This window comes from Chenopodium album, chromosome 16 (genome assembly GCF_948465745.1).
Source record: "Chenopodium album chromosome 16, dcCheAlbu1.1, whole genome shotgun sequence".
NCBI lineage: Eukaryota > Viridiplantae > Streptophyta > Magnoliopsida > Caryophyllales > Amaranthaceae > Chenopodium > Chenopodium album.
Genome location: NC_137849.1, coordinates 40,776,696 through 40,889,943, shown reverse-complemented (window position 1 = coordinate 40,889,943; position 113,248 = coordinate 40,776,696). Strand labels below are relative to the sequence as shown.

General features: G+C 34.8%; 8 protein-coding genes, 1 non-coding gene and 2 pseudogenes across 9 annotated transcripts; 6 read left to right on the top strand and 5 right to left on the bottom strand.

Annotated features, from left to right (window-relative positions):
- The first annotated feature begins 2,561 nt into the window (after positions 1–2,561).
- LOC145585329 (serine/threonine-protein kinase SAPK2-like) lies at positions 2,562–10,427 on the top strand. The gene is made up of 9 exons (XM_081642035.1): positions 2,562–2,896; positions 3,071–3,145; positions 4,174–4,275; positions 4,585–4,638; positions 4,733–4,825; positions 5,073–5,165; positions 5,278–5,382; positions 5,498–5,596; positions 9,951–10,427. The coding sequence occupies exons 1-9, from the start codon at positions 2,777–2,779 to the stop codon at positions 10,218–10,220; spliced, it is 1,011 nt and encodes a 336-aa protein (XP_081498161.1). The 5' UTR covers positions 2,562–2,776; the 3' UTR covers positions 10,221–10,427.
- Positions 10,428–14,273: 3,846 nt separating this feature from the next.
- On the top strand, positions 14,274–16,644 carry LOC145586520 (small ribosomal subunit protein eS6-like). The gene is made up of 6 exons (XM_081643370.1): positions 14,274–14,370; positions 14,510–14,574; positions 15,468–15,525; positions 15,608–15,716; positions 15,819–16,091; positions 16,187–16,644. The coding sequence occupies exons 1-6, from the start codon at positions 14,365–14,367 to the stop codon at positions 16,426–16,428; spliced, it is 753 nt and encodes a 250-aa protein (XP_081499496.1). The 5' UTR covers positions 14,274–14,364; the 3' UTR covers positions 16,429–16,644.
- Positions 16,645–17,183: 539 nt separating this feature from the next.
- LOC145586519 (lysine-specific demethylase JMJ21-like) lies at positions 17,184–31,789 on the bottom strand. Its single transcript, XM_081643368.1, has 17 exons — positions 31,424–31,789; positions 29,237–29,347; positions 29,091–29,143; positions 28,818–28,960; positions 28,316–28,513; positions 28,042–28,241; positions 25,825–25,924; positions 25,157–25,726; positions 23,595–23,717; positions 23,003–23,083; positions 22,580–22,908; positions 20,356–20,358; positions 19,540–19,791; positions 18,593–18,677; positions 18,273–18,453; positions 18,018–18,186; positions 17,184–17,475 (listed from the first exon to the last, which is right to left on the bottom strand). The coding sequence occupies exons 1-17, from the start codon at positions 31,576–31,578 to the stop codon at positions 17,337–17,339; spliced, it is 2,892 nt and encodes a 963-aa protein (XP_081499494.1). The 5' UTR covers positions 31,579–31,789; the 3' UTR covers positions 17,184–17,336.
- A 16,442-nt stretch (positions 31,790–48,231) lies between these two features.
- LOC145586518 (phospho-2-dehydro-3-deoxyheptonate aldolase 1, chloroplastic-like) lies at positions 48,232–52,558 on the bottom strand. Its single transcript, XM_081643367.1, has 5 exons — positions 51,886–52,558; positions 51,519–51,796; positions 50,011–50,287; positions 49,634–49,879; positions 48,232–48,704 (listed from the first exon to the last, which is right to left on the bottom strand). Exons 1-5 carry the CDS (start codon positions 52,423–52,425, stop codon positions 48,447–48,449), a joined length of 1,599 nt encoding a protein of 532 aa, XP_081499493.1. The 5' UTR covers positions 52,426–52,558; the 3' UTR covers positions 48,232–48,446.
- Positions 52,559–67,234: 14,676 nt separating this feature from the next.
- Positions 67,235–69,981, bottom strand: LOC145586517 (F-box protein FBW2-like). Its single transcript, XM_081643366.1, has 3 exons — positions 69,813–69,981; positions 68,852–69,174; positions 67,235–68,057 (listed from the first exon to the last, which is right to left on the bottom strand). Exons 2-3 carry the CDS (start codon positions 69,157–69,159, stop codon positions 67,433–67,435), a joined length of 933 nt encoding a protein of 310 aa, XP_081499492.1. The 5' UTR covers positions 69,160–69,174; positions 69,813–69,981; the 3' UTR covers positions 67,235–67,432.
- Positions 69,982–73,423: 3,442 nt separating this feature from the next.
- On the top strand, positions 73,424–79,492 carry LOC145584309 (uncharacterized; annotated as a pseudogene).
- LOC145586993 (small nucleolar RNA R71) lies at positions 73,922–74,028 on the bottom strand. The gene has a single exon (XR_014101060.1). It is a non-coding gene; the product is annotated as a small nucleolar RNA R71 (small nucleolar RNA).
- An 8,463-nt stretch (positions 79,493–87,955) lies between the features above and the next one.
- On the bottom strand, positions 87,956–89,126 carry LOC145585327 (protein EXORDIUM-like 2 pseudogene; annotated as a pseudogene).
- Positions 89,127–99,871: 10,745 nt separating this feature from the next.
- Positions 99,872–100,984, top strand: LOC145585326 (protein PHOSPHATE-INDUCED 1-like). The gene has a single exon (XM_081642034.1). The coding sequence runs from the start codon at positions 99,887–99,889 to the stop codon at positions 100,835–100,837; it is 951 nt and encodes a 316-aa protein (XP_081498160.1). The 5' UTR covers positions 99,872–99,886; the 3' UTR covers positions 100,838–100,984.
- A 3,912-nt stretch (positions 100,985–104,896) lies between these two features.
- Positions 104,897–106,141, top strand: LOC145585325 (protein EXORDIUM-like). Its single transcript, XM_081642033.1, has one exon. It carries the CDS (start codon positions 104,943–104,945, stop codon positions 105,957–105,959), a length of 1,017 nt encoding a protein of 338 aa, XP_081498159.1. The 5' UTR covers positions 104,897–104,942; the 3' UTR covers positions 105,960–106,141.
- Positions 106,142–110,191: 4,050 nt separating this feature from the next.
- On the top strand, positions 110,192–111,358 carry LOC145585324 (protein PHOSPHATE-INDUCED 1-like). The gene has a single exon (XM_081642032.1). The coding sequence runs from the start codon at positions 110,249–110,251 to the stop codon at positions 111,182–111,184; it is 936 nt and encodes a 311-aa protein (XP_081498158.1). The 5' UTR covers positions 110,192–110,248; the 3' UTR covers positions 111,185–111,358.
- Positions 111,359–113,248: the final 1,890 nt, after the last annotated feature.

The following is a 113,248-nucleotide window of genomic DNA, read 5'->3' as shown; positions in this document are numbered from 1 at the left end:
TGAAAGATATTCATATATTTAATGTTATTTAAGCTGTTGAAAGTGTGTTGAATTTTATTTTTGATTTTAATTGCTAATTTTTTTTTTTTGATGATTTTTAGTTTCATTATAATTTAATTGTTGAATGATGCTTTGATTTGTTATTTATGAATATAATTTGTTTATATCATGTATTTGAACATTTTGTTCATATAATTTGAGTAAGCACTTTTCATTGTATTTATTATCAAAAAATTTATTAGTAGTATCATATTATGAACATTGTTTCCATTTTTATGAACATTTAGGTTACTTTCATGAATCTTTCCGTTTTACTTAATTATTTGAGTATTTATATATGCTTTTTAGAAAATAATTGTTAAAGTAATTATGAACATTTTTTTCTAGTATTTGAACTTTGTTGTTATATTTTTGAACTCCAGTAATGATTATTATAAACTTTATTTGTTTATTGCAGTTTGAACGTATGAAGTTGCTTATAAGGCAAGTCTGAAGGCTGAGTAGCATTTCGAGCAGTGTCTTCGGGTCAAGAATATTTGAAGGGTGTTTAGTGGTTTGTGGTTGGGGTTCAGACGTTTATGTAAGGTGTTCCAGTGGTTTGTGGTTGGGGTTCAAAAATTTTTGTAGGGGTTTCAGAGGTTTTGTAGGATGTTCAGTGGTTTGTGATTAGTGTTCAAAAGTTTTTGTAGAGGGTTCATAAGTTTGGTTGGGTGTTTAGTGGTTCAATGGTTGGGGTTCAGAAGTTTTTATAGGGTTTCAGTGGTTTGTGGTTGGGGTTCAGCAGTTTTTGTACAGGGTTCAGATGTTTTTGTACGGGGTTTATAAGTTTCGGTAGGGTGTTCAGTAGTTTGTGGTTGGGGTTCAGTGGTTTTTGAAGGAGGTTAAAATGTTTTCGAAGCGTGTTCAGTGATTTGTAATTGGGGTTCAGAAGTTTTTGTAGGGGGTTAAAGGTTTTTGAGGTGGTTCAGTGTTTTCTAGTGGATTATCAGAAAATTCTAGGAGCTTATTATAAGTTTATAGGGGCTTTTGTGTTGCTTCTGGTTTCTTATCAGAAGTTTCTATAGGATGTTCAGAAATGTTCATTAGTTGGTCTATAATTACATATTAAGCAACAAAAGAAGGAAATACACAACATCCAAATAAATTGTTATTTCATACCAAAATACTTGATAAAAATTATACACAAATTATTATTTCATACATCACATATATATGGACATCAAAGACAACATACATGGATATCAAACAAGAAATTTATGAACAAAAAATGAAGGTAATGGATATGGAACAATTAACATCAAATTTGCTAATTTTATTGCACATTCCACCAAAATTGATCAAAAAGCTCCAAAAAAAAATCAGCAAATCTTCATTTTTTTCTAACAAAATACAAGAAACTTAATGTTAAAGTAAATACAAAAGTAGATTTTTCTCTATTGAGCTTCTACTAAGGGAGAATCAAAATTGAAAACAATGAGGGAAAAAAATAATCTTAAAAAAAATAAAAAAAAAGGAAAAAAAAAGAGGAGAGAGAAAAATAAAAAATGGTTGTTGAAAATTTTAATTTAAGTTTTCAAAGAAATTAGAGGTAGAAAAAAAAAAAGGAGAATATCAAAATTCAATGGTGAAGACAAAAAAAAAAGGTTGGGCTTCAATATGTTGGACGCGGGCTTATTTCTACTAGGTGTGAATTCAATTGGGTTGAGCAGCAGATTGGGCCTGGTGCACCTAGAGCTAGGTGCACCATGGTGCATGTAATACTAATTGTCATCATCCTCCTCCCCTAAACCAAAAAATACTACGTAGAAAGCAAGGCGAAAGCGTGATGGGCTACCTTTGTATTTAGCGAGAACAAGGGCCCAAAAGAAGCAAACTTCCCTTTTCCTCTCGAAGAAAAAAAGAATCTCCCAATTTCCCTTTCTCTTTCTCTCTTATCTTCAATTGTCATTGTAAATTGTGCTCATAATAATACATCACTTTCATACTTGTTTTTCCTACGGCTAAATCTAATCCAAATATCAAAGCTTTCAAATATTTTCACCGTTTATTATGCATTAAATTTTTTAAGTATTTTGCTGCCGAACGCTCTTAGATATTGATACGGAGTAAGTATTTAAAATATTTTTTAAATTAATAGTATTAATTTAAAAATATATGTCAAAATTATGATCGATGTAATTAATATTCATTTTAAATTAATATTTATATTTTTAGTAAGCTTATTCAACACCCCTAAAGCGTTTATTACTAGTGTATTTTTATAAATAAAAGCTTCAATTTAGATGTATTATTTTCTTTATTAATTATTACTCCGTAAATTCTCTCTATTAATCTCTTCTTAAACGGATTCTTGTTATTTTTTTTTCCTATTACTTTATTTTTTAATAATTATATAGGAGTCCGTAATTTCAAAAGTGATCCATATAATAATAGATAATGTATTAAATAGAAAGAAAATTGATTTTAGAAAAATGGAAAGAAAATTAAATTCTTTCTCAATTATTTTTCTTTCCAATTTATACTCCCCTTTAATTTTGCCACGTTTCCACTTTCTTCTCTCTCCAAATCATTTCCTCATTTAACAATTTTAACTTTCTCTCTCTAGTTTGTTTACTCTTTGTCGTTTTCCCTCTCTTCATGTGCTCATAAACCCAGAATATATCTTACTTAAAACCTCCCCACGCTACTACCAATCTCAAGAACTTCCTCAACCCAAAAAAATAATTTTATTTAAAGAAAAAGAAGGTGATTTTATTTTGATTTGATTGGGAAAGAAATGGAGAGGTATGAAATAGTAAAAGATATTGGGTCTGGAAATTTTGGTGTTGCTAAGCTTGTTAAAGATACGTGGACTAATGAATTTCTTGCTATTAAGTTTATTGAAAGAGGTCATAAGGTCAGCTTTTTTTTAATTTATTTTATTTTATTTTTTTTATTTTATAAAGTAGGTAAAATTTAATTTTTTGATGTTCAAAAGTAAATTTGGTGAGTGATTTGATCTGGGTGACTGGGTTAATGGTAAATTTTTTGTATAGGATTTTTGACGGTTTTTTGTGATTTTTTGTTGTAGATTGATGAGCATGTACAAAGGGAAATAATGAATCACAGCTCTTTAAAGCATCCCAATATTATTAGATTCAAAGAGGTAATTTTACTCATTTTTTTTACCATTTTATTAATCATGAATTAATCATGCTGGAATTAATTAGGATAAAATAGCTTGCTGTTTTAATAGTTAGTTAGTTTTTAATTGATTAATTAATTAACGGTTGCTGTTTGTGGTTTGTTGCAAGCTTTGTTTGTGAATTGGACTAAAATTGTGGCAGTAATTTGATACTTTGGTATGTTTTCGGTTTTTTTTTTAAATTTTCGATTTAATAAGGGTAGTTTTGGAATAAAAAACATCGACGAAAGATTGGGGCAATCCTTGGCCAAGCATTTCTCGTGTAATAGTATGACTTGATGTGTTTTATTGTAGCTTTTTTCATTCAAGCTAGGCTTGTTATTAGACTTAAAAAATTGTAAGTGAAAGGAAAAGGTTGGTCAACAACTACCAAATACTAGTACAAACTATGTCGAGAATAAATGACTAAATAATTTGGATCGTACAAGCAACTTAAGAAGCACTAGTGGACAAACCACGAACTTAAGTAAGGTGGAGGATGACAAAGACATTAGTTATTAGTCAATAACAAGCATTGGCTTTTTTGGTTAGTAATAGTATATACTAGCAAATAATGCACCTTACGATTAGAGCTACTCAATTCGTCGTTCCTTCATTGACAATATGCTTCGTGTTGTGAGGAAATGGTGTCAGCACCTCATCTGAATCTATTCCTTGATGTCCATAATCAATTTTGGGCCAATCAGTTGTAGGGTAAGTGCACCATTTTCTTGGAAGTTAAGTGCTCATTGGTATAGAATTGATGTGGACAACATGATTGGCATACAAATTAAAGGAATAATCGAGTGCTTAAAAAGTTGGAATGACGGGATTACTGCATAAGGCAATTGCAGGCTTACACTTAGAGGAATGAAATTTTCTAGTGAAAACAGAATCAACAAATTTTTATTTCGCTTGAAAATATGTTAAAAGAGGAATTGTGGTTGCAATTTCTAGACTTGATGTTGTGTAGAAATTTACGATCAATGTGATCTGAACTTCTCTTGCAGGTTTTGCTTACTCCGACACATCTTGCAATAGTAATGGAATATGCTTCAGGTGGAGAACTCTTTGAACGGATATGTAAAGCTGGTAAATTTAGGGAGGATGAGGTACTGAACCTTCTTTTTGTGGTTGAATTTTTCAGAAAAGAATTACTGTTATCCACTTATCCATTCATTAGAAACAACAAAGTATAACTCATACTAGTTGGATGACTATAAGAGTAACTGAAATGTCCCCTCATATTCGCTTTTTTTTTTTTAGTTTCTGATTTATGCTGGTGTAATAATCATGTATGTTCCCTTACATAAGCTATTTTTTTTGTCTCAATATGTTCACCTCACCAAATAGGGGGGAGGGGTGAATACGTTATATCATAACTAATCACTTCTCTCCTCTTTTTTCATTGTATGTATCAGGCAAGGTTTTTCTTTCAGCAACTAATATCCGGAGTTAGTTACTGTCATTCGATGGTATATTGTGATCTTCCTTTTACTTGCTTCTTACTTTCCATTTCTCTGCTTATAAACATTACAGTCATTATCCTAAAGGAGATTCTTTGTGCAGGAAGTATGTCATAGAGATCTTAAGCTAGAAAACACTCTCTTAGATGGAAGTGCTGCACCACGAGTCAAGATATGCGATTTTGGTTACTCCAAGGTAAATGTTACGGAGTATTATTCAACTTCCCTCTTAAATTTGCTAATCTTATCAAATACCTTGTTAAGGGATGGGTGAGCATTCTGATTATTAGTCACAGAGGACACACAACCTGGATGCTTCATGACTAGAAAGAAGCTAACTTGATGGACGTATAGTGCAGTATTTTCTTCAAACTACTTGCTACCCTACCTTGCAAATCTAAATTTTTTTTTTTTTTGGTGCTACAATGGCCTTGTCTTTGCAGTCTTCAGTGTTGCATTCGCAACCAAAATCTGCAGTTGGAACGCCAGCCTATATTGCACCAGAAGTGTTATCCAAAAGAGAGTATGATGGGAAGGTAATTTGAAGTTCATATACTGGTATAATTGTGTTTTGTTTACCTTTTAATGGTGCTATTCTGAGCCTTAGAGATTTACATTAGTGTTTTTTTTTTTTTTTTTGGATTGTAGATTGCAGATGTGTGGTCTTGTGGTGTCACCTTATATGTCATGCTGGTTGGAGCTTATCCCTTTGAAGATCCAACTGACCCAAAAAACTTTAAGAAAGCCCTCGTTGTAAGTTTGGCATCAATTATAGTGTGCAGCTGAATCTAACTTATTATTAACATTGTCACTTTTTTCTTTGCTGATAATTGGACCTATGGCCTAATATGACTATATAATGTGACAGCGGATACTTAATGCACAATACTTGGTCCCAGATAATATTCCTATATCCCCAGAATGCAGGCACCTTCTATCTCGGATATTTGTGGCCAACCCTGAGAAGGTAATTTATGTTTTGATCTTTTATTTTGTATGACTCTAATACTGTATAGTCTGAAACTAGTATAACACCCGTACAATGCACGGCTTATAAATCTTGATAATCATATTCATTTCACAAAAATTTTAATATAAAATGATTTAATGAGTAATAATGAATTTACTTATAAATATGTCTTAATCATATATTTTTAACTTTCAAAATAATGATATACGAAGTACTACTTGAAAACAACCTTTTTTTTTTTAATTCCTAAATTGTATGGAAAGATTTGAAAAATAATTCAACTCAGTGAACTAACAATTAAGTCATATTTTTTCCCTCATTTCTACTTGTACCACTGGCCACCTCATTTTTAAATGGGAGGATAACACCGTGTGGCCGGGGTTACTCTAGTTACTCAGTCTGGGTTACTCAAGTTACTTCTGACCGAGTAACCTCTTAAATAACCACTGACCGAGTAACTCGTAACTCCTGACCAAACCCCTCGAGTTAAATCCCTGACTAAGTAACCTCTCACAGAGTAACCCCTTTAGTAACACATGACCGAGTAACCCCTAACCGAATCCCTCAAGTAACCCATGACGACCGAGTAACCCCTAACCGAAATCCCCTAATAACCCCTAAATTAAACCCTAACATAGTAACCCGAGTAACCCCTCACTGAGTAACCCCTTAAGTAACCAATGACCGAATAACTAACCCCTGACGGAACCCCTCAAGTACCCCTGACCGAGTAACCTCTTAAATAACCCATGACCGAGTATTTAACTAACCCCTCACTGACCCCTTAAGTAACTTCTAACCGAACCTCTCACGTAACCCTTGATCGAGTAACTCCTGCCACATATAAAATTTGCCTTTTAAATGACTATTTCTGTCCTCTAACTCAATATATTTTTGGAAAAGTTTACCATTATAATAACAATAGGATCATTATATATTGTACTTCGTATATCACAAATAATTTCGTATCATTTTTCTCCTCTATGGCCTCTAAAAACACTTAACGTTTAACATGAAAAATTCTAAAAATAGGATTTTTGATCCCATCACTTACTACCTTAATTTTATTACATGATGAATTCACTTGATCATCACCACACACCTATTGCACCTTCTACAACAAAAAATTTACCTGTCTAAAATTAAAAGCTTAGTACGAAGTATAATTTTTTTTTTTTTTTCCTAAAATTTTAATCTCAGAATGATGTTTAGGCTTGTTAATTGTTTGATTATTTGTCTTTTTTTTAAAGAGATGCAAAAAAATCTACAACATATAAAAAATCTACAACATATTTTCTGTGCGGCTTGTCACACTGTGTGACCGCTTGTAAAAAAAACGAAGTAATTAACTCATATGACACTAACAAACTAACCCCTATTATATTGATTGAGTGACTTCTAAGTCCGGTTCACTTCACCTTATATTTGCTTAAATGAAATTATTTTTATTGAATTTAAATTATTTTTGGAGAACTTAAATTATTTTTACAAAACTAAAATTAATTTTACTGAATTGAAATTATTTTTTGTTGATATTTTTTTATTGTTTCTCTATTATATTTCTTCTTTAAAGTAATTGCTTTTTACTAAACTGAAATTAAATATACTAAATTGAACTTATTTATACTAAGCTAAAATTATTTTTACCAAATATTATATCTTTAAGAGTTTAAGGTGAAGTGAATAGAATCTTATTATACTTATTTAGTAACCCTTAAATAACAAAGTACAACACTGACAAAGTAACAACTATACCACTAATTGGGTAACCCCTGTAACACTAACCAAGTAACCCTATAATGGTTGACTACACACATATAAAATTAGTACCAAAATCTATATTAAAAATGAAAATTATAGTTTTTCTTATAGGGTGGTACATATACACTTACATGCCTCATATTATTATTTAAAAAACCTACATAGGAAGTGGCCTATCCTATGGTCTAAGTCCTATCTTTTGAACAAATCTAGTGATTTCTGGCCACTTTAGATTGCATGTAAATGTGATAAATAGATCTGGATATCCATACCACATGTATGTAGCCATGACATCCTAAAAATTTTGCATCATATATCTAGCACTATTAGTAAATGACAAAGATAAGACAGTCTGTAATTCTGTAGATTAGGGATCAATGTCTCCTCTCAAAACTGCATAAGCAAAATTCTTATACAATTTTGACCTCAATTGTTTTTGATGTGTTCGAATGTAGTTAAATCTATTAGCCTCAATTATAGTGTAGACATTAGCCAAAAACTGCTCAAATAACTTTCTTGACATCAATAATTTTGCAGCTAAAAAATTCTCTCATACTCAATCTCTACCTTTTGTTGGAAGAACTACTTCCATGATTATTCCTTATCAGAATTTCTACCCTATAACCATCATTGTCCTCAAAAATACAATTAGTTAACATCTTCTTTTTTTTTTTAACTAAATTGTAATATAAAGTTGACTAATATGTTGGATAAAAGTTTTTATTAACTATAAATATAATAATAAATAGTTATCAATAGGATTTATATATTTGAAAAAAAAAAAAAACCGTTATTAGGATTTCTTAACAAATCATTGTAAGTTATATTAAACTAATACAAATCAAAATATATGTTTTTTTGTTAAAGATATAATATTTATTTGACAAAGATTTTATACATGTTTATTTACACTTGAAAAAGATTATATAGTACTCCATAAAATAAGTACTTTACTAATATTTTCTTAAGTAAAAAAATTCAATAATATTTATGAAAAAGATTTTTGAAAAAAATACACCGTAACAATTTTTAACCAAAAATAAAAATTAGGATTTTTTTTGAAAATAACACCACAAATTTTACAAAAAATGGATTATAACACCACATAATCTCAAACTTTGATTATAACACCACAAAAAAAATCCAAAAATTGGATTTCAGCACCTTCTAACTGAAATTTGGATGAAATCCGTTAGTGGGATCCAAGATAGACACGTGGCAATAAGACATTGGTTTAAAAAATATAGGTAAAAATAATTTAAAAAAAGAAAAAGAAAAACACCCTATAACCCTAACCCAGCCACTAGCCCACCACCGGCGGCCGCGACTCCACAGCCGGAGACTCCTACTGACGCCGGCAACCCTTCCTTCACCGGCGAAGTCACCGCCCATCATCCCCACCCACCACAGCCCCCCTCCCCCCGCGCAAATCCCACCAATCAATCCGTGCAAACCCTTACCACGAACCACCGAAAACCACTCATGTCGTCGCCTCACCGCAAAATCGACCCTGCTGGGGCTTCGAAAGTGGTTCTCGACCCATTTGAAGGTGAAGCGGAAGTACAGGGGTGGTTTTTCAAGGAGGAAGCGAAGTGGCTGGGAGGTTTCGGCTGGGTTGGGTTAGGTTTTGGCTGACGGTGGTTCGGCAACGGTGTGGGCTGGGGTTTCGGCTAGTTTAGGTTGGGGTTTCGATGGTGTGGTGACGGTATCGGAGGTTTTGGGGCAGGGTATGGTGACGATGGTGGTTCAGCGACGGTATCGGAGCTTCGGGGGTTAGGTTTGGGTGACGGTGGTGGGAACCCACCGGCGGTGGTGGCTGGTTTAGCATTTTAGGATTTTTCTTTTTTTTAAAAAAAAAAAATTAATTTTTTTTAATCCAATAGATTAGTGACATGTGTCAAAAGTGAGCCCCACTAACGGTTCTTGGATGGAATCCGTTAGTAGGTGGTGAAATCTATTTTTTTGATTTTTATGTGGTGTCATAATAAAAATTCGAGAAAATGTGGTATTATAATCCATTTTTTTCAAAATATGTGGTGTTATTTTCAAAACAATCCTAAAAATTATATAAACTAAAATAGGAACATGTGTTATTTTTAGAAAAAGATTAAAAATTATATAAACTAAAATAGGAACATGTGTTATCTTTAGAAAAGATTATGTAGTACTCAATAAAATTAAGTATTATAATATAATATTATTATGTAAAATTATGCAATAATATATATGAATAAGATTTTTGATAAATATACACACGTAATAATTTTTAACCAAAAATAAACTAAACTAGATTCATACATTTAGAAAGAAGATTCTGAATTATTTGCTAGGATTGAGGTGGGAGTGTGGAACATAGGTTCTGCATCCTGTACACTGTACAGCAATAAGTTGTTGGATCATTAGTTCCAGCTTCATTCCCTGATCATTTCACGGTGGAAGCTGTTAAGACTGTTGTATCGTTGTTTGATACTTCATCTTCATTTTTAATCATCCTCAAATTTATTTTGTTTATTCGCTCTCTATCTTTCAATTTGTAGCAAAAATTACATAAAAACGTACCTAACTGAGTTGATGTTGGGTCTTTGAGCAGAGAATAACAATTCCAGAAATAAAAAACCATCCTTGGTTTTTGAAAAACTTACCAGTGGAACTCGGAGAAGGTGGAAGTTGGCAAAGCAATGATATTAATCAACCACCCCAGAGCGTCGAAGAGATATTGTCTGTAATTCAGGAGGCACGACAACCTCTTCAGCCACCTAATACTACAAGCGGACTACTTGATTGTGGTAGCATGGATTTTGATGACTTGGATGCAGATGTAGATCTTGATTACATGGAAAGTAGCGGTGAATTTGTATGATTATGATAAATTATTTACAGTGTTACAAAAATGTATCATATGTAAATCATACTCTTTCGCACTCATGAGTAAGCAAGCATGAGTGTCGTGCAAAGAAAATGGCCAAATGAGGCAATATATATTTGTCGCGTTCACTATGTGTAATTTCCATGCCAATGGAACCAAGTTCAGCTATAATTTTAATCATCAATATACTCAATTGTCACATACTCAGTTCGTTTTAACTCGGTTTTATTTTTGTTTTCTTATTGGTGATGCAGATTAGTGGTGGAACAAGAGGCCAACCCATTGATCTAACCACACATGAACCAGCTCATGAGTTGATCTGAATGTTTAATGGAACAAGAGGCCAACCTATTGATCTAACCACACCCTTCAGATTTAGCCGCACTTGTTTATTCAAAAAAAAAAAAAATTATGAATAAAGGAAAATGCAATACATGGGATGGACTACATATATAAGGAGCTAAAAATTATTAGGGCAATGATATATGGTTATGTATAAGCATTAAATATACTTCCTAAAATGAAATTAAGTTGGGAATTCATGACAAAATCACGCGCATATCGGTGTGATAAATGTTGATCTATCCCCAATATTTCCTTTTTTAGCTTCTTATACATAGCTAGGGTTGAAAGTTCGGTTTTCGGTTTGGTTTAAGCCCAAACCGAAACCGAACCACTCTAATTCGGTTTTTGAATTTTACAAACCACACCGCACCACTTTACTTTTGAAATCAAACCAAACCATATAAATTTCGGTTTTAAATAAAAAAAATTGAACTACACCGAATATTTTAGGCCTTGTTTATTTGGGCCTTAATTTGCAACTTTTGTGGGCTTCCAAACTATATAAACCAAACTGAAATATCATATTAACCAACATAACAGTAGCATAATAGGAGCAAAACAACCTTAAGAAGTGCTAATTCAAAGTTACAAGGCCAATCTGGAAAAAAAAAAAAAAAAAAAAAATCAACACTTCATCCCAAAAAAAAATTGTTCAACATTACAACAAAAAAAAAAAAAAATCGGTTTGGTTTCGCTTTTTTCGGTTTTTCAATTTCTAAAACCGAAACCGAACCACTCTAATTCGGAAACCAAATCAAACCACATTAGAAAAAAAAAACCCGAACCATATTTCTAATTCGGTTCGGTTTGTGGTTTGGTTCGGTTTTAAATCAAACTAGTCTTTTAGTCCGTTCAATGCACGGGTTATAAACGTAGGTTATTTTTATATGTATGTATGCTTTTCAATAGTTGAAACTACAAAGTTATTGTTTCATGACTATTGAGATGATTGAAGCTGTGAATACTGAAAACTTATAAGATAAAAAAAGAGCGAGGGTAGAATTGTGGAAGAAGACAAAGGACTTTTGTTAGGTATATTGTATATATACATGAATATTGTGAGTTATGAAATATCATATTAGTTTAAGCTAAGTATTTTAAGTTTAAGAGATAAAAAGACTATTTTTATTATACTTCATATGTTTATGTAATGTATACTATTAATTCAACTTTATTTTATCATTGTGGAAATGAAACACTTCATTTTCTGCAAGTTACGGAATACATAAAGACTTTAACATTACGTCATACATTTAATTTATTTTTAATATTAAAAAGGCAAGGGAAGTGACATGTGGCATATGAGTGAGTTGTGAGGACATCTGGCAATGTGGCATATGAGTAAGTTGTAAAGACATGTGGCAATGTGGCATATGAGTAAGTTGTGAAGACATGTGGCATATGAATGATTGTGGTTTGTATTTTTAAATACTAAGTATAGACTAAGTATAGATATAAATTAGTTTCAACCCTATACATAGCCCTTAGAGCAGAGCCAGAAACATGATAAGACTTTCTAGAGATAGCCTTCCAAACTCAATCGTAAGGGCTATATTTATCATTTTCCAAATTATAATAAATGAATATATAACATTAATAATACTTCTGTCAAAGGAAAAACTTATACTCCATACTAATTAGCGTAATTTTGTCATGCACTACTAAATTAATACCAATATTTTTTAAAAAGTAATGTATTAAGGGCTTGTTTAGTTCTTATTTGAACTTTTTTTTTTTTAAAATAAGTAAAAATAAAACGAACTAAACATGGTTAAGTACTTACTTTTTAGTTTTAACCCTAAGAGCTACATATAGTTCATATAAATAATCACAATGGTAAGAAACTAATTTACATGTGAATTTTGTCATGCATTCCTAAAATTAATATGGACTTCCAAATTAAAAAGATAATACTCATGATTATATTTTAGCCCTAAGAGCTACAAAGTAATTGTATCCATAAATCTGTAATTTGTAATCTATAGTACTATATAAAGAGAAAGGACTTTTTCATCGATAAATTTTGCTTTTCTTAAAATACCCTTCTACTTTTTAAAAATTACATTATTTACCCACAATTAAAAAATAATTTTTTTTTTTAAAGAAAAAAACTATCCTATCATAAGGGCCTATTCTGATTGACTAAATTGAGCTAAACTGAACTGAACTGAACTTATTGAAGCTGAACTGAACTAAATATTTTATGAGAGAAAGAAATTAAGAACCTAATTAAACTGAAAATAATCTGAAGAGAACAGGCCCTAACTACCCATAAACATAAACCATTATTTAAATAAATAAAAAAAACTACCTATCATAACTACCTATAAAAAATAAAACTGCTCTTTATTTTTTTTCTTCTAATTTTTTACATGGTACACGCATAGCCTCTTAGCTTGTAATATATAAAGTGAAAGGGGGTTTTGGTGATAAATTTTTCTTTCCCAAAATGCTCCTCTCATCTTTTTTTTTTTTTTTTATTTTTGTTTTTATTTTTTTTACTTTTTTTACTTCTTTTTTTTTTTTTTTAAAAAAAAAAAAACTACCTTCATTTGTTTACAAAATAACTACCATAAATAAAAAAAACTATCATCCTTTATTTTATTTTTTTTGAAGGATAGGGCATATATTAATCACGAAGAGAGGTCCATTTAAAAAATTAAACATTTTTTTTTAATTAGAATAAGGTAGATAATATTTCAAAAAAAGGGAGAATTGAACCATATAAATTTCTTATAATGCACACGCAATGACGCAATGTGCGTGTGTCTCATAACTTGTAAAAATATTACCACAATATTACCTTCATTCGTCTCATAACCTCAGTCTTACTTTAATGATTATTTAACACCGCGAAGACGTTTGTAGACTTGACAAATGGGTCATTCGGGTCGGGTCAATTAACATTCGGGTCGGGTCGAGTTGATTCGGGTTTCAGGTATGGCTCGAGTCAAGTTCGGTTCGGGTCAATTTCGGGTCGGGTATGTTCGGGTCATATTCGAGTCGGGTTAAAATCAAGTCGAGTCATGTTTGAGTTGTTCCATTTGCGGATCAAGCTCAAATCAACATTTTATATGAGGTATTTTGTTATTGTTATAATAAAAGCTATTATTTCGGTTTATGAGCTTGGCTACCCTTGAAGGTGAACAATTTGAGTTACTTTGGCACTAGACATTTTTAGTTCAATTACAGGGTGATTTTAGTTTGGGTCATTTCGGGTATTGGGACTGTTCGGGTCAAACATTTTGGGTCAATTTCAGGACTGGTCATTCTAGTTTGGGTTAATTATCGGGTCAGGTTGGGTGTCGGGCTAAGATCGAGTCCAGTTCATTTTCGGGTCGAGTAAGAGTCAAATTTGAGTTTTGAGTCATTTCCAGATCGATGTTTTTGCGTCAATCAATGGGTTGGGTCATTCATATCGATGTTTTTGGGTCAATCAATGGGTCTAGTTATTCAGGTCAAGTTTTGGTTAGTATCGCCAGGTCTAATACGTTGTCTAGCAAGATTCATTAAAAAAAAAAAAAACGGCAAACGAAGTAGTATTGTTCATGGAGTAAAATAAACAACAGTGCCAAAGCCCATTTGAAAAAAGAAACCCATTTAAAAGAAACGATTATATCTGACGGCCAGAAATGCCCTAACCTATTCGGATCTAAAAATGATCTCACATTAAAACGGGTCATACCATTCAAATATATAGCCATCCTAACTTAAAACCCTAGAACTCTCTATTCTATATATCAGTCCCTCTTTCTCTCTTCCATTGCCCTTCAGCCGCTCTTGCTCTCCAACCATGAAGGTTTGTTCATCATCCTCCTTCACAATATTTTCTGGGTTTTTATCTGATTCTTTGAATTTTTCAATTTTCTGGGTTTTTATTTATTCAATGTGTTTGTTTCTGGGTTTTGATTTTGGTTGATTTTGTTTGGTATTTGCAGTTCAATATTGCTGACCCTACTACAGGGTGCCAGAAGAAGGTCGAGATCGATGATGACCAGAAACTGTGAGTTTTTTCTATCAATGACAAATTAAATTTTGATTTTTTTTTTTTATTAGGATTAATGAGGTATACGAATAATCTGTGGTTTTATTCCTTATTTTTCACTTGCTTTTGAATTTTTATTTACATGGATTTGAATCTGCCCATTTGTGTGTTTGCTCAAATATGAAAAATGATTAGTGTGTAATGGTTTGTATATACAGTAAATCATCTGTTATAGACTGATTATTAATAAAGTGTTAGTAGTATTGTGTTAATTAGCTGACGAATTGTGTAAGATGTGAATTACTCTCTTAGTATAGGATTTTTATTTTATTACTGTATATGACATCCTGTATTTATAATTGGATGGTATCGATTGTATGAATGGCTTCGCTAAATTACTGATTAAACTGAAATGAGGGTATTCCTTTTAGTTTGAGGTTATGATGACTGAGTGGTAGAGTAAGAAGGGTGTGTTTTGGAATTTAGATTGGGTTATATTTAAGGAAAATGTGGATGTTTCATTAATCAGTATGCAATAGATGATCTGGGTGATTGTGTGTAATTGTTTCGCCGTTATTTGTTTGTTAGTAGTTTAAGGCAATCGTTAGCGTTGCTGGGGCGCTGTGCTCATTGAGCAGATGGTGCTTTCAGCCCTTTGCGTTGCCGATACCTATTTGAGCTAACCAATGCTTGCACTACTGCCCTTGCTATTGATGGCTGCGTGCACTCAGGTTCTCGTATATGTTACATGAGTTTGCATTTCACTGTACTGTATTGTTGGATTGATTTTCTTAATTGTCTGTATTATTATGAAATTTTCTTAGAATTCTTGTGTTGATGATTAGTGAGGTAGTTAGCCTTAGTGCACTTGATTGACTGGATTAAGCTTATGTACCTTTTGTTTTAAACAGCCGTATTTTCTATGACAAGAGGATTTCTCAAGAAGTCAGTGGAGATGCCCTTGGAGAGGTATGTATGCTTTTGCTTAATGCAATTTTAAGTTTTGAATGTTGCTGGAAGACTAATGTTTTGTTGTCATCCTTATCTGCAGGAGTTCAAAGGTTACGTGTTCAAGATCAAGGGAGGTTGTGACAAGCAAGGTTTCCCCATGAAGCAGGGTGTGTTGACTTCTGGAAGAGTTCGCCTATTGCTCCAGAGAGGTATGTTATGGATTCATGCTTTTGTTCTCTTGCTAATTTGTTGAGTTGTGCACAATTATGCAAGTAATTTTTAACTTGGTGTTTTTTTAATTCTCTTTGCAGGAACACCTTGCTTCCGTGGTTACGGAAGACGTAATGGAGAGCGTCGTAGAAAGTCTGTCCGCGGGTGCATTGTTAGCCAGGACTTGTCTGTGTTGAACTTGGTTATTGTTAAGAAGGGTGACAATGATCTCCCTGGTCTTACCGACACTGAAAAGCCAAGGATGAGGGGTCCCAAGAGGGCATCCAAGATCCGAAAGCTCTTCAACCTTTCCAAGGAGGATGATGTCCGCAAGTATGTGAACACATACCGCAGGGAATTCACAACTGCAAAAGGTATATGAGCTTTAGTATACTTTTTAAAGATGTATGAGATAATCTGGTTTCCTGCACTCCATTGTTGTCTAATATCTTTCTAATTGGATGAACAGGCAAGAAGGTTAGCAAGGCTCCTAAGATTCAGCGTCTTGTTACTCCATTGACTCTCCAAAGGAAGCGCCGAAGAATTGCTTTGAAGAAGAAGAGGATTGCCAAGTCCAAGTCTGATGCTGCTGAGTACCAAAAGCTCCTTGCTTCCAGGTTGAAGGAGCAGAGGGAGAGGAGAAGTGAAAGTTTGGCAAAGAGGAGATCTAAGCTCTCTGCCGTTACCAAGCGACCATCTGAGGCTGCATAGTTTGATGCTTTCTCGTTTTGATTGAATCATTGATGTTGTCTTGAAGTAGTATTGTCATGAGATAATTTAATATGTTTCTCAAAATTTTGAGTTAGAGACCTGAGTTATATCTAGTTTCATCTTTTTGAATCAGGAGAGTAACATTCTTGTGGATCCTTGTTTTTTTCAGAGTTGCTCAAATACTTTGGGTTATTATTACATGTTTTCTTAGAAATATATTACCTGCATTTCTGTATTTATTATGTTAAGTTTGCCTGATTCTTTTTTTCTAGACTATAACGTGTGGTCGGGTATTCAAGGGCTGGGGTTGGGTATGGAAATTGGAACTATGCTACTCAGGCTTCACAAATTGTTTAGGTAGTTTTTTTGTACTGAATTTAAGTTAAATTGTACTGTAATTGCTGTTTCAAAAATTGATATTAGAAAGCTGAACCAAGTCCGTTTTGGGTAGTTTGATGAGTTTTTCATAGATTCATTGAAATAAAACAAGCTATACAATTTATCTAATGGATTTTTTTAATTTATTGCAATTCATAGCTGTTGAAATGACAAAAATAGTTTAAAACCGGTTCTCCAATAGAAATTTTTTCCTGATATGAGTTCAAAAACTAGTGTGTAATTGTGTACTTAGCAATCCCATTTATAAGATTAGAACTCAAATTTGTAATTAGTTTATAATGTTGGAATCTATGAACTTGTTAAAAAAAAGGATCTTTTCCTACGTTGTAAAATGTTTAAGAATACTCTTATGAACAGTGTAAAATTTAGCATTTTATAAAGCAAAGTTGTTTTACACAATTTTACAAGTGAAAAAATATCTATTGCTGAAGAAAGGAAGTTACAAAGAATGGTATATAGAAATCCACAATTGGAAATACATTCATGAATGATGAAAATCACAGCACTGACTAAGATAAATCCATACTCCCGTTTAGAATTCCCCAAACTTGTTCCTCAATATCTTCCCAAGAGTTGGCGTCCTTCAAGTCCTCCCATATGCTAAAAATAGCTCCCAGAATGTTATCCTCATGGAGAATACAATAGCACCTGTCAGCAAGCATTCAAATTACACAGTTCAGCGTTCAGGCATAAAATTCTAAAATGCTCTGTACATCTCAAATCAGAAAGAGAGGGTGGAATTCCTGCTTTAAATTACAGAACTTGAGCTACCATAGATATCACCCTGTTTAATATACATTCCTGGAAATCCTACTGTATTATTATCTGTAATAAAATCTTCATACTTCTTTAATAGGGTCGGCCTTAATGGTGATATTAAGCCTATTAAATTTAAATCATGGCCTATATTTTTGGGATGCCTGACAGAATCATGACCTATTTTCAACAACAGAAAGAGTATTTATTACATTCAATATAAACACTTAAACAGCAACCATATTACATCCCTGGAAATCCTACAGTAATGCCAACCTGAAATGTTAAATTTTGGTGGCTCATGTATGTATTGACATGCAAGCAAAAATACACATTCAGATGCATGCGTAGTATCAAAAATAAAAGATTTCAGTTGAGTATTAAGCAATTCAGTCTGCATATAAGATACTTTGTATAAAATAGCTATAACTCACATTGCACGGTAAGAGGCCCGCTGAAACTTCATGACCTCTTCGGTCAGATTATTTTGAGATCCCTCTTTGAAAAATGGAAGCTTATATCTGGATAGTAGCTGCTTAAGCAAGTGCGGATCTCCTTTAAATATATCTAGGTGAATAGGGATCAAGTCGAGAATAGGATCACCTGAAAATGGAAGCATGGGACTAAATAGTACTGTTCAAGTGCTAGAATAAACTAGGAACATCAGATTATTAGTAAAGAGCCCTCACCAACTGATAGATTGCTGAAGTCAAGAATGTGAGAAGGTTTCCATGACTGCACTTCTCCATTTTTCATGCTTACATTTCCAGATGGATTGTCAGAATGGTCAGATAAATGGATGCTACTTTGAGGCTCTAAATATAAGTTGTCATCCATGATGTCCGAATGTATCCAAGAACATGTTGCTCCCTGAAATATATCATTATTTTCCTGATTTTGTGTTTGTCAATGAATACATTATGAAATACAAAAGTACAGGATTACAGCATGAAAATACTTTGTACTTTCACCATAAGTCAACTATCAATGTAAGGGTTAAGAATTGTACCTCAAATACAGAATGCAACTTCTTGATATCATTGGGAAGGTATCCAACAACTTTCTCAATGAGGCTATCTGGTATAGGGTTTCCCCTGCAAATAGCACGCCAGTATAGTAAGAAACAACGTGGATCCAAGATTTATTGAGTATCTGAAACAACGTGGATCCAATATAGATGTTGCATAAATTTAATATTGTAAATGATACAGAAAGGTCTTTTGGTGCTTGTTTTGATTTATATTGAGTCTTTGAGCATAAGAAATCGTAAAAATCATCCAATATTTTAATTCAACAGCAAACGTTTATCTCCTTTTTGTTCTTTTCAAGTGCACAATGTAGCTGTGACAGTAAGCAGTAAAAACCACAGCAATAAAGCTCTGAATTCAGAGAAAGAAGTATATATCAGGCTTCATATAACTATATCTTCCAAAAGCGGAAAGGGTGGAATGATTGCATTGTTCAAGTCATATATGTCAAGGTAAAAGTACCAATCATTGTATGTTGGCTTAAAATTTTCAGGAGTTGGATTATAGCCTTAAATTATCTGGTTAATTTTAACTTGGAACTCACAAGAGGTTTGGTAAAAAATCTTTTAACAAATTTTCCATCAAAGCAGAGCATCATGACCCATAAAGAACCACAGTGCTCAAAAGTCAAGGGTCATGATGTGTTCTCTGCTTTGATGGAAAATTTGTTATAAGATATAAAACCAAACGTCATAGTATGAACATGAAGGTTCCCAAGTCTCTTTCTTACTGTATGGTTTTCCCAATAGAGGAGGGAGGAGTTTCCAGGAAAATGAAGACAGAAGCTGTTATAAAGAATGATACAGGCAGCATAGTAAGTAGAACATGGCATAAAGGAATTTTTTCAGCAACATAGAAGCCTTTCAAACATTTTTTATAAACCAAGGAATTCAAAACCCAACAAAAAGGGCATGTAATCTCAGATTACCATTTTTTCAAGTGGCTCACGACATCCTTTTTAATAAGGCTGTGGAGAAATATTTCCCAGACTGCAGCATCATTAGAATCAAGAGAGTCAATTTTCATTGAAGTAATACTGGGAGCCAAGCCAAGTTCCTTCCTGATATTTGCTAAATTTAAGTTATCATGCTGAGGTAGGGGCAATATATGAAGGTTATGTAGTTGCTCCCCTAAGAAAGAAGCCAAATCCAGCGCATTCTCCCAAGACAGTGAATCCTGTCTGCAGTAAGCAAAGATAAATCCAGTAAGATAACTAACATTTTTTTGTATAGATGCTAAAAAGGAAAAGGGAAAAAAAAAACTAAATTATGCTTCCAAGGTCAACTTACAATCAATCAATCAATCAATCAATCAAAGCCTTAATCCCAAAAGTGGGGTCGGCTAACATGAACCAAATTTGATTATTCCGTGTAGTCATCAACATAAATCTTTCTCCTCCATCCCTTACGATCCAAAACTTCATCCTCACGTAAATCCATGCACTTCATATCCTTCCTCACTCCTTCCAACCAAGTCATCTTTGGTCTCCCTCTTCCTCGTTTAATCCCTCCATGGTCCCACTCTTCCACTCTTCGCACCGGTGCACCCTCGGGTCTCCGTCTTACATGTCCAAACCAACGCAGACGATTTTCCCTTAATTTATCTACAATGTCCGCCACACCTACTTTCTTGCGAATAACCTCATTTCTGATTCTATCTCTTAAAGTGTTTCCACACATCCACCTTAACATGCGCATTTCCGTAACCTCCATCTTTTTAATATGCTCTTTCTTAGAAGCCCAACATTCTGTACCATAGAGCAACACTGGTCTTATGGCAGTCCTGTAGAATTTTCCCTTCAACTTTAAGGGAATGCTGCGGTCGCATAACACTCCCGTGGCCGCTCTCCATTTAAGCCACCCTGACTTAATCCTGTGGGTCACGTCTTGATCAATGTCACCATTCTTCTGGATGATCGACCCTAGGTACTTAAAACATTCACTCATGGTCAAATCCTTTCCATCCAAACTCACCACTTCATTGCTTGTCCCCCTCTGAGTGCCAAAACGACATACCAAATATTCAGTCTTACTCCGACTTAGCTTAAACCCTCTAGATTCCAACCTTTGCCTCCATTGCTCCAACTTGACATTAACCCCATCCTTAGTCTCATCCACCAAAACGATATCATCTGCGAACAGCATACACCATGGAACCTCATCTTGAATTGGTCTAGTTAATTCATCTAGAACCGTTGCAAAAAGAAAAGGGCTTAATGCAGACCCTTGATGCAATCCGATTGTAATAGGGAAATCTTTTGTCAACCCTCCGCATGTCCTCACATTTGTTGACACATCCCGATACATATCCTTAACTAGGTCTACATACCTTCGTGGGATACCTTTCTTCAACATTGCCCACCAAAGTATCTCTCTTGGCACCTTGTCATATGCCTTCTCTAAATCAATAAAGACCATATGAAGATCTTTCTTCTTTACCCTATAAAACTCCATCATTTGTCTTATCAAATGGATTGCCTCCATAGTAGATCTCCCAGGCATAAAACCAAATTGGTTATCTGAAATGCTTGTGCATGCCCTCAACCTTTGTTCAATCACCCTTTCCCACAACTTCATAGTATGGCTCATAAGCTTAATTCCTCGATAGTTAGAACAATCTTGAGCGTCTCCTTTGTTTTTATAAACCGGGACCAAGGTGCTCTTCCTCCAATCTTGTGGGATCCTTGTAGCCGTCCATATCTTGTTGAAAAGGTTTGTTAACCAATCAATACCAATCTTACCCAAACACCTCCACACCTCTATCGGTACCCCATCAGGGCCAACCGCCTTCTTAGGTTTCATCTTCCTCAGTGCAATCTCCACCTCTACTCTCCTAATCCTTCGCACATACTCCATGTTGATTTCTTCATCACTCATAGAGGTATCTCCTATCACAACTCCATTACTTCCATTAAATAATTCATCGAAGTACCCCTTCCACCTGTCCTTGATGCCCTCCTCTTGCACTAGGACCATTTGGTTCTTATCTTTGACACACTTCACCATGCCAATATCCTTCCTTGCCTCTTGTCTTCTCTTTGCCATCTTATAAATGATCCTTTCTCCCTCCTTGGAATCAAGCTTTTCATAAACCTCCTGATATGCCTTTTCTTTTGCTTGGCGAACAGCTGCCTTTGCCTTGCTCTTAGCCTCCTTATACGCTGCAAAGGTTTCATCACTCCTACATTTTCCTAAGGCTTGATAGCATTCCCTTTTTTGCTTAATTACTGCTTTCACCTCTTCATTCCACCACGAAGTATCTCTCTGTACCGAAGTTCTTCCCCTTACTTCCCCTAAGACCTCTTTGGCCACTCTTAGGAAACAGTTCTTCATTCGTAACCAAGTCATGTCCGGATCCACCTCTCCATCCCAATCCGCTTCTTCAATTACCTTTTCTGTAAAAACCTTAGCTTTTGCATCCCTTAGGGTCCACCATCTTATCCTTGGTTCTTCTTGTCTAACTTTTTTCTTCGCCTTCTCTTTCAGACGAATAGTCATTACCAATAGCCGGTGTTGGGTGACCACACTCTCCCCTGGGATAACCTTACAGTTTATGCAACTTTGTCTATCTATGCTCCTTGTGAGCAGGAAGTCTATTTGAGTTGCATTTGCTCCATTCCGAAAAGTTATCAAGTGTGAATCCCTCTTCTTAAACCAAGTATTAGCCAAAATTAAATCATATGATTGGGCAAAATCCATAATAGCTTCACCACCGGCGTCCCTCTGCCCATACCCAAAGCCTCCATGGACACTCTCATAGCCATCTCGGCTCGCCCCAACGTGCCCATTTAGATCCCCTCCAATATATAACTTCTCTGAGTGGTGGACACCCTGCACCACCTCGTCTAGGTCCTCCCAAAATTGTCGTTTCTCTTCTGCATCTAAACCCACTTGGGGAGCATAAGCACTGATAACATTCACAATCTCCTTGCCACATAGCAACTTCAGCCTTATCAACCTATCGTTCACTCCGCGAAAATTTTTCCTTTGCATCTTTTTGTCACAATGTAAGGCCAGATCTTCGTGTTTCCAGGTAGATTACTGATTTCAGAAGCATGGAGTCCTGCATTTTTGTAATCAAACAACTTTTTGCTCCATAAACCAAAAGAATTGCCATAACCTTTGCAGCCCTCGATCGTTGAAAAGTTGTCAGCTATCACATGAGGCATTCCTTTACCATCCCAAGGTACAATAGTGTAAGATCCATTGTCAAGAGAAATAAAACCACTGGCCAAGACATCAGGAACATGCTCCTTCAAAGGAGATTTCTCTTGCAATAGTAGATTGTAAAACTCAAGCTGCATGTTAATTAAAGGTCAAACTGATGGCCACACTATCTTTGTTCTAAAGGTAAAGGAAAATACCTCTGGATATTAAAGTCAAATAATATACCTCAGTGCCCAAACTATAAACTGAAGATTCCAGACCTCCTTCAACATAGATTTTAATTACATTCTCCGCAATCAAATAAACCTGTACAGAAGCAAAAGAGAGCCAAAACAATTCAGTTGACACCTTAGCACCTAATGTATCATAGTAAGGAGTCCAAATCTCTAAGACCACGAGAACAGTTTGTCAAAAAGCTAGAAAGAAATCAGGCAAAGAGGAAATCCAAAAATAGAGACCCCAACACTAGGTGGAACTCATCTTATTGAGAGAATTTGGTCTCAGCCAAACTTAACCTCTTAGAACTCAGTGAATCTAACACCAAAATAGTTCAGCATCATAACACCTGAACATGGACCTCTCATTGTCTAATAATCTTTTCTTTGCATGATTCGAGAGGGGAGTTGTGGGGAGAAAAATTTTGGTTAGCCGCAACATGCAGAAACAAGGGTCTACATAATATCATAGTTATACCTTACAAAAAGAAAATACAGAAAGCTTTACTACCATTCTCTAACCAGGTACATTGAAGGGTCTAATCCTCATGATAAAATACAGGACACCAACATAGCATAGCTCATTCAGACAAAGGACTTACAGGATTACTGCCTGTGCCGACAGGCAACTTTTCATCATTGCTAGGAGAAGCCAAATTGTGATACTTGCAAACCTGCTCAATGCATTCTAACCATTCCCCTGCATTAATGGCAAGACATGCTCCCTGAACATATATAAGATTTTACAAATAAGCAGATTGTAGGAAATTGCATCATTGCAACAAGTAAATTGAATAGCATGCAATGAAGCAGTGGGGCAACATCACCACTAGCACAGCCCACTAAAGCCCATGCAAAAGTAAAAACTGTACCTAAGAGGATATAGACTATAGATAGCCTATTTCTGAAAATGCAACAATACGACAAGAGCTTAAATGGGGAAGAATATATCATTTATTAACAGAAGACAAAGGAAAATTTAACTTATAAACATGTTCTCATTAATTCATCATAATCTGAGTGATTTAAAGAAAAAAAAGAAAATCAGCTACCAGTGTACATCCAAGATGATTACAAAAGAAGCAAGGGAAACCCATCAAGATTATTCACTAGCCTTGTCAACATAAAGAGGGATAATAGGACGGATATTGTTTATAAATAAACACACCTACCGCATCCCCTAATTGTGAAAAAAGTGACAACATTACATCAGAATCAGAGATTTGGAACACTATAACCACGTTTTTTTTTTTTCCTTTCCATTTTAATTTTATATTAAAAAAGCTCTCTGGTGACTAATACATCACTTGCCTAAAAATAGCCAACAAGATGTGGCTACTTTTCATAGAATTTTGATTTAACTGACCTTTCCTTTTTCGCACAAAAAGGATAATTGAAGAATGATACTATGCTAGTTACAATTCAAATCCATTTCCTTGGCAAGAGGGTCACCAGGGAGACTTTACTAGCCACATGCTTCTGACGGATTCAACCTCTGAAGCCATATGATGAAATTCATTCATCCATAAAAGAACATCTCATTGCATTATTAAAAGTCCCAATGCATATGTTCTTCAAAAAAAAAAGTCCCAATGTATATGTCTACTTAATAAAGCTTGCGTGGCATTTCTCACTTTCAAAACACTCTTAATCAATTACCCCCAACCCCTAAAAATGTCTTATTTCATTACCATACCTAATGTACCTAAAATATATGGAAGATAAGTTATTATAGGTCCCAACTCCCAAACAAAGTGGACAAATCAAACAACATACATTATAAAAGCAAAGTGCCTTAAACTTTGTTAAATATAGAGGAGTCCCTTTTTGAGACAGAAATATTTGGGATCCAGGAATAGCAGTTGAATTACATAAACTCATGTCACAGCCAAGAAAAGCACTTGCATTACAATATATACAGACAGCATTGCAGACATCCATAGATATACATGCATAAATAGTGTTCATAGAAGTAAATCATCAGAATGAAATGCTATAGTGAATTAGTGAATTATATTAAATAATTAATAACGTATCTTAGTTATATTTTCTCCTCAGAATCATGATATGTGCTGCTGGAAATTATTGCCATTCTCAAGCCATTGGAGCATTGATATTAAAATCTACAGGAGGGAGAGGTTATAGCAATGAGAGGAAAACATACCTTCCATATCAAGTCTCTCATTTCTGGTTTTCCTATCCAAAGCCTCCATAACCATTCTCTCATCTCTCTCTGTCCGATGCAGTTGGAAGAGCTCCACATAGAGTTGTAATGATCCCGATGTTCGTCCAAAAACTTTGATAAGAAATTAATATCATATGGAAGGTCATTATTCCAGACATTACAACAATTAGCAGCAGCAGCAGCATTGCTAGCACTATCATGGCACACATGGTCTGATCTGATTCGTTTTTCTTTCCTAAGCACATCTCTTGGACTTGAAAAATTTCTAGCACAGGATGTGACCTCATCCATATCCTCAATATTTCCATCATCAAGAGCAAGAAATCCAGCACGGCAAACCCCTTTATGACGGAATCCTGGAGCCAAATCCAGACATACATACTCAAAATTTGTGGAGTTAACAAAATTTTGTGTAACTGCAACAGTGGGCTCCAGGTTCAGCACACAATGCCACCAACCACTTGGGACAAATATTGTTTCACCAGGCAATTGAGTACACTCCAGAGGCTTGTCTTCATCAGGAAGGAGTGGATAAAATTCCAGCCACCACTACTAAGACAAAATCAAAACTAAATAAATACATAAAGGTGACTGGTAGAACCAGCAAGTACATGAATTGACACTAGTACAAGTTTACATCAGTTTACCTGTAAAGATGATGGGGTCTCAATATTCACATCACCGTCCTCTTCATTTACATGCACAGTAACACCTAAAGGCACTTTACCTGGAGGATACAATGCCCACCTATTGTGACAGAAATTTTAGGGTCAGCAACCAAGCCTTTAAAAGGGAACGTTTACTTATCTTCAATTTCCATTAAATTAAAAAAAAAAAGTCATTTCTTTAATTGAAAGCATTACTATTTTACCGATAGGCTAAGAATGTCAACCATAAGCAAGTAAAAATATGTCAAAAGAATTCATCTCCCCCTCACATACAATTGTTGAGCTGAAGAATATGACAATCAATAAGCAATAGCCAAGAGGGAAAAGTGCAGAGAGAAGAGTATAAAACAGCTTCTAATTTAGGTAATATCCCCTGAATGGCCATAATACCATATCACCATGTACTTCTTATAGAGTTTTAATAAGAGCTACTTCACAAGTAATCACCTCATAGAATATAAACAGCTTGATTGCTTTCCAGAACCCAAACTTTCATTAACCCTTGTACTTTTTGCTTGGCTATTCCTTTAAGGGGTTGTATTGTGATGCCATCAAGCTACCCCAAGCCTCAAATTAACCTTACCTATGCTAGGAGACTTAATAAGAACAACTTGGAGAATATACCTTAATGACATAAGCAAATCAGTTAAGGCCTTGGGGAAGAGGTTGTGTCTTGAGTGTGGCAGAGGGTTGTAGAGTGAGAAAGTGATGTAAGAGGTCAAAAGGTGGAGAAATTAGTTGCTATAGTTCCATTAATAAAATCCTTCCCCAGGTTTCCTTCCCCCCTCATAATTTCAAGTTTAAATCCATTCATAATTAGCATTCTATACCAGGTTGTAATGTTCAGCAGAACTAATAGTAGATTATATTACCAACTAATGACATTTTCAGAAATTTCTTGAAAGAATTCAAAATAAATTGAAGTAGAAATAATTTGCTAGAAAAATATAAACGGCGGCTGAACTTAACATACTTTTGAGGCCCACAACTGTATACTTTTACTACACGATACATTGGCAGCTGAGAGCCTCAGAGTGATTTTAACGCCATGGATTTTTTAGAACATTTTTTTTGGAAATATGGTAAGAAGAAAATTTAATTACTCATCCAGCCATTCTGCAAGTAGTGCTAATCAACAAAACATAGCAAAAAATTAATACGAATGTCAATACACTATAAAACACACCAGAAAGGCAAAATATCAATTTTCTTTTATCCACCAAGCTTTTCAGTGATAAAAAGAACACTAGATTTCTGATTTTATAGAACTAAATCCCAATCTTTCTATCCTTCATTTCAGAATCATAATGTAAAATCTAGAATAAATGATATTTGTTAAGTGATGCTATATAATACACCATACCAGATTCAAAGTCTTTCAAGTGATAAAGCATTCTAATCTCTTCTTGATTGTCTTTCCAAGTTAATAAGGGTAGAAGTAAGATATTGCCATCCTCCACCCTCAAAAAAGTAACCAGGGACAGTCATACCTGCTAGAAATTTAACATCCTCAACATGGATAGATAAGAGATGAAAAGGAGATGCTATCAGAAGCACACTTGCAGCTCTAGTTAGAAGAGTTTTGGAAGATTTAGCACTACTGAAAGTTTGAAAGCTGCAGACACTATCAGTATTAGGAGATAGAATTGCACTTTACCAAGCTACTTATGATAACAATACTTTTTTAATTTCCTGTCAGATCCCTCAACAATATGGTCCCCATCCAAAGGATGCATGTTAGCTGAGGGTCCATATCCAAAGAACGCATGTTAACTGAAAGCATTTCTAACATGCAGAGGGCTACACAGACTTCTATTCGCCAACATCCACCTAATACAAATCCTCCTGTAGGAACGGCATGGTTATAATAAGTGGTACTTGATAGAGGGACAAATGGACAATGGCTTGTTATGGATTCTATAATAAGAAATCATATAGTGGGATTAAGAAGAGATTATTGACCTGTATGTATACAGAAACTATAGGCTATTGTTAGCTATTAGCCTATTACTGACAAAGGCACAACATTTGTGTTCCATTTTATTATAAGTTGGCTGTTTGGGATAGGCCCAAGATATGTAAAGAGATGGCCAAATAAATTTTCATGTAAGCAACAGAAATTTCCAAACATCATAAATTCAGTAAAAAAAATTGATTGAGTAACCACTAGAGAACAAAATTAAACACAAGCTTTACCTTTTACGGCCACATAGAAGAGTGTTCCAAGCACTAGTAAGAGCTGGATCCACATGCCAGGAAGCTCCAGACCTCTCTGGTCCTATGATGAACCACCTATATGGTGGACGTTGATCTGGGTTCAGAACATTAAATAAATCCTCTTGAAAAAGATGAGGCACAGCATACTCCTTCAGAAGACCTGGTGCCACTTCTCCAAACTGCAAGCAATATATGTTTAAGTTTTCAACTAGATAAATATAACTTCAGCCATGTAACATAGTTGTGATTGCACCTTTTCATCAAATATATATAGAGGATCTTCATCATGCTGAAGTTTCATGTAGGAGACATAATCCTTAAATTTCATCTTAATTTTCCGAGGACTCCGTTGAGAAATTTTGAAAGTTGTATCCCCATAATTGAGCAATAGTTGGTCCAAAGTCCATTTCTCTCTTGCTGGCCAGGAATCAGCTAAACCAGCAATCAAAACCTGTGTAGCAGTCAATAGTCAGATCAGAATCATCAGATAGTATGGAAATTCTCGTATTCCCAGGCAGAGCATCATTAAAAGCCAACGTACAAACCATTCAGTAAATTGTAGCTATTTAGGACCCACAATCAAAGAGTTTGCATCTTGCTCAGAGTGGTGAATTGATGAAGAAAAGGTGGATAAAGAAGTTGGGGAAGGGAGGGTGGGGTTATTATTTTACTTTTTTTTTTCCAAGTGTTTTTCCCACTAAACTTGCTTTAATGTTAAAATTCCTGTAACAGCCACATATATAAGTCAAACATACCGGCTTCTTTCCATCATACTTGTTTTGGAAGTCCTCCATAGAAAGATTGTTTTTCCTCTCCACATTTCCATTATCCACGGAAAACCCGCCCAGTGAGGTATAGCACCGGTACCACCTCTTGTACAGGAACAATGAGTAAAATCCTGCATTGATATAGATGAAAGCTTAGCGAACAAGAGCATAGCAGAAGTGATTTATCAACCTCAATCATTCATATCATCCTATAAAGAAACTCTTTATTGACACCAAGAATCCAATATGAGAAAACATTACCTTCAAAATGCAAGAGCTTCCTGAGAGGTGCTTCATTTCCATGTGCAGTATTTCTATAATTAACATTTGAAAGATGCAAAATTCATTGGAAAATAGTTCAAAATACACAAGAATTTTAATCAAGAGACTTGTCTTGTAAAACATACAGTTGAAGTGTCGTGTTCTTCCATGAACCTTTATATTCAAGGAGACCACTTGCAGTTTTTAAGCATAGGCTCATCCAGAGAGGCTCTTCATTGCAGAATATGTACATTACACTGCATATGATATTAAGAAGAAAATGGCTTCATAAGAATAATTATTAAGAAACCATGCACAAAAACATGGGCAACACTTCAAACTAAGACCTACTCCACAGATAAAATATTTACTACTCGTACATTGTGGAGTAGGTCTCATAAGAATAATTATTAAGAAAACATGCACAAAAACTAATAACTAGACCCACAAACACAAGTTCTTCAAAAGCGATTTGCCTCACGCATGTGCATACTAGAATACCTTCTCAAGAGATGCCCCATCCAAAGAATACTACAAGTCTAAAACTACTGTTAGCTAATCATCTCCCCCTAGCCCCTACCTTCACAAAGCACTATCTAGAATGCCCAAATTAGTGTGTGGTACAAAATGTAAATTCATTTGTGGGCTAATACCTCCGTTCTAGAATACGCAATTTAAAATTTTTTTACCACTCATATACTTTGATTATAGCTTTTTTAATATTGTATGAATTAAATGGGCTGTAATGTAAAGTTTCATAACACTAACATTTTTTATATAATCTTTTTAATTAATAATTAATTATACATATATATTAATGGTTAAACTCATGCATTAGCATATGTACCAAGTTTGACTGCGTTAGTACTTAATTCAAAGCCAATAGCAAATTACATCATCCAACTACCATTAAAGTACCAGATTTCAGGCAGCATTGATTCCAACTTTCCAATTTCCAACCCAAGCACATTTTAAAAATAAACTATCTCAGCCAGTAACTCCTTAGTATAGATAGTACCATCAAATCTATTTAAACACTCTTAACTAAATTCTAGATGTTAACCTATCTCAAATACTCGACAAAGATAATTTAAACCCTATTATTCTATTAGACCCCCAACATTGAGTCAACATATGTCCCAAAATTTTACAAACTTGATTCACTTATAGTGTATTTGAAAAATTAATTGCAATGTATATATGAGTCACATATCCTTTCTCCCTACACAACCATATATAAGATATCTTCCACCACTTATCCATATACCTTTGCTTATATTTATTACAACATCATCACCACCACAATGCCTCTTTAAGAAACTCTCATCATATATAGGGTGACGAATGTATGCAACTGTAACATGAAATAATAAAAAGTTATTGAATAACACATAACCAGAACCATCTCTTATTTCACTAATAACTAGTCCGTATAAGCCTCAAGTTGATACACAATGACCATCTCCTACTTTTTAATAAATAAGAATGCAAGTATTTTAATGAGCCAATAATGTAGTACAAGTACATCATAATCCAATTCAAAAACTTGTAAATCTTTGTCTCTACCTCTCAATAGTGTATATACTCCCTCCGTTCTAATTTTGCAACTTTCTACTCTCCATTTAGGAGTATTCTTTATTAATCTTCCTAGTATAAGAATTCTCGGTAAGGGAAAAAATACTCTTAGTTCGTAATCCCTCTCTTTTTGAGATGCAGCACATAAAAATTAATGCATGCATCATACAAAGTAGAAACCCCTATGACATCCACACCAGCTCACATATTCTTATAGTTGATTCCCTCCATTTGGAATTAGTTATCACATTGTTCCAATCTCTTCTAATTAAAGATATGTTATGAATCACAAAAAAGACTTCTCAATTCTTTCCTTCCTGCATCACTAAATTCGAATAGTCGCTAGGAAATCAAACTAAAAGCTACGACTTCATAGTAAAGGTGATAACTTTTAACAGAGATCCTAAAATAGTACGTAGTATATATATAACAAACTTTGGAGTCATCAATTGAATATAATTTTCGATTTCAATTCAATCATAATAGACAAATTATTAGCATCAAATGCTGAGACCTATTCCACAGATAAAATATTTTCTACTCGTACATTGTTGCTAAATAAACACAATAACAGACAATTTATCAAAAATGCAAATAAAAACAAACAACAACTCAAAGTAACAAGAACAAATTAACTATACAATCTGTAATCTTTCAGGGTTCAAAATTCATCCATTATAAAAACAGATGCAAAATTTCACAATCTTAAAAATCAAAAAATAACAAATAAGATAATCAAAATGATGAAATTAAAATACCTGCTAACACAAGAAAGACGAGCAACATCTTGAAGAGAGAGAAAACCGATAATTTCACAAACAACTTCATCTGGTAAAACTCTAAGATTTCCTAATGCTTCTGCTCTTCGATCATTCTTCATCAACATTTCTCCTCCACCTCCATCAATTTCCATTTTTTTCAGAATTAGAATGATCAAATCAAAGAATAACGAATTTCAATCTAATGTATAATTTAATTGAAATAGAAATTGAATTTGCAGGATGATTCGAAGAAGAGCGGTTGAAAATGGGAATAAAAGTACTGACAAAAAGACGAGCTGACGATGTAAAGAGTTTTGGGTTGCGTGGATGTTATGCGGGGCCGTGTTTTCTTCTCCGTGTTACTTCGTCTATTTACGCGTCTCTTTGTATGAAACTCTCCTTTGATGTTGGGCTTTTTGATGTTGGGCCTTTAGATTTGGGCCTTTTGGGTAGTGCTCTTTTTATTGGGCTGGTCCTGGAATTTAATTCATATAAATCGAGGTTGTCAGCTAACTGATTGAATTAATACCCAAATGATCAATTTTTTTTTTTTGTTTTTTTTTGACGGGAAAAGCGAGCCAAAATATATTAATGAAAAAAGATTAGGGGGCATCAAAGGCCACTGCAGAAACAACACAAGGGGGGAACTCTTCGATCCACACCCTTAAACCATCAAAAGACCTGCTAATATTGTCTAGTTTGTGGGCAACACCATTACCCTTCCTCCCAACAAAAGAAATCTCAAAAGACAAAAACAAGCTAGCAAGGTAAAGAATATCGCTCAGAATAACTCTAAGGCTAGAGTGATCACGCAGTCCAGCCTTTAGCTTGGCAAAGAGCATCTGATTGTCTGTTTCAAGAATCAAGCAAGAGAAACCAGCCTCCAAAGCGATTGTGAGGGCATGCCTAGCAGCAAAAGCCTTCGCTATGATAACTTCATTAGGGCCATTGATGGTACAACATGTAGCAGCAAGAACATCACCTTCCCAATTGCGCATGACTCCACCACAACCAATAACATCATCAAAAAAGTAGGCAGCATTCGAGTTCACTTTAACCAACCCAACCAAAGGGGAAGACCAGGTCTGCGGGGAGGGACAACACACTCGGCGTTCAGAAGGGAGAGGCTCGTTAGCTTTGTTATACTCACTTACAACATCTCCAGCTTTCTAAATGGTATCAATCATCAGGAGAGCTCTTTTCTCAAAATTCCAAGCGTTGCGATTTAACCATAAACCCCACAAAATGCACCACAAAAAAGTCCCACCAGGTTTTGTCTATGTAAGTAGAAATCAGCATCATCCACCAATCCAGAGAAGAAAAAGAAGCCTCACCAGGAATAACTAACCTGAGAGGGGAGACATACCAGGTTCTCGTAGCGTCAGGGCACACGAAGAGAGCGTGCATCAGAGATTCAGCAGCTTTGCCGCAGCAAGGACATTTCACATCAACACACATACCTCTTTTAATCAGAGAAGAATTCACCGCAATGGCATTGTGGAAAACATGCCAGCCAAACAATTTAATTTTTGGTGGGATTTTTGCGTTCCACAGTCTGCCCCACACAATCTTAAGAGGGTTCCCAGATGAAGAAGATGGCACCTCCGAGATATCATCATTAAGAGCCACATAATACGCACTACAAATGGAGAAATTTCCATTTTTGGTGTTAATCAAAGACCAAACATTAGGTCTACAATATCTACCAATATGTATTTTGGAAATCTCAGCAACTTCCCATGGTGAGAAGCAAGCATTGAGGGCACCCACATTCCATTCCCCGTCAGAAATAAGGTCGCAGACCCTTGAAGGCATATTGTCAGAACATTGCAGCGTAGACAAAGGCCTGAACTTGGGTAAAGACGACACCCAAGGGTTAGACCAAATATGAGTAGAACGGCCATCCCCAATGATCCTTGTAGCTCCCTTCTCGATCAGATGCCTAGCAGACAGAATAGACTTCCATGTGTAGCTAGCGTTAGAGTTAACTCTTATACTCAGGAAGTCAGAGTTGGGAAAGTATTTTTGCTTCAACGTCTTCACCATAAGGGATTGAGTATTGCTCAAGATTCTCCAAGCTTGCTTAGCAAGCATGGCTTTGTTGAAAATTTTCAGATTTCTCATACCTAAGCCTCCCTCCTTTTTGGAAAGGAACATTCGATCCCACACAATCCAAGAAACTTTTCTTTCATCCTTCCGTTGCCCCCAGAAGAAATTCCGGCAGAGTCTTTCAATTTCATTCAATATACTAGCCGGAATAGTGAAACATTGCATAGCATAGGTAGGTATAGCTTGGACAACGGACTTGATGAGAATTTCCTTACCCGCTTGAGATAAGTAGCCTTCCTTCCACCTTTTCAATTTCTTCCACACACGATCTTGAATAATAGAGAAAACCCGCTTCTTCGAAGTACCAAGGTATGTAGGAAGACCAAGGTATTTTTCATGTCCCTCAACGGCCTTAAAAGATAACTTGAATTGAAGCATATTTTTCTTTTTTGGTTCAACATTTCGGCTAAAGGAAACCTCGGATTTTTCCATATTCAACTTCTGCCCGAAAGCACTTTCGTAAATTGAGAGGATATCAAGAACGTTTTCCGCCTACTCCTCGTTCGCTCTCACAAAGAGCAGGCTGTTGTCAGCAAAGAAAACGTGGGAGATGGGTCCACCTTTTTTCCAATTTTCACACCATGAATCAAATTATTATTTTCAACATCACAAAAAAGAGCAGATAAACCTTCAGCGCATAATATAAAGAGGAATGGGGACAAGGGATCACCATGACGAAGGCCTCTAGAAGGAGTGAAACCCCTCGAAGGTTGGCCATTAACCAAGATCGAGAAGGAAGCACATTTCACACAGGCCATAATAGATGAAATCAAGCGGTCAGGAAAACCCAGCTTTCCCGTCATTCTTCCAAAAAAACTATTCAACCCTATCACAAGCCTTGCTCATATCGAGCTTGAGCCCTAAGTAGCCCGCTTTCCCTTTTTTCTTTTTTCTTTTTTCTCAGGTAATGGAAACATTCATAGGCCACAAGAATATTATCAGTTATAAGTCTACCCGGCACAAAACCACTTTGAGATTCATGAATAATATCAGGAAGAACACGTTTGAGCCTATTAGCGAGCACTTTAGCCACAATCTTGTACAGAACATTACACAAACTAATTGGCCTAAAATCAGTAGGAGACTCACACTTTTTATTTTTAGGGATAAGTACGATATGAGTCTGATTAACCAATATCTTCACCATTATTCAAAATATTTAAAACCATATCAATCACATCATTGCCAACTATATCCTAAAATTTTTGATAAAACAAGACACACATACTGTTGGGGCCGGGGGCTTTAGTTGGGTGCATGTGATCAAGAGCCTCTACCACTTCCTCTTTTCGGTACGGGGCCGAGAGCATAGCATTCATTTGATCATCAATCATCGGGCTGACTTTGGTTATCACAGGGTCCGTGGCAACCAGATTAGAGGAACAGAAAAGATCATCGAAGTGTCGCACCAGAGCTTCAGAAATTTCAGACTCCTCCTCATAAATCACTACAAGAAAAACATTTATTTGCGGCAGTTGAAAATGATTTATTTGCTGCGTTTTTAGAGGGGCAGCAAACGCCTGGGCAGCAAATCAATTGAATAATTTGCTGCGGTTAACAACTACAGCAAATCAATTCATTGATTTGTAGCGGTTAATGCCATTAACCCCTGCTAATAAATATTTTTTACAATTAAAATAGCTGGGTTTTTATTTATCAAACCTGCTGTCAATATGATATTCAACTACTAGAAAAGAAAAAAAAATCTTATTTGCAATTGTATAAAAAAATTATATTTCCATTAATAATAGCCTGTAAAAGTACACTTTCATCATAAAAATAAAAATTACAATTGGACAACATTAGAAATTACAGAAGCTTAACATAATACAGCAGAAGCACAACCACAACAGACAATATTACAAACTCTGAGATCTAATAACCAAAGAAGTAGAAGGCAACAGCAGCAATGGTGTCGATTAGGCAGCAACGGCTAAGCAGTCAAGTAGGCAGCAACAAAAATAGCGTTAAGTAGGCAGTAATAGCACGAGTAGCAGCAGCAACAGTAGCAACAACACGAGCAGCAGCAGCAACAACACGAGCAGCAGCAACTACAATGGCACAAGCAACAGCAGCAACACCTTTGAGATAGAAGACTGAAGCAACTACCTTTTATAGATGTTCAATTGCCCTTGAGTGAAGGATTCCACCTGCTACTAAAGGAAAACTTTTATGAGATCATCATTTGACACAATTACTTCAAAATTTATATCTTTTATCCTGCATATAATTAGCAAATATTCTAAATAAAATTTGGTTAAATTAAAACAAAACCTTAAAGTTATCATATGCAACAAGTTTGAGCAGCACATTATATCATTACATCAATGAGCTTTCCTTTACCCTCCCATCCCACAAATCTAATGCTCTCAAATCCTCCTTATTTCACTCTCTCAAATACATTCTTTGTCCTCCATCTCTCCTCCCACTAACACAAACCCATTTTAGCTTATCTGCAACAAACCCAACCCAAATTAAAATAAAAGCATAAAAATCTCGGCAAAACAAATACTAATTTACCACTAAAATAAACCTATTTAATCACTACAGCAAAAATTTCACAATTAGATAACACACACCCAAGTAACTTTCAAATTAAAGAAAATCAATTCACTACAAAGAAGCATAAAATAATGTTATAATTTTATACCATGAAAAAAATGGGGTGACAACTATAATATCGCATATCTTCATTAATCCAGGCACAACAAAATTCCAGTAACAAATAGCTTCGTCAATTCATCTTACTTGAACTAGGAACCATAATAACAGAGGTAATAAGTGCTCTATGAACTTCCGATTTAGTTTCTAGAAAAAAATGAGATAAACAGCACAACAAAGTATCATATTATTATTTCTACAAGTGAACAATCAGCCTCCAAAAATGCCAAAGCAGGACACAAATAAATGGGTGCATGACAAAGAATTGACAAACAAGGAAAATTGCTAAATATTAAATTGAAACATCTTACGAGTACATATGAATGGCATAAAATTCAAAAATCTATTTAAAAATTCGAAAAATCGATTATCTTTTCGAACTTGAGCACACTAAAGCAGTCGTATTCATCAAGCTAAGTTAACCCACTAGAATTTCAAACATGCTGAAATCAAATTCTTCACAAACTCAAATCAACATTCACCTCCTCAATTATCACAAGCAGTAATACCCAAATCGCATTTCGGAAGGGAATTCCTCAAAAAAGTACGACTCCCTATTTCGTTCTCAATTAAGGAAATAAAATATACAATTAATTACCTTAGCTTTGAGAGTGATAGTCGGTGAGTGAAGTTGGTGGTGAGCACATAGGTTAGCCGTTAGATCGGTGGAACGGTGAGACTTTTGGTTGAACCTAGACCCGAACGTCGACAAGGGTGAGTAGGTGATGAGTGGGTACTCGGGTGAGTGAGTGAGAAACTAGAAGTGTCGATGAGAGTGAGTGACAAAGTAGAATCTCTGGTGAGATTGGTGAGCAATCAGCCGGTGAGGTAAGTGAGAGAAGATGAAGGTGGAAGAGGGAGAAACAGTGTAATGAATGAATTGGGCGGCTAAGGAATAGAGGGGCTAGGGTAAATGTAGGATAATTGATTTGCAGCGTTTTAATAGAAAATCCCCTGCTAATTAATTATATTCATGGTACCTATGTGTAAAACCCACTTTAATTTGCAGCGAAATGCATAAAATGCAGCAAATTAATAGCAGCAAATTAATTTTTTTCTAGTAGTGAATCAAACAAGAAGCTTTGGTGATGGAATCAATTTTGTTACGCTGCACTCTTTGTTTGGATTTTGCATGGAAAAATTTTGTGTTTTTGTCACCCCCTTTGAGCCAGTCCTTCCTACTCCTTTGCTTCCAAAATCTCTCCTCCCTTTACTCCAGTTCATCCATACGAATATCAATAGCCCTCATACAATCCATAACATTAGCGGACTGCACTTCTTCCATTAGTCGAGCCATTTCCTGTTTGCACTCATTTAACTCTTTTCCAAAATTCCCAAATTTGTCTTTACCCAATCCCCCCAACTTTCCTACTGTTCGAATGATATTCGTTGAAGCATCCATACCACTCTCCCATGACTCACGAACAACGTCAGCACATTCCTCGTCACGAATCCACATTTCTTCGAAACGGAAGAGCTAGCGAAATTTTTTTTTTTTCTGAACGTGAATGCGCTCCTTGGTGCATAATAAGATGGGAAGATGGTCAGATTTTCGTCTCTCCAAATGCGTAACAAAGGAACCCGAGTATTGTAGACACCTGATTGTATCTCCCTAAAAACCAAACCAAGTGATTGTCACTACTACAAAATTTATAAAAGAGACCCTTAATAACAGACCCTTTATTTTACTAACGGGTTTGTTTGATGTAAGAGATCCAATATTAATGATAACGGGTCTCTTATGTTTATAAATACGAGTTAAAAGACCCGTTGTGTAACTTAACGGGTCTCTTAAAAATATTAGGGCCCACAATGTCGGTGAGAGATATAATATACATATCAAAGAGATCCGTTCTTAATTTTAACGGGTCTCATACGTATTACAAAAGACAGTGATGATTTGTCTTCCATCTTATCCTCTTATTCTCTCTCAAAACCCTAACCTCAATCCCCAAAATCAAAATTCTCCTTCCCTCACTAGAAGGCGCCGTTTTCAACTTCTTCCACTTCCTTCTTCCTTCTTCCATTGAAGCTTTGTAATTTAATATTTTAAGAATGATACTCTCTCTTATTTTCTTCTTATTTTCTTTCTTATTAATTAATGGTTGTGGGCTATTAATTTTTGCATTCTTATTGAACCTACTCTGTATATCTTCTAACTCAAAAATGAAAAATTAGCAAAAGTTTTCGATCTTGTGAGGCATACTCCTCCTTGCATCTCTGGTTCTCCAAGCTAGGTACTCATCAAATCTCTAACTTCATCTACTTTTAATTTCTACAATATATGTTGTGTATTGTTTCATGCACAGATTTGTATTCTGAAAAAGAAAAAAAATTACCATTTAATTTTGCTCGATAAAGGATCCAAATTTGCATTAGCAGTATATGCTATAGTTTAGCCTTGATTTAGATCTACATGTGCTGAATATTGTTCTAGAAATTTTGATTGATTATTCTCATAATTCTGGTTAACTTGTAAACATCTTAATTGGTTTTCTTGGGGTTTGATTGTTAATTTCTAGGTGTCAATCGGAGACCATGGATGACACATTTGAGATTCCATCACTGAGGAAATGACTAAGTTGGAGTTGTTAAATATTGAAGCTTGAAACTACCATGGAGCTGCTACAACGTTTGAGCGTGCTTTCCCTTTGATTGCAATTTCTTTTCTTTTTTTTTTCATTTGTTGTAAAACATTATTGTGTAAATGTAATTAAGAATGGAAATTAAATTATTTTTTTAGGATAATTATGTAATTTAATTATGAATATATATTTATTCATTCTGATTATGGATTTATCGAAATAAATTTTTTTTGATAAAATAAAGAGGCTAAGAGACCCCATTTCTTTGATGACATGTCTATATATATCTAACAAAGAGACCCCATTTCTTTAATGAGGGGTCTCTTTTACTACTTAAATTATTCATTAAAGCACTACTCTAACAGACCCCCTTTCTATTACAACGGATCTCTTTTCTCTTAAAAACAGACCCCCTCTAAAAATAGGTCTGTTTAACAAACAGACCCCTGAGATAGAGACCCGTCCAAAGAAGGTCTCTTAGGCATATTTGAACGGGTCTCTTTGGCTTTTTTGTAGTAGTGTGTTAATAATTATTATGTTGCTTGATGTTATTGTTCTTGCTTGATCACGCCTCTTCTGCAAGTTTAAAGGGAATTTGTACTTGAAATCGCGCTTAATAAGATAATTAATAATTTTATTTAGGCGAATATGATTTTAATTCAAGTGATCGCCAATAATAGTTTTATTTGTGCATTAATAATCAACCAACATAGATTAAATAGGTTTAGGATTAATATATTGATTGTATGTTGATCGGAAAGCGCACATGAATTTGAGAATAACAAAGTAGAGGCTTATTTTTAGGGCTCAAGTGTGGGATGCTTGAAATATTCCCTAATGGATAAGGCACTTAACTTCTAATTAAGCGATTGTGGGTTCGAGTCCCACCGAGTGTGCCACAAAAAAAAAAAAAAAAAAAAAAAAAGACAAACCAGTGATGAGTACTTTTCACGTCATTTGATTATCGAACGAAGTGAAATGTGAAAGAGTCTCGTGATTCCCTTGTTTTAATAAAAATACTTCTTTTTGTTTTCGAAAATCTTTCTTTTCGTACTCTATTTATGTCCACTCCAATTTAATTTGGTCCATGATATGGGTCCAATAATTGTGTATTTGGATGGGGTTCGAAAAGAGCTTTCCAACGATATATTATAAGCCCAATTCCGGTGAATAATGAGGAAGTTATGGCCCAAATACTAAATTGGATCCTAAATGAGTTTTATGGGCGACCCAATGATCAAGTGGAGGGTCCATTAATTATCATTCCTAAAATCATTAGAAATTACTTTAATTTTCTAGAATAGTCTAGAAGGTTATTTTAAGTTCTAAAGAGATTAGGATTAATAAGTATATTTATATATTTTAGAAAAGATAAAGAATTTTAGTTGAAATAAAACAAGTGTTTTAAAAAGATTAAATCTAATTTTAATGATAAAGTACGGACTCTAATTACCCAATCATATTGGATAAAGGACTCCGTACAACAAATTTTATCACGCAGCACTATCGCACTGTGATAGGTGCATCGCGTCGCGATATCCCTGTCGCGCCGCGATGGGGGTAGTTTTACTTCGATTGGAATTCGATTTTTTCTGATCGTTTCCAGATGTTTTTCTCTATAAATAGGGTCGTATTTCCCCTTTTTCAATCATCAACAATTTTCATCTATTCTATTTTCTGTCTCTCTCTAAGCTAGAAGCTTGTTCTTTCTCTCTCTTTCTAAACCTTGCCTTTTCAAATACAACATTCCTCCATCACGAGACTTAGACACACCTAGCCAAGCTCGAAGTTGCCTTCGCCCTAGACGTGAAAGGTTGATAATTTATGAGGGTTTGGTCCCAAATCCCTATTTTAATTATTTAAATTAATTGTTTGATTTAATATTTTTCTTAAAGTAACTAACGTGTGTATTGTTTTGATAGAAAGAGATACGAGGCAACAAAATAAGTAGTTTCGTTGTTCTATTTATTTAGAAAGCATGTTTAAATTTTATTAATTTCTAGTATCATGTTAGGATGTCTTTTATTGCTTTCTAGTATCATGATTAGGTTGCTTCCTATTTATTATATCATGTATGTCTCTAGTAACATGTTAGGGCTAAAGCTTTGATCTTTATTATTTAGTGACATGCTAGGATTTGTTATTAATCATGTTAGTATCATGCTTAGGATCTTGCTATTATTATGTTTCGATGAGATTGAGATTGTTGTTATAATAATGATTTGTTGTTATTGTTATGTTGCTTGATATTATTGTTATTGCTTGATCACGCCTCTTCTGCAGGTTTAAAGGGAATTTGTACTTGAAATCACGTTTAATTAGATAATTAATAATTTTATTTAGGCTAATATGATTTTAATTCAAGTGATCGCCAATAAAAGGTTTGTTTGTGCATTAAAATCAACCAACATAGATTAAACAGGTTTAGGATTAATATATTGATTGTATGTTAGTCAGAAAGCGCACATGAATATGAGAAGAATAAAGTAGAGGTCTATTTGGGGCAGGTTCAATCTCTTTTAGGTTGGATTCGTACCTTCATCCCCGGATATCAAGTCATGGTTCAGGACCACTATGGAGTTAGCGTTCTCATGGATCGTGAAGGGGTGTAACCTTCACCTCGTGAACGGTTTACAAGTTCCTAAAACTTGTTGGCGACTCTTTTGCTCTAGCTTCCTTCCCTTTGGACGCCACCATGCTTAAGGGTATAATCACAGTGGGGCTCAAGTGTGGGATGCTTGAAATATTTCCTACATGTATAAATCCCTCCAACCACGGTTTGCCACAAACCTATCAATTCTTTCTTGAACGTTATCAGCCTCGGTTCTTTATTGTTCCATGTGAATTGGTGACCAGAGAAGCCTAAATCAGTGAACTTACAAATATCCAGGGCTTTACGAAAGATGGCAGCTGAGTTGAAGTTGAAATGAGAGCCCCCCTGCTTTTTATAAGACCAGAGCATCAGATTAAAATCGCCACCACACAGCCAAGGTTTATCATGATCATAACTCAAAGATTCCAAGAGTTCACCAGTTAGAGGTTTTTGATCATCATTCGGGTATCCGTAAATTCCTGTAAAGCGCCAATTCTTGTCACCATCAACAATAAAAGCATCAATGTGATTAAGCGAGTAAGATTGGATATTAACAACCCATTCATCTCTCCAAAGAAGGGCAACACCACCCCTTCTTTTCCTTCCATCCCCTTCACACGCCACTGCAATCATGCCACTGAATTTGAGTTTAACTTTGACCCTCTCCATTTCGTGCACCTTTGACTTTGTTTCTTGCAAGAACACCACACCAGGATTTTTAATAACAACAATGTGCCGCGACGCATTGACTGCACGAGGACTCCCCAAACCTTGGCAATTCCAAGAGAGGATGTAATTCATTGTTCATCGAGAGCCCGATTTGTGGGGCTCGCCACATCTTCATTAGTACTAGGAATAGAGCTTCCAGCAACAACTCTTTTTTTGAGACTTAAAGATGGGTCCATCTTCATCAGGTCATTTTCACACTTGCCACCTTCTCTTTCTTTTCTCACGGAACCAAAAATGGGATCAGAAGTGGGCACACCACGAGGAGTATTTTTAGGAATAAACTTCCACTTTTTCTTTTTTCAACTCTGTTTCTCTGATTTGGGTCAGAACAATTATTTTGTGGCTGGTTTATGACTTGAATCAGGGTCTGGTTGAGGTCGAGGTTGCTGCTAGTGAAGTCTGATGATTGTGGTATGCCATGCCCCACACTCTGCTCATTCTGGTTGTCCGACCCATCCCCTTCATCAGCTTGAGTAATCTTGTTCGCCTCTTTTGATATGATACATTCATTTAATTTTTCAAGCACTTCAGTAATCTGCTTATCCGGAATGGGAGTAGTAGCTATGTAATACCCCATATTTTTATACGTATTTTATTTAAAATAAGTATTTTGTGGGGTATTTAAATAATTTGAAATGAAATATTTATGATATTTTAATTATTTATTTTAAACAAGTTTGGAAATATTTTATAAAAGAAAAGTTTTATTTAATTAATTATTTTATTAAGTTGGAATTTAATTTAGGAATGTTTTAGTTTGGTAAAGTTTAATTAGGAAAGGGATTAGAAAATAGTAAAAAAGGGAAAGTTTAGGTAAGAAGGGTTTCTAGAGAAAGAGGTATAAATATTCAACACTTGGGCAAATTAAATTTTGCCCAGAGTAGAGAAAACCCAAGGTAAACTTTCTCTCCCTTCTCCTTTATTTTTTCTCTCTTTTTCTTTCTTTTTCCCCTTCCCCTTTATCGGATGACCACCGCCGACCACCACCACCACCGGTGGGCCGCCGACCACCACCAACGACAGCCGGCAGCGGGTGGTTTAAACCTTTAATTTAAGGGTTTTTAATATATATTGCTGGAATTTTTGGTAGTAAGGCTAAAAATCAAGTTTCTTTAAAGGATTTTAATTACCCATTAATTGGGATTAAAGTGTGAGGTTTTAAATAAAATTTTAGCTTGTTTTAATTAAATTATGAGTGCTTTAAAAAGAGTATATATTGCTGGAAATTTGTGTAGAGTGGGTTTTAATACTCAATTATGATTTTAATTTGTAGGAGACTTCGAAGTGAGTGAATTCTATTAGTCGTGGTGATATTAAGATCGTATTCAAGGTACGTTCGCGTACTTAGCATATTTTTGATGATATAGTGGCATGCTAGATGTGATTAATTAATTCCAAGTAGTATCATGCTAGATTATGATTGGAAATTGTGGTTTGGTTGTTATTGGTGATTGAATTATGAAGCATGATTTATTTATGATGGATTATTGATTTGAAAATAATCGTTTAGCATGTTGAATATGAACCACACTTTTATTTATGGCATGATAGAAAGCATATTTAATTAAACTAAATGTTTAATTTAATTTGGTTTGGAATATTAAAAGAGAATTTTATTATGGTTCATATAAATTTTATTAATGCTATAAGCATGGGAAAGGAGCTATGTAAGTGTCTATATACACGAGGAATAAATTGTATGTTGGTGCCTTAGTGCACTTAAGGTGTTTTTAACACCGAGGGATAGGATTTTTGGCGCATTAAGCGTTTAAGGTGTCTTTGACACCGAGGTAGATTTAAAAAGGGTTCAACATTAAATATTATGTGGTTACTAATTATTCAAGAATTAAATTAGAGTGTTTAATTGTTTGAATAATTATTATGATTGTATGATTATGGCTTGAGAGTCATCACCAAGTTTAACAATATGTAAATAACGTAAAGTGAAAGAGATTACGCACCAAAACTCTTGGAACGTATATACCTTGAGTATGAATTTATGGGGAGAGTTATGGGGTTTTATATTTAACCATAACTTCTACTGGGAGTACAGGACGCTGTATTTTCCTTTTATTATTATGCGCAGGAATTCCGCCACTTACGAGTGGTTCTTTTATACTGGCACGGTTAGCTCTCGTGTTAGTACCCCTTTATTGGGGCAGGTAAGGGGGGAAACCCGTTCGATGCGTAATCAAAAATAAATTAATTATTTAGTTACTTAGTGGAGAAGTTTTATTGTATGCCGTGTGCTTGAAAACAGGTGCAACAAGGTAAGTTGTGTGTTGATAGGTAAAAGCATGTTAGTGTGTTTAATTACGCTTATATACTCAGTTTTGCTGATTGTGTGTTTGTGTGTTTGTTGGCCTTGTCTTTACCTTGGCCCTATGATGACCCATTTTTAATGGAGAGTAGTGGAAACAAGTAGAGAGAAGTTTTTCAGGTGATGAAGCATATTCATGATGGGCATGAGTGAAGAGCGATTCATGATAGTTTCCATAAGTTTATGATGTGGTATCGTTTTCATTGTTCTATTATGCTATGTTTGTGAGACTAACACAAAGGTTTTGAATTTGGTTTGGTTTTGTTAAGGGCCTACAATGGTTCCAAGTTGTAGGTTTGACTTTGTTTTACTTTGGTTGACTTTACTTTTGTTGGTTGACTTTTTAAGTTGAATCGTTTTAAATATTTTAAAAGAGAGTCTTCCGCTGTGTGTCTTTGATAGTTGCCTTAGCCGTTTTCACGGTGACGGTAATGTTTTAGATTTTCCTATTTAAAGTTTTAAACAGGGCAAAACAGGTATTTTAAAAGAAAGGAATTTCTAGGGTGTTACAAGCAGGTTTTGGCTTAGTAATAAACAAGCCTCTTGCACACGAAGTCTTTTTATCCTTCCTTACCTCTTCATGTTCCTTCTTGGTATGTTTCCATGGAGAAGCCTTCAGCCATCCTCCATAAGGTAAAGCTCTTTCACTCTCATCATTAAAATCATCAGTCTTTTGTTCCATGGCCTAGTTTCCCACAACAGAAACAAGAAAAGGGGCGTCATTCGTATTTCACATCAAAAACCTCTTCAACTCCACCCCTCATCTTCGCTTTGATTTTTTGCAGAAAAGGTTTGGTGACATCAATAATCACACGAATGCAAATCGATTTGTCAATGCCACTGATACCCAAACTCTCCATTCTGATAAACCTACCGATTTTATTTCCAATAGCAGCAACATTGGATTTGTTCAGTCTTCCCTTGAAAGGGAGATTATAGACCCTAACCCACATCGGTAATTCCTCAAGTTTAACATCAAGAGGCTTTTCAGCTTCATTCATATTGCCAAGGAGGATAGCATGTCTGTCAAAATTAGGGGTGAACATGGTCTGGTTTGGTGCGGTTTGAGTGTAGACCAAACCAAACCGCAAAATACGGTTTGGTCAATTTTCCAAACCAAACCAAACCATATTAGTATTGAAACCAAACCAAACCGTAATAATGCGGTTTGGTGCGGTTTGGTTTGCGGTTGATGATGAGACGACATTTTTTCCTAAAAAATTGTCAAATATTAATAAATTTATAATAAAATTTAAATAATTAGCCCAAAGGGATTAAATTTTACTACAAAGTTTTAAAGTGCTAAGTGCTAACACAATAAGAGCAATATGAGTTATATGACCTGTTGAATTTTAAGTATTGATATTTGAGAATGAGTATAGTAGTATACTACCGTATAGTCTTCTAATGATTTTTCATGTTTTTTTTAATTTTTTTATTATATATAATAACTATTCTAATTAGTTAAAAATTATATAAATATTAAAATGCGGTTTACTGGTTTACGGTTTTGGTCTGGTTTGGTTACGGTCCAGACCAAACTGTGTACAGCCCTAGTCAAAATGCCAGGGCTGTCCCTCCATAACCTTGAGTTTATCCTTCCAATGATGAAATTGGAAGATGAACAGGTTCTTCCTTATGCTGCTAATTTCCAGACCATGTCTTGGTTGCCATACATTCTTCATCGTTGCCATGAAAGCTGATTCGTTAATGTGTCTTTCCGTCCAAATTCTACCCACAACCCCCAGTTCAACGCGTTTTTCGTCCTCCTCCTCGTCTCCCTCAATCCAAGCGCCTCATCTTCTCGATTGTCATCCTCCACACTACTAGAAACAACCTTATTTCCAGTGTAAATAGGTTCGAAATTTTGTGTTGAGATGTTTGAAATGGTTAATTGATCATCAACCTTATCATTGTTATCGGAATTGGAAGCCATGATTGGCCAGAGAGAAGAAAGAAACAGAGAAAGAAGCCTTCACGAGAAGGAAAAACCTAGCAGGAAGCTAGAACGACCCTCCTAAGGGAAACCTAGAGGGAACAATCATGTTAAATCATCTTAAAAACTCATGTAGTTAAGATTTTTAAATAACTGATCTCCTTATAATCAAATGTAAAGTTGTAAACCATTATATAAAGTCAATAAAGATGAACATGTAAATAGTTAACCATCACAACTTCACAAGTGTAAAATCTCAATTTTTTGACATCCTACACTTATATAAGTATGTTTGCACAGTATAAGTTGTAAACACAAAGTATTGGACGAGTCTGTTTCATTAAGAGTCCCCTACCTAAAAATTGAAATGTGTAATACCTCTTACTTATCTCACCATGAATCCAAACTCAAGCAATATCTTCCCATTCAAATCAATGATTGACATAAGATGATAAGAGGCAAAAAATTATTAGAAATTGTTATCGCCAAAATTTAATACAATAGTGTGGTATCAGTAAATCTCGAATTTTATGATGGCTTTAAAAGCGTATAAATGCTCCTCGATTACTAGACTAGTTACCCAAACCCAATTCATAAGCGCATAAATGTTTCGATTATGCCACTAAACTGGATAATATGTGATTCACCCAAACGCCACCGTTGTTGCAACGGCTAATGGCATACCCCAAAAAAATTGCAGCATAAGGTATTGTTTCCGCTAGTGCTTACTAAGATAATAACTCAAACAAAACTTTATGTAAGTCAGATGATAGTCAAGACTTACATTCGAATGTACATCACATCCAAAAATATCTTTAAGACTTTGTAATTTTGTATCATTGTGTGCAGTTTCACTCGGTTGCAAAACTATAGCCGAGCCAAGCCAAGCCAACAAGAATTCATGGGTTAAAACTTAAAAGTCCTCTTAAGTCTAAAGTTTAAACTACCAACTTATCAAGTACGGAGTACATTTGTATATTCTTATTTTAAAGCAGGTCCTACAAGGCAGGCCAACAAATTCATTCATTATTCATATTATCATACACCAACCAAAATGTCATCATGATCAATCGCCATTTTTGACCAAGCTCCTTCTTACTCACTCGGCACTCAAAATAACATGTCATGGTCAATTGTTTAGGTATGATCTCGCCAACAAACATGATTATAGTATAGTGTAGGGATGTCAGTGGGGCGGGTCAAGTAGGAGACCCGCCCCATCTCCGCCCCATTGGGGCGGGGATGGGTCTCGGTTTGGCGGGTGGTGGGGCGGGGATGGGGATTAAAACCATACCCGCCATGGGTGATGGGGCGGGGGTGGATTTTAAGTTGTACCCGCCCCACCCGCCCCCACTTCGTACCCGCCCCATCCCCACCTCATACCCACATCTATATATCTTTTAAAGCAAAATTACATACTTTTATTCTATTTATTAAATAATTACATGAAATACAATATTAATTATAATACTTTGTACGACACTTATATTATAACACAAAAATGTGTATAGAATGTATTATTTTATAATTCGTATTAATTATATAAGATTGTGTATTTGAGATACGGATATTAGGTGGATCTTGGGTGGGGATTAGGCGGGTCTTTGGTGGGGATTAGGTGGGGATGGATATCCAAGTGAGGGTGGGGGCGGGGATGGTTTTGGAGTTGTACCCGGTGGGGCAAGGATGGGGATGAAAGTTGGACCCGCCGCGGGGATGGGGATGGGGATGGGGATGAAAATATTAGGTGGGGATGGGGATGGGAAGGCCAACATCCGCCCCGCCCCGCCCCATTGACATCCCTAGTATAGTGTACTTATTTTAATTAAATCATACTATCATAAGAGGAAGTATTATTTTAACAATACAAAATTCGTAAATAAGTAGTCACATTTTATTGTCAATTGTCACGGTCTCAAACACCAGAATACTCGATTTTTGGTATTCTACAGTATACACATACAGTACACAAAATACACTTCTAAAAGAATCTGGTACTTAAACATGTATTGTTATAAATATTCGTACAATAACTAAACAACACTTTCAACACACCAAAAAGAAGTAAAAAAAGAAGGGGACTCTGTTTAGGAAGTAAGAGATGCTTGGGACTTCATCCTCCTATTCCTTAGACGGTCAGCAATGATGAAAGCAAGCTCCAGAGATTGGGAGGCGTTCAGCCTGGGGTCACAGTGTGTGTGGTAGCGTGAGCTCAGATCATCAAAGGTCACAGTTTCGGCCCCACCAATGCACTCGGTCACATTTTGTCCTGTCATCTCTAGGTGAACTCCACCTGGGTGGCTTCCTTCTTGCTCGTGGACGTCAAAGAAGGCTTTGACTTCGGACTGTCAAATAAGAGAACAGGAACAACAATGTATGCACGTTAGCTTGTTGCAAGGGAACAAAATTAAAGAATATAAAGATGCCACAAGTTGACAAGTATAATCCAATCCCCACAATATAAATCAAACATCCACCCACCAAAGTTAAAAGTATCTAATTTAAAAATATCAAGCCAACATGTTAAATCATACTCGTATTACTAATCAAGTAATCATGAAAGTATAAGAGACCATCAAGCTACACCTTCTAGCATCTTCCCACCTACCACACCCTACCTACCAAAACTTACAAATAAACATCCACAAGAGTGGAAGAAATATGTGGGAAGTAGTTAGTTTGTTTAGCAACCTCAAAGTTCCAGCCAAATACCGGAGCCCCAATAACTGGGAGATACGGCTTTTGCCTTGTGATCAAATGATGTGTGCATCACAATAATTGTGGTGACTCTTGATTCTTACGATTCAAGAAAGCATTGATTAGATTCCAAATGGCCAACTATAGCTTTAGGGGGACCATAAATGGTAATTTGAAAGTATTGGTTACAATTGATATTTTCACCATTTACATTGTAATAAGATGACTTTACTACAAGATCTAAAAGCAATAAGCAATATACATAAGCATGTAAAAAGTGGCCCCTCATAAAAATGTCTTGCCCTACCATAACAAGTGACTCAAATTTATTTTTTCCCCAAGTACATTTAGTTAATATGAATGTGGTCAGTTGTCTTTTTGGCATCATACTTCCCAAATCCAACCCCATATTCCTTTGAAACCCCCACCCGATTGGTAAATTGCATCAATAATTTGACCAAACACCCAAATCTAACATCTAATTGAATGTAGTGAACTATAATTTGTAAGCATTGTAACACAAATTTAACAACAACAGGACAATATTAAATGCCATTGCATAATATTAGCAACATACCCGAATAGCATCAAAAGGCCTAGTTTTCAGACCACAAGGAGCTTTAATGGTATTTCCGTGCATAGGATCACTGACCCAGGTCACAATTTGACCTGCCCTACGGACAGCTCTAATCAGATGAGGAAGCTTCACTCTCATGTTCTCAGCTCCCATTCTAGTGATTATAGTGATTCTCCCTGGCTTGTTGTCAGGGTTCATAATGTCGATGAGCTTGATGAGCTCATTGGGATCCATCTTGTCACTCACCTGTAACACCGACAAATATTCATGTTGAACCACATTAGTTCAATCAATTGGATTAGCTGCTAAAATCTGACTTAAACTACGCGTAATAAAAAAAAAAAGGGCTTGAAATGGATAATGCATTCTTCAGTTACCTTAATTCCAAGGGGATTGGCAATTCCTCTAAGGAACTCAACATGAGCACCATCAAGCTGCCTAGTACGTTCTCCAACCCAAAGCATGTGAGCTGAGCAATCATAGTAGCGCCCAGAAGTTGAATCTAACCTTGTGAGAGATTGTTCATATGGCAACAACAAACATTCATGGGAAGTCCAGAATTCAGTAGCTTGCATTACAGAATTGTCAAGTGTAAGCCCGGCAGCAGCCATAAATCCAAGGGCCTCATCAACTCTGTGAGCTAATTCCTGGTACCTGGAACCATTTAACATGGTACTATGTCAAATTCTGATTAAAATTTTTAAAAATTGCACATGGCTGAAGATGACACAATCAATTAACGGTAAATGCCCTGATCAACAATTTCATTACTCAGGTGTACAATTTCATAAATTGTCAATATCATAAACCAAGCAAAAAGGCAACATTTAGCAAATTCGTACAAAATTTTTGGGAACAAGTGGAGTAAATTGAGGTCACCAGCTAAATACATTCATCCCAAATTTAAGAGGCCCAACCATAGGCAAAAATGCCAATAAGACGTTGGGTCGAAAGCAACATATACTGGTAAATGGCTAAGGTAGCAAAGAACTACACTTTGAAATAAATACCATCACACAATCCAAGCAGAAAAGATCTGCATCATAAGAAGAGAATCTAACAAATTACAGTTACATGACCTTATTTGACAAAAGACCAAATCTTTATATACCAAAAGCATGAGCAATTCTAACACCCATATTTAAGAGCATCCAACTTGGTGCCCACTCAAAAGCTGAAGGGTCAAGAAATATGATGGTGCATCTAAGGCAGCAAATTGAATTCACGCGCATTTAAAATTGAATGAAATCAATGCCACTATACTGTCCCCAGTTACAAGCCCCATAATAGAATGGAGACATGAATTAATCCCCAAATTGGAAAAATCAATTGCCTCAGGCCCTCAGCCTACTATATTCCACCAAGAACTTCCTTTTAATCAAGGACGAATAATGGACTATAATTCATTGACCTTAAGGTTGACAATGATAGGAAATAAAACTCAGCCCAAAACAAGATCCCAAAACACCCCAAGACGTGTCGATAACAGCAAAAAACACCCACATCAATAATTTCTCAACCCTATAGATTGATTCAGTATCCCTTTAATGGTCCAATTCCAACTATGACCAATTCAACCAAGAAATTTTCTGAATTCTATTGTATAATCGCATGTACCATACGAACAAATCTATTTGTAGGTTGGTACAATTATAAACTGATTGTACCACAAACCTATTGAATAATCCCTCCATCCTAATTTGCAATATGCAAAATCCAATGAATTCAACAATTGTTCCAATTAAGGGTCCCCCTTACCATTCTCAACAAAGTAAGAGTTAAACATATAACAAGCATCCCAAAAGAACAAACTTACAAGTATCTATAAAGGGTTAGAAAAAAAGTCAACAAGACATGATATGAGAAAAATCATAGTAAAACATACTTATCAGCCTGTTCACTGTGCTCAGCAAATCCCAAATTCCACTGAGTAACCCTTTGCATAGCAGCATAACCACCAGTAGCAAAAGCCCTCAACAAGTTAAGGGTAGCAGCCGACTGGCAGTAAGCCCTGATCATCCTTTGTGGATCAGGAATCCTCGATTTCTCGTCGAATGTATCTCCATTGATATTATCCCCTCTGTAACTCGGCAGTTTTACTCCATCCCTAACCTCGAACCCGTCTGATCTCGGCTTGGCGAATTGCCCAGCCATTCTCCCCACCTAATATTTCAATCAATGAGTTATGTCAATACTAATCGAATTCACCAAAACCATCAAAGAAAATTAAATTAGGTAACTGAGTAAATAACCTTGACGACGGGCATCTGACCACCGTACATAAGAACAGCACCCATCTGAAGAAGAACACGGAAGGTGTCACGAATATTGTTAGCGTTGAACTCTTTGAAACTCTCAGCGCAATCGCCGCCCATAAGAAGGAAGGCATTGCCGAGAGCAGCATCAGTGAGACGCTCTTCAAGGATACGAGCTTCACCGGCGAAGACAATTGGGGGGAAATCTTCGATGGTTTTAAGAACATTCTCGAGTTCTTTCTGATCTGGGTATTCAGGCAACTGCAATGCCTTCTTAGACCTCCAACTATCAACGGCCCATTTCTGGGTCTTCACCGGAGTAGTGGAGGGGATAGCGGTGGTTGATGCGGCGGCGGAAGGGATGGTGGGTTTGGCGGAGGTAATGGGGGTGTTTTTGTCGGAGGATTGGACGGCGGAGATGTGGCGGGGTTTGCGGGGGAGGAGAGAGAAAGAGGCGGAGTTTGCGGCGGAGGAGGGGGTGGTTGAAGGTAAGAAGGAGGTTTTGGTGGGGAGAATGGTGTTGGTAGAAAGAGCCATTGTTGTTGAATTTGCGTAAGTGTTAATGGGGTTGTTGTTGTAGTTGTTATGCCGCCGAAGTTGGAGAGAGAAAGACGGGGTATTGAGTTGAGGAGAGAGAGAGGAGAGAGAGGGGGTTTTATAAGGTGGGGAAGAGGGGGTAGTTGGAGAAGTGCTGGTGTTAGGAACGGAGATGGGACAGGTAAGGAAAGAGAAGAAGTGGGACAAAATAAAAGAGTTTTTAAGTTGGAACTAGGTTTTGGACTCGAGTGATGTTCCGAGATATTACTCCGTGCAAATTACGAAATACTAATTAGATTAGATTTTACGGATTTAACAAAATTTTACTATGAATTTTAAAATTTTTGAAAAGTTATACAATAATTTACACAAAAAAGAGAGTTATAGTTTCTTTTAATATAAACAAAATTACTTAGTTTATACCGGTTCTTAATTTAACAAAGACACTAAGGTTGGTAGTCTTGGTATCATGCAATAGTCTCTTAATTACAGCTTTTAATTAGCTACAATAATTTACAAAAAATAAATAAATTAGGGAGAATCATAACATTTATAATACGCGTAAAATAACATTTTTTTTTTTTTTTTACCAAAGTTATACTTTAGAACAAAGACATCTAGGTTACTGATACAACACTCTCCCCCGTTACCAATTTAATTAGTTGACAAACTTTGATTGACACATGATTTGGGCAATAATAATGAATTACTTTATACTCAAGGTATAAAAGATATGAAATTAATAATATGGAATATATATGTTAATTAAATATTGAAAAAATATCTTCGTTGGTATAGTAGAAGATTGTTTAAGAAGATTTGACAAAAAATTAAAAAAATAAATGAAGGGGAGTTTTTACAAGATTTTTTTTTTCTTTTTTTGTTACGGAAACTAGAAAAGATAATTTGAGTGGTTAAATAAAATCTTTTATATAATTTAAGAGTTGTTTTTTCAACATTTAACCACAACTCTCCAAACCACCAATGCTTCAATTTGGTGCAATCCCTTTTTTTTTTTTTTTTTTTTTGAAAATAACTACCCTATCTCTAAATCAAAGAATCCATAACTCCTTTTTTTGAAAGAAACAATTATAACTTCCACTTATAATACGAGCAATATTTTTCCCAAAACATACATACCAGTATAGCACGGATACATTCTAGTAATATTATAATTTTTAAGATTTATCTAATCAAATATTGAACAAATAAAAATCACAACAATATATATAAATCTAAGATTACAAAAGAGTATTATAATTAAATTTTAAATTAAAACATCAATTATTACACAAGTAAAACCAACTAATCTATTGACTATTAACAATTATTACTAAAACATAGTATACTAATAACACTACTGTCCATATATTGCTCTCCTAATAAATTTTTTCCTGTCTAAATGTTAAGCATGATTTTTTTTTTTTGGAGCTAACAAATTTAACATTTTTGAAATTTAAATATTAAAAACTTCTACATTACAACTAAACCTATCAAATCTATCGGTTTATCATAGGAAATTAAAATAATTTTAAATAGCACACTAATAAATGAACTATTACATTGAAATATGTATTAGACTACGTTAAATAAGTACTCCATATATCATAATTTAGATGAAACTTTAAAATTATAAAATTACAAATATTTGTTGTACATAATTCTTATTTATATTCATGTATAATAGCAATTACAAAAATAGGTTTTATATAAACCGTGCATCACATGGGTTCTAACCTAATAAATAGGAGAGAAAAGAGGTTTAAGGAAGTAGTAAATTATTCAAGTTCTACATATCAATGTTTTAAAATTAATTTCAAAAATAAAATCTAATATTAAAAAAATAAAACTTTATCTTTTCTTATTAAAGATTTTATCTAAATATCTACTGAATGAGGAAAAAAATTTCAAGTGTGGCCAGCCACATATAAGAATTTTTGAAAAAATTTACAACGTATATTATAGTAAAAAAAAAAATAAAAAAAAATAAAAAGTTCTCTAGATTTGACAAAATATTTTATCAATTTTAAATAACTTACAAATTAAAACCAAAAAAAAAATTCCAATAGAAATTTTAGTGAAAATTTTATGTTTAAAAGTCATAGATATTAAAAAATTACAATAATTATACAAAATATTATATAAAAACCATGCAATGCACGGATTTCATTTAGTCTAGAAGTAAATTTGAATATGTAACCTATTGTATGTATGCACTTAATCTTAATGGCTTCACCACTAGATCAAGACTAGAGCTATTTATAAGTGGGACAACCCATTAAGCCAACCCAATTTGGCCAGCAAAACGAACAGGCTTGGACAATAATTTTAAAAATTGAATATTTAGGTGAAGTAAGCCTAAACCGTTAAAGTGAATAGACGTATATGGAAAAGATAATATTTACTATGGGCTAGCCCGTATAGCAAGAAAATAATTTAATATATATTTTTAGTTAGTTTATTCTACACATATACTACTACTACTACAACAACAACAACTAACAAAACACTAGTTCCAAAATAATTCAGGGTTGGCTAACATGAATCGTCATAAGAAATCGTCCGATCGTGAAAAAAAAAAATAACAAAATTAACAGATAAAAAAGGTATATAAACTGTAAAGTGAGAAAAAGATAGAGCACCGAAATAAAATTTAAGAAAATTTTAAAATAGAAAAATAAAATTCAAGAAAGTTTTTTTCTGCACTTATATTTTTGAAAATAACAACAACAAAAAAATGTATTGAATTCTAAGCTTTTATTGTTTACACTTAAGTATTAATTTTTATTTGATGTTTCATCGTTGAAGATTTGCTAAATAATTTCTTTCATGTTTTCACTCATATGTCAAAATTCCAACTTTTTAATTTCTACTATCATTTGTGATCAAGAAAATTTCAAGACAACTTTGTCAAAATAATTTTTAACATTTATAAATATTAAAAAGATTAGTTAATGTTTTTTTTTTAATGATTAGTTAATGTTGGTAAAAATATTTCAAAGATTTTAGGCTCGTTACCTCGCATAAAAGGGTTTGATTTTGCTATATAAGGCAAGTATAGGTCGAGCCTTTGTTTCTGCCAAATCCGCAAACAATTACCTCTAGTCAAGATCTTACTGGCATAAATTATTTATATTCACTCACGAATCACGATTGTCAAGATTGAATCTTTTTGTATTTCATTTATTAAAGTACTTGTATTATTTTGAAATGACAACATATTATATAAAATTTATTCACATATAATCTTTTCTACTACTTAGGGCCTGTTCACTTTAGCTTAATTTCAGTTTACTTCAGCTTCAATCAGTTCAGTTCAACTCCTAATTTCCTTCTCTCATAAGATATTCATTTCAGCTCTATTCATTTCAGTTCAACTCCAATCAATTCAGTTCAGTTCAACTCAATTCAGTAAATGTGAACAGGCTCTTAGTCTTTAAAATATCCACAAATAATCTCCCTTTGTTTTCAATAGTAGTAAAAATTTTTCTTCTCAACCAATGTGAAGTTTGACCCCCTCTATTTAGGCTCCAGTCTTTTGAATTTTTTTTTTCAGGTCAATTGAGTTTAGGTCATCTTGGTACATTACTCTACTTCATTTTAGATCTATTCCGCTTATTTCATTTCACCTCAAAAGATTATTGGAGGACAAAGACTACATGACATAGCGTAGTATAGAGTTGACAAACGTGTCGTGTTATACTCACATTTGCATTTCACGCATAGGAGAACCTCAATACTAACTTGACCATTCCATTTAATTAAATGTGTTAGAAACCCTTGACTCTAACCCACTTTTAATTCCATATCATTCATATTCGTGTTGTATTATCTAGTTATATGATTATTTCCATATTTTCTTTCTTAGACAAGTTGAATCGTATTAGGAATCTTAACACCAACCCATCCTATTTAATTTAACGGGTCATAAACCATTAACACTAATATCTGTTTTTTCGGTATTCATCAATTCATATCGTGTCAACTTTTGCCAACTCTACGTGGTTAAAACTTTGATATTTACTTAAATAAAAGACTTACTTATTGAATTGAATATGTATAATGTTATATATGTGACACATAACCACATTTAGAAAAGTTTTATTTTTTATTTTTTTTAATACAAAGCGTTTTACCAAATAACCCTCTAATATTGACCGAGTAACCTTTATAACACAAACGAAATAAAAGTTTGTGCTTTTAATATACTCAAGTAGTATAATTGTAAATATAGATATTGATAATAATAATAATAATAATAATAATAATAATAATAATAATAAAACGAACAAGTAGAAGAAAAAGAAAAGTGAGAACTGAGAAGTGGGGATTTAGGGGAAGTGGTGGTGGTGGTAGTTGAGGGTTTTTGTGTAATTTCAGTGTAAATTTAAGGTATTTTATAAATAAAAATACTGTAGTTTCACTTCTCACCTACTAATCGCAAATTCGTCACACTTCTATATTTTTAATTCGCTGGCATTCAGCTGCGCCAACTTATTTTGGCTTAGCGCACGAAGCCACCATTCGGCATTCGCACACAATCATTTTTTACTTTCTATTTATTTATTCTGTAAGACAAAAAGGAGGAGTCTCACTTGAGGGAAAGAGATAACTCAGATAAGGGATATCCCTTCGAGTGAGTCTTGTGACATTTGATTCTTAAATTTTAGGATATAAAATAGGAGCGATATTACTAATTTACCAATTTAACCGCAATCATTCTGCACTTTTTATTTGCATTAAGGGAAAACATAATTTATATTACGTTATGTATGTTAGTTATTTGATCAGTGTAATTGTATATTTTCAATTTTATAATTGGATTAATGATGGACAAAGTTATGGTCTTATGGTGTATACTCTCTTAGTCCCTGTACAGTCTATTATTATTTTCATGGTTAAATCTTAAATATTTGACCACAAATTGTTATTATGTGTATGAAAATATAAAATGCATAGTTTTGTGAGGTATCATAATCACTATATTAATATTCTACATAAATTAATTAAGAGAAGTATTTTAAAATAAATGAAGTATATATATTGATATGGCAGCTGCAGTAGCCAGTAGTAGTCTGGTATTATTGTTTCATTCATAAGCTGAGTTTGAGGGACCAAATTTAGTAATAAATACGTATTCAATGTTAGTTTGGTTCAATAGTTGAATACCATAAAGAATTGGTTGCTTTCGACTATTTTTTTTAAAGATTTTTGACAAGGAGACTAATTGGAAAGGGTCAAACGAATACGTACATGCACGTTGCAAAACAAAAAAAAAAAAAATTACACTGTTTTTTACCTGTAATTGTAATGTGATTTAATAGGGTTAGATTATTCGATTTAAAGAAGGAATGATCTGTAATTTTCATGGAACACTTTTGGAAGAAAGCGTTGCATTTTCAGATTTTCTTCTAATGTTCATACTGCACAAAAGTTTTTTTTTTTGGGTGAGCTAGTACAAAAGAAGAATTAATCTGAAATTTTCGGGGAAATTTCTTGGAAAAAATAAGCACATTTCTTCTGATATTTTACACGAGATATTTAATGTATTACTTACGGAGTTGCGATATCCTTTACATGGAGATCAGAGGTCAATGAGTCATTTATTTGACTCTTACTTACATGAATTTGACTTCACTAGAAATTGAACATATAAGTTTATAGACTGGCCAATTTGTTGCACGTATCAATTGACTTTTCTTGATTATTGAATAAAAACGATATGCTTTATAAATTTGATGTAGAACAAGCATATATATACTTCCTCCGTTTTTATTTAGTTGCAACACATCTCTTCGGCACTTATTTTAATGAAGATATTAAACTAGGTAAACGGATAAATTAATTTACAAAATTTTACCACCTATAAGAAGAAAGTGATAAGTTGTTACGGTTTAAATTTCATAGCTTAATTCATTCGTTTACCTAGTTTAATCACCTTCTCGAAAAGCGTGATAAAATGTGTGTTGCAAGTATAAAAAAAACAGAGGAAGTATATGCGCATGTGTAAGTGTGTAACAACTTGATATTATGTGGTGACCTGATCGTATGGTTGAACACATAAGTACAGTTTCCTAAACTAAACATCACAGAATTATCATTTTCAATAGCTAATTATGACTTAATTACATTGTTGCATGATGGATTAAAAAACAGAGTAGAGAAAGTTAATCGTCACCTTGCTAGATTGCCTTAAACAAATGAATAAATAAAAGAGCTAATATTACACTCTTAAACTTATTCTTGCGACTTGTTTGGTGGAATTATGTACCATGAAAATATTAAATATTTTTCCTTACAAATTACAAATTTATTACTCCGTATTACTTATCAAATAAATGATATGTATGATAAATTAGTGTCAACATGGTTACATAAGGATCATTTATTCTTGAGATTGCAATACTTTCACTATAGAATGCCAGTGAAACTATTTGACCAATTGACCATCACTAATCAATCAAATCTATATTACTAAAATGATGAGTTAGAGAAGTGTTGTTATATACATTGATACTACACCTGGTTGGACGATGCATTTAAGGGTATTGTAATTAGCTCATTTTGCTGATGGTTATTATTACATATTTAATAATCAAATGAAAGAAATATATATATTTTTGGGTGCATCATACATCCAAGTGTAGATAATAATTTGCTCAACAAGAGCCACCTTTTTCGTGATTTTTTATACTCATCAAACAATTTTCCACAAAACGTGAGAGATTACTCACAAGTTGGAAAGTATAATTATATAGTTTCCTATATTAATATATTATAAATACCCAATGTAACACCACCCGAATATATATTTTGTACCAGATTGAGCAGACAGAATTTGGCAATTAGGCACACCGCACACATGCCATATAAGCTGCATATCATAGACTATTCCTAAATAATGGGTGTAATTGACTAAAATGCATATATAAGCAGCCGAATTATTTAGCTATTTTTTAAATGCAACATATCATAGATTAGAGGATATTGTCTTATCTCTTTTATTATATGTTTCCATTTTAAAATTGTCTCATTATAAGTAAGCCTCAAATAAGCAAATCCTACATTGAGCTGTTTTTAAAGCAACACAATCAAGTTTGACCAGATTCGAATAATAAAAACATCGATATCATAACTGATCACTCGAATATGCCTTGAACTAATAGATCCAAATAATATGTCTTCTACCTTAACATACATACAAATGATACAATTGATACAAGATACAAAGAATTTTTTGCCAAATACTAAAAATTAAATGAAAACTATTAAGAGGTAAACAATTCTTCTAATTCATGGTACGAGCGACTATACAACGTATAAGCTTGTCGAATGGAAAAAACATGTTAGTGACGTTAGAGTACACTATAATAAAAAATAAAAAATAAATAAATTTAAAAAAAAAAATGCAAAATAAGAAAGACCAAATACGTGATTTAGTATTATTACTACGTGTTAGACTATATATTCATCCACTTTGTTGCTGATAATTTTTTTCATGATGGTATAATTTGATAATAATATATTGCCACTTGTAATTAACTGATTACCTTAATTAATTAAGTAAATGACAATCATTGATAAGACTTTTAGGAGAAAGTCGACTGCCCATGCCATGAAGTTGGTCAAGTAAATCATCCACCTAACTTCTTCACAAACTCATTTAAAAGTTCAAAACTTTCAAATCTTACCAACCCTAATGAAAATATGAAAGGGATGGAAAAAGGAAGGAAAATTCCACTATTTGTGCCAATCTCATCCTCTAAATACATTCCAAATTCCAATTTATCTTAGGAAATAAGTTAGTTGTATAATGGCATATTAATTAGTATATTTCTGTTTTTTATAAAAAAAAAGTTGGTAGTATTTTAATTTGGAATTTGTCGAAATGCACATACATAGGGCATCCAATTTACTTATCACTAAAAAACAAAGAGGACATTTATGATTATTAAGTAACATTGTATCACATCATAGATTCATATAGTAGTGTATCTTATCTTGATCTATCAAGATATGGAAAATTGCTTAAAGGTAACAGGAATATCTATATATATATATATATATATATATATATATATATATATATATATATATATATATATATATATATATATCATATTGTCTTCATTATAACATGTGTAGAAAGAATTTCACACGTATACTTCTTTATTAACCTTCTATCCCGATCCCCCCCCCCCCCCAAAAAAAAAAAAAAAAAAAAAAAAAAATCTCATTGTCTCCTAAAACTCTAGATTACCCTTTAGATTCTTGGCTACTTTCACAGTCTAATATTATCCTTTATACATCTCTATCTTAATTTTAATGCAACGTTCATTTTAGCCTATATGAAAAAGAGTAGAAGAAAGACAATGGAAGAGGCATCTAACTACTAAGCAATTTGCCTCAAAAAAAAAAAAAAAAAAAAAAAAAAAAAAAAAAAACAATTAGCCAATGAAAAAGAGTATTGAAAAAGATGAATGTAGTTTCACTGTATAATTAACTAGTCAATTTGTAGTGTAATGGACCTAATAATACTTTATTAAATGTGTATAATGATACTTCACATGTTATAACAATACTCCAAATAATTGAATGTTACTTATGTGACATAATTAGTTCTCTCTCTTTCAATTAGTAGTTGGTTTCTAATTCACCATTATATTTCTCTATATATCTCGTTTCCTCCTACCTACACGGCTAGTTATTTTGTTTTAATATAAAGTTGACATTCATATTCAATCATTTAAATTTTGATCGTGCTGTATTATTCAAAGACGCATAGCAGTTAGCCAAAAAAGACCTCAATTGTTTGAGCATGTTTTGTTGTAAACTAAAGAGATATTTTCAAGGTTACAATGAAATTAAAATAATAAGATCGAAAAATTAATCTTATGACAATGGAAAGAATACGGTGTGTTGTGAAGCAAATTCATTGACTTGAAAACGAAATTCCGGCACAACCGAGGTGCACAATTGTATTCGCCGGCACGTTCCCTAAGGTTAACACACCACTTCCACTCAAAGGCACTTTTGGGTGGAAGGTTGGAGCCAAGTAGCTTATGCCCAATATAGAGTATGTGTTTAAGCTTGTGTTTGAAGGTTATGAACAAATATCTTCTGATTTTTTCCAATCATGAAATATATAATGAAGGGGATAATCAAGAGTTGGAGAATCCAAAGAGACCAAGCTCTTAATCAGAAATAAAGGCATAATAACAACCCCTTAAACTTTTCCATCAAAAAAAAAAAAAAAAAGCCCTTAAACTTTCCATTAATTGGGAGTTAAGAGGAAGTTACAAAAAGAAGGGGAAGAGAAAGAGTTAGAACTTCCAACGGTCACCTAGGAGCTCCGCCCGATGGCGCGCCAGGCAGGGCGAGCTTCCACCCGGTGGCGCGCCCGACAGGGCGAGCTCCCGCCCAGTAGGGCGAACATACGATAAAAATCATCTTTACTGTCGCGCCCAGTTGAACAGATCTCGCCCGATTAGGCGCCCGGTGCCAAGGTTAACATTCTATTTTCTTCCTTTATTCCAACATGTTTAAAACAACTTCCTTTATAGCATAACGAGTCCAAAATCTGCCCAATGATGATCCGCATAACAATTTTTACCCAAATTGATCAATTGCTAAAATACAAGCAGGCTATGATTTAAGGGACATCGTTATTGTCTTGTGAGAACGACTCTTTAGTCTTTATGCTAACAAATCAACCCCGTACAAATTAAAACTCATCCTATGTAATTGTCGTGGAACTTAAACACAATCAATTTAAGCCCATCCTATGGTCGTCTATTCATTTGGAGTCTTTATCAATTTTACAATGACTGATTGAAAGATCTGAAAATTGTACCTCGTAGTTAAATTTGATGCTAGACACAAATTAGGTAATCCTCGAATCAATTTCATTTTAACAATCAACTAATAACATTTTGGCTTGTGAATTACTCTAAAAAAACGTGAGTGTGTGTGTGTTATTAGTCCCAACTATGATCCAATTCATCTCAACTGTTGATTAACTTAGGGCGCTCTCAATTCTCAACTTTAAGGCTCTTCCCTCATTTTATAATGACCGGGTAAACCCGATTAAGATATGTGGGGATTGAAATAAAATACTCCGTGATTGAATAAGTTGTCGATATTAGACATATGGAACCATGAGGGGATCCATGAAGAGGTTTCCAACAGGATGGTTCCGGTTTAGCCTGATTCAGAAAATTCCATTTGGCTAGGAGTTAGTATTAGGTATTCCTGGAGTGCCTAGTATTGTACTCCAGGCCTAATCTAATAAATAGTCTAGAAACCCAACTTTTTTTAAAAAAAAAGCACACTAGAATTTATTCATGAAACAACAAATTAACAAAACGAAATAACATAAAAACATAAAATAGAAGCATATTATTCCAATTACTAAACATGATATTTATTCTTATTGAACATGTTACTTAAGAACTGCTCAATATTATTTCAGATTTTATGATTTTAAAAGCATACTACTTTCATTACTAGAAATATTATTTTAGAACTCATAAATGTTTCTGATTACATTATTTTAGAACTTATAAATATTATTTTATAAATAGAAGCATGTTGTTTATATAACTTGCAAATTAACTGTTAAAACACATGTTATTCTTAATTGACATTATATTATTTTAGATTAAACTATATGTTACGTTTCAAAAAGAATCATCAAATTTGCAATTGTGTAAAATTGAGTTGCCCCGTCCCAGCAGACTGGGTGGTTCCTCTGTCGTCAATCGAGGAGCTCTTGGCGAGAGTTCTGCTTGCCGAAGCCTTACTCAACAAGGACCGTACGACTTGCCTTGGTTCGGGACGAAGCCAAGCCGATACAATCGAACATCATCGACCTCGATACCCAGCAAATTGCGCAAAATTATCTTCAATTTAGTAAAGTAATTGACGAAAAAAGATGAGAAAAAAGAGTGATTGATTGAATTGGGAGAAAAATTAGAATGAAAAATTTGCAATTAGAATAAAGAGGATTAAATTCATAGAAATTGAAAGAACATAGAGGGAAGCAAAGTATATCAGAAAGAAAAGGGAGAAAATCAAGAAGGAAGAGGAGATAATAGAAGAAGAGGCTGACTACCTATTGTCCCAATTAGAAACGGTGTCATTTTGACCCCGGAGTACCATGCTCCCGGTACTCTGGGAGTTTAATAGAAATTTTGGCTAGTAGGATATGTACTTCTGTCAAATTTTGAGCCACCATCCTTGTTAACTAGACAAAATTTGAATACAATTAGACCTACTGAGTACTGACCTTTCAGTATATGACTGGCCCTATTCTGTTTCTTTGTGCCTTTGTGGGCCAGCTCCAATTTTCTTCATTAAGCACAGCTGCTCTTCACTCTCCTAGCCCAGTCATAAAGCCCAGCCCAATATCAACCAGGCCCATCTCTAAAGGGGAAGAGGGAATAAAAATTCAAGTAAAATCTAATGCTCACAATTAAATGCACACACAAACAATAGTAATGTACGCAATATAGTGAGACATAGCTCAACTGGTTAGAGCTTTACTTCCGATTTCAGGAAATTATGAGTTTGATTTTCATCACCTGTCCTAGTAGCTCTCTAAAAACCAAATAAAAAAAGACATTCAACCAAGAAAAAACTATCTTATAAAGCTGAAGCGTTACTCCTTTTGTCATCAACCAACGTCCAATGGGCTTATACGTAGATCGTCCTTTTTTTTGTTGTTGTCATTGTCGTCAATCGTCAATGTTATTAGATTGATTTATTTTAACAATTTTGCCTAATACAGTATGAGTGTTAAAACAATTGACCACAATGTTAATGGTATGATTAACCGTGCGCGAAGCCGTTGAACAGCCTTACATGTAACAAATATTTAGCTCACTAAAATGTTGGCTTTATAGCCATATTCATAATGAAGTACTGTTTCTTGCACGGTATCATAGTGTTGTGCCAAATCGTGTGGTATTATATATGGAGTACTTTTAATTAATCTTAGTGATTTACAAAGTAAAAAAAAATCCGTACACATAATAGTTGTATTTGAAATAGATTAATTCGCAATTATTTGTTCCCATTGCGTGTTTGAAATCTATCAATCCTAAGAAGTGTATTTATTAGATCAAGTAACAAGTTGATTTCTCGTACAAGTAATACAAATTGAAATTAATTTCCTTACATCATTTATATTAAAGCATTTGACAATTCTAATGAAAGCATCCTTCTAACAAACGCTTGGTTTGAGTACTTGTTCTAACACGACAAGTCGACAATCCTTAAAACATAAAATATGTGTCCCTTATATTATCAAAAAAAATACAAGAATTGAATAATTTCAATTCAAATGACATGAATAAAATTTTAAAAACCAGTATGTACAATACAAGTAACAAATAGTTCTAGCCAGCACATATAATTGAAGCGCGCACAGAGAACATGTCTAATCTCCGCTTATAAAAAAGAACATAGGTCGAGTCTATAGTACTCTCTACTAGTACCACCCCCAAAACTTTACCAACTAAACAAAAACCTTATCGACTAAATAAAGACCTTATTAATGGTTAGGTAGCTATGGTTTCAATTAGGATCAACTGGAGAACATGTGCAATAGCAGCAAGAAAAAAATCAGGGATTGACATAGTATAAAAATACAAACAGACATGAATAGTTTTCCAGTGTTCAAAGCACGCTTGAGTACAAGATCCAAAGTTACGGTCACATGAAATCATGTGGCCGCTGATTTCTTGTCTCTTCCATCTAACTAAACCACAAACTAAACACACTACTTGTGTGAACGAACTTCCGACATTAATCTTTGGGGTTGCAAATATACACTAATTACAACCAAGATTTTTAAGTAATCACTTACTAGTATGGAGTACCTTGTTTCGGATGATACAAAGTAACCGGTTTTACAAGTTTCGCTAAGAGTGCATTTACAAGTGTGAAGAAGCAAACGTTGAAAGTAATTTAAAATAGAGGAAGTAAACATTTGCCGACCTTTGATTGATCTTGTTTATAATTAAGGAAATTCTCAATGGTAGCCCTCAACTATTGCTTATTCTCAATGGTAGCCAATTTTTTTTTTTGAATTCTCAATGGTAGCACTCTACTTTTAAAAACTTGCAACCGTAACCTTATTAACTCTAAACCGTAAACTATCTGTTAACTTTAACTATTTTCAACACTTTTCTCTCTCTTAACCATTTTCTCTCTCATCCCCTTCATTCAACTTCCATGGCAGCCACCTCCAAGGCTCCACCCCCAAACCCTCCACCACAACACCCTCCACTGTCCACGATACACCCACCCCCTGTCTTCCCCCCTTCCACCGCATGCAATGGCCACCCCTTCAAGTTAACTTAACCAGCCCACAACAACAACAACATCAGTACATACAAAAACAACAACCAAACACCTCCACCTTTACACCACCGGGTCACCCAACTATACACAACTAAGCAGCCTGCAGCAACCACCATTTGCCACCTCTCTTGCCTCCAACCCACAGCAGCAACCATGCAAATTGCAGCTTTCACACCAACACCACAATCACAGCCCTCGCGCCGCACCCTAATTGCTCGAAAATTCAACAAAAATGGAGGTAGATGAATTCCCAATTCCTTTCAATCACAAACATAAAAAAAATCCCCAATTAAAAACCTAGAATTCATAAATCATCTCCAATTCTTCTCGCACAAATTCGACATCGAATTCAAATAATTTCCGGTTTATTCTCCCTCCAATCCCCGACTTTGGCCACCACATTGACGCATATGGTGCAAATTTAACGGCGACGGATGATGGAGAAGAAGAGGAAGAACAAATTGAACCATGTAAAGAGGGGGTAGGGGAAACACCAAAATAGGATGTGTTTGGGTGTCGGGAGAATCTATCACCGGTGGGTGGTGGAGCCGTGGAGGGGGAGGGGGAAAGTGGTTGGGCAGTGGAGGGAGGGAGGTGGCTAGGCAGTAAGGGGAAAGAGTGGCTGGGCAGTTGAGGGGAGGGGTGGTTTTATTTATTTACTTTTTTTTTTAATTAACCTTGATTTAAAATAAAATTAGATTTAACAGAAATTTAACGGAAAAACATAATTAAGGTTACGGTTGTAACTTTTAAAAAGTACAGTACTACCATTGAGAATCAAAAAAAAAAATTGGCTACCATTGGAAATAAGCCATAGTTAAAGGCTACCATTGAGAATTTCCCTTACAATTACTTACTATAGCAAAATCTCAAAACATGATTGCAGGGTAAATAGAACAAAAAACAGAATATAAGTGTACTCGGGACATGCAGGCCTACCACTACTTACCACACAGAAGACACAGGGAATCAATTAAAAATAGACCCACCAAAATATGGTAAAAAGAAGAGCACATAAATTTGAACATGAATATCAATATCAACATCAACATCCATGCAATAATGTCAGGAATAATATCAAGGTATTTTAATTTTCAAGCCTCATAAATTAAATCTGAATATTTCACCAAATCCTTAACAAATACAATAATGCATACGTAGGAGGAGTATTCCTACATATGAGATGCCGTATTAAGTTGGTAATATATAATTAATACGATAAAATCACGCATCATTTAGTGTTATTCAATTTCGCATGACATCAAAAACAAAACAAACATCAGTCTGCAACATTGAATATACAAGAATGAAGTAAGTTTTTCAATATACCGATATATGAAGTATATAAGAACTTAATTCTTTCCATGGTTTTCTTAGGTGAAACGTGAAACAATCAGATACATACTCTAATATTTGAGATCAGGAAAGAAAAAGAAACAAAACATATACAAACTGCAATACTTCATTAACATTAAAGCGTCTATAGATTCACATAACGGGTGCCTATTTCTAGTGCAATGCAGAAGCTAAGCAGGAAAAACTAATACTTAAGGGGTAGACTCTTCACAAATTTCACAAGGAGTGAAATAACACCAAGTTCACAACATTGCTAATATTAACTATTCCGGACTAACTACTCGGGCTAGGGAGATGGAGGCCAGCCAAATTCATACATGTTATCAGGACCTTCATAAATCCTGAGCTCTATGTCTTCATCATCCCACATCCCATCAAAGCTTTCATCGTCGCTATAATCCATGTAATCATAATCCGAGAAGTCGGAGTCTGAGTAATATTCATCGAAATATGCTCTCCTTTCGAAAGCACCCATCACCACTTGAGGTCCAAGAACCTCCAACTTTGGGTGCCGCTTCTCAAGGGCCTTTTTGTCTAGATGGACATCCCAACACCCTCGCAAGTCCAAGAATTCAAGGTCGGGGCACCCTGAAAGGATGTCAAGGACACACTCTGTGTTGATTCGAAGGTAAGCAAGCTCAAGCTCTTTAAGCTTAGGCATTGTTTTGGCAATAGCATGAGCTTCATCAACATGTGAAAGCTTGAAAGCCGAACCTAAAGGGTGCATGTTCCAGCTTAATGAAGACAGCATCTTACAGTTTTTTCCAAAGGCTTCTAAAGCACGAGTGCTAATCTGACAACAGTAGCTCAGGTCTAATGAAACAATTCTAGAGAACTTCCCAGCCAACTGCTCTACAATGGAATCACTGATACCGCATCTCCGCATTATAAGATTCTGAAGGGAGCCCGCACTGGGAAATGCAAAAGAAATAACACATCCACACCTCAAAATCACGAATTGAACAACCATTTTACATAATCATAGTTAATAATTAACATAGCAACTATTAATCTAGTAGGCTCATCAGGCAACATATCTATGATGCAAATTCAGGTTATATGCTGAGGTCCTCTCTTCCTACAAACCTTCCGTTACATAAAACTTCAACCCTTTAACTTCACACAAAATTAGCATTGAAGATGAAAACATATATCATGAGCATCATTTAAGTGTTCGTTTTGTTTGTTTTATTGGTTGAAGTGGATACATCAAAGATTTGTTTGGTTAAGCAAGCCAATAAATTCGCACAATTCCAAAATCATCCCCTGGAATCCACAGGCCTCATCCCGAAAACGTGATTTTGAAGACATGGATTTGGCATTGGGTGGATATGAGACATTCTCCCTATACTTTTTCCTCAAATGAATGCTCCCAGATCCACAAAACACCAAGTCCATGACTATAATGCATGGTCCCCAATATTCTTTCCATTGTTTGCATAACAAACCATTATTGATTGATCTATCACATTAACTCATTGGTCCCCAAATCACACTTAACTCCTCACTAAATTATCTTCATAATCAATATGATAAGGGAAGGCAACCCGAAGGAACACGTTTTCCTGCCCTTCATTTTCGCCTTTTCCCTTTGCCTAACGTCGTACCAGAAACAAAGAGCATTTACATTCAACATTCAACAATCACAATAAACTAGCTATAAGCTAAAAACTGAAAACATAGAGATCATAGTTAGGATGCTTACTTTTCAGCAATGAAAGCGAAACTCTCATCATCATTGACACAAGAAACTTGAAGCTTACGAAGCGAGCCAGCACTACGAGTAATAAGCAGTCGGAGCATCCGGTCGAGTTTCTCCGGCTCGCAATCAACACTCCACTCATCAAGATCTATCTCTTGCCAACAATAAGGCCCTTGAGCAGCTTTCCCCCATGCCTTGCAAACTCTAGGAATCACTGTTAAAATGTCCTCTAATGACAACTTCTTAAATATTAACCCTAATGCATCTGGAATTAACTCATCCCATTGTCGAAATTCACTTCCTTCTTCCATCTTACTCTCCCCCACCTTCAAATCAATATAATTCCCCACAAATTAGTTTTCTACACCAAAGTTTAAAACTTTACAAGCTATAAGGTATAATTGATATAATCATATAAAGCAGATCTTATGACAAATTGAACATAATATACTTCAACAAAAATCAGTATTGTAAACTAATATGCCTTCAAATCAGTGTTTTTGTACTAAAGTTTTAATTTTTTCAAGTGGGTATCCTAAATCAAGCAAGAAAATTGAAATTTTCACACACACATAGATAAATAATTAAAATTGCAGCTTTAAAACAGGATAAATGAGATAAATAATTCAAGAAACAGAGAAATACCTAAAATGAGAGCTTCAAATCAACATAGTACGGAGTACAAATTAAGGGGAAATTGGAAATTTTCACCAATTTCTAAACTTTAATTTAAAAATTGGAGGAGGATTTATCAAGAATTGGGATGAATTTAATTTCCCAACTACCCAAAACCCAGAAAAATAAATGAAAAAGATAGATCAACAACAAGTTTATAGAGCAATAAATGAATTAAAGCAGGAGTTTCATGAAATAAAAAAATAGAGTAACAGATTCAAACATAAATTAATATAGAATTAAGTGAGGTTTTTGGATAATATTTTAATAATTACAAGAATAAACATACCTAAATTAAGGAGGGAGAAAGATAAACTTGAAAGCTTCAACCTTCTCGCCCGAACATGAAGAGGGAACTCCGAATTATCCGCTAAAAGAAGAGAGAGAAAGTGAATTTGTGTGTGAGAATTAGAGAGAGAAAGTTGAGGTGAGTACAAATGTTTATGTTTTATCGCACTAGTGGAGTAGTGGAGTGGTGCTAACCAACGGATTTAAAACCACCGACAAGAAAAGTTGTAGCTCTAAAAAGTTTTTTAATTTATAGACCCCACAATATCACATTTTTGCTAAATTATAGGGAAGAAATGAACACATAAAAGGACTCTTGTCACTAATCTAAATTTCAAAAGCACATATTCTTTATCATCGCACGTATTACACGCTATTAGTTGATGGTGTGACGGATTTAAATTTTTGATAATATCATTTTATCATATTGAAAAATGATTGTGTAGAATTGAGATAACTAATCGTGTATGAAGTACTTGTATAGTTGTATATATTAACTAGATTAAGGATAAGTATTGGAGTTTGTGTTAACGCATATATGGAGTTGTTAATATCATTTAAGAAGGAATAGTGGTAATGATTTTGATTGAATTGCTAATAACATCTCATATTCCATTTAGCATGTGTTGTGTGCACATAGAAGACGTGTTGAATCGAAATTATTTTCTGTGGAACTTGATAGGATATATATGTTACCCATATATATGCAAATTCTTGTATTCTTTGAAAACTTAAAGGTTACATAAGAAAAAAAAAAGTTTACACAAAAATAGAAATAAAATATTTTACTCTGTATGTGATAAACTACATGATTTTTAAGTGAATGATCAAGCAATTTGACAAAAGAACTTCTATTGATTTGATGGCAAAAAGTTACAAAAAAAAAAAAAAAAAAAAAAAAAAAAAAAAAAAAAGAGTAATTGATGAAGCAAAACTGTCATTCTATTATAGAGAATTACTAAGCTACTCGTAAAGTTGTTCTCCGTAACATATAGCAATATAACATTTTTTTTACATGGGATAGATAAATCTATAACTAATAATAAAGTAATTATCGATGACATCACCATATATACGTGTCACCTTCTTATAAAATTTTTTTCCTCCTAAACTATTTGTGACATCATTCTCTCTCTCTCTCTCTTTTGTTTCTCTCTTTTTTTCCTTTTCAAAACAAAGCTAATATTTGAAAATTATTGATTAATTATACATTTTTCTAAAAGATTTTATGACTAAAATGACTAACTACACAATTTATTAGTGATAGTAGAGTTTGGATTTTTTTTTTCCCTCTATATCAATTCTTCAAATTTTTTATAATGAATCAAAAACGAATGCTATTTTAAAAATTTAATTATAACTATGAAGTTAATTAGAATATTTTTTATCTTAACTAATCTAACTAAAGGGATCGATCACGATTTATTATGTTTTGCTTAAAATATTTATATTACACACATACAAGTAAGTTTTTAATTATTTAAACCGTGCATCACACAGGATTAACCTAGTGCACTACTAAAAAAAACATACAGCTAATAATAACTAATAAGATGGGTGGAGTAGAGATATGGTTGTTGGTGATGAGTGGTTTGGCTTGAAGAAAAAGCTAAGAAAAGAGGAGAGAGAAAATGGGTGGAGTAGAGATATGGTTGTTGGTGATGTGTGGTTTGGCTTGAAGAAGAAGCTAAGAAAAGAGGAGAGGGAAGAGTTGTGTTATTTAAAAAAAAAAATAATAATAATAAAAATTGTGGCTGGTCACACGGTGTGACCAGCCACATATAAAAATTTGTGTTTATCTTTTATATGTATATATAAGTCTAGCTTGGTTTCTAAAAAAAATAAACAAAAAATTAGATGTTATATTACAAATATAAAAGGATTTACTAAGCTTATTACAGATATTAAATTCTAAAGAATTGGAACAATAATGTTTAAAAAAAAAAAAAGGTGAGAAAGAAGAATCATACCAAGACAGAATATAAGTATAGATATAGATACAATACAATAGAAAAATACTTATAGCAAAATATGAGCAAGGGCAATTAAATGGAATATACAGGAGTGTGATAACACGTTTATGTACTCATTTTTTATGTGTTATATTCATGTGTTTTCATCATATTTTCTCTATGTATTTAATCTTTTAGAGCTTTTATCCTTTATATTCCATTGTTGCTTTTCCCGGGTGTGTTTTACTTTGTTTTTGTAGGATTTAGTGCACGATTCTAGGATTATTGAAGATGCAATTAGAGTTGATTGGATGTTGATCAAGTTGGGTAATCTACAAGTGTCTACATGGGAGAAAAGCTTCATCAAACGTTGACTATGAAGACCTACACAACCTGCTAGTGGAGATCATTAGATATACCGCAACTAGGTTGTGGGCACTTGATTTGCAAGCTATTTAATGGTATATGGCAGATTAGTCCGCAACCAAGGTGTGGCATATTATCGCATGACGCAACGTGGTTGTGGCCTAATCTTTGCTGTTGCGAATTTGTACGTTTACTAGTGATTTAGGAGTCAAAATCCTAGTCAAACTCTTATCATAATCCTAGCATATTAATAGTTTGGGATAGACTTTAATAAGGAGTTAGAAAATATTATTTATTTTTCATTCTCTTTGGCTGCTCTGGGGACGTGAGTTTGGAGTTTCATTGTTCTCAACATTCATGATTGCGATTTCATCAATTTGATTCAAGTATTAATTTTTCTTTCTTGTTTTCTTTAATTATTATTGTTATTATGTTTTCTTTGATTACTTGTCTTGTTATTTCTATTATCATGTGTGAGTAGTATTATAATCTAGGGTTAGGTTGAACCCTAATATGGATTAATGTGTTATTTAATTTCCCAATTCCCAATTTAATTAATTTATAATTCCTCTTTGTTAGGGTTGGTTTTATTATCAATGATTAACTAGAAATAGTATTATTGAATGTGATTAGGTTTACAACGAAAGTTGATTCTTAATTGATATTAGAACCCTAATTAAAAGTTGGAGTTTTTATGCATGAAAATAGCTAATTGTTCTTGCTAGGACTTATAGGATGCCGTTCTCAATGTCTTTAATATGTATGATTCCATGAAAATAGGTATGATTGCATGTTAGGGAAGCTATTAGTTGATCGAAAGAAACTCTTAGTATTGTTTTAGGGAGCATCTGTCTTGTGGAATATTTATTGATTTAATTGAGGGAAAGGGATTGTTCTATTGCATTGATTCATATTAGTGGGGATACTTAATCTTAGATGTTTTTAGTTCTTGATTAATTTCATATTATTATTATTTATTGCTATTTAGTTAACATTGTTCTAGTTTAGATCTATCGATATTGATTGGTTACTCGCTTAGTATTTATTTGAGTCTATTTAATTAGTTGAACCATAGTCTCTTGGGATCCGACCCTTACTTGCCCGTCTACATAGTAGTGGTCTTGTTAGGTTATTTTTGTTAGGTACGCGACACGCCTATCAAATTTTGGCGCCGTTGCCGGGGACTAACGGTTTTTATACTAGTTACTTGTGATTCGTTTTTACTAAGCTTTATTTGTTGCTTCGGCTATTGTCTCTTGTATTTTTGATTTCTTTGCTTTTAGTTCTTTGTTGCATGCAAACTCGACGTTCAGGGTCAGACGATCTAACACCACTTGATTCTGAAATCGAAGCAACTGCAAGGAGACGAGGAGGTAGAAAAAGAAAGAAGAATCAAAACAAAAGAGGCATGGGCGATCCAGGGAATAAATCTCTTTTAGAGTATGGAATTCCTGATACAACAACTGGACTTCTTTCTAGTATTGTCAGACCACCGGTCACTGCTCAGAGTTTCGAATTGAAGCCTCAGTCCATACAGTTCATTTCCAATGATTCTTTTGCGGGTTCACCGAATGATTGTCCTGTAACTCATATAGACAGTTTCTTGGAGAAGTGTGATACTATGAAGCTCAACGGTGTTACTGATGATGCTATTAGACTTCGCCTTTTTCCTTTCTCACTACGGGATAGGGCGAAGGAATGGTTACGAGATGAAGGTACTGGTTCTTTTGATACGTGGGATAAGCTTGCCAAGGCTTTTCTAGTTAAATTCTTGGGGCAAGAGAAGACTGCGAGACTAAGGAACGAGCTAGCTACCTTTCATCAATCTGATGATGAGTCTCTATATGAAGCTTGGAGAAGGTTTAAGCGTCTACAGAGACAATGTCCTCACCATGGTATTCCTGAGTGGATGCTAATCCAGACATTCTACAATGGTTTGACCCATGAATTTCGCATATATATTGATGCTGCGTCTGGAGGTTCTATCATGACCAAGAATCCTACTGAGGCGAAGGAGTTGATTGAGAAGATGGCGGCAAATGACAACTACCATCCAGGAGGACGACGCAATGCTAAAAAGGGAGGTATGCATGATGTGGATGCTCTAACCCTTTTAACTAGTTCTGTGCAGGCGTTGACAATTAAGGTTGACAAGCTTCAAGCAGGATCTTCTTCTGGCTCATCTGAAACTTGTCAAATGTGTAATGTACAAGGTCACATTGCACCTGAGTGTCCGCAAAACACTAATGAGATGTCGATTGAGGAAGCCAATGCATTCTACACTTCAAATCCCAAAAGGCCATATGACCCACATTCAAACACATATAATGAAGGTTGGAAACATCATCCAAACTTCTCTTACAAGAATACCCAAGCTCAACAAAATCCAACTCCACCACCACCTCGAAATACCAATTATAATGCACCACCACCTGGTTTCCAAGCAAGGCCACCTCTAGTCCAACAACCTATACAACCTATGCAACCACCCCCACAAAAATCCAACTATGAGCTTATGATGGAGGAGTTTATCTCTACCACCAAAAGTTCCATCCAACAGTTGCAAGCTCAAGGTAAGCTCATGGAAAATCAAGTAAGTCAACTTGCTCACCAAGTTGGCCAAATTGTGAAGACTCCAAACACATTTCCAGGTCAAACAGAGCAACCACAAAAAGGGCACATGCATGCTATAACTTTGAGGAGTGGAAAGCAGTTGGAAGATCCTCCCGTAAGGGAGCCATCACAGCAGGTTGTCGAAGAGGTAGTCACAAATGAGAAGGTGAATGATAGTAGTGCGGTTGAGGAGGAACCAAGGACATCGACTCCACCACCACTTGCTCCATATGTGCCACAAGTTCCTTTCCCACAAAGATTGGCTCAAGCTAAGTTAGAGAAGAAGTATGGAAAATTTCTTGATATTTTGAAGAAGCTTCACATCAACATTCCATTCTTAGATGCAATATCCGAGATGCCATCTTATGCAAAATTTTTGAAGGATATTCTCTCTAACAAGAAGAAGCTAGAGGAGAATGCTACTGTTGCGTTGAATGCAGAGTGTAGTGCTATTTTGCAAAATACACTTCCTAAGAAATTAGGTGATCCAGGTAGCTACTCAATTCCAGTGAAGCTCGGGGATATAGAGATCAATAAGGCATTATGTGATCTTGGTGCAAGTGTGAGTCTCATGCCACTTTCTATTTGCAAGAAACTTCAAATGGGTGAATTAAAGCCTACGCGCATGTCTCTACAACTTGCGGATAGGTCAGTGAAGTTTCCTTTGGGTATACTTGAAGATGTTCCTCTTCGCGTGGGAAAATTCTTTATCCCATGTGATTTCGTTGTGATGGAGATGGAGGAGGATGCACATGTCCCCATTATTCTTGGTAGACCATTCTTAGCCACTGCAGGTGCAATCATTGATATGAAGAATGGTAAAATCACTTTTGAGGTGGGCAACGAAAAAATGGAGTATTCACTTTTGAATGCTATGGAAAATCCTTCCATGGGAGAAACCATTTGTCAAGTGGATGTCCTTGATGATTTAGAACGTGAGCAACTTCCCTTGATTAAAACGGATGATGCACTTGAAACGGTGTTGGTGGGGAGTGTCAATGATGAAGATTGGGAAACAAGGGAGTACACGAGGCTACTTGAGGAAGCAAAAGCTAAACCATTCACAGCTTCAGTGAAGGAAATCCTAAGTGTATCGAGTGTTGGGGAGAGTACTACGCCTCCCGAGGTAGAGTTGAAACCCCTTCCCTCTACTCTTAAATATGCATACCTTGGTTCTCATAATACATATCCTGTTATTGTTAATGCTGAGCTTAATGACACAAAATTAGAGCAATTGCTCACTGTTTTGAGAAAATATAAAAGTGTTATTGGGTACACCATTGATGATATTAAGGGTATTAACCCATCTTTTTGTGAGCATAAGATAATTCTTGAGGACGATCATGCCTCCTCTGTAGAACCTCAAAGACGACTTAATCCAAATATGATGGATGTAGTTAAAAAAGAGGTTCTTAAATTGCTTGCTGCAGGAATAATTTACCCTATCTCAGATAGTAAGTGGGTTAGCCCTGTACATGTTGTTCCGAAAAAAGGAGGTATGACCGTTGTCAAGAATGACAAAGGTGAGCCAATCGCCACTAGAACTGTTACAGGTTGGCGAATGTGTATTGATTACAGGAGATTGAATAAGGCCACCCGGAAAGATCATTTTCCCCTTCCTTTTATTGATCAGATGCTTGAACGTTTGGCTAAGCATTCCTTTTTCTGCTACTTGGACGGATATTCTGGTTTCTTTCAAATTCCCATCCGTCCATGCGATCAGGAAAAGACTACTTTCACATGTCCCTATGGCACCTTCGCCTATCGAAGAATGCCATTTGGATTATGTAATGCTCCAGCCACGTTTCAACATTGTATGATGGCAATTTTCTCAGGTCTTATTGAAAATTCAATGGAAGTTTTTATGGATGACTTCTCCGTCTATGGAACATCTTTTGATGTATGTCTTGAAAATTTGGAAAAGGTGCTCCATAGATGTAAAGAAGTCAATTTAATTTTGAACTGGGAAAAATGCCATTTTATGGTACAACAAGGAGTCGTTCTAGGTCATGTGGTATCACATAAGGGTATTGAGGTTGATAAAGCAAAGATAGAGGTCATTGAGCGATTACCTCCTCCTAATTCTGTAAAAGGAGTTCGGAGCTTTCTTGGTCATGCAGGATTTTATAGACGATTTATTAAAGATTTTTCGAAAATCACTCGACCTCTAACTGAGCTTTTGGCCAAAGATGCCCCATTTGTATTTACTGATGCTTGTCTTGAGGCTTTTAACAGGTTGAAGGAAGCTTTGATCTCCGCTCCTATTATGCAACCCCCAGATTGGAACCTACCATTTGAGATTATGTGCGATGCTAGTGACTATGCAGTAGGGGCCGTTTTGGGGCAACGAAAGGATGGCAAACTTCATGCTATTTATTACTCTAGTAAAACTCTTAGCTCTGCTCAAATGAATTATGCCACAACTGAAAAAGAGATGCTAGCAGTAATTTATGCAATAGACAAGTTTCATTCTTACCTTGTTGGTTCAAAGGTAATAATTCATACAGATCATGCGGCATTGAGATATTTAATGAGTAAAAGTCACGCCAAGCCGCGGTTGATTCGTTGGATCCTTCAGTTGCAAGACTATGATATCGAGATAAAGGACACAAAAGGGACGGATAATGTCGTTGCTGATCATCTTTCTCGTCTCCTCCTTGACAAGGGGGATGGAGACGAACTCCCTTTTGATGATTATTTCCCTGATGAACATTTATTAGCCCTTTCTAAAATTGAATCACCTTGATACGCTGATTTAGCTAATTTCTTGTCTACAGGTGTATTGCCTCACGGCTACTCGTCTCAGCAAAAGAAGAAATTCTTTTATGAGGCCAAGCGACATTTTTGGGACGATCCATTCCTTTATAGGCTATGTGCAGATGCTATGATTAGACGATGCGTCCCAGAAGTTGAGGTAAGCAACATTATTTCACATTGCCATGACTTACCTTGTGGTGGACATGCAGGTCCTACAAAAACGGCCGCGAAGATTTTACAATGTGGATTCTATTGGCCAACTTTGTTCAAGGACGTGTACTCATATGTCAAGGCTTGTGATCGTTGTCAACGGACCGGCAACATTTCAAGGAAGAACGAGATGCCACTCAACAACATACTCGAGGTCGAGTTATTTGACGTGTGGGGGATAGATTTCATGGGACCATTCCCTTCTTCTAATGGAAATCGATACATTTTAGTGGCCGTTGACTATGTCTCAAAGTGGGTTGAAGCAATTGCTACTCCAACCAATGATGCTCGTGTGGTAAGCAAGTTTTTCAAAAAAGTTATTTTCCCTCGTTTTGGTTTACCACGTGTGTTGATTAGTGACAGGGGAACACACTTCTTGGAGCATCGATTTGAAGCAATGTTGAAAAAGTATGGAGTGCAACATAGGATCGGTATTGGATATCACCCACAGACTAGCGGTCAAGTCGAGGTGTCAAACCGTGAAATCAAATCTATCTTAGAAAAAACTGTTGCAAGGACAAGAAAAGATTGGTCGATGAAAATTGATGATGCATTATGGGCGTACCGAACGGCATTCAAAACGCCAATTGGTACAACCCCATATCGATTGGTGTATGGTAAGGCTTGCCATCTTCCCGTCGAGCTAGAGCACCGAGCATATTGGGCTATCAAGAGCCTAAATTTTAATGCTAAAGCAGCAGGCGAGAAGAGATTGCTACAACTTAACGAGTTAGATGAACTTCGGATGGAAGCTTATGAAAACTCAAAGTTGTACAAGGAGAGAACTAAGAAATGGCATGATAAGCATATTTTAAGGCGAGAGTTTAACGAAGGAGAGTTGGTCTTGTTGTATAATTCTCGTTTGAAATTGTTCCCTGGGAAACTTCGATCAAGATGGTCCGGTCCTTTTCAAATACAAAAGGTTTTCCCCTATGGTTCAGTTGAAATTTGGAGTGAAGCTACTGGTTCTTTTAAGGTTAATGGACAACGTCTTAAGCACTATCGAGAAGGCGAACCCGTTGAAGGAAAAGCGGTTTTTACCCTTTCCGATCCTCACTCAAATTGAATAAAAAGGTGGTCAAGCTAGAAGACCTTAAACTAGCGCTTTTGGGAGGCAACCCAAATTTATTTATTTATTTATTTATTTTTTTTTTTTTTATAGCTTATTTATTTAGTTTTCTTTTATTCTTTTACCTTAGTTGTTTTAGTATATGCTTTACTAGTATTTGCTAGAATTCTAGGATTAAGGTTTCCCTTATTTTTCTTATTATTACTCCTTAGTTGTTTATTTTTTTTCTTAGTAGTTTTTTTTACAGTAGTATTTTTATAGTAGTTTTTTTTATAGTAGTTTTTTTTGTATTTTAGTGTCTTTGTCCTGTTGCGTCTATTCCTTTCTCTAGGATTTTCGTTATTTGTAGGTTAGTAGTAGTTTTAGTGCATTGTCCTTTGTATTACTTTAGTAAGTTAGGTAGAACTTTCATATTACCATAGTGTAGTATTATCGTTCTTACTTCCCTTCCCTTGCAATTAAGCTCTTGTTTTTTTTTTTTTTTTTTTTTTTTTTTTCTTTGCTGCTAACAACTAATGTGTGATTGCAGGATGAAGAAGCACGCAAAGTGGAGGCTAAAGTGCGACATTCCAGACTACTCTGCAACCGGGTTGCGGTATACCCACCTTTGCCGCAGTCAGGCCGTAGTTTATCTCACTCCCGTACATTAAAAAGCAGCAATAACAGTTTACTCCGCAACCGAATCGCGGATAACACCAAAATACCGCAACAGGGCTGCGGAGTGCACTGTTATTCACATCAACTATGATATCTTTTCTCTTCAAAAAAAAAAAAAAAAAAAAAAAAAAAAAAAAAAGAAAGAAATAAAAGATAATAAAAAAAAATTAAAAAAAAAAGGAAAAATAAAAGAGAAAAGATATAAAGAAAAGGCAGTAGAAGCGACAATTGCAAGGCAAGAAGGAAACTTACAGGGTCTGCGAATTCCTTCGACCTCCACTTTGTTCTTGATTGGAAATCGAACTACTGGGTTCGAAATTTTCTGCAATTCTGGCTGTTATTAGTGCCGATTCTCGATTCGACTCGCCGCTCCTCGGTCATCTCATATTTAGGCGAGCTACAGCAGGTTTCCTTGCTCGATTTGGGGGCGAATTGAAGGTAATAATCGCAGCAAGTACATAGAATTCGATCCTCCGTTTTGACCGAATAATTCTCGTCCTTTATCCCTTGTCACTGCCGGCAATTTGGGCAAAATATCCTGAGTATTGTGACTAAATTTGTTGTCATCATTGGATTGATTATACCAAGTTTGGTTGCCTGATTTCTTGATTGCAATTTTGGCTTGTATATTCGTGCTTGAGGTTGTGGATTATAACTTGCTTCTTTGTGTGAGACTAAGATTTTCTAATGGCACGCACTTCAAGTGTTCGACAAAAGAACGGCACTAATAACTCCACTCTCAAGGCAAGGCCACCTCTTATAAAGAAAGGTTCATCATCTAAGCGAAGTTCCTCCATCTCTAATGGCAAGAAAACAACCAAGTCAATCCCTAAAGCCAAGAACAATGAAGCCATTGATTACTATGACATTGATTTTAATGGTGATGCAAGGTTTAAGGCAAATTATGAAAAGTTGTTCAAGCGCGGAGTTTTCGCTACTCGTTATTGTGACAGTGATGCACTCAAGGCGTTACATATAGAGGATGATGTTCATTGGCTCTTTTCGAATATTAGCTGGCGTGATTTTCTCACTATCAAATATCCCACCTACAAAAGAGCTACGCTTGAATTCTTGAGCTCTTTGAAGGCGGTTGTGGAGCCAGGGTATGATGGCAGGGTCACTTTTCGTCTCTATAATCAGGAACATACGTGGACTTTGTCTAAGCTTAATGAGGTTCTTGGACTGCCTAGTGGAGGTCCCAAATTAACTTCGAAATATTGGACAGCCAATCAATTATGGGCAATTCTGACTAATAAAAATTCTTTTGACTCAAAGGGAAGTCCAAACGCCCTCATTCGCCACCCAGCTCTTCGTTATGTCCATAAGGTGCTCGCTAGCACTATATTTGGTCGTGAAAAGAATAGCAAGGTTCGAAAGGATGAGTTGTATATGCTTGAACATATGCTTCACGCTAGACCTATCGACACGGGTGCCTTTCTTATTCGGCAAATGAATTCAATTGTTAAAAAAGAGACAACGGCAGGCGCTATTGTGTTAGGAGGTCTTATAACCCCGATCGCCCTATACTTGGGTCATAAAGATCGCCTTATACAAGATGGTTCAGTTGAAGGGTCCGATTCCATTGATATTTCTGCATGCTCCTCTATGGGTTGGATTCGTAAGAAGGAAGGTACCACTCTTTGGTGTTTAGGGATCGATGATGAGGAGGAGTTACCCTCTTCTGAAGTGATGACTTTGCGTATTAAAGATAATTGGTCATTCAATGTCATTCAGCCGCATATTCGAGCATCATCATTGCTCTCCGAGCCATCCATTCCACCTTCCCCTACAGCGATCGCCATCTCTTCATCATTGCCTTCACCACCTACCACGAGTGAAGATTCATCTCCTACACCGATCGAGATAAAACTCAACTATCTTATGGCATCCGTTGACAACATAAAAAATGAGCAGAAGGAGATAAAAGAGCAGCTGACATCCATATCTAAGTTCCTTGGTACCTTGAGCACTTGGATTCAATCAGGAGGATCTAAAAATCTTCCTTGTTTCTCTCTTCAATAAAGCTTTGTGAGTACCTTTACCCCCTATTTTATTAATGTCATATTATTGCATTGTGGACACTGCAATATTTAAGTGTAGGGGAGGGTATTAATAGTATGCTTTGTATATATTAGGCTTTAGTAATTTATATTTGTCTTAGTGTCATCTTGAATTTTCATTCCAAAATGTGAAACAAGTGATTTTCGAAAAAAAAAAAAAAAAACATTTTTCACTATTTTTCATGAATTGATTGGCATTAGCTTGAGTAATTCGATAAGTAGCGTAAATCCTTTTGATAACAATTGTTTGTGGTAAGATGGTTTCGCTTTCCTCTAGTGCGATAAGTACCTTTTGGAGGGCCACGAACCTCGTAAGACTCAAATCGAATACCCTCCTTCTTGATCGCCCCAATTGAGACTTGCATTTTAGCTTCCTGAGATCGATTATCGAATTGTTTGGGAAATATGATTGAGGCATATTTTTGTTATTTAGAGCTTTCAGAGTCATCTTTAGGAATTTTTCTTTATATATATGTTATATCCTTCTCTTTTCGATAGCCCCTTTGAGCCTTATTTCTTTCTTGACTACCCTTGTGTTACAACATTATGGTTTCGTAATGCATTGTTTGGATAAGAACAGTATTTTGCTAAGGCATGTTGATTTGTATGATGAGCTATTTGAAGGAAGGTGGTATGAAAAAAAAAAGAAAAGAAAAAGTGAATAAAGATGTGAAAAAAATAATAAAAAAAGAAAGTATTCAAAAAAAAAAAAAAAGCAAGTATTGAAAATATGATGAGAAATAAAGAAGGGTGAATGTTAATGTTGAATCAATGGAGTTGATAAGGAAGAGTAATGGATTCATTGTTGGCGGTGTGATGTTTGATCTCATTAATTTCATTGTTGATGTTTCTTTACTCCTTGTATATTACATTCAAGGATGTTAAATATGAGTTTTATTGGATTGATTTTAACCACCACATTCCCAAATTTACATCTCTCTCACCCTATCACCCAAGCTACCCTTTTAAAGTCCTCTTGATTTTCCTTGCAATTTGGTCTTTCTACCGGTGGAGGGCAAGATTTTGTGCAAGTCTTGACGAAGGTCATCAAATCGAAGTGAGGTATGAGCTAATATGGTTGAGCATCCTTAGGGAAGGTTCAAGCTTGAGGAAAGGAAGCGGCAAGATTGGTTGGTTATTGAAGGGTGCTACAATTTATCGTTTCATCCATGTCATTGATTTGTGATACATAAATTGAATTTTGATTTAAAATGATTTTGGTTTTTAATTAAGTCACTTGGTTGAACAAATTGGTTTGGAAGTTCTTGAGTCGGCTTTGTAGGTATGCCTTCTAAAAACCTTCACGAGACCATACTCGTCCACTAGGGTAGCCTAGGGGTTTAAAGGGCTTATTGCATATGCCAAATGCAATCGTGATTCCTACGACAGTGAGTATTAGGATTTATTGGTTTTTTTTTAGATTTGTTTTGTTTTGTTATGTTTCCTCGAGGACGAGCAAAGGTTAAGTGTGGGGGAATTTGATAACACGTTTATGTACTCATTTTTTATGTGTTATATTCATGTGTTTTCATCATATTTTCTCTATGTATTTAATCTTTTAGAGCTTTTATCCTTTATATTCCATTGTTGCTTTTCCCGGGTGTGTTTTACTTTGTTTTTGTAGGATTTAGTGCACGATTCTAGGATTATTGAAGATGCAATTAGAGTTGATTGGATGTTGATCAAGTTGGGTAATCTACAAGTGTCTACATGGGAGAAAAGCTTCATCAAACGTTGACTATGAAGACCTACACAACCTGCTAGTGGAGATCATTAGATATACCGCAACTAGGTTGTGGGCACTTGATTTGCAAGCTATTTAATGGTATATGGCAGATTAGTCCGCAACCAAGGTGTGGCATATTATCGCATGACGCAACGTGGTTGTGGCCTAATCTTTGCTGTTGCGAATTTGTACGTTTACTAGTGATTTAGGAGTCAAAATCCTAGTCAAACTCTTATCATAATCCTAGCATATTAATAGTTTGGGATAGACTTTAATAAGGAGTTAGAAAATATTATTTATTTTTCATTCTCTTTGGCTGCTCTGGGGACGTGAGTTTGGAGTTTCATTGTTCTCAACATTCATGATTGCGATTTCATCAATTTGATTCAAGTATTAATTTTTCTTTCTTGTTTTCTTTAATTATTATTGTTATTATGTTTTCTTTGATTACTTGTCTTGTTATTTCTATTATCATGTGTGAGTAGTATTATAATCTAGGGTTAGGTTGAACCCTAATATGGATTAATGTGTTATTTAATTTCCCAATTCCCAATTTAATTAATTTATAATTCCTCTTTGTTAGGGTTGGTTTTATTATCAATGATTAACTAGAAATAGTATTATTGAATGTGATTAGGTTTACAACGAAAGTTGATTCTTAATTGATATTAGAACCCTAATTAAAAGTTGGAGTTTTTATGCATGAAAATAGCTAATTGTTCTTGCTAGGACTTATAGGATGCCGTTCTCAATGTCTTTAATATGTATGATTCCATGAAAATAGGTATGATTGCATGTTAGGGAAGCTATTAGTTGATCGAAAGAAACTCTTAGTATTGTTTTAGGGAGCATCTGTCTTGTGGAATATTTATTGATTTAATTGAGGGAAAGGGATTGTTCTATTGCATTGATTCATATTAGTGGGGATACTTAATCTTAGATGTTTTTAGTTCTTGATTAATTTCATATTATTATTATTTATTGCTATTTAGTTAACATTGTTCTAGTTTAGATCTATCGATATTGATTGGTTACTCGCTTAGTATTTATTTGAGTCTATTTAATTAGTTGAACCATAGTCTCTTGGGATCCGACCCTTACTTGCCCGTCTACATAGTAGTGGTCTTGTTAGGTTATTTTTGTTAGGTACGCGACACGCCTATCAGAGTGTAAAAATAAAAAAATAGGGTATGTGAAAATGAAGTTATACAAAATTATAGTGAAATCAATATATAGTGCAGGGCAACAAGTTTACACGCAAAATGTCAAATAAGTTTAAGTTAAACCTTGCACGTCAAAGGTGGGTGAATTATGCCTGAGAATTGAAGTGGTATAAATTTCTGGTAGCTTTGGAATTATGCACTTTTGCTACGATTTTCTGCAGATATTGAACACTTTAGTCAACAAAGGAATATTAAATTTATACTTGTACATAACAAAGGTTGCAAATTTCAAGACGGTTGAATTTGTATGGGGTGGTTAATTATTAATTCATCATCATACGCTTTAGTAACGTAAGCATTGGTGTGATAACTAAATTTGCATGTGAATATGTGGTTTTTATATACTTATATGCTTTTGGTATCATAGAAATACAACTACGTAGTATACAAGTATATGCACTAGTTATTTGATTATCCTACGGTTATTTTTATCAAAAAAAAAAAAAAATTATCTTAAGTTTAAAATATTTTTTATAACATAAAGCTTGATTTAAATATGAATAATGTTTGTTCAAAGTTGAGTTCTCCATGTCTTTTAATATCATATTTCATATAACTCAAATAAACAATCTGATCCGAATTTTATATGATTTATTGCCTGTTAAAAATTGACAATTTGACCAAGAATTAAAAGTTAATTAATCAATTTAGGTTACCACTCCTTTTTACAATCTTCTAATAATGCAAGTACAAGCAACTTTTTCAATGGATGAGAGGTTGAATTGGACTATTAATTTCATTGGGAGTTTAACACGAGGAATTGTCAAACTTTCTCATTCTGTTGTTCTATAGTCTTCATCTTGAAACCATACTCTTGTAATTCAAAGGCTACTCCCATAGTCCCCTTAATTTAATTACTAGTAATAGTAATAGATAAGTTTATTTGATAAAAAAAAAAAGTGATAGTTATGAAATTATTTATTCAGTAAAAATCAATTTATTCAATAAAAATTAGTTTTAATTTAATTTAATAAGTGTTTTTTAGAAGAAAAATAAGTTTTATTTAGTAAAACTTAGATAAAATTATACTCAGTACAAATAATTATAGGCCAGGGCTCTAAAATAACAAGTTATTAGTACGTGCCCAAACTATCGTACATAATCAAACACAATTTATTATTTTAAGATATCAATAAAAAATCATGAAAATTTTAAGCTACAGAAGGTGGTACCATGCTTGGTATATACAAAAAACACGAAAAAGAACATGTAGCTAATTTGTAAAGAACGTATAACTATTTTGTAAAGAACATATATCTGTTTTGTAAAGAATAACTAAATGTTATTATTTTTTATTTATCTAAAGAACATCTATAATATTAATAAAGAACATTTTGTCAAAAAAAATATTAATAAAGAACATGATAATATTATGTAATAAACATTATTTATATATACCCACCATAATTTAAAGACGAAATTCAAAGAACATTTTACAATAAGCAACAAACATAATATTACAAATAAAAATACATTACACTGATAATAAAAGAACATGGAAATATGTTCTTTTCACTCTTTTTTGGTAAAAATATGTTCTTTTTACTTTAGGTATGTGTTCATTATAATTTAACAGTATGTTCTTTTCACTATAGATATGTATGTTCTTTACATTTGTATAATATGTTCTTTTCGCGAGAAACGCCTATACGATACATGGTACAGTAGGCGATACATGGTACAGACGCTTGTAAGAACCACGCACTGAAAAAATCAATGTAGTCAAAGTAAATTTAATTTGTGCTAGATTGTGTATATATAATAATGGTATTTTTTTTTATTTTTTTTTCGTGAAGGCTTTCGAAGTTCCAATAATGGGATTAATGATGTTTTGGTTAAAACTGTTAATCTTATTGGTGGATTTTCCTTGGAAATTCAAAAGAGTTAAGAGCAATACTCTGTAAGAACATAGTCTACCAAATCTTATGTAGTTCATACAATCCTCTTGGGCCTGTTTTGATTTACTAAAAAAATAATTGAGCTGAACTAAACTAAACAGAAAATTAAGAACTGAACTAAACTGAACTGATTAATAACAGATCCTTATTAAATGATCCTGGTTTACCAAAAATGAGAGTAAAAAAATAAAATGCTACGGATATTTCGTACAATGAGAATATATAGAAGAGAAAAATAAAAATAATAAAAGATGAAAGTAACCCCACTACCCTACTCTAGTAGAGTAATCAGTGAAGCATGATGATCACGCAACAAATCGGGAGAGACATAAAGAGTTGTCTCTAGTACGCTCTTCTACCATCACTTTTTTTTTTTTTTTTGAGGGGAATTCTACCATCACTTGGTCCACTTCATGCAATATAAGTGGACTAATCATGGAGAATAAAATTATTTATTGGGTTTTGGATTTAGGTTAATTTATTAGTGGATAACTGTCTCATTAATTGCTTCGTTCTTGGCCCAAATTTATATATATTGGGCCCGCCCAAAATTAGTGTTGCTTAAGCTAAGCCTTAAGCCCAATCTTACAAGGCTACATTCACTCTAATTGTGAGAGGAAATTAAGAAAGCTCAATGGCAAATTGGCAATGAAAATCTACAAGGAGCTTGGGGTAATTTTGTAAAAAACTTAATCCAACATCAATAATAGCTCTCTAGTACTATCAACAATAAATGATAATGATGATATGTACGAGGTAGGGAGTATCACTTATTCTTATATCGGCCTAGCTATGTCTAGTGTAGTAGTGTCTACCATCTTTAATTTTTCATCTCTAGGGACGTCCATCTCATAAGAGTTCGTTTATAGTTAGTTTTTTTTGAGTTCATCATCCATCTTAATGTAGACGAGCTTAAAATGTGAATTTGTTGCTAACTTTTCACCAGGGACATGTTAATTAAACTAAATATATATAAACCGAATTAAATCAAATAATGTAATAATATCTACTTATTTTCAACAATTTTACCAACAATTTTCTTCTACATTGGATCGTTACCATCCCCTGCACAATTAGTCACTTACGAATTCTTCGTCATAGAAAACCCATAAGAACATTTTCATAATCACTTCCGTGACAATAAGAGTCTTGCATAATTCTCATAAGTACAGTACATATGCTTTAGTCTGTCTCAATTTTTAAAAACAAAATTAAGTACGTGCTCGTGTTATGTATATTAGTAATTGACGTGTGAAATCTGTGAACCAATAAAATTAACATAGTACAATATGATGTATAGAGGTATTAAAATTGGACTTGCATGACCAGGGGCATGCATCTACTACATGAACCCATTTTCATTCATTTCATCCATTATACATGTATAACACTGCACCCAACCTAGGCACACGTTGCTCGGACAATGTATGTAATAAACATGTTTGTTTAAATGTCTAGAATTATTAATAATCTCAAATGAAAAGAGGTAACAATAATCAACAAGTGAAGTTGTAGAGCATTACACTTAGCTCAAAATTAGATTAAACTAGTAATAAAGTAACATGATTACCTTTAACACATTAATTATATAGATAATACAAAAATCGAATTGATAAAGACAAATATGTTTCTTCATAATTACTAAAACAATGATCAATATAATGTAATACAAATAGAGACATTCAAGTAGATGATACAACATGCAACTCTACATGCTTCAAATGTATTCAAGAATAAGCGTATATTTACACACTTTTTTTTTCTTCTTTTTGTTTTACCAAAAGATACTTGTACTAGGCAAGGCGCCTCACACAAGAGTTTTACAAGCCGAAGTTTTAGGGTCCCACATAGCTGGAACCAAATACTTACGCCCATGGGCCCCATATGCGTTATAACTTGCCCCGGTAGTTCGGTCAATTAAGAGCTTACCCGGATAACCCGGGTATGAACCCGACCCGAATATACCCGTACAAGCCGATACCGCTTCCAACCCACCATCAGCCGGGCCTTGAAAATACCCGTTATCAAACGGGTTTGTTACGGCTCCAGCTAACACGGTAGCCAAGTTCATGGTCATACCATCAATACCAACGTCGTTATTCGGGGCGACAAGTGGCGGGGTTTGTGGGCCGTAAATGGGCTGATGAAAGGGCCATGCACACTGACCCGGACATTGTTTTTCCGGGTTACCCACCCATGCATAAGCAAACTTAGTTTTCTTATGTTTTCCCGCTAAACCTGACCCATGTGCACCGCACGTGCTCATGCAAAACTCGTCCGGTGTTACGTCAGCAGACGTTAAAACGACGTTAATTGAGTTCCTATGAGGGAGTTTGGAGGCTAAAGCGAGGATTTGAGCTGGGGTTAGGACTTTTCCTAGGGAGTATGTTTGGTCGAGGTATTGTTTCCCTAAGGTAAGGGTGGATGCTCCTCCCCTATACCTCTCGGTAGTCTGCCACCATGATGAAACCGACGGTTGTGGTGTACGTGCTGTGGTGCTGGATAGTGATTGTATGAAGTCAATGATTATGGAACGTTGGATTGGGGTGAACTTGCCATACCAAATAAGGTTTACAAATAAATTACCTTTAAGGAGGGGGCCGTTGTGGTATTCGAGTATAAGGGGTTCAGGTTGCACAAGAGCTAGCTTGCGAGGGGCCGTAGCCGAGCAAGGTAGCAAGAAGCAAGAAACTACTAGAAGAGTGGCTAATATTAAGAAATGAGAATTACTATAAGCCATTTTAATTTACGAAATAATATATATTTTTTTTAAGTTTGAATGGAAAGAAGGTTTAAGTTTGATGAGAGTAATGAAAAGAAGGAAGGAGTATTTATACTAGGAAAAGTAAGGAATTGTCCAGCTAAGAATTGGGTAATGTAATGATAAAAGATGAAGAGAAAGACAAAGGAAGTAGCTAGCATAGCAAATTAAAAACGTAGAAAATAAGAAAAATAGTAATATTAAAATAAAAATTAAAAAATAATTAAAGGGAAAATGAGAGGATGAAGTTTGAATGAAGATTGGAGGGTTTTGGGCTATTGTTTTTGAATAGGGGGGAAAAAGAGGGGTTGCCCAAGAAATAAGGGGCAGTATTAGCCAAAGGCGCCAGCTGTGGAGTTGATCTTCTTGTAGAGTAGACCCAATTCTTTTTGGACGGCATGGAAAGAGAATAGTGTTTGTTTTAATTAAAGCAAAGACGTTTTCAAGTGATTTAGAGAGGTATGGGCGTATGAGTTGAGCCTCCTATTGTTTTGTTTTGTAGTTCTATTTCTTCTCTTCTCTAGATTTATTGATTACTTTGACGGTCTGTCTATTTATGTTAGAAAAATCTTCTACACGAGAGTTGAAATTGTTCTATAAGAAAAAGGATGATATATAAGTCTTACAATTACTTTATAGTTTGTAGGGTGATGTGAAATGTTGCTAGGTTAGTAAGTAGTCAGTCTTTCTACATACTGATATTAGATTGTGTTTAGCTTACTGAAGATTTGCAATCAAAACAAGAAGGGCGTGATTAGTTGGTTTGAAGATATTTTATTGAAAAGTAAATATTTTTTCACAAAAGATGAAAGGAAAAAAAAATACTAATTTTAAGATGTAAAATGTATAAGAAAATTATTTGTTAGTTTAGATGAACTACTACAAGAGGGGGGGTGAATGGTAGTAGGTTCCAATCGCGGAACTTATGCGGAAATAAACAATTGAAACGTAAAGGAACTTAAAGCACACAGCAAGTTTTACGAGGAAACCATCCAGTGCCTAACTGGAAGTAAAACCTCGGCCCTATTGGGACTTATAAACAAATTCCACTATAATAGGCAACTCTCCTAGTACAACCTATTACACAGACCTTTGCTTTGCAAGTTCCACCACGGACACTTGACTCTATGATAGGACACTTCCTACCAGACCTAAGACACTTCTCAGGACCCTTTTTCTCCCCTTACCCAGGACACTTCCTAGGTGACCCAAGACACTTCTCAGGTTCCTTTCACTCACTGTGCACTCACAGCTACCACTCGAATTTTACGAGATTTCAAACTCATCACTTGCGTGAATTTAAGAGAATTCACAATCTCACCCCAAAATACAAAACACTCAAAACCCTTTTTCCATTACAAGATCTCATTGAATATCCCTAAATACATATCTATGAATAAAGAGATAAAACTAATATATTGGACACTCGAGACCTGTCTGGAACTCACTGGACGTACTGTAACCAAAACCTGATAGGAACTTTGACCAGGAGAACTGACTTAGCTTCGTGGTGAAGGATAAAACCATTAAGCACGACCACTACACTTCGTCAGCCTCAACTTTGAATGAATACTTATGAGCATATTTATAGTACACTCGAAATATTCATTTCATCTTGAAAAAGATAGATTTTCTGAAAAGATAAGTTTAAAAGATATTTTCTAAAAACAAGTTTTCCGAAAATATATCTTTTTGTTCAGAATAAAATCTGTCAATAATAATAAGATAACTTAGCATAAAATCAGCTTTTATTCCAATCTTATCTTTTAGTTTAAAAATACTTTTTAAACAAAATTTATCTTTTTCCAAAAGGGATTTATTAGAAGATAAATATCTTTATTCAGTAAAACCAAATCCCTAAAAGATATGCACGTATTAAGTAAATATATATATCATTAAAACCGACTTTTAACGACGTGCATACTTAAGTTCCTATTAGGTTCCTGAACTCTGACAGTCTCTGAGTTCCTGACAAGTCAGTCACTCTAATTTCATTAACTGTTTGGAGTTCACCTTGGTTCCATATAGACTTGTTCCAGACCGACTTTTATGTCCAACATACTTACATGAATCCTAGAGCAATATACTTCTATTTCTCTGTCTTCATGTTGCTTCTCTGAAACTCTTGTTCTGGAATCCTGTAGTCTTGATATATTCTGGATCTTAGGGTTTGCCCCAGCATTACACCAGAACCAGGTCGTTACACCCGTTTTGAAGTTCCTGTTGAGAAACTTCGGGAAGTTCCATTGCTGGAACTCTTCTTCTGTTCTTTACTTGTCCTCATGGATCTTCCAAAGTTCCTTTGTTCCAGTTCCTACTTCAGCCCTCTACGCTTACTGAACCTGCCAACATCACAACACTAGAAAATCCTTATTAAATGGAAGTTTGCTCAATTCTTAACATCATCATCAAAACCTCATAAGGGTCAACAAGTTGCCCCTTTTTAATGATGACAAATTGAGCAAACTTCTGAGGATAACAAAGTAACTCAGAAGGTTAGTTTTTTCATTTATAAAAACAATAAAGAAAACTAAACTAAATTAAAAGACTCCTACACATACATGACCTATATATGTATAGGATACTTACCTTATGAAGCTAACATATGCAAACACATGTTTACATAGTTACCTTCATGGTTCCTTAGCCATCATCATGCTTATCAACCATAACACTTATCGTTGTTCTTGTTCCTCTATTGCTTATCCTATATTGCTCAAGTTCCTTACATATATACCTGTCATTACTCAGGTTCCTTGTATCCTGTTCCAAGCATAACTTGCTCTTTCTATGCACAACTTAACATACACGTTAGATAGATAATCATCATTAGTTTATAATCATCAAAACCTAATTGCTCAACATTATTCTTTAGTTGCATGTTTGTATGAAAAACCAATTTTAACTAAACATGTATTTCCTTCAAAATAAACGGCTTAATTAAATAAAAAGTGTGTTCCATAACTTCCACAATTATTGTTGTCAAGACTCAAGACTTACTCCGATCCGTATTTTTTTTATTACAAATTGGATACATCCCATGTTAATACATGAGTTCACTCCAATTGACCAGCCATTATAATTCGTATAATTAGACAATTCTTTTTGTTTTTTTTTAAAAAAAAAAAAAAAGAAAAGAAAAGGATTAGTGCATAACGCCTAACGCTGAACAACAATTCAACAAATGACCTAATCGATTGGTTTTAAAATGTGAGAAAAAAACATAGCGCTTTAGAGCTGGGAACAACATATGGCACGTAGATCAGCTATTTTAATTTATTTAATTGGCCATATTTTTTTAAAAATAATAATTTAATTTGGGTCACTAGTTTTGGGTTGTGACAGCTAAGTAACTTTGCTACTCCCGTCATAATCATTGCTTTGAAGTTAATTAATACGAGTATTATCAAAATTAATAAATAAAAAATGAGTCGGATCCTCTCCTCTTTACATGGATCTTGTAAAGAAAAGATCACTACATGACTGACTACAAGAGATTAGCTTTTGAACATTCTCTCATAATTATTAGTCCTCAACATAATACAAATAATTATTACTCCGTAGGTGAGTATATTTGTCATTAAGTGAGATGATCCGGAAACTTTATTGCTAATTGGATAATGACATAATATTATTGCATGAACTCCTACTCGTTGCCCGGAAACCAGGGAAGGGAAAACCTAGCTGCTTAATTGGATCTATTCCCGTTAACCACGATGCGTTCTTTAAATTAATTTTTTTTTAAATTTTACTATGTTGAAAAAGAAACAGATATACTATATTAATTGTTAAAATAGTACATTTATAAGCATGAAATATTTGATGTTGTAGGTCTTTGAAATCTCATAAGTAATTATATTTGTTAATCAGTAGCAATTAACAAACACATGTACCAAACGTATGAGTAGACAATATAATTATATTTTCCCTTAATTTATTGATTGCACTAACAATAAAACTTAGGTTTTTATACATCATCAACATGTGAGAAGTATGTATGAGCATTGTTATTAAAATCCCGATTTAAATCTTATAATTTAGAATCTTACGATTTTATGATTCATTTATGTCACACGATTCGATTTACGATTCTACCTGATTTTACATATTTTTCTTAACTAGCGAAATTCTTACAAATTTAAACATGTCTATATAGTTATTTATAAATATATATTATCAAGTATTGGTTGATTGATGGGTAAATAACTATTATCTATCAATAATTAGGTTTCAAACTCAAAATTTCAATATATAAAATTAAATTTAGATTTGACGTCTTGATTATGCATGTCGGTAGAATCTTACGATTGTACGATTCAATTTTACGAGTCGATTATAATAGCCCTTCCGATTTAAAGTGGAATCCCGATTTTAATAACTTTGTGTATGAGCAAGGGCTTGGTAAATACAAACTCTACTTAGTATTAGTATAAGCCCTTAAATACATTCAAACAACATATAATCTTTGTGTAAATGTCAATTATTTTAGTTGATTATATGTTGAAAATTATACATAACATTTAAGAAGGTTAGATTAAATTTCGCTAATATTTTTTATTTTTGTAACTCCCTTTATTTGTAAGAAATATACAATGCCAAATACAAGTAATACAACTTAAAAAACACATTCCATTGTTAGTTTAAAACAATTTAATACTAGTAGGGACTTATGGAGGGACATTTTTTTTAGATGGATAGCGTCGTTGGTACATGTCGAAAAGAGGATAACTTTCGGCCAATTATGTCAACAAGTTTGACATTTTCTAACACGTGTGACAAGTAACCCTTCTTTGTATAGGTGAGGTTCGCACGTGCGGGGTTAGGAGGAGGTTCATTTCTCCTGAGTAAGGCTCCCATCATCCTATGGTTAGGCTCCAGAATTAATGTGATACAGCTGCATCTAGCTACCTAGCTTTAGCTAGGTTACTAGTTATAGTATTACTATAATTATAGTATTTAATTGTACTCCCTCCGTCCCTTTATTACATGCCTATTTCTCATTTTGTACGGGAATTAAGAAAGTTAAATATTTCTTAAAACTAATAATTGGGAGTATAAATATGCATGTGGGGTTAGAGAGAGATAGAGAGAAAGAAAAAGTAGTTGGGAATTAGGAGAGAGAAAGTATTGGGAGTTGATGTTAAAGTACAAAAAAGAAAAAGAAAAAGAGTAACAAATCATCAAAAAGAGAATAATATTGTAAAAAAGTACAACCTATAAATAGAAACAGACACCTAATTTAGATCACCCCAAAAAAGAATACAGCCATGTAATAAAGGGACGGAAGGAGTACTACTTTTATAATTAATTGGAAGCATCTTGATAAGATCGACTGACTCTACAATTCAGCAAAAGCCAAAAGTAATGTTAATGATGATTAAACCATATAATTGCGTTACTAATGATGATGGAGGTACCACAATTTGCACAAACCAAATTGTACCTTTAACTTCTTTATTTTTATTGCTTTACCCATGGAAATCATGCATGGACAATATCATTTTTTATGGGCTGCGTAAATTATGTCAAAATTTTGCTTTTCATAAGTGTACGGTGCGGTGTTTTCAATTTTGTTTAATGGGTGTTTTCTTTCTATATGTTAATAATATTGAATTTAAGGTTCGTACAATAAATATCAAAATGTATTCAATTCAAGTTTAACATGCATGTTAAAATAATGAGAATGATAATATGAACAAGATATATAGAATTATATGACAAATAAGATATTTCGTGTAAAGGGAAATTTAGGAAAAATTCTTTCTAAAGGATGCATGGTAGGATTGGACCTTGACTACACATTATCTAAAAGTTAGTCGAAGAGATAACCAACTGTTCTATCTATCCTGTCTCAAAATAACAATTATTGTAGACAATTTTATTATAAACTTAATAGAGATGATATATATCCGAAGTATATAATGAGAAATATAGATGTAGTACTAGGTTAGATCCCGTGTCATGCACGGTGATGTATAGTTATAAACTAAATCAGCCCCATGCAATGCACGACATAAAAAATTTCTTTGAAATAAATATATTTTATATATGTACCTTATATGAGAAAAAAATATAGAAACATAACCATTAATTGCAAAGTTATTTAGATCTAAATAATTTTGAAGATAATAAAAATTTAACCAAATTATACCATATGGAATACTCTTAAACCGGGAGTAATTATATTTGGAAGCCAGATAGTTTCTTATAAATCCATAATATTGTAGAAAAAATAAATAGAAAATAACATAATATAATAATTGTCTTTAAAAAAAAAATACTCCGTCTATATAATTTAACAATTTAAGGTACTAAAATAAGAAGGTTCCAAAAAATAAGTAAGAATAAAAAATAAGAATATGATGTCAGCAATTGATTTAGGCGGAAAATATTTTTACCACAACTTAACATATGTACAATTTAAATAGGGGATGATGCCAGCAGTTGTTACTTTATATTTATAGATGCTATATAAAATAATAGGTTAGATTCCGTGCCATGCACGGTGATCTATAAATTATATATTATTGATTGATAAGTATTATAATCATATATTAGTCGAGGAATAATAAAAGTATGTGATAAATTGATTCGTATTTGCATGAGTTTCTAATACACAACTAAAACAAAAGTAGGCAAAAAATCCAAGCAATTTTTTTTCTTGTTGAAAAATAGGTTATAAATTATTTTAAGAATATTTTTGGGTTTGTAGTTGCCAAAACTTTTTTAAAAAGATTTGTGAAATCTTTTTATATTAATTATAATAGATACTACATTAATATGGAATATGTATACAAAAATAAACATTTTCTACAAATGATTTGTTTCCTTAATAAGTAGTTTTTTTAAATAAAAAAAGAAAAGAAAAATAACTAAGGATTAACCAGAAGATGACATATGTCATTGCTTGTGTGTCTTTTAGTATATAGTATTGATTTGAAAGCTTTCCAACATACTCCGTACTAAGTACAAAGTATAATTATAAACTCCGTATGCGGTTAATACTTAGTGCTAGCTAGCAATCTAGCATACAAAGAATGTGATTTAAAGAACAAATTTCAACAAACGTTGCCTAAATTATCAATTAAGTGTAATTTACTTTCAATATATATACTCGTAATTGTAACAACAAATTTTCATTGCGCTTATTTGTCATGAAAAAGTAAGTACTCTGTAATCTGTACTACTTTTAGCAAAGCCTAAAATTTACTCTGTATTACAAAGTAAATATTTTGTCCATTATCTTTCATAGCCATTTCTTACAAATGCTTCGTACCACATTAAACCATGCTTGACACCTTCGTACATTTACTGCCAAAACCTTAGATTGTACTCATTTTTTCTGATCTCACTTCTTCCCTCGCAACAAGGTAACTCACTGAGTGAACTCCGCAGCACTACATTGCCAATTTGCCATCCTGCAATGCAACAACCATTGTTGCCACGTGGCGGAATTCCATTGGAAAATACCACCGTCATGCAATTCCCTAGCAACTCAAGCAAACCATTGACCAGGAATTATCCGGCTGCCTTTAAAGGGCGATCAACAAGTCAGCAAAGTCAACATTGTGTTGACTTCTTAATTAAAGCATAGATACTTTGACAGCTTCTGTAAGAGTTGGGCTTAAATAGTCAGCAAAGTCAACAGAGTCACGGGTCATCCTACATTTCCAAAAATACCCCTTAAATAGTCCGAAATTCACCAACAATAATTTAGTTGGGCTGGCAATCTGGACACTCATGGCCGGGTAATTGCCCCCAAGTTTTACATCAGCCCGTTAATAGCTCACAAAGGCCACCCACCATTTAGTTACTCCGGACTAGGCATGTCGATCACGAGTTAGGTCAAAAAAGGGTTACAGGACCAATACGAGTCTCAGGTCAATAAACAAACAAGAAGAAAGAATGGAGAAAAGATTTACTTTTTACATATGGAGTATTATATATTGTTGAATTAGTCATAATTGTTTACAGGACAAGGAGGACCCTAATGGCCTAATCAGGCTCTTAAAATTGAGGGAAAAGTGCTAAGATTCGTCACCTCTGAGTACCACAATTAAAAAGATTCGATCCTATAATCTCAATATAAAAAAAATCTCCAACCAAATACACCAATCCTTGTTACCATACAAGTCTTATATTATATAACTCATACCCATTTAATTGGAACACTAAAGCAAATCCTAGCTAGTACTATATGCTTATTCTAAAATCAAATCTACTACTGTAGTATGTTATTATAACAAAATAATACCCAATCAATTAAATAGTCCCTAATCATTAAATTCTTCCTTCCTTTGAAGACTTTGCTTTGCTGGAATATCAGCCGTTAGATAATTGCTGCCTACCTACAAAGGCTAAAACTGTCCAATTTGATTAGTGTCTCAATGATTAGCCTATATTTGTTAAGAGTGATCGAACATTATCTTCCATGGGCCACCGAGATCGTTATCTACATTCTACATTCAGAGCATTGGAAGAAATTTCGACTAACTCCTCTCCAAGATGACGATGAAGTTGTTCATCCGTCCATTTTGTGCCATGACCTCAATAGTCTTGTCGATTGCATGAACCTGATCATGATATACCCATCAATTCTAACAACTTATACATTGAAAATCCGTCAAACTTACTCTCTTTGTATGGGGCTTAATTATCACGTTGGCAAATTCATAGCCAACCCATTATAGTAAAGAACCATATAGAAATTGATTGATTTCACACACAATATATCTATTACAGAATCCTAGTAAGACAATTTTAGAAAACACAACTATATATTAGGATAGATGGGGTAGAATTATTTAACAAATGACTAAAATGTGGTAAATGAAGCAACATAAAATCTGACTTGTTGCCGATGTTATTGCTAAGCGTTGAAGGCTTTTCCTAAGTGACATAAACAATGCTTCTCTAAAGTGGTACACAAAGTACAATAGGAATATAAAATTGTGAATAATTTGGTCATGTTATCGGAAAAGGAACAGTGACGACTTATACCGTGGCACAACAAGTTTGACATTGGTGTTGCACGTGGATCATCTCTTTTGATAATTGAAATTTCATTCGTGGGGAATTATGGATTTTCATGCATGATTCATGAGAAGCTTCGTTAGCCGTGGTCAATGCTTCATTAATTAGATTCTCCAACCAGCTAAGCTTTGTGTTAGTTCATGAATATCCTCTAAGATAATTTAATTAGATTATGCATATAATTGTCACTTTAAACTAAACTAATTTAATAAGCTATAATAATGCAACGATGTGTTCTACTTCTACGTCACTGATTTTAAGTTTGGCAAAATGTACGATTATGTAGTTTGTCCTACCAAAAAGGTAGGGTATGTAGTATTAAGACAAAGTAGCAGAATAGATGATTTTGTTCATTTGTGATCTTATTAGGCACTTGTATAAAACTTGCCTAGTGTTCGAAAAAAACATATATGCCTTGTTTGGTAAAGAGCTTTTAATTTGAAAGAGCTTTTAGCTTATTTTACTCAATCAGAGGTTTGACCAATTTAAAAAGCTAATTTGGGTGTTTGGTAAATAGCTTATTAAAAGAGCTTTTTGGACTAAAAAAACTATTTTTAGAAAAAGTTTATTATAAGAGCTTTTTAAAATTAACTTATCGAACAATAGCTTTTTGGCTCTTAAATACACTAAAACAGCTAACAATTAATAGCTATTTACCAAACACTTTTACACAATCAGCTTATTATAACCAGCTAGTCAAATTAGCTAATACAATCAGCTACCAGATAATTACCAAACATGGCCTTAGTCTATGAAATATAGCATGCCATGACTTGAATGAGTAGCATAAGCTTTTGTACGGAAAGTTTCACGTCCAATTAAAAAAAAAATAATAATAATCAATTACTACATAAAAATTGAAATTACAAGAAATTTGAAATACTATGAGTACTCCGTAACATATATATACTCCCACCGTTTCTAAATAGTTGTCTAAATTTTTCATGCGTTAGCATCAAGGGCCATCAACCACATTTTCTAAGTAATTTAATAAATAAATTTGTTATTAAATAAGTTCCAATACGTATATCTTATCATATATCAATATTTTATACAAGTGCCTTTTACTAATACAAAATTACATATAATAAAGATCGAATTCATTGTACAAAATTGTTTCAAACAAACACTACTTAAGAAATTATAATAAGATCAGAATTGATTCTATAACAAAGAGTCATCGAAACCAAGAATCTGTGTAACAGGTAAGCGCAGCTGCACAGTACGTAGTAACCCTTTTCGCTAGAGCATGCACAAACTTATCTCCTTAATTTATGACAGCAAGCACACTGGCACTGGCAGCTCCATTTTGACCTTTTCTAAGCTACCTGCCTCTTCAGCTGATATCATTGCATCATTTTCATTCTTATCTACTTGAGATGAGAGTATCACAGATTCCTTTCCTCCCACCATATTAACATCCAATCTTTTGTTATTTTATTTATTAGGCTCAATTAAATTCTCCTAACTCCCATCCAAAATCATCTTAATAATTACACTTGGATTTTATATGACTACTTTAAATAATAATCTTTGCCATTAGTTAGTCTCTGCTATTACATCATATCTTCCTATATCTAATTTCAACGCTTACTTATTCATCATTTGTCCACTTCTTCCTAACACTTTCCTATCCTAAATGCTTTAGTACGTACTTCATTCTACTATATATATATACCCTCTTCTTTTATTGTTATCTTCATCCAAAACATTTTATTCTCTTTCTTACAAACAACCTAGTTTACTAAACATGGCATCCTCTACTACCAAGATCCTATACCTTGCTCTTTTTCTTTCTCTCTTTAGCTTTTCCGTAGCGGCGAGGCAACTCCTTGAGTCGTCTCAGCCGATGACATTCCAATACCACAAGGGTCCTCTTCTTAACGGGAAGATTACAATTAACCTTATTTGGTACGGTCACTTTAAACCCGCCCAACGTGCCATAATTTCTGACTTCATTACCTCCTTGTCATCCAACAATAATCAAGACAAACCATCTGTTGCCACGTGGTGGAACTCCATTGGAAAGTATCACCGCTTCGCTAATCCCAAGAAACTCACCACCACCACTGCCACATCACTCACTCTCTCCTTAGGCAAGCAGCTCATTGATGAGAAGTATCCTCTTGGGAAGTCACTCACCAACAAGCACCTTATCCAGCTGGCATCCAAAGGTGGTCAAAAAGTCAACGCAGTCAACATTGTGTTGACTTCATCCGACGTGGTAGTAGATGGTTTCTGTAGAAGCCGGTGTGGGAACCACGGTTCCTCCTACGTGTCAAAAAGTACCACTCAAAAGTTCACCTACATTTGGGTAGGTAACTCCGAGACTCAGTGTCCGGGTCAATGTGCCTGGCCCTTCCACCAGCCCATTTACGGCCCACAAAGGCCACCATTGGTTGCACCCAACAACGATGTGGGCCTAGATGGTATGGTTATAAACTTGGCTAGCCTATTGGCTGGGACCGTGACGAACCCGTATGGAAATGGGTACTACCAAGGCCCAAAAGAGGCTCCACTTGAGGCTGCAACAGCTTGTCCAGGGGTGTATGGGAAAGGTGCTTACCCGGGGTATGCTGGTAATTTACTCGTGGATTCATCTACTGGGGCAAGTTATAACGCAAATGGTATTAACAAAAGGAAATATTTGGTGCCTGCTTTGTATGATCCTAGTACCTCATCTTGCTTAACTTTGGTGTGACATATTCAGAAAATTGTAAGTTGTACAGAGTATATAATACGGAGTAGTGTACTGATACGACTTCTGATCGATAAGCCGTTAGGAGTTAAATTTGTTCTCCTCTCAAAAGGAAAATAAAAAATAGGATGTGTACGTCCATGTATGATATGATGTAACAAGTATTTAAGTTTGCTGTGTAGTTTGTTAAAAGAAATGTGACTAAAAAATATAATTTAAATTAAAATCCAAAACTTTTGTCTCAATTTTTGTAAAGAGTATTACAAATTCTGTCCAATCAATTATTCATCCCATGATGAAGATACTCAATCACGTAGCCAAATTTTGATCATATGTAATATTCAATTAATATTGTGGCATTTGTTTACATGAAAGCTTGGTTAATATCTCTTAATAGTCATGGTCAAAATATTATATTTACTTATAATGTTACTTTTTTCTCAACTCGATCATGAGGCCTAAGCAATGCCCAATGACTCCCATGCCTCTTCGGATTATTAGTCAATAACTTGCTTTCAATAATAATGGAATTGTCATACATATTTTAAATATTCACAGGCATCATAGCCAATGTACAACGTACAAAGAACACTATGAAAACACTACATTGAACAAATACATTATACATATATACTGAATGAGGGAGTACAATAAACACCCAGCACATAGGGATGGCAGCGGATCTGGACTCGACCCGGATCCGTGGATCCAGATCCGTTTTTCACGGATATGGGTCTTCAAATTTTGGACCCGACGGATTCGGGTCGAATTCGGGTCCTGTTGAAAAAAAAGGGATTTGGATCTGGGTCCAACCCCCAGACCCGGACCCAGATCCGTTTACCCGTTTTATAATTTTCTTATTAAAAAAAACTAAAATTATGTGTTTCTTTATTAAACATGTTTATGATGTTAGTGATGAAGATTAGCCCTTTTAAAAGATGGATTTTTGTGCTCACATCGGATACATTATCATTGTTTTTTTGCTTGCTCATTTGTAACATTGTACTTTTTCATAGTTTATAATTTTTGTGTTCAAAAGAGAAGTGTATAAGTTGGTTGCTTTGTATTTTTAGATTAGTTGTATAACTTTGATTTAGGTTGAACTTAATAAACCTCCACTAGAAGATTTTTGGCCCAAACGCTACATTTATTGTAAAAAATTAGGCAAAACGTATTGGACCCGTTTTAGAACCGAATCCGGACCCGAACCCGGTGGACCCGTTGGATCTGGATCCGGGTCTTCATTTTTCAGACCCGGCGGATCCGGATCCAAGCTAGAAAAACGGATCTGGATTCGAGTCCATCCAGACCCGGTCCAGATCGGACCCGTTGCCATCCCTACTAGCACATTGCAAAATTGATACCATATATTGAATGAGTCAATGATAAAATCACAACATGATGGTGAAGCAAAAACAAAGCCTAAGATATTAATGAATTTGTGGAAAATAAGTTAATATAAATTAAGCCCTCATCAAGGCGTCTTCAGTCAGACTACGATCGATATTTATAGTAGAAACTACTTTTTATAAGAGGCTCCAACTAGCTTTGTAATGAGACATTTAGAACATTTAAATTAAAAGTAATAATTTATTAGTCATCGACTCAATAAAGGCAATTGGATAGTCCTTTGGCAAATGGAGAATGTTTACCAAAAGCATTTATTTTCTTCTCATTTTACCATGGAGTAAAAATTAATGCATTTATCATTCAGCTCAGGGAAGATCTTTAAGACTCATATAGATATGTGACTTGTTCTTTTTACTAGAAATAAGGTAATTTGGTCTGAGTATTATAAGATTTAGTCAATCTAAAGTTTGATTTGAACTTTTCAGATCCGATTAGTTTTGATTTAATATGAACAAAATTTTAAACAAATATCTAAAATGAATTCAAGAGAACAAGATCATGATCCTCATAATATATTTATTTATTTTATCGTTATATTTTCATTAGAACCTTGACTCTCCTACTTTTTGGTTCAAGATCCGGCTGTAGGGTACATCCTGCATTTGTGCATACATGAAAGATGGATGACGCGAGTGTCATATGTAGGGCTGAGCAAAACTGCCCAAAAACCGATCCGTAACCGTTTCGAAAATTAGGGTACTCGATCCAATAACCATAACGGTTCGGGTACCCGTTCCGATAATTTATTATCGGGTATGGTTATTGGGTATCATTTTAAAATTAACGGTTACCCGATTCGATCCGATAAGCATTTTTTTTGCTTTTTTTCCCTACTTAAATCTATTTTTTAAAAATCTAAACTCTTACTTTACATCATAATTACTTTATAATATCAATGATTAGTAATATTATTAATAATTTGGTCAAAATCATATGATATTATTGTTAATTAGTGGTAAATTATATCATAATAACTACATAATTAAGTTTAATTATCATTATTGGATATCTTATTGGGTATCCAATAACTGATCCGAAAATACGGGTATCCGAAGTCCGGTTACCCAAACTTATCCATTCGGATTATGAATATCATTTTTAGGGATTTTAGTTATCGAATACTCGAATCGTTAGTATTAACAGTACGAGTATCCGTCCCATACTCACCCCTAGACTCATATGTGCCATGTTTAGGTCGCAAATTAATAAGGTGTACACGTGCCACCAAAATACACCTTCAAGTGTACTGAAGAACGTACACTGAACAAAAAGAAAAAGGATGTACGTGGAGGAGAGAAGTAGAAATGTAGAATGACTGAATGAATATGAGTTGGTGGTCTAGCTGCCGTTGTAATTGCTTAGTGTCACTTTAAATATTATTATGACCTCGAATTTGGATAAGAGCCAAGAGGGAACTATAATTATTTATCTCGGTGGCACTAACAGTTTGACCTTTTTCCCCCACGTGGACCTCTCTATTCATGAACTAACCCGGGAAGGGTCAACCACGGGAAGGCTCATTCTCATCTCTGTGGTCAACGCCTACTTTTTTTTTAGCTTATACGGTGTATTAACTTTTGTAATTAGGCATTCGATTATACTCGTATTTAGATTGTTTACTTACTTAATTTGAAGTCGAAGAAAATTAAACATTAGATTATGCTTCTAAACAAGAAAGATTTGAACTATTAGTGATAGTGGAATTTTGATAATTCCTTGTAAGAACTGTATGAGTTATAAAAAAAAATGAGTGTATGAGGACTTAATAAGGACAAATAGAAAGAGGGTATAAAAGTCTTTTTATATATCTTAATAATAATGAAAATATGAAATGTGATAAATATTTAGGGGCATCTAAAATGACAAATGTGACAAACAAAAGGAGACGGAAGAAGTGCTTAATTTCAGTTCAATTCATCTTAAGTCATTTCAGTTCAGTTTAGTTCGGATCATTTTAGTTTATTTCACTTCGGTTAATTTCAATTCAAAAGAACGAGGGCTTAGGCCGTTAATCTTTCAACATACATACATTTTTTTACATTTTGCGGTGTTATCTTGCTGAAATTGCATATGATCAATTTTCTTTCGATTTAGGTGTACAGGAAATACATTAGGAAAATTTCTAGAAATTTTATTAAGGAATTTTTTTTTCTTCTTAAAATGCAACTTCTTACTGTATGAGAATTTACTCCCTAATTTATACTATCAACCGAACAAACACTTAATCTATAGACGAAAAGTAACCATCAAAGCTGTCATACAGATATACTCGTATTGATGTAAGCCATTTAAAGTGGTATACTGGTATAGCAGGAACCAGACTGCTGCTAACCCATTAACTTGTATGAAACGTTTACCGACGCACCTAACAAGCTAAGCGTGTTGGCAGCATGAAACCATCCTCAGCTACACCTTTCACTAGCTGCATTAGAGCTGGCCCAGCTGGCCTTTTTTCTTCAAGTGATCTCATTTGTATTTTTTTTGGTCCATGTCACTTTCACTACTTCAAAACCATTAAAAAAAACACGGTATTACTTTATTACAGTAGTTATGCCCACTAGTTGGTACTACTACTACAACACACTTTTAGCATTACGTTATTTCTTCACTTCTTTCTTCCTAGCAACTTCCTTTCCTAATATACCTATTCTTAACACACCCATATATATACCATCCTCCTTTACCATATTCTTCATCCATGAACTCTCTCATTCTATCTTACTATCTTACCAAAACATTTTATCCAAAAAGTGACATTTTGTATTATCCAATATCCATGGCATCCTTACACTTCAAAACTTTGTACCTTGCTCTTTTTCTTTCCCTTCTAGGCTTTTCCTTGGCGGCGAGGCAACTCAGTGTTTCGAATGAGCCGATGGCCTTCCAATACCACAAGGGTCCCCTCCTTAATGGTAAAATTACGATCAATCTTATTTGGTACGGTCAATTTAAACCCGCCCAACGTGCTATTATTTCTGACTTTATCACCTCTCTATCATCCTCCCAACACGAAGCCCAACCATCCGTTGCCACATGGTGGAATTCCATTGGCAAGTATCATCACCTCGCCGATCCCAAGAAACCTACTTCCACTCTCTCCCTTTCTCTAGGCAAGCAAGTCATAGATGAGACATACCCCCTAGGCAAGTCCCTAACCAACAAGCACCTTGTAGAGCTAGCCACCAAATCCGGTCAACAAGTCAACGCAGTCAACATAATATTAACCGCATCCGACGTGGCAGTAGAAGGGTTCTGTAGAAGCCGATGTGGAACCCACGGATCATCCTACATTTCCAAAAGAACCTCCCAAAAATCCACCTACATTTGGGTTGGCAACTCTGAAACCCAATGCCCGGGCCAATGCGCTTGGCCCTTCCACCAGCCCATCTACGGCCCGCAAAGCCCACCATTGGTTGCACCCAACAACGATGTCGGGCTCGACGGTATGGTGATCAACTTGGCCTCCTTATTAGCCGGGACCGTGACGAACCCGTATGGAAACGGGTACTTCCAAGGCCCAAAGGAAGCCCCACTTGAGGCTGCTTCGGCTTGCCCCGGTGTATACGGTAAAGGGGCGTACCCGGGTTATGCCGGGTCCCTTTTGGTGAACCCGACTACTGGTGCTAGCTATAATGCTAATGGAGTTAACAAGAGGCAATTTTTGCTTCCTGCTTTATATGATCCTTCAACTTCATCTTGCTCCACTTTGGTCTGATAAGTTTTAAAGTAAAGTTTTCCATAGTGTAAAGATACTAGACTTGTAGTTCGGTAATGGTGTATTAATTTTATTTAATTTTATTCAATTTGTAATAGTTAGTTTTATTGAGAATTATAAATTTATAATACTACGAGTTTGGAATACGTATACATGATTAATTATGGAGTATCTTTTATTGAAATTGAAAATTATGTCATTACAAAAATGTTATTGATAAGAGTATACAAACGGGGGCACCCCAGTTACTCTTCTTGAGAAACTTCTTGAGAAACAAGAAGAGTTTCTCTAGTGGCAATTGTGTAATAAAAACGGTTTGGGAATTGTAAAGAATTGGTATTTTAATTTGAATAATTGCTGACTGTAAGTTCCACTGAACTTGAAGAAGTGGACCATTGTAGACGGCGTTAGATGATGAAATAATGACGTTGTTCAACATTCGTCAAGATTATCGTTAAAATTGAAGTAACTCAAAATCTAAGATGTGCTTGATTCTAGATCTGAAGGTGGGCTTCCATTGCAACACCATTGGAGCTTCATCTTTCACCTCCACCGAAAACACCATCACCATCACCTCCATCAACAACACCATCACCTCCACCGACAACACCATCACCTTCCTCTTTCGTCACACCGACAACAACCATCGACACCACCTTCTTCCTCTATCGTCTAAATCGTCTCCACCGACGACAACCATCATTTTCGGCGGCGAACATAGGTGGCGAAATCAAATTAAAAACCCTATAAGAAAGGGTAAAATTTATGGCATGGTCAACCCAAAGGGTAAAGGTGACCGTCCTCCATTGAAGCTTCGCCGCCAAAGCTCGAATTCCTCCATTCAAACTCGAATGCCTCCATGAATGGCGGCTTCGCCGCCGGAATTTAACGAAAAACCCTAAAGAAAATATTGAAATTAAGGGTATGTTTAACCCCTAATGGATAGGTGTTTCACGCTTGTGGAGCTTTCCCTCCTCCAGTCCTCCATTGAAGCTACTACGTACACCGCAACCGCCGTATCTGGGTTGTCTTAGTTTTGAGTTAAAAATGGATCTCTATTCCTAGTTAACAATGTTAACTATCCGTCAAAATCTAGGCATAACAGCAATTGCCAGTGAAAATATGATGTCATATGAAAAAGTCACTTATACCCCCACATTCCTGCAAAAATAGACCAATTTACCTCCTTGAAAAACGCTCCTTGTTTCTCAAGAAGAGAAACTGGGAATTACCCTATACAAACTCAAAATTATTTATTCATATTAAAATAGAGGTTCAATTCTTATGATCATATTGTGTTTCGTAAAATGATTGTTATTGAGTTATGATTCCCTTAGCTTATCTCGCCTCACCTAAGAAGCTAGCACTAGGCTAATAAATTTCTAAATGCAAAAATTGGAGTAATGTGTAACTAATTTGTTTTAATGAAACAATTTTATGTGCAACAAACGAGCGGTACTAGCAACTATCTCCATCTCACCACACTTTAAAAAGCTAGAGGTAGTAAAGGAAGAGTAAACACGTGTCAAAGACTATCTTATCATAGCTTGGTCTAGTGGTCAAGTTTGTATCTTACAACTAAGAGGTTGTGGGATCAAACCCCACTAGAGGCACCTTTGGAGTGGGGATTCCCTTACCCTTACCCTTACCCTTACCCTTCCCCCTCACTTCTAAAATGTCTAGCCCGCTAACCCAGATCGGGAGGACCTGTGAAAGATTCCAACTCAGTAGGGCCCTTCTCCATACCAACCAAAAAAAAAAAAAAAAAAAAAAATCCATAAATATTTACTCTTTATTTTACTACTCCTTCCTTATTTTGCTCAAGAAAGGCGATATGTTTATTCGTCCTTTGTGATAAAAAGAGGCGAATTGTTTTGGTCGCCTTGGTTGTTCATGCAATCAAAGAGGCTGATGTTCGGGCGGGCGAATCACTAAACATCGCCCTTACAATTTTACTTTCGTGAGGGCAATCAAATGAGGCAATTCTAATATGCCCGAGTTGGCGCCTTATAAAAAGACAAAATTAAAATTGTCCTCTTTGATAAGTTTTTTTGTAGTGCTAACTTGGGTGTTAATTTGGGTATAAGTGTCATTTCCTCATAAGAATTGAATAAGCTAATTGAAAAACCTCTTAAAAAGAGCTTTTTAAATAAAGAACTTATTTAGTGGAATAAGTTTTCTAAATAACCTTCTTACCAAACACCTTAAATTAGCTTATTTAACAGTCAATAGCTAATGTTGGTCAAATAAGCTAATTTTGCTCAAATAAACTAGTTACCAAACACAACCAATATGGCAGATCACTAAAGGTGTCAATTTAGGTGTTTGGGTCAATCTATTTCGAATTAAAGTCATGTCAAATTATTGTTTTTATGTGAGTCGAAATTCAAAATAGGTGATTTTAGATCGAGTCATGTTTTGACAACTTTAGCATCAACATTTCTAAAAAAATTGTTCAAACAATATAGGGAGTAAACCCAGACAAAGAATGAGTGCAACTTCATTCTAGTTCATTAAAAATTATACAGGAAGCGTGCACTCTGCATATAAGTTTGGATATATAAAGTTGGAAATATTAAATCAACATTAACTACACCACAATCTATCATAAATTTCATCCTAAATTAATACCAAGAAATTGTATTTAGTTTTTAGGATTGGATATATCATAATCGAAAACTTATTATGAAAACATTAGTATTGTTAAAAAAAAAAAAAAGGTACATAATATTAAATTCTTTCAAAAATAATTCAGCATGAAAACGATACCGCCTTAAATTAATCATGTCCATTTATCATTATAATCACCAAATGAGTGATCATTGTGAACACAGCCACTTACCTATCTCATTATCTATAAACTACTACTGTACTGTATTACGCAGAATTACAAGAACTCCCAACTTTCCCCACATTTAATTGTGTACATAAATAGTCTTGAAAACCCATCGTACGATTAGCAAAAATATCAAAGTTCGGTATAGGGTAGGCCGGTAGGGTACCAATAGCAAACAATACACAAAATTAATTGGTACCAAAAATGAATTTGGTGCGCATTAATTATGGATCCTCTTAATTAACATAAAGTAAAGGGACATACAACTTCAATAATTATGAGCAACGCAAGTTTGACATTGATTCTTCTAATCCTAGAATCCAAAGAAGCAGCCAAAGAAGATAAGTTCATATTAATAATAATACTGTATATTCATTATAATACGAGTACTTCGTTTTTTTTTTTCCCAATCTTTAGGGATATGCTTTGAGTTAGTTAGACCGTGCAATTAGTGGTGTACTTTGTTTGGGGTAGGTCCTAGATTAGTACAAAGTATCGCTGGCATGTTTGGGATCTATGAATTTGTATTGCTCGTGAAGAGCCCACGAGTGGGTGAGAGATATATATAGCCGATTGGATTGACCAATTTTGCCTCTAATTAATGTCATCAACTAAGTCAAGTCTGCTGCTTGCTTAGTTCATTGGATTTATCCCTAATCGGGAAACTGATTAAAAAAAAAACGAAGGGAGTAAATTTGTTACAAAAGATATTTTAAAGTAAGACCCAAATTCAAATCCTACATAGGAGTAATAGTATTATTATATGATTTACCAATCAAATTTACCCAACCTAACTCAAAAATTAATATAATTCGTAATTAACATTGACTAATACATCACCATGTAATTGACAATAGCTCTAAAAAGACTTAAAACTAACAATGATCCAAACAATCCATTTTCCACCTCTAATCGATACACATGCGTTTATATCTACAACACCGGCTTAGGTGCTACTCTAATACACTATTTAGCTGAATAATCAAATGAGCTAACTATATTCTATAGAGACCAACACGAAGTATCCACATTTTCAAGGTCCAGCTATTATCATGACCATGCATTCGTACTCGTTATAATATTCTTGAACTATTAAGTTGACCCTTAGCTGCTGCAAAGCTGGCTTCCATATTATCCATAACAAGCCTACATCTTATATTCTTCCTCAATATTTTTAGGTCCAACAACTTGCTAAGCTACCTTTAGCAGCAAATTCTGTTCCCTACTCAATATACACTCACTCTTTGAACATCTTAATTTAACTTTCTATTAGTCAAAATATTCATACGTTAGCATATTGTTCATTGCTTGGAGTTTTCCCACTATTTCCTACCACTTTCCTTATGCTCCCTTTTTATTGTTGGTGTATATATATACCACAAACTTCCCTTATTTTTTCCCATCCTCAACTTAACAACTTGCTAATCAGTAAACATTCCAGTTATCGAGTATAATGGCAATGACTTTGGCCTCGAAACACTTCCTCTTGCCCATCACTCTCCTTTTTCTTGTCAATGTTAGTGTTGCATCGAGGATGCTCGTAGAGTCCTCGACTCAGCCTATGACTTTCCAATACCACAATGGCCCTCTTTTAAGTGGTCGGTTTTCTATCAACCTTATTTGGTATGGTAACTTCAAGCCTACCCAAAGGGCTATCATCTCTGATTTTGTCACCTCCCTATTACCTTCGCGGCCTGAGAGCCAACCATCTGTGGCCATGTGGTGGAGTTCTATTGGCAAATACTACCGCCTTGCTAATCCCAAGAAGCCAACTTCACTCTCCCTCTCTATGGGCAAGCAAGTCATCGACGACACTTACTCCCTAGGCAAAACCCTCACCTCCAAGCAGGTTGAAGCCTTGGCTGCAAAGGGTCCGCAACAACCCAATGTCATCAACGTAGTGTTGACTGCAGCTGATGTGGTAGTAGAAGGTTTCTGCACAAGCAGGTGTGGGACACACCGCGTCTCCGAAGAACCCACTCAGAAGACCCCATACATCTGGGTGGGTAACTCGGAGACACAGTGCCCAGGTCAATGTGCCTGGCCATTCCACCAACCTATCTACGGCCCACAAAGCCCACCATTGACCGCACCTAACAATGATGTAGGCTTGGATGGCATGGTCATTAACTTGGCTAGCCTTTTGGCAGGGACTGTGACCAACCCATATGGAAACGGGTATTTCCAAGGCCCAAAGGATGCACCACTTGAGGCTGCATCAGCCTGTCCAGGAATCTACGGAAAGGGGGCCTACCCCGGTTATGCTGGCAACCTTTTGGTGGATGCCACAACCGGAGCTAGCTACAACGCTAACGGAATCAACAAGAGGAAGTATCTGCTTCCTGCATTGTATGACCCCAAGACCTCATCCTGCTCAACTCTAGTTTGAGAAGTTCAGAAACCATCTGCAATACTATGTATAGGTAGGAGTATAAGTTCGTATACGGAGTACTATTAGGGTGAAGATACAAATAGAAGTTATATATGTAGTATTTTTTTTAACAATAGCCATGTATTCGTTGGTTTACACATACAGCAATAAAAAGTTACCTTTGTCTACCTACATACATTCATTCCTAAAACTATTCACTTGAGAGGATTAAGGCGAACAAACGACCTTATTCAAGGTCTAATTTGAAAATGAAAAATCACTATGACCCTGAGCTTAATCCCAGCATTACCTGATTACCTACTCTGTTAGTCCTATGCTTTTCAAGGGAGGCCATGATCACTGAAAAAATTTGTTCTGTTTTGATATGTGATGATACCCGTAAGAATATCGATCATATTCTTCTAATTGATACCTTGTACAATGAACAGTTTCAGACTCACTAAACCAAAACTTCCCTCATTGCTTTTCAAACTAAAAGCTCAATAATAGTGATTCGCTAAAAGAATTTACAAAAATAGACTGTAAAGTCGAAAATGTTAAAAGATAGATTGGTGAGCAGAAAGATTGTTAGTTTCTCATATATTGATTTATTGTCCTTGATTGTTTTATTGAACTCTCTGTTTATATTCATAGCAGAGGAATATGTTAAATTTGTATGCATCCAGAATGTAACTAGAGAACTTAGTTCAGCTTAATCGTTAAACTTGTAAGTATCAATAAGACAAAATAAAACCTTGATTGGTTAAATCATGAATATAATATAGTAGGACTTAATTTCGTTATATAGATAAACGTGTATGTACCAAAGAGACAATGAAAACTACGTAGTAATAACTACTTTCTTAACTTAAATAATGAATGTCTTAAAACATTCACAAGAAACCAGAAGACATTTCCTTGAGAGATTATTTTGCAAAAAATAAAGACTACCATCTATTGATCCTTTGGGCAATTGTTGCAATATTACCATAACGGATGAAGTAATTTTTAAGAATACTCAATGTCAACGTGTTAATTCCAAAAAGATGGTAGCTAACCCAAATTCTCTCTTTTTCTTTAGATATTGTTACAATCGTCCATTACCACTAAGGGCGGTATTTGCCTATCAGGAGATAATAACACAAAGAAAAACATGTAGTTAGGGATGAATGGCCTTTTTATGATCTATAGATATTAAGAATTTAAGATATAAGATATTGCTTGTTAAATAAAATATTTATATCCCTCCTAACTAGGGATGGCAACGGGTCGGAGCGGATTATGCTAAATCCGACTCCGATCCGACAAGAAGTCGGATGTTAAATCCGACATCCGACTCCGACTCCGACATCCGACTCCGAAATCTGACTCCGACTTCAATATCCGACCTCCGACTCCGATCCGACCCGACTCCGAGTTTCTTTTACATTATTTAATATACTTTGAGATGTTAGGCTATTTGGGCCTTGACAACCCACACCCAATGCCACCATGACCCACACAAAAATCCACTATCTATTGGAGTCGGAGTCGGATAATCCGTCAAAGTCGGACATTTGTCGGAGTCGGATTTTTTTCTCGGATTTTTTTTAGGATCCGACTCCGACCCTCCTCCGACTCGGAGTCGGATTATTTTAACGGAGTCGAACTCGGATTACTTTTTTCTCGGACTCGGAGCGGATTTTTTTACCTCGGATCGGGGCAGAGTAGGGTCGGATTCGGACTGGATTGCCATCCCTACTCCTAACGCCTTAAAATATTTTTAACTAGCTATCAAACAATTGCAAAATTAATACAAGATATCATCAACAACGACTACAAAGGGAGGGAAATGTACTATGAAGTTATTAAAATGATTAAACAATAAAATAACAATTCGGGTTTTTTTCAATGTTGTTCCGGGTTAAAATCGGTTTACTTAGATTTCAACTTTCAAGTATATGAATCACAGCTTAAACTTGACCTTGACAACAAAGCGTGTTCACAGCAGCATCCTAAAGTTGACCTTTAATTTCATTGAAGCTACCCTTAAAACTTAATCTAGAGAACCCATCATTATATTGTCCCACAACTCCAAACATA

Excerpts from the sequence above, each read along its gene's own strand:
- LOC145585326 (XM_081642034.1), top strand. The coding sequence starts at position 99,887 with ATGGCATCCTCTACTACCAAGATCCTATACCTTGCTCTTTTTCTTTCT.
- LOC145586517 (XM_081643366.1), bottom strand. The coding sequence starts at position 69,159 with ATGGAAGAAGGAAGTGAATTTCGACAATGGGATGAGTTAATTCCAGAT. Across the intron at positions 68,058-68,851 it reads TTCGCTTTCATTGCTGAAAA|TGCGGGCTCCCTTCAGAATC; the intron begins GTAAGCATCCTA and ends TGCATTTCCCAG.
- LOC145585324 (XM_081642032.1), top strand. The coding sequence starts at position 110,249 with ATGGCAATGACTTTGGCCTCGAAACACTTCCTCTTGCCCATCACTCTC.
- LOC145586520 (XM_081643370.1), top strand. Across the intron at positions 15,717-15,818 it reads TCGCCTATTGCTCCAGAGAG|GAACACCTTGCTTCCGTGGT; the intron begins GTATGTTATGGA and ends TTCTCTTTGCAG. Across the intron at positions 16,092-16,186 it reads GGAATTCACAACTGCAAAAG|GCAAGAAGGTTAGCAAGGCT; the intron begins GTATATGAGCTT and ends TTGGATGAACAG.
- LOC145585329 (XM_081642035.1), top strand. The coding sequence starts at position 2,777 with ATGGAGAGGTATGAAATAGTAAAAGATATTGGGTCTGGAAATTTTGGT. Across the intron at positions 4,276-4,584 it reads GTAAATTTAGGGAGGATGAG|GCAAGGTTTTTCTTTCAGCA; the intron begins GTACTGAACCTT and ends TGTATGTATCAG. Across the intron at positions 4,826-5,072 it reads GCGATTTTGGTTACTCCAAG|TCTTCAGTGTTGCATTCGCA; the intron begins GTAAATGTTACG and ends TTGTCTTTGCAG.
- LOC145586519 (XM_081643368.1), bottom strand. The coding sequence starts at position 31,578 with ATGGAAATTGATGGAGGTGGAGGAGAAATGTTGATGAAGAATGATCGA. Across the intron at positions 22,909-23,002 it reads TTTATAGTTTGGGCACTGAG|CTTGAGTTTTACAATCTACT; the intron begins GTATATTATTTG and ends ATTAACATGCAG. Across the intron at positions 18,678-19,539 it reads GTGAGCCACTTGAAAAAATG|GGGAAACCCTATACCAGATA; the intron begins GTAATCTGAGAT and ends TGCTATTTGCAG.
- LOC145585325 (XM_081642033.1), top strand. The coding sequence starts at position 104,943 with ATGAACTCTCTCATTCTATCTTACTATCTTACCAAAACATTTTATCCA.
- LOC145586518 (XM_081643367.1), bottom strand. The coding sequence starts at position 52,425 with ATGGCTCTTTCTACCAACACCATTCTCCCCACCAAAACCTCCTTCTTA. Across the intron at positions 49,880-50,010 it reads CCAATCCCCTTGGAATTAAG|GTGAGTGACAAGATGGATCC; the intron begins GTAACTGAAGAA and ends TCGGTGTTACAG. Across the intron at positions 48,705-49,633 it reads GGCCTTTTGATGCTATTCGG|TCCGAAGTCAAAGCCTTCTT; the intron begins GTATGTTGCTAA and ends CTTATTTGACAG.